Below are 144,179 nucleotides of genomic sequence, written 5' to 3'. Positions count from 1 at the left end.
GCTAAGAAGGCTCTTGATCACTGCTCATACATTTCCAAATTACTAAAATGCGAAATACCATGAAGTCATGTGAAGCTTGACTGAAGCTATGAGACGAATCCTGGCCTAAACAGAGAAGAACTGAGGGATTTCACCTAGATCAGGTAGCAGCAGGAGTGCCGACATCTGAAACTATTTATTTAGGAAGATCATAAGGAGAGCTGAAGTACAGCTAGTCCTTTAAGCATGACACTCATCATGCCTAGTCATCCCTGACTGTTTCAGCACTGAGATGCTTATGAGAAGTGGTCGTCTCCCATGCCATTTGGTGAAGGGTTTTTTGTAATGTTGTCAGAATCTCAGTAAGAAACAAATAATTTTTGTTTCTTATACAGCGAATTTCTGAATGCAATGCTTGGAACGGAAGTCCAAGAATTCAAACAGCTGTACTACTTAGTCCCCCATGAAAGCACATTCTAACAGGAACTTGAACTGACCTATCAGAACATCAGATGCCACAATTCACAAGGCTGAGATGGGCAAAGTCTTTGGGAAAACTGTTGGGATTATCTCATTTGTCGGATTTTTGAAGCACTAGATTTGGGGAGAGGTACTTGGGAAGAGAGAGAGTAGCTAAAATAAAAGGAGTTTGGATTGCATATCCTTACCAATAGGTTATTAACATGAGGGAAATACAAAGGTTTGTTCAAAAGCCTGAACTACAATTACCTCTAAGAGAGTTTTTCCTGCTGCACACCGAGCAGTCTGTTGAATTTGTGTTCTGCATACTGGAGCCATGTGCTGACACTTTGCACAATCTGAAAGGAGTTGAAAACTCTCTCCTTCACCTTGTGTGTGCCTTCATCTAAGGCTGTCTGTAACCCTTTCTAACAGTAAGATTTCACAGCCTAACTGCCTGAGGAAGATGACTGAATCCCTCACCCTTCACAAAATAAAAATACAGATTTAGAGATCAGAGAAAACAGAAAATACCCAAATGCATGTCCATGCCTCAGCATTCTCATGACTAGCAGTCAATGGTCCCCAGGCTTAGATCCATATCAGACAAAAAGTTTCCCTTTCCTAAACACAGTGCCTCTTCTGAATGCGGGACTTTCAATCCTTCTACCACCAGCTTCCCTCTCCCTTAGCTGGTCTTATTAAAACAAACATATGAGAAACGCCCCCCTCTGCTAAGCATTTGTCCACACTCCTCTCTTAATTTTCCTTATGTCTCCCAGGGTTTGGGTTTTTGAAGCCTCTGTACTAATACCTGCTCTCTTTGTTTTTTTGGTTTGTTTTTTTTTGTGTGTGTGTTTTTTTTTCTTGCCTTTTCTTTCTGTTTGCTTAAAGCTCCAGCCTCTAAAAGCAAATTTGGAGAAAACTGGCTTTCTCTAGTTATCCCATTGTTCTTCTCAGGCAAGATCTATTTCAGATGTTTCTATTTCAAATATTTAATGACAGACCTATTCATACAAAGACATGCCAACACCACTCCCCTGTCTCTTTGGCATGATGCAGAGCACAGAAAAAGATTGTCACAAGATACAAGGACTCTGTTAGTCAATAAAATCAAGTTCTAACTCATAAACAGTACACGGCAGATTCCATACATTGACATGCTTCCAAGAAGCAAAAGCCTGAGAAAAAGCAGTTTCAAGGGAGACCCCATGGGACAGGCCCATCCATTTAGCAGTACCACAGTGGACCTTGGCTGGCTTCCCTTCCAACAGGACCTGTAGAGAAGCCAAAGACTGTATTGAGCCTTGGAGAGTTAACTTCCTTTCGGGGTCTTGTCTTCATTGCAACAGTTGTTTGTAAGTACAATGCTAATGTTGCCCCCAGCATGATTCCCATCCACAACAGAAGCCTCTTGCTCAAACTAAGTGCTATTTTAACTTGACTCTGGCCTAAAAACAGATTAGAAGTGGTAACCCATGTGCTGTAGTTACTAGTGTCAGTAACACAGTGGGAACTCATCAGTTCTCTGGTTATGTTTAAAGTGCTGATCTAAGATCCTGTCTTGTAACTGGGGTCTAGACTAAAAACACACAACCCTTATACCCAGTTATCTACAATAAGCTCAAGTGGGTAGCAGGCGATGGTCTGACGTTAACAATTTGCTTCTCCTCTCAATCTCTGCAGTGCATTGCTGACAAATAAATACTCTGAATTTGCAGAAGAAACTGCATGTGCACAAATAAGTTTAGGATAGAGAACCCTTACAAACATCAGCCTGTAACACTGCTGTAACAAACGGATTCAATGCATGTAAAACAATACTTGTTTTAAGCATTTTTACCCAGTACCTCTGCCTACCCAGGCTATCGTTCGGAATGAGGAGGGTTTTTCTCAAGTACTTTGGAGTCACCATCTGTGAAACGGAGCACAGTTGCACCAATAATCAACATGAACACAGATTTTAGCTTTGTGAATTGCAGATCTTATCTATACAGTCAAAAGAATTTTAAGGCCCATGTGGCCTGTGAGAGCAAGCTAGGGTGTCCATACAGTCAGATGCTGTGTGGCAAATCCAACCTCTCGCATATTGACTGTTACCTACATAATCCTTCTCTTCACTCTAATAAATCGGCACGAGATGAGCAAATCTGACTACAGGCAACTAATACAAACCACCACAGAAGTGGCCATATTGTCATCTAAACATCTCATGCTCGACTTTATTTACAGTCTCCAGGGCTGTAATCCCAGCTGGTAGTTTTAATTAGCAGTGAATGTACTTTCACAACAAATTGGACCTTCTCCTTCTTGGGCATCAGAGATCCCTTCCACAGATGACTGTGGATTATGAAGAGACAAAGTTTGGGGATGTTGGGCAGGCAGCTTTCTCCTATCACATATCTGAAAAACTAGCATCATTCCCTGGCTCACAAGAGGACTTGGCAGGAAGTCAGACTATGACTGTCCAGAAGACTCTTCCCTCAGCGTCAGAGTAGTAAGATACATCATGGAAACTTGTAACAAAGCATAAATAATTCTATTTAGAAGTCAATACAAAATTGTGGACTACAAGGCCAGCTGCAGGGGCTGTTTTTTGTTTATGAGTTTAAAGCCCAAACATGGATAACGTGGCAAGCATCATCAGAGAACGTAAATATCTACTCTTTTGCTGTTATTGCTAGCTTTGCTCATTCTGTAGCCACTAGTGAATGCCTTACTACAAAACTGCAAGTGCAGCAGCAGGGTTTTAACAGCTTTTTTCCTCTAGCTGCTCTGGGATTTTTCCTTTCTTGGCTGTAACCAGTTGCAACCAGTTGTGAATAAGTCGTTATCCCTCTGTGCAACTCACAGCAACTAAAAGAAACCAGTGTCATTATGCAAGTTTCAAAAAAGAAAAAAAAAAGTTTTGTTTTATGGTTAATTATCCATGGTCTATTTACAAAATAAATCAACCCATTGTGCACCACCAGGATTTGTGGCCTCATTTGAACTTTGCTTTTCATTAATCACTTCAAAAATAAAAGCTAACTGGTTTTTGTTTTTTCTCCTTTTTGGTTTATTACTTGCATCTGGCTATAAATTGTAAAAATGGGGAGAGAACAAAGTATGGATTATTAACCCTCAGTTTCATGACTTACATGATCTCAGTCTTGTCTTTCTCCACGTGCCTAAACAGATGCACAGTCCAAAAATTCCAACATTCTGTAAGAAATGTAATCACAAGAAGATTGAAATATTTTTTAAACTCAAACTTTGAGTTATTAAAAGGCAAAAAGTTTGCCTTAAGAAACAAAAAGGTGGGCAAACATTTACAAACATATTTAAGCTACTGTAGGAGGCCAATAAAATTACTCATGTAGATATCTATGTAATACACAAATGTTTGTGAGCTCTAAGTGCAAGACTGTTTTGTTTAGAGAAAACCCACTTGCAGGCAGTCTGGAGAAGGCAGAAAATGGATATCTGATTTCTTTAGAGTGCTTACAATTTATACAAGAAAACAGAAATATTTTTTTCTGAAAATGTTTTAATTATATAAGAAGTTTAGATCTTGTCCCTATGTGATGACAGAGAACTACTGAATTTCTGAAAACTAGCCAATGGAGAGGCAAACGAAGGACATTTTTAGCTGCTCTGTTAAAAAACCTAAGTGTATTAACACTTATTTCACTTTGATAGGGAATAAAATACATATTTGCAGAAAACTGAAATTCTCCTCTGCTTCAACTAAGAAAGCTGAACAATTTATTTATGTCCACTATGGACTCTTCAAGTAAAACTATAAAAAGTAAGAAAGGCTGAGAAACAAGCATGATAAAAGCATATATAATGGCGGGACATAAAAATGCCACCCCCCTTTTATTTTCCTTTTTTTTTTTTTTAATTTACCAGTTACTCTTAAGTGTCCTTTGCCTTTACTATGACAAACAGAAAGTCACGGCACTCCACTTATTCCTTAATGAAATGCTTTAGAAAAAGCTGTGCTGTCTGTAGGTCAAAAAATGTGGTTTTGCTGCACTCAAAACTACAACTTTTTATTTCAAAACTCCTGAGCTGGATGAAAGTATAAGGAGACTGAACATAACCAAGAGGTATATTTTAAAAACTGAGATAAAGAGCTGAAGCTAAGAAATTAGATCATTAATACTACATATTATTACTAATAGGAGTTCAGGAAGGTAATTTTTGCTTGCCTGTTGGTGTGAAAAAGAATTGTAGAGATTTGAAAAGTTAAAAAAACCCACTGCCTCCTCCTCCACTTTGCAGATGGCTGAGATGCTTTAACTTTCATTTCCAAAAGTAAATTAGCTCCCACTTAAATGAAAGTAAAAATTAAAAGCTGCCTCCACCTGACTGCAAAGCACAGCGGCCAGGCTGGGAGAGGAATGGATAGGCCTTCAAAGAAAAGAAAAGCCTTTTTACGCAACTCCTCATATGAACGCCTGCCCTTGCAGCAGCAAGCTGTGGCCCTACAGCCGCTTTCCATTATAAATGCTAAATTGGGAAATGTTTAACATTCTTTGTTTAATCTTTGCAGTATAAAGAAAAAACAGCTGATTCTCAGAAACATGACAGCCCGAGCAACCATTAGTGATCTGCCTCTCCCTTCCTCAAAGCAGAACAGGCCATTTCCAGCCTCAGTGGTGACAGACACTTTATAATCAGAAATGTATATTTAGATGGTTCCTAGAAGACGAGATTGAAACTTTGCCATTTTTTTTGTTCCAGTCGTGTAAGGGGCCTAAGGCAACCAGAATATTTAATAAAAACTGTGAGCAGAAAAAGAGTTTAAGAAACATATGCAGTGGAAACTACAGGCAAAGGTGGTTTCAGATTCTTTCTGCATTGTTTTCTGTTAATATCTTTCCACAGTCTTTCCATGAAGAAGAACATTATTATTTATTTTGATTTAAAACATTATCAATTGAGTGTATTTTTCTCTTGTTCACAGCACAGTCCATCTATTCTGCTGCAACCAGTCACATATAAATCAGCACAAACTCGTGAGCGAGCAACCCTCTCTGTTGCTTAGACAAGCAAACTCTCCTTGTATCTTGTCTCTGCAAGAACTTCCCTAAAGGGGTGAGTTTCATCATGCATCCCAAAAGTCAAACTAGTTAGAGGCTTCTTCAGTTGAAATTATGAAATAATACCCCAAATCGAGTCCCCACAGAAACTGAACTAACTGAAATAGTTAGGTTTTTTACAAGATTTTGCCCTGGAGCACACTTTCCGGATCATCAAGTCTAGTTCATTGCTCTCTTCTGCTACAGATATTAAAGGTCACATCCTAAAGAGTTGTTTTTGAGGCTCTGCATCAACAAGGTGAAGAGACCTTATCCATCCTTTCCACCCTGGTCACCAGCATTCAGCAGCAATGAGACCAGACATCCAGGAAACAAACCCGTGAGCAAATGAGGATGTACTCCTTCCCCAGAGGGGTTCTCACAGGCGGCACGGTACATCCTCTTGTGGGGCTCACGCTGATGAAGGCACTCAGTCCAGAGCCCTCGCTGCATTTTGTGACAACAGGAAAACATTAACCACTGTACAGAAGAAAAAGTAAAGAACATCGAAGTGTTGACCCTGCTCTGAGCACTGCACACATCCTGACAACTCCTCTACACCACTGGACTTCAGTCACCCTGCAGGTGTCACGGCCCACTTGCACACATCAGGTTTAACAGCAACGGCAAGAATATACAGGTTTTCTGATGGGAGAAATGAACCATCTGCTTTGTTTGCTGTGAACATGGAAGATAATAACTTTGAAAAGGAGGACCGCAGGAACATTCAGTGCAGCTAGGCCTGATACTTTTGTTACAACTGTTATAAAAATATTGCTGTTTGTGTCATTTCCTACGGAATTCTGCAAGGCAAAAAGACCAGTGAAGCTACTGAAGGCACTAGCAATGAATTACTGATAGTGAAGGACACAAAATTGTCATAAACTTCAACCAAAGTGTGAGAGTTGCAAAAAACGACAGTTCTGAGGAAGGGAGAGAGGGAGGAAACCTTGCAGAATAATTGCTAGATAAAAAGCCTACTGTAGCTAATTCAGCACATTGCTGGATACAGAAAAATCATTTAGCTAGCTATTTTTCAAATATACTCCAAGTGTGTGTCAGGGAAGAAAAATAATGAAATTTTGAAAATAAAAATTAATGTAGAGCTCCTTTCATTTATGTTGTTGTTTTTGAATCTTTAGTGTTCATATTTAACCTTTTCCCTAAAATAACAAACTTGAATTTAAAAAAAACTAAGGCACAGATCTTTATAGAGGCAGGACTCAAACAGCTTATGCTTAAAAATAAAATAGCAGTCTTTTTAAGTTGTGAAGACTTATTCATTAAAACTGAATATTAACATCTCATTTCAGAAACTGTTCAAACCATCCCTTTTGCCTATTTTGCCTATGAATTTAGGAAGACAGAAGTTTCACAGGTTGCATGTCTAGCATCTGGTCAAGTCAAATCACCCTCTCCTCCATAAATTAAAATTAGATTTCCATTCTGCAGAAAACACAAAATTCCCTCATTCTGGTTGCTGTTCAACTGTGTATATATAACCAGAGCTTGGCAGCAGGCATTTCTAAGGTTTTTTATCTTGTTTGATTAGTAAATACTCAGAAAATAATTAAATGTTTGTTTGACCATTAAGGAAGGCTGGCACCTTGCTAGTAGTTCACCTAATCATACAAAGTAAAGCTGGGGACTGAAGATTGGAAGTTAGTAGTGACCTAGTGACATGCAGAGAAATGTCTCAGTAACTGAAAAGCATGCAGATGCCTTTAAGAGGGAAATTTGCTTGTCTACCATTAAAAGTTATCAGGTTTTGTACACCTATTCCAAATAGGTCTCCCACTGCAATCAGTGCAGATAAAAAAACTTACAGACTAAGACTCTGAGAAGACAGGCAGAAAATAATTTTCATTCAAAGACAAATGATCACTCTTTTGATTAAGTTAAACACTGGACTCCTTATTGATCATGTTCTCTGTAAAGTTACACCATCTTCATCTTCTGAGCATTTTCTAAAGGGCTGACAGCTACGAGGAGCTCAAGTATAAGGGATTTTAAGGAGGTTACTCTCTTCTACTGCCTGCAATTATTGGTATGTTGATTTAGCCCCACTTTACAATTACATAGATTTTCACGTCCCATAATTCCTATAGGACAGTCTTCCAGCATTTAGTCCTCTGGTGACTAGGGCCATTTTCATTTATATGTGATCATCTATAATATATAGGGTTATTAAGACTTATATGTGGTTGGTGCCCAAAGTTTGGTCTTTGTGCAACACCAGCCTGAAGTTTAAATAATTTTTTAACTTCTACAAATTATTTCAACACCTCCTCCCTATGCATTTAAGTAGACTTTATAAACATTAATAACATAGCTTGAGAATATTTCTGCAGGGCACAATAAAGCAAGTATCTACGACTATAATCCCTAAGTGATTCTGTACTGAGAAACAAATGGAGGCAGAAGTTTTCATTGCCCAGAGCCAAAGCAAGGGCTAGTTTCAGAATCAGGCAGGGAATCCAGGTGTTCCGATGCACTTTTGAATATATATGTACTCCCCAGCAATTTGGTGAAATATACTTACACAGCTTAAAATACACTTACAGAGCTTAAAATATTCCACTTCCTGTTTTCACAAAATCCTGTTTCATTTAAAGTTTGTCTCAGGGATCACTGTTGAAAGTTGTCAGCTTTAAATATTTTTTTTCTATTATGCCCTGAAGTGGGCATAATTCACATGCAGATTCATTTTATGGCTCTTTTCCAGTGCCAGAAAAACACTTTAAAATAACTGAGGATCGAGCCCTATAACTTTATAATTGACCTAATAGACTCCTGACATCATATCAACAGAATTAGCAGCATTACACTAGGGAAGAATCTGTCCAAGAATGTGCACACAGACAAGAACGATTTGTAAAGGGCAAAAGAAAACAAACCCCGACACAATGCTCACAACCACAAACAGGTCAGATCCTCAGAGGATACAACTAGGAATAAATTGCTTGCAATAACTACAGGAATAATTTCTTCCTGTACGGTAGGAATGAACAGGAAAAAAAGTATGAACTTTTCTTTAGTACTGACCCTTTTGTTCCTTTTTTTGAAGCCCACAAATCCCTCATTTATTTACTTATTTGTTTAAAAAATTATTTTAGCAGGACTATATGTATTTTTGCTTGCTAAAATATCCCAAACAATCTTAATCAGAAGAATCTTTGGACCTTTATGGACATCAGTCACTTAAAATAGAAATTAATAAATAAAGTTCAGCACAACCTAAAATTTCACTATTCTTCTGCTCTTGCTGCTGTTACACAGAAACCAAACTGACACTTGCATTAAGGTCAGGAGAGGAAAGAGAAAAAGCTTTCATTGTATACATTCAAAAGCTGGAGGGAGGGGGAGAAGAGAGAGGAGGAGAGAGGCAGAAACACTGTGTAGAAGCCAGGGATGTTCCAGAGCACACTGTGACAAGAAAATACTCAATAAGAATTCCTCCAGCCAAAACCAGATCTTAAATAGATCCATTGTCTTCCAGCCTGAAGCCCTTAAAAAGGCTCAAAATTAAAGTCTGTGCTGTGGGCACCCAGTTGTTCTTTCCTTTCATCAGGATTTGCAGGTTTTAATACAATCTGTCGTCAGGAAAAACAGTAGAGCTGTACAGTCCAGAGAGGTAACAAAAGCGAAAGGCAGGCGAGAGTTACATAACTGGCTTTTTACATAAATATTACATTGAGAGATATTTTGCTCTTCAGAAAGGAAAAAAGATTAAAAAAAAAAAAAGGCACAAACCACGTCAGAGCATTCAATCCAACCTCGCTTACTCCTCGTCCCTCTTTCACTTTGCAACATGTATCGAATAGTTAAAGTGAGGTGTTTCTTTTTCTTGTTTTCACTAAGACTAAAGAAATAACCAATTCAGACTTAAACACTTCATAACAGATCGTCTTATATTACCTGAAAAGTGCACCACATCATGGAAGCTGGAAAAAAGTCTTATTTTCAAGCACAAGGAAGACTGCCTTGCTTATCTGCAGCACGGGGCAATTAGAAATGACCATGGATGTTAAACGAACTCGCCTCTGTACAGTCTGAGAAAAGGGAAAAAAAACCTGCAAGTCTCCCCATCTGTTATTTCCCTTTTTTTTTTTTTTTTTTTCCTCTTTTGGCTTTAGAAAAGCAAAATTATGCAAGAGCTTTTGAATGTAAAGCCTGTGTGTGCTTTTTCCCTTTTTGTCTCTGTGTACACGGTATGTGATATTGCGTAACTGAGTACAGAGTGGGTGGTTAGCATTTACTATTGATTTACACTACTCCTTATACTGAATGCAGAGCTCCAAGAGGGAGATACACGCAAAGAAATGTGTGGGTGTGTGGGGGGTGAGATGGATGCAGATTTAAGGTATGTGCCATGGAAAGAGGGAAGCAAAGCATGTAGAAACAGAACTATGCTCTTCTGAACTTAACATGCTTTTCTCAACCTTTTCAGTTTTGTGCCCTTTGGTGGAAGAGCGGATGCCTAACAAAACCCACAAACCTCTCCATCCAAAAGTAAGGTTTCCCTCCTACACCCATGCCCAAATCCTATTAGAAACTACAAAAAACTACCAATTAATGCTTTTGTGACATTTTGTGCTAGGTATAAAGATGCCTAGCAAGGTCTTATTGATCATGAGGGTCATTAAGGTTACTAAGAGACGTCTTTAGTAATACTATATATGAACTTTTTACTTATCCCTTCGGGACCTACTGGCTTGTAGGAGCACAGAAATCATAGACACTATGCATAGTATGCAACACAAAGCCCTGCATTTATTGAGATGATGGATGACATTGAAATATGGGAATTAGAGACTGGAAACAAGGAAAGTTTAACCTATTTTGTTCACTTATTAATATATCCATGTGTTCTCTCTTTTCCACAAGCACACACCCAGAATCACCAATTTAGACAGACAGGCCTCTAGCTCATTAATGAGAGTAGTTTTGAGTCAATAAGGAGAAATCCTCTCGTTCCCCTCACGTTGCTGAATCCTTTGCCTCCAAAATGAGACATGGCTACCCAAACTCTTCCTGCTCCCACTTGACACTAGATCCTACAAAGCAAGGAAAGGCCACTAGGCTGGCACAACACTGAACTTCTGGGCAGCCATTTATTTCTTTATTTATATTGGGTTGGGGATTTTTCTGATAATGTCAGTGGGATTCTAAAGTCTGTTAACATGGTTTCTAAAGGATGTTGAAAGACTGAAGACTAAAAGGAAGTTTATTACAAGCCACAGCAGACACTGAGCCTAGTATCAGAAACTAAACTGAGTGTGTTGATTAAAAAAAAAAATCAACTATCAATGCTCTTAAAACTTCTTTTGCATTATCTTTACTGGAAGATACCCATTCTCCATATTAATTTATTCAAATAGTTTTTAATGGGCAACATGTTTTTTCTTTGCAGATCTGACATCAGGCATTTTTACAAGTCCTAAAATAGCACAGTGTGCAAACAAGAAACTCCATGTTATAAGAAAGGCAAACCCTATTTTAAGGAAATTACGCAGATATCCAATGTTTCTGTCTATTCTATTTATTTTTTTTCTTTTTCCCAGATCCGCATCTACTAACAGTAACTAGGGTACTACCAGGCAGCATGCAGTCGGGATCTCCGTCACGATGTTAGGAAAATAAAACATATATTCAGTGTCTTGCACATGCTTATTCATTTTGTTTGCACATAAATAGAATTGCATTGAAATTACCCAGCAAATTTTACAGAAAAAGTCATGTGCAGCCTAGCTAATCTGATTTGTCTTAAAATGAAAGTGATCCTTAAAGAAAAAGAGTAAGGCCTTCATTAAGAGGGATCTAGGCATGCAACCTGTATTAGGCACTTACTAATACAGATGGGGCCAACTCAAAATGTGCTCAGGCACCTTTTTTTTGCTCACCGTAGGAGTGGTGGGGGAAAGAAATGAGACACAGAAGACAAACTCTACTTCAGTGTCTTGCAGTCACTAGAGATGATCAGACTTTGAGTGATGCTATGGGGAGTGTTTCATGAAGGCTGGACCATAGGACCAGCGTATCAAACAATGAAAACTCGCACTGTTCTGAAAAGACTGCACGTTAAGAGGAACATATTTTTCAGCACTTAAAGTTAGTCTGCATTTTTATTATATCCTCACCTTATGAGATGCAGCATAAAATCTTAAAATGCTTTAGAGTCTTATAGGATGTTATATAAAAGAGATATGGAGAGAAACTAAAGAAATACCAGCTAAGGGAAAGCAAGTTTGGATATTTGTAAGGGTAGCTCCAATGCTGCTATACTTGCTTTATCATTGTCCAGAGCGCACATATATTTTTAAGCACTTGTTTGCATGTCAGATTATAAGTATCTATCTGTGGACTGTACATATCAGGTTCAACCAGAGATTTGAATCCCCTAAAAATATGGGGAGACAAATTAGGGAGTTCAGTTCTGATATATTTGTACTTGAGGGCTATCAAGCGAAGCTGACAAAAGTTCCAATTATAATCCATCTGCCTTCAATCGCTCAAAAATGTTGGAAACTTCACTATGTAAATTTTCTATTCTTAATGTTTACCTAATCTTAAATTTCATGAAAACTTGAATAAATAAAAGTTCATCTGTTTTACACAAAAGGGAATGAGGAAGAAAAAGGAAAAAAAAGAACATCCAGGGATTTAAGAGAAAGGGGGAAAAAAGAAATTAAGCTATAGCATTAACAACTGAAAATATGAAGGGACTCATAGCCTATAAAGTCAATACTGGCTAGATTCATGTTTCAAGAAAAAGTTTTCTACTATGATAAATACTGAAGTTTTTAAAAGTCCACATAGCTACAACACCCTACCAAACCTTTTATGAAGTGCAGTTTGGATACACATTTAGGTCAGAAAATCCTAAAAAAACCCTCCTATGTATGTGCTAAATAACCTGCTGTATTTGTATCTAATTGTATATTACATTCTTTAATGTATCTGATACATGTTCTCCCTACAAGAGAACACACCTACAAAGTAACATTATTTTTTGCTACATTAGACAGCTGGTTTGGTTAGGTTTTTTTGGGGTTTTTTTTGATTAGTGAAGCACATTAATATTAGGTGCCATTTGCATGTATCAAGGATTCTACAGCTCTGTATTTCCAGAAAAACTATGTGACTTCTCATTAAAGACTGTATCATAAGGGAGAGACTAAGCTTATAAACAAGTTATTACTCTAGGATTTCATATTTTACATGTAAGCTTAATGTTTCTCAATATAGGTTCTGTCTTTCTAATGACTGTAGGAGGAGATAAGCACAGTACTAGGTTGCCATGGGTTTTTAATGGTAAAATGAATAATAAAAAAATATTAAAATGATAGAGACAAAACCTAAAAATAAGCATACTAGAGACGCTTGCCAACTGTCCTTGCTAGTTAAAGAATCAATAAACCTTTGCAGACCTTGTGCAACATGACTGTACTTGCAATAAAAGTAATTCACAACAAATATGCTTTTCTTGGCAATTTACCTTTACTTTTCTCCTGCTGACTTCTCTTTCACATGAACCTTTTGGACTCAGTGTTTTGGAATGACCATGACACAGCAGAAGTTGCTAAACTTTCCCCACCCTTCAGCTAACCTATTAAACATGTGTAATGGTGTTATTTCTTAATGGTTCCTACAGACTGACGTATTTCCAAGACGGTTTTAGGCAAAATGAATGGCAGTAAAATTGGCAAAGACTCAGAAAGCAAAGTCCAAGGAGACTAGCAAAGAACTCAGTCAGAAAAAATGGTCTCTGGATATTTTTGACATGTCTGCCAGAACCAAAAGAGTAGAGGTTATGTCAGTGTTTCCATAATAAACATCAGTTTTCAGGATTATAACTCAGCTGCAACGATCTGATCCAGAGTCAAATCAACACGTGCATAGTTTTAGATCAAGAGCAATTTTTTTCTTTAAATATATATTTCCCCTACTGCAAAAGCAATCTAATGTTATAATTTAATCTGGTAATGAATTACTAATTCATCAGAATTAGGGAGAGAAAGCAGAAAACAAAATTCAGAATTCAGAAAGCGAATGCTTTCTGGGATTGCATAACTTCCCTTCCAGATATTCCCTATGAGATTTTGAAAAGACCATATTTCTAAAGTAATTGGTGGCTCAGTATAATCCCTGCCCAACAAACCTTAATAGTTGTTTTGGTCCCTAAAAGCAAAACCTTGTTTTGAAGCAAGTGTGACTTTTGTTATGTGCAGTGAACTCACGAAAAGACTAGGAGGGATTCAGAAGAATTTACTGGATAGGTCAGTTAATTTTTGAAGTACTGTAATTTATCACATTAATTCATCTTATTTCTCTTAATATCACTCTTAAAACACACAGGTTTTCTCCTGAGGAAATCTGAATAACTTGAGGATATTCAGGCAACAGGTAGATGGCACGTCTGAGGCGTCCCTGAAGTGCAGAGGGTAAGGTGCTCCTGTGAGGCGTGAGGGCTGTGCCCAGAGCTGAGAGCAGCCTCCAGTCCAGAGGTGAGAGCAGCTGCTGCCACCACAGCCACCATGAGCAGCAAGCAGCACCTGAATAAAGTCCGGGTCCTGGTTTTATAGAACTTTTTCACTAGCCCACTGACCAGAGAAAGTGCCAGCACCTCCTGTGTCAGTCAGGGATTTTCCATAGCTTCTTATTCATACACATATGACTTCAAACTCCTCCTTGTGTTTAATTCAAGTATCTCAAGAGATATAGTAAAAACAAGCACCTTCACAGGATACTTCACGTGACTCAAAGACCAAATTTTCAGGAAGCACCAAGGTGATAGGAAACTGGGGTGTAAACCAAACAATATGTTAAAATATGCTTGGAAGCGCTTATTTTCAGGTAGCAAAATAAGACAACTGAGTAAAAAATGGCTTGTGCCAAATGCAGTAATGAGTTCAGAAGCAAACTCCAGATGCTCTGGGCTGCCTTTTCCCTTTTAATCTGCAGAGGAAAATTATTTTAGACTACATTCTTTAAGAAAACCTGCATTATATGAGCTAAATACCACAGCAAGCCTTTTACCACTTGACATCTTAATTTTCTGTCTTTGGTTATGTTTTGTCATGTTGAGTATTGCTGGTCTGAGTATGAATATATACATGTTTACCTTTCTTCTGCTTTGCTATAAGTTCCTCAGAATACTGAAACTTGGCCACACTCATCAGCTGATGGCATATTTTGAATACAAATAAATTAAAAACAAGTGAATTGTTTGTAACACAACACAAAGCATCAGCAATAGTATTTCCTACTGTTATCCCTTCATTTTTCCTCAAGACCATCAGAGCGCTTTGTAAAAAGAGATGTACTCTTATTGAATACCTTGCTCCTTGAGTAGTTCCAGTGGAATCACGAGACTGATTAAAAAAACAGGGTATTATTCAATTACCCAACTCTTTGGCATAATTACCAACAATTCTACTCACAAACAGGAAAATAAATACATAGATTTTAAATAATTTGTGCAAGATCTCACTCTAGGCAAGTGGTCAAGCTGGAAGTAGAAGGCCAAACTCTACTGCTAGCCTCTTGATGTAAACACCTCATACTACCTGTATTATATTAAAAAACAAACCCAAACCAAAAAACACTGATAATTTTCAGGCATTTTCCAACAACCGTGATCTATCTAAACATCCTTATCCAAATGCTACAAAATAGGAAAAAATTGACTTCTCGGGCCCTTCTGAATAGCTGTAAAGTTTTCTTTGTATCTAGTAAGGTTAAGACCTTTTAGACTTTAACTACATACATAACAGCTATGGATTAACCAAAGCTATATTGCTACAACAAAGAGAAAGAAGAGTGTTAAAACAGGCATCAGAGATTTAAAAACAGAAGGCTAAGACACACATATATGGACACACACTCACAACATGATTTCTGAAAGCAATTTTATCATGAAGTTAAATGTTTTCCCCAATACTCTGCCACACAAGTTCATCCGCAGAGACTGAAGGACCTGAAGCAAAGATCAGTTGTACAGTGGAAGCAGAAAGTTGACAAACAGTGTGTGAGGCTTACTGTAAAACAGAAACTAGATGTTGCACTTTTTCAGACTGTGAGTCAGGATTTTTATTTTCTTTACTTCTTTTAAGGTAAAATTACAAATGTTATGCTTTGTTTCTATCCTCTGACTTTATAAGAAACTACACAATGACTTGTATTAAGCAAATTATTAGAGATAGTAAATATGTCATTTTTGCTGCTCATATTGGAAAGAAGCTTTCTTACCTTTTTACTTTGTTTGCTGGGAGCCAACAGTGTCATCCCCTCAGTCATTTCAGTGTCAGAGACTCTTTTTATTATACAGAACACAAGTAATAGCAAAACTGTGCTGATCTGCTTGCTTTCACTCCATATATTCTCTATATTTATAGGCTTATGCTTCTATCTGAATCTATATTTATCTGGTTTATCTGCCTACAGTGCATCTGTTTCTTGTACACACAGACATATATACATATACACACGTGCACGCACACAAATATACAGACACATATAAACACACATACGGGCATGCCCCAGAATATGTGTACTTACAGTGGGCTTCTGTTCAACAGCAAGATTTGTATAAATATAAACATATGCAGTATACACAATATAAACGAAGACACATGCACAGAGAAAATCATAAGCTATTGCGTGAATATGCCTTGCTGGCTTTAGGAAGGTTCATTATTCAGCAGGCTGCCTAGTCAAGAGGACTGTATACAATTAGTTTCCTTTACATTACTCTGCTGTTGTAGCTTTGCAAGCAGTAGCAGTTTATGCTGTTGTTTTGCTTGGAGTTTTTTCTGTTAAGGTGTACCTGACACAGTTGTGAAATCACTGCCATCCTGTCAGTAAATGGATTCCCTGTTGGTACCACTAACAGTTTACCTCAGGCTAGTCATTAAAAAGGCAAGAGTTAGGCCACCCTGTGCCAGCTCAGGAGACCACCCCTAGAGGAAAGGAAGAAGGTATGACCCCAGATCCAGGTCAATCTGGCAATTTTAAGACCAAACATTCCCTAGGCCTTAAAAATAAACATTTTCCCAAATTACCAGAGCATAAATAGGGATATTCACCTTCACATGAGGAGAAACCAGCATGCCACACTTCCTTCCCTGTATCACCAGAGAGAACTGCAGGTATTCTGCCCCATTCCTTAGACTGGAGCTAGGTCTTGCTGGTTAGGCTTCTGAAGTCTATCAGAACTGCCAAAGGAGATGATGGAAGTGAAGTATGTGACACTAATGGTCTCTTTGATGCCATAATGTGATAAAGCCTCTCTCAGGCCAATTTAAACAGATTATAGCACGCCTCTGCTGGAAAATCGTAGTTCAGGACTTTACTTGTTCACATCCTACTATCTCAAAGGGGTGTTGGAGGAGGAGTTTACACAAAGTAAGAGCAAAGCCAGGCAACAAAGTCACTACGGAATTGTTTCTATCCCCCTCATAGCAAAGTTATATTTTGGCTTCACAGTTTTTCATAAGACAGTGAAAATAACTGCTGATTTCATGCATGACCTCTGGATTCTTCTGAAAAGAGAAGGAATCCCTAAGCCAAAAACTGCTGGGTATATAGGCTAAAGAAATAAAACACAAAGAACCTACTGGGTATCAAGGGCAGCTAAGAGGGCCTTACCCATAATATTTCTGAAATCCTACAAAGCTGCAAATAGGGCCAAACAACACATCTTGGGATTTTACAGGAGTAAAAAACTATACTCAAGTATTAAAAAAGAGTCTCTTCTGAAATCCAGGTAATAAGTATATTAACTAGTAGCACTTAATGGATAAACAAATTATTAGGATGTATTAAAAAAACCCAAAGAAGTTCTATAACTCAAAATCAGGTAAAAAACCAACAACAACAACAACAAAAACCACCTTAAGAAGACTTTTTATGTCAAGATCATGTTGGATAACTAAATCAGAAATACTGCTTCCTAAATCAAAGACTTCTGGATAATTCTTTCATTCTCTTAATCATACTGAAGACCTGCTCCTGTAGTAATTTTACACTTATTCGGTATTAGATGGTCCATTTGAAAGCATTTACAGAAAATCTACAAAAAAGATGGTATTTAAATATAATATATATACTTTTCAAATAGACAGATTTTCTATGTATCTTCATTTAATTTCTTTTTGGTCTTAATATTCTGATTTCTCAATCATTATACTGAACTGCAGCTACTGAACAAAACTCCATTCATGGTTTCCTCACTGGTAAAGTTATCCCTTACCCCTGATGGCTGACACAACTCTTTTAAAACTTTTAAAAATATAATTCCATCCTCTTAACATACTATTTTTTAACTGCTCAGATCAACTTACATAGTAACAGGGGATGCACTCTACTTAAAAATTTTGCCATCTACAAATAAAATATGAATTTGAAAGAGGAAAGAGAAAGGATTTTTGGTTAACTTCTGCGTTATCTGAGCACCATCAATCTAGTATGATCTATTATGAAAATAGTGCTAAAAATGACAGTTTGTGATTACTGTAATGATTCTACATTTATTTTATCTTTAGCAGTGACCATTTAGCAACAAGTCCATTAATTTTTTTCTCAGCGGGGTATTTTATAGTTTTAGTGTATTTAAGAGCATTTCTAAATTGAAAAACATTATTTAATTATTCAGGTGGCGGCAGACTGATTACAGAATATAGTTTCTCTTTGAGGGTGCCCTACAATGTACCTTTATACATATAAGAAACTATTCAAGCATTTCTTTGATGCACAAATGTACAAACTCCAACCTCATTTGTTCAGCATTCTTTGAAATTTTGTAGGTAGAACATAAAAGGAATCTGTTTAATGCAAACTCTCTCCTTTCTTATGACAAAGAAAGTGAATATTATTGGAGTTCAAGAAATGTACCCTTCTCTCTGTATACATTGCACTGAAAAAATATAGGCTAGGACAAACATCTGATACATCTTGCATTGCTTGAAGAATCTTAACATCTGACATATATCTATCCCTCCTAAAGAATCTTTTTATTGGATTTGCTAACTGATATCTAGGATCTTAAACATACTATCTTATTACTTGGAGCAGATTTAATGGTATGTTAAAATTGAAATTAGTTAAAGTAACCCTTTACTTCCAAATAAATTAAAATATAAAAATTTAAGCCCTATCCTTCCCTCAAAAAAAACAACCAAGACTCATGTAATTTTATGCTGATTTAACTGTATGAGTTTATAATGCAATTTTACATTAGTATAACTATATCTATGCATGAAGTTGATCTAGTATAATTACTTAAGTAAAAACATCAATCCTTTCAAATAGAGCAATTATATTAGTCTAAAATCTATGCACATACTGGACCTTAGTAGATGTCTGAGACCTTCTAAGACAAAATACTCAGGACCACCTGTCTATTCCAATAGTCACAATTCCTGATTAATCTCAACAAAGCTGAAACTGCCCCAAATATATGAGACTTAAAAGCAAATAAACTATATGGGCCACACACTAATGTAGAGAATCAGAATTTCAGAGACCAACAATAAGAATTTAAATATTAAAAGAAAATATTTGTCCAATTTATCATCAGACAGACAGTAATGAGAAATTATTAAGGAGAATTCTTTTGCTGGAGTTCAGTTGGACAAATTCAAAGAATTATATGGACACTGTAAACCAACCGAGTCTGTTTAGCAGCTTTGCATAGAACAGGCTGAAATCTCATCAGCAACTGACCAGCACTGCTTCCTAACAAAGTCTTAAGCCACAGATATACAAGTACAACTTGGTACCATCGTCACCTCTTTATGAAAATTTCATGTGGCCAAGAACACTTAAAATTTGGAAGCAGGGTAGGCAATGAGCTTTCTGAAACACATCATTCCACCACTAGCTTAACTATTTTATCCATAACTGTAACAAAAGACTAGAAATGCGACTTAGAAAAGTCACTTACAGAAACAATAGAGCTGTAATAAGATTTGAATGCTGCAGGAATGCCTAGCTTAGTACAACGCAGTTTTTCTTTCTTTTTTCTTTTTTAAAGCACCTCTGAGTATAAAGATGACTTAAGAAAAAAATACACTCTTGAAACTGCGGTATCAACAGATGAATTTTAAAATATTATAAAGAGACTTCCCAAATGGAAGTGTTCCAGGGCTTTAACACTGAGTTTGATATATCTTTTCAGAAGCTCCTAGCTCTTCATAACCCTTAAATACTTTGTGATTCTCTGAACACAGAAAATAGCCTTATTCCTCCTCAGAACCCAGCAGAAACACATTCTTGAGAATAAAGGGAAAACAAAAAGAAAAAAGTTAAGTCTGTAGATCATCTTGAACAAAAGAATGAATTACCTCAACAAATAAAATGCTGACAAAAAACTAAGAGCCTATCTTAGTCCTATCACTATTAACTTAAATTAATCATCCCAACTTTCCTGCAGAACTTTTGCAAATAATTTGTCTCCTTACACAATGGAAGAAAAGCATCCTACTCCCTGATGTAAGCACTGAAAAGTTATTGAGTAAGATTTTTGTACATTATTATCTCAGGAAGTTATCTTGAAGGCTCAGAGGGAGTTTCAGCAAATATCTGATGTGGGGGAGTAGAGAAGACCATGTTTTCCCATGGAAGGACAACAGAGAATGGGCACAGATGGAAATATAGGAAATTCCATTTAAATGTGAGAAAAAAACCATGGTGTTGAGGGTACTCAAACACCGGAATTGTTACTCAGAGAGATTCAAACATTGGAATGGTTATTCAGAGAGACTGGAGTCTCCATCCTTGGAGATACTGAAAAACTAACTCAATATAGCACTGAGTAACTTGCTCTAGGTAAAGCTGGTTTGAGCTGGAGGATTAGACTAGACCTCAATGGTTCTGTGAAATCTTTTCAGATATGAATTTAGGAGCTACACCAACACATATTAAAATATCGTCTTGCGCATGGCTTTATTTGACTTAGTCCTGCTCAGAAATATAAAGCTTGACTCCAGGCTGTATAGGTTAACAGAAAAGATGGCAGAAGTATCAGTATGCTTTTATAACACCTTCAGTAGCAGCAAAAGGCACATCCTGTTCATGTATTTTGTTTATGATAGCTGCTGGAGACTGACAGAGACTCAGGTCACTATAATCTATACACTATCAGATCTCCCTATCTCTGCATGACACCTTGCTTTAGAAATCAAATCTTCATTCTGCATCTCAACAAAGCTTAAAAGTTCTTTGATCCATCTGATGTAAATATGTCCAAGAAAGAACTAATGATTGCCTGCACACATTCAACCAAATGCTTTTTTCTAGCCTAATAGTTACTTCTGAAAGTCCAAATCATGAATGGACAATTCTGATCCAACTGATTTACATCATTAATACTAATATGCAAGCTCTTAGCTTCCCTGAATTCAGTTTCTAAAAAGTATCATTATTTACAAGGCAACAGGAAACAGTAATATACTTCCTAAAAGTCTTTCCATTATTTCTTTTTATTTTCTACAAATAAGAGCTAGAAAGAGACACAGTAATTGCAGCACAGAAAGAGATGAAGCAGTAATCATTCAATTGAAGTTTCAAAGCCAGAAAAACACAGGCAAATACCAACCACCACAACTAGAAAACCTGTATCTGGAGAGCCCCAACTGGATGTATATAGAGCTATCAATATTCTTAAGAATTAAAACCAGTCAAACACGCCAAAGCAATGAACAGAAATTTAGTAAAGGCCAGCTTCTTCTCTTACTCATGATCTCCAGTCCTCTCATCTCCTCTGAAATATGGGGAAAAGCAATAAATGGCAAATATGATAACAGAGTCAGAATCCTTTGGCCATTCTACCAGTCTAAAAGATGTAATTATAAAAGACAGTGTTCTGATGCATATCAATCTTTGCAAGCTTTTACTAGAGCACAGTGCTACTGAATTTTCAGTTGCTCAGAATTAAAATTAATTTACCTTCTTGTGATTTCTGTTAGTATCTATAAGTGAGATTTTTTTCAGATGTGATTGTTAAAAGATGTGATAATTCTCTACAACAACCGATTAGAAGAAATGCTTCGGTAGCAGTGTAATATAAAAAGAGGTTTTATCATTGCTGTCCAATTCTATTTTAGGAAGAATTTGCATTTGGACTGTCCATCTTTTACTCTCAATTCAGAACATATAGATTTCTTCAATAGTCAGTAGGTTATACTTTCAAAGATGCTACTTCTGAGGGTTTAGGAAATTATTAATAAAGGCTTTAAATAAATGCTTATTAACTATTATAAAGGATTGAGTAGAACAAGCCAATGGATGTTTCTAATAACCTACAGATAGATATGTGATGCACTTACAAAATGTGGAATACTTATTATCCATCTCAAAAATGTTCTTAGAATGCTGATAAATCATATATAAACTTCTATGAATTGTTTATAAAGTGTGTCATCAATATAAGTGTAGCTGGATAAACAATGCAAGAAAAAAACTTGCAAGGAGGCTATTTACAGTAGCTGTAAACACGCGTAATACTTCATTGTGCAAAGACTTGAGTAATAGTCTTCTGCTTTCACAAGGATTAATCCTTCTCATCCCTCAGCTGGTGATCCAAATCTTATCTCCCTCTCCTGCATAGTACCAGCAGATATCTCAAACATCCAGGAAAATGGAGCAAATTGTACCCATAGAGACATATGGACCATCAAATCCCAGAGCATCAGCAGGGAGATGTGTGGCTACAGATTTTCAGAATCTTGAAGGAAATTCCACCCTAAGGAACACCAGAGATTACATATGTAGGGGGAATATGTGAATCTCCTTAAGGAACTTAATCAGTGAATGGATTACTACTATAAACTCATGCAGGTGTTACCTACGTAACAATTATAATATTAACAGTATTTCTCCCTTTACCTCTGTGTAGTTGTAAATTATGCATTCTGTTGTTAAATCAGTAAAAATTCTTTCATATTAGTCAAATGACCTCACATTTCATTGAAAGCAGAATCTGGTCCTGAATGTCACATCAGTGAGAACATAACAAAATAGAATTCTCTTGTAAGAAGGCAGTGCAGAATTTCATGGCACACTAATGAATCTTTTCTGATTGTGGTAAAGCTTTCACTTCATTGACACATGCTAAATAGCAGACAACTACCAGTCCTTACTGTCTTTTTTTTTTAAAGAAATTTCCTGGTGACAAGAAATGCCCATCCAAGAAGTAAGTTACTGTCAGGAAGCTTGCTGGATGGAAATAAACATACTATGTATTACTTATTGAAAAATATAAAAAATGAGGCTAGAATTTCTAACTATGTGATTTTACCCACACTGGCACTAGAGTTTAACTTCAGCAACACCATTCCTCATTCATGTTTCTGCAGAATTCATAGCTCTGCTTTAACAGTAATATCATATATTGACTGTTTTCAGCAGAAAGTATCAAGATTATCATGCTCTAAGAAGTAGTCTATGTTTGTAGTCCTATGAAGAGAACAGGATTGTTTATTACTTATCCCCTAATTCTATTATTTTAGGCAGCCGAGTGAACTACAATGTCTGAAATTCAAACCCAACTTCCTGTCTAACAGCGCTGACTGAACCAGTATGCTTCCACAGGTTTGCCCAGAAGTGCAACTACAAAGGAGTGGTGATGGTTATGCTCAAGAAAATAGAGATAACATAATGGTTTGGGAAACACTGCCAGGTGAATATGTTGCTCCACATCAGCTCTGACCGTGTCAGAGTAGCACATCAGAAACACATTACAGTTCTGATGGGAGGGTAAGTGAATACAGGAACATATTACACTCAGTACAGGAAAAATCTAAGGGCATCATAGAAAAGCTGGAGAGAGTGATTATATAGACTCGGGGGATACCAGCAATTATGAAAAGGACATTGCCAGCCACAACTGAAAAGCAAAGAACAAAGCCAACAATATGGTATTAATCACATGCCCTGTCCACATACGATGCCAAACTATTCAAAGCACAGAATGTTCTTTATTCACCTCATTTTATATTGCTTGAATGAATTTAGCATTTATGAAAATGAGAGATTAAAAGCATTGATATCAACCAAGCTTTGGGCCAAATCCTACTTATCTTATTGATGCAAGTAGTTCCACTGATTTTAATGGATGTAATTACTATTGACTTCAACAGAGCTACTCACAGAGTCAGGAGAGCAGGATGTGGCTCATTGCATAACCAAGCTTCCCTTACCACCATGAATGGTGCCAACTCATCCATTCTGATGCAATGCCCCTGCTTTTTTGGTAATGGATCCCTTGAGCAGAAACAACTTTACACACCAAATGCTGTGATACTTTTGATGTGAGCACAGCAACAACTTGACTGAAATGACCAATTTTACCCTCTTCAAAAGCAACAGACAGGACTCTCTGACACCTAGAACTTCATAGCATGGTTTTATTATTCATTCCTTCAATTTCTTATGAATGAAACATCTGTGTGGGGCTGGAATTACCCTTCTGCAAGGACTGCCTATTCTCGGATTATTACTTTATATTTGAAAAGGATAGTACAAACCAAATTGATTTACAGCCAATCTCTTGGGCACAGGAATAGGTTGTTTCCAGTAGCAGGTTTCTAGCAGTGGATTGCCATTTTGAAGGAGATCAGACTTCATTTATGACCACACCAGTTTTCTTCTGCAGTATCCCCTTAGGACCATGGCAGTATGGAGGAGATTTGAGGGACAAAAAGAGAATGCAACAAACAACATCAGTGAGAAAAAAGGGAAGGGAATTGCCTTGGCGGTTGACAGCTTAGGAGTGATGTTAAGATGTCGTCTTTTAGGGGCTTAGTCCTTGTTCTTCAGTCATACTGCTTCAATGCCACACAGGTAGGAGCTTTTAAATGTGTAAGATGGCATGGAACACAGAAAGGTAGAAGCCTGGAACTCTTTTTTCAAAGAACTGAAAAGGCAGAAACCCAGTTTTTTATGTCAGTTGAACCCACTGGAATATACAATAAGCTAAGAATTTCTGTCTTCAATCCCAGCTTTCCACAATCCAATTCCTACAGCATATTCTCAATGGCTATTCATAGTAGGCACCAATTCTAATATCTTTTTTATTTCATTATAAAATTTAAGTTATCTCCATCAATCTTAAATTCCTTTGTGGGCAGCTGAGACAAGAACCAGTCTAAAGATGTTCTGCTGCACTAGTTCTTACTCATCTTAGTGAGAGGTTATTCATTGCCCTCTGAAATTCCTCACTGGCTCCTGAATGTAGTTACAGATTCAAAGCTAACACAGATCTATATATTTAAGGACACAGAGTCCAGATACTTCAAGAAAAAAAAGTGATCTTTTCTTGCAGAGCAAATCTTTGCATGTAGGACATTATGAAATTTTTCCTTTATAGAAATAATACAGATTTTCCAGGCTTAGGTCCTGTTATGTGCACATTTTTGAAACGATTATTATCTCAAGCACACAGAATAATGGTTAATATTTCAGATTTTAAAATACAGCAGAGCCTCAATTATCCAAATTCAGTGAACCCAGACAAGGTTTTGCCCCTTGTCATTTATTAATTAAATGGTAAATTGCTTCTATTACTAATTATTTCCACAGATCCATGGGCATGCAGGGCATTTTGGTTACTGGTAAACGCGATTATCAAGCGCTATTCAGTGTTCTTCTCATGTTCTTCAGATAATTGAGATTCTGATGTAATCTGGAAACCGTTTAAACTATTTTTTACAATGTATTACTGGGAGGGCTTCCAGGTCTTGTAGGTCCTCTGGGGTAGAAGCATCCCCAAGATTGTGGGAGGCAGCACTCCCGACAAGCCAAACGACAGGAAAGTGTGTCAGCCAATACGTAACACAAAAGCAAAACTATTTTGTGAGCTCGATCTGACAAATTTCTAATCCCGGCAGTATATTAGTTTGAATGAGTGACTGTTTGAATAGGATGCTAGCAAGTCAGATATTACATTAAAATTTGTTCTTTTTTTGAGGAGGGTCTTTATTTAAGGAAAGAGAAGTTTAGCTAAAGAATCCCTTAGATGTGAGGGATCCTACAAAGGAGAAATGGTTCTAACTAGAGCAAAATGGAGCAGACTTAGAAATACTATCTGAGAGATTTTAAGGGTAGAGTTACAGAACTGTACACAGGCCAGAATGATGCATCATCTATGGGTGAAACCATGAGCCTCTGCATCAAAAGAACATTAAGTCAATACAATTCAGGTACCAAATACAGCAAAGGACTGCCTCAATAGTCAAAACAAGTCTGTTGTCACTGAGTAGAGTATCTAGACAGCCAGGGCAAACGCATAAGCACTTCAAGACAAAACCTAGGGACTAAGAGGAGTGCAACACCTATTAAAAAAAAAAACAACAAAAAACCCCAAACAACTTATATAAGACACAAGTTTAGCAGCTGGAGATGTTGTCTGTTGCAGTACTGGTGCACTTCATAATAATCAGCAGAACGCACAGATGAGGGATTGTTGCTGTGAATTAAAACATATCTAAATAAAAGGAATAAGTGAAAATTTAAAAGTACCAGAATCATACTATGCACACCATCCTACTAAAGTGTTTATTGTGACTATGAAAAGCAAAATGGAAGACCTCAGAGGCAGAAAACCTATGAAAGAAGGAGCAACTTTCCTTTTTAGTGCTAAGCCTACCTTAATACGTGTGTATTAAAGTACCACTTTGCAGTAATGAACATAACGCACACAAATTCAGTTCTCTGTAAGACTGAAAAAATAACAACATAATCCAGTACAGCAATATATAATTCCAGAAAGAAAATCCTATTTAAAATAAGGAACACAGAAAAAAAGGAAATTAAAAAGAAGCAGCTAAGGGTAAAATGTTTTGAGATGCTACTGTTAGAAGATATTATATCAGAGATTCACGTCTCTTACAAGTAACAGGAAAGCCTCACCTTAGAATAGCTATAATAATCCTGACCCCCAGTTGTCTGCCTCAATCATTTTGAGAAACATCTCAGCAGTTTGTCAGGCAGACACAGCAGATTACAGCCTGAGGTACCAGGCTGTACTAAACAGGTACTAAACAGTTCTGATTTACCTGAATATGCTAGGTTGTAAACTGTCATAATTCGGTTGCCTCTTTAGATGAAAATCCTTTGCAAGAGGGCAAAAATCTCCAGAAGTGCATAATATGGTTCTTTTAGATGCAAGAACCTTTAAAGTTGCCCTGCAGTAATTTATTTCTACTCAGAACTCACAAAACAAATGTATAACCACATGTAAAAAAAGAAAATAATAGGATTTTAAAAGCGACCCAAGTGAAGGGATTTACTAGAAGTAAAAACACACCATTCAAAATGAGGAATTCATAGTGAAATGCAGAAAGCAGGAAAAAAGTGTATATTTTGTTGATATTTTTTTAAAGAAAATAAATGTTGAGTAAGTCAGGCCCATGAAAATGTTGACAAACAACTTTTTAAAGTCATAAATAACCTTGTTAAACCCCTCACATAGAATCTGTTTCTGCCAACAGATGAGGTGTAATAGGATTCTCCAAAGAACAAAAATCCCAAATTAACTCTTTGTATTTGTGTTCACTATGGAGTAGTTTAAAAAGGTTTGCAAGTGAAATCCCTTCTCTGGAAGGTCAAGTCCGAGAAAATGTATAATGGAAAGACTAAATGGTTCCCATCTAACAGTTATAAAAGAAACTGTTATAAAGAATCTCAGTCATGAAAGAGCTTAACTAATAACTCTTGTACAACAAAAGAATAGAAAGTGATTTAATGGCAATAGTAAAAAAAGGGCTTTAGGAAGATCCACATAGATCACTTGGTCTATAGTCTATGCCATAGAAACTGGTAGAAATTACAATAAATAATAATAGACATTTGAGTAGATAAAAGAGTGAAGATACAACATGAATTTTTGCAGAAGGAAATTTTGATTCACAAATCAACAGTTCTCTGAATGAATCAATGGGCATATGTGTGAGAGATTCAAGCAGTACTAGTTGCTAAAAAATAAAAAAAGATTAAAAACCTCACCAAAGTAACTTTCTAAAAGAAAGTTATCATGACATAAGAGAAGAGAGACTAAATATTCATGCAACAAAATAGGACTTAATGTAGCTATTACTACACAGGAAAGACAGTGTGGAATCCTTGTGGATATACCTATGAAAGCACCAGATCAATACTCAGCATTCATCATGAGGGAGGGAAAAAAAACCCTTTAAAAAAACCCCCTGAGAATTATTAAGAGACAACTAGAAAGTAAAACTAAAATCATAATGATATCCTTCTAATAAAATCCATAGCAGACTCACATACTGAATACTATATGTATGTTTCAACTCTCAATAAAAGAGAGGATGTAAGCAGCCAGAAAGATGCAGAAAAGGGCACAGAGATGTTCAAAGCATGGAATAACTTCTGTGCAAGGACAGATTAAAAGGAGTTGAGTTCTTTGCCCTGGAAAATAAATGATTGAGAGAAATATAAAGGACCTTTATAAAATCATAACAAACATGGACAAGGTGAACTGTTAATAATTGCTCTCTATTTCTCATTACATATTTCTAGAAAGCATCCAAAGAAGTTATCAAGCACCAGGTTTAAAGCAAACAAAAGGAAGTACGTTTTCACACAGTATGTAATTAAATTGTGGAATTCACTGGCACAGGATGCTTTCAATGCCAAAAGCAAAAATGGTTTCAAACACCAATCGGACAAAATTAAAAAAATAAAGCTTAGGCTTTAACAGCCCTTTCTATCAGCGCTATTAAACACAATGATGCAAAAGCAGAAAACACTACTCCACACTAAGAATTGGGAAGGTTCATCTGCACATTTCTGAAGAGCAGAATGAACCAATCTGACGTGTATCAGACAGCAGCTAAGCCTCAACATAGCTAACACATAGATCACAGAGATTCCGGCTTTAAAATGAATTTATGGAGCACATGGATTATGGCTGCAACTGATGATTTACTACTGCACTGTCAACCTACTGGATGTTGATTAATATCCTTCCCCAGGTACAACCATAGTTGAAGTGTATGTTAAGGAAAAGGAGTTAAGAATGAAACAGAAATGTTTGGAGGACAAGGTATTCTTTCAGGAGACTTGTGATAAACAGGTACAGCATGCTTTCCTAACTGACTAAGATTCCAACAGGTGATACTCATTCCCAAGATGAAAACCATCAACCTTATGTAGTTACCAGTGAGGATACCCCTTTGTTTCTAATGGGTGTTCAACATTCACACTACGGAATGATTTCTGGGGGAGCTGCACTTAGTCTACTGGGCATGTTACACTCACAAATGCCTTTTAAAACTAAGTGAAAACATTCAGGTCATAGAGCAGAGCATGCCAAAGTACAAAAACACCAAAATGAAGTCTGTCACAACAGCTGTAGTGTTACAATACAATCTTCCATGTTATGATTGTATATTTTGTGTTCTGTATAATGGATAACAGCCAGGGAATGAGACTAATTCAAATACTCTTTTTTTATCCTCTCTGTTCAGTGTGTGGCCCCAAGCCTTGTTTACTGAGTGGCATCCAAGTCTTGCATGAAATAAGATGGTTTTTTGTTTCTGGATTTTCTGTGGTACTCATCAATATAGCATCTGAATATCTCAACCATCTTGGTGAATTAATCCTCACAATGTACCCTCAGAAGCCTGGAATGATTTTAATTCCTCATTGATGAAAATTATGAGAGAAATTATGTGAATTTTTTTGTGGCCACACAGGGAGTCTGTATCAAAGACAGTGTAGTGGTTTGAACCTTGTTTTCCCCAGAGGCTAAGAGAAGTGGTAGACCCCAAGGGGTGGAAACCCCTGGAAGTTTTGAAGTTCTGCCCAATGGGCGCTCCTGCAGAAATGTAAACATACCACAACCAGACCGGAAAAGAAGAGTTGTAGTTTTGGTGGAGGAGAGGTGGCCATGTTGTAGAGCCACGAGGTAGGGGCTCTGAGCCCCTTGGGGCCTCTGGCCCCCTCCCAGCCTCTGGCTGGGGGGCTGCAGGGACCTGGAACAGCATAAAGCTGGGCTAGGTGCCTGTAGTTATGCCGGGAGGTGTTTTCTCCATGGGCACAGAGCAGCAGCTGACACTGACCAGAGAAACAGTGGCAGAGAGCCAGAGATAAGGACCTGAACTGGAGGAGCAGCAGAAGCAACATGCAGCACCAGAGAAAGGACTCCTGGAAGGAGAGCCGAGAAAAAAGAGAGCCAGCAGCAGAGAGACAGAGTTTGGGGTAAGACTGTACCACACTCCCCCAAAACTCCCTTGAGACCCCTCTTGGAGAAGAGGGACATGGACTCCTATTTTGGAGAGCAGTTTTGGACATGCAGCACTAGAGAGAGAGAGGAGCTGAGAAGCTCAGAGCGTCCTGGAGCTGGACCGGGACGGCCAGATGGAATGCGGGGGGAGTTGACCTTGGCTCTCCCCCCCCCTTGCACTGCTGCCACGGTGGCAGCCTGAGAAACAGGGCACAGAGGCCCTGCAAGAGATACCAGACCGTCACGAAGACCCCCCTGTGTCTTCGTGATATGACGTGGTGAAACGACCTTGTCTGGGGTTACGAAGCCACGGAAGACCCCTCGGTTGTGAGGCGATGGGGCCGAGAGAGAGGCTTGGATACCTCCCTCGTGGAGTGCTGGCAGAAAGCCAGCTATCAGCTGCTGCATGAGATGAGAGAAACCTGCTGCATTAGAAGATCCTGCTGCTTAAGGACTGGAAGGGATCTGTCCTTCTTTCCCTCCTGGACTTTTATTTGGAGGGGAGAAGAGATCTGATCATTGTAAATACATATGTCATGGTAGAGATAGTTTGTGATCATGTGTATAATGTGATATGGTATTTATTTGTACAGTCATTGTAATATATTCCCTTTTCCCCACTTTGAGTCTGGTGTGTTTTGTCTGGAAAAACCCATCTCACATTAGGTTGAGATGTGGGAGGGGGAATGGAGTTAAGGAATTGGATTTTTGGGACTATCTCAAACCATGACAGACAGAAAGACAATTTATATCTGTTCATTATAAGGGGTGCTGAGCATCTCCTGAACTTATCTTATGGAAGGAGCACTCCAAGAATTTGTGCTCTTCCAGCAGATCTGCAGTTCATCTATACCATAAACCTCTCCAATGGGGGCAGGATACCATGGACAGGGACCCCATTCCTACAACACCATCTGTCCAATCCTGTGAATTGGGAAAAGTGTCTCAAAGGATTCAACACAGCAAGATTGGTAGACCCCTTGGAGATACTCAGACCATCAGCACGATGAACAACAAAATTATGACATTCTGTTGTTACAATCCTATGAAAAATTTCTCCTTCAGATTTGCTTTGTCTAGAATTCTTGTCAACATAAGGTATTTTAAATCATATTTTTCTAGAAAGTCTGAGGCAGGGGCACTGGTACGGATATAAGAAATGAACAACTAACACATGGACTCTTTCTGTAATGTTAAAGATGGCAATTTATAGTTGTAGTGTAGTTCATAACTATGAATTACAACTTTATGAAACACTCTTTATACACTGCACTTGTGATCTAAGTGTATAAAAAACATTAATAAATAGCCTCATGTACCTTAGTAGTCTGTCTCACCCAAGAAACTAAGAATAAAGCTCAGTGTCTGTTCTTCTATTGTGCCTATGTATTGCAGCATTTGTGGTCTGTAAGATCACACATTGCAGGAACAACTTTCAGTTCTCTGTGACAATAGGGTGAGCTGAGGACAGATTGGCAATCTTTGGAGATGAATTTCCTGCCCTTTGTGGGTTTCAGTTAGACTCTTAGCATTATTTGAACTTTTGTGGTTTAATTTTCTTTGTTGCTGTTTTAATTCTAATGGCAGAAAACAGGAGACAAAACAACATCCCTCCAGAGGCAGTGAATCTCAGGATCTGAGGAGTAAATGGCCACGTTGTCTCCTTCTGCCATTTTAGGATACATCAGCAAACAGGGAAAGGACATAACAGATCTGCAGAACAGCAAAGAGATGTAGAGCTTATTTTCTGGTAAAGAGACCAAAACCCTAAGGATCTGTTAATGTTTTATGGCCTTCTGAACTAATTTCTTCCCATTAGCATACAACCACAACTACAGGCTCAGAAACTTCTCACCATCACTCTCTAAGACCTGAAAAAGAAGCATGAAGGCTGTCCTGCAGTTGCAATAGCAGTCACACAAAACACATAGAAAGATCCAGCCTCAGACCCAAATATTTGTTTCATTCAACTATTACGGTTTATAGTTGTGCACATCTTATTCAGAGAACAGGAGGTCCTAATTACTCAGGGAGCAATGGAAGTCCTTAGAAAAGACAGCCAAAAAAGTCCTGCCCCACTTTCCTAATTTCCTGAATTTATAGAAGTACAGTAGACTGCACTTCTTGCTCCCTATTTCTAACATCTGTGGGCATAATCCACTACCTTTAGGATGAGAAAGTAATGAAAAAGATATTTTCTCTGACTATGTGCAAGCCCAGCTGGGCAAGGATATTTTTCCAGAACCACTAGTGGCTTTCAAATAGCGACCCTTTCAAATAACAGTGAATTTTGGATGCAAAGATGAGATCAAGAGCAATATTTAAGTAACTACAGGTAATAAATTGTTAATGGAGGTCAGATCTGTTTGTTATGTTCTCCCCTCACAGACCCAAAGAACATTATGAAATATTATTTATTATGTATATGCAGGGATTTTCCCTTTACATGTGTTTGAAAAAGAATCATAAAACAACTCCATTGTAAAACTAAATAAGCTACTAAAAGGAATAACAAATTACTTCTCCGAGGGAAAGAAGTGCCAGTTATGGGATAGCAGTCACTAACTACTGCCAGGAGTTTTCTCAAATTCTGGATAGCATCAGCATGCGAGAGTTTTATTTAGGTCCATCTTGACTAACACATGTGGAAGGGAACATTTTTGATTCTTCATTCCTTCATTCTCTTGGGTGTCACAGCTTCCTATCCTTTGCTTCTGTTTATAGTCGTCTCTCACCATGTATTTCAGGAAAAGAAAAATCTAAATAAAGATCACAGCCTGTTCCATTATGTGCCCTTCCTCTTCTTTTTCTCCTCCTTTCTTGCATTTGTGCAGTGTTGTGGCACCTATTAACTACCCATGTTTTCAGAATGACATTATACAAGGTGCAGGATGTACCACTGTGCCCTAAAAATATCAACAACTGCATTAGTCTCACAATAATTAATGGCAGGCATTATGCAAATGACAATTTTTTCACTGCAAAATAATGACATTTCTTCATTTTGAGCAGAGTTATGCAAAACAATGAATTGGGGATGATAAATCACACAGGAGGATTAAGAAAGCCATAACGTTCCTGCCCAGGCAGGCAGAAAGACAGACAGACCAACAATTTAGAACACATTGTTTGTTCTCAAACTGCTATTAAGAAATAAATAAAAGCATAGCCAGCCGGTCATTAGAACGTATGTATAATTTAGTTTCCCCCTTTAGGCAACTGTGCATAAGGGGACGTTAAATTCTAGCAATCGAATTATTACAAGTCACAAGCAAATTTTTTTTATTAACCTTAATAAGTCATTCACTCAGAGACTACAGTCATCAGGCAAATAAAATGTATCACATGTCATTCTCCTACACATTAACTAATTTCTTATGCAAACATCACAATGTATAGCAATTACCACTGCTCAAAAAAGCCTCAAAGTCAGTTTCAATTTATTTTATTGCTTTTGTGCATGGCCATTTCCTGTCGAGCTTTATTTTCTATCCCCATGTTTTAGGTGCAAAAGAAAATGAATGCAAGCAACAAGAAGCTACTTCTCTAAAAAGTTGCCACAGCTTTTCCTTATTGTGAATACTGTTAGAAAAAGACATTGGTAAGATCCTCTTGTGAACTTCAAGAAGCTTCTCAAAGGTAAAAAGCTAACAGTGACCAGCCACAAGCACCCGCCCTTCCCCATCCCTTTCTCCACTACATGCACCCCACCTCTTATAAGAGTAACCTCTGCCCAGTCCTCCCAGTGCCTCCTGCATGGAGCCTGGTGCAGGATGGTCTGTGAGCTCCCCAGAGCCACCATTCCCACACGTTCCCTGAGGAGCAGGCTTCCCAGTGAGAGTGGGACTGGAGGGTAGCTTTGAACTCCCCTACGTACAACACTCCTTCACTGTTCCTTACAGTGTCTCCTGCTGGAACGGAAGTGTCTCTAAGCTTTTAATAGACATCTTTCTTTTTAGTGATTCCTGCTGGGAGAGTCTGATGTATCAAAGAGTTACAGCGATTAAAGCTGGAAAGACCTATGGTATTTAATCATTTAGTCCATCCTCCCACCTGAGCTGGGATATTCCTTACACTATTTTTTCTGATGCTCTATTTAGTCTAACTTTAGAGAGTGCCAAATAACTGGGCTCCCTTCCCTGGGGAGGTTATTCCACAGTGGTATGTCATGAGACTGGAAATTTCCCAAGGTATTTGCTGCACTTTTACTGCTTTATGTTTAGTTTTATTAAGAAGGCATTAGTTTTCAGACTCCCAATACTGCCATAAGATTTCTTTTCTGTTACTAGAGACTGAAACTGCATCAGACTTCCTCATGTCCATAGCTCAGTATGACATTTAACAACACTGTCCACTGGAAAAAAAAAGAAAAAGTTGGATTTGCAGCACCTAAATATTATCCAAAACCTGTTTTTATTCTCCACAGTGACTGCTGACAAGAACTGGTATTGAAAGGGATCCAGTACAGGACCTTTACAGCCAATGCAATATTACCTCCCTTCTAGCCACATCAGCCGCTCCCCTCAGGAAGTGCTGGTGGCAGTTCCAAACACACATAAGGCAGAGCATCAGCAAGGACTACATATTCCCCATGAGGAGGTTAAATTGCATAGCTCCTGTGAAGTACAGTAGGGGGTCTGGAAAACCCAAAATTCATGCATCATAGAGAAGAGTCAATTCCAGCTTTATCCAAAGGAATAGGAAGATCAAATGCCACTTTTTCTTCTCCCCAGATATTAGTACCCTTGCCTCCACCAAAGACAACTGAGTAAGTCATCGACATAGACATACAGAGAGTTTAGGAAAGAGAACAGTTGTGCTGCAAATAACTGGTGTCTTTGAAAGCAAAGTGGTAGCAGTTGACCACCACCCTCCCACTTTTAAAATTCATCGCAAAAAATTCTTCACCTCCAGCCTCTCATCCGGAAGTTAATAACATTTTGCAGCTCTCCTTAAATAAAATCCAGCCCATCCTGGATCAATAAGACTGATGCCTATTTCCCTAATGGCAGCCGATTGCCATTTGCTATTCAAATCAGACTAGATAAATTACAGTACATGCCAAGGAACAGGCCAGTGAATTAAGACAAGCCTCCTGAGGACCAGCGATATTATTAATCTTTTAAGACACTATCATATTTCTTCTTGACAGTGTGCGTAGACTCTCAGACATGCTGCACCCAGATTGAAATATCAGCTGCTGCAAAAAATCAATAGCGTTAGAAACACAATAATTTTCTGTCTGCAGGGCCCCCAATAAGCAACACTTGTGTTTCTCCTCCTTTCCACATCTATGTTCCAAATGCATTTGTTTTAAAATCCAGGCCTCAATTCCAAATAGTCATTGTGGTGGGTAAAGTTGCTTTTGTTGTCATCCTTTGCCACAGAAGCCACAACTGTTATTCTCGATAAGGTTGTGGTTCTCAGAGACAGTGTAAGATATTCAGGGGTCAGATACTCACCTAGTATATTCTACCCTTCTCCCCACACCCTCTGCTGCTCAGCCTCTTGCTTTCTCACTGGAGGCTTTATAAAGACAGATACTGCTAGAGCTCACGCTATCCCTAAGAAAAATGAAAACGGGGACCTTGGACTGAACTGACAAAGGGAGACTGTACATGACAAGAAAGCAAAAAGCTTAAGGGATTTCTCTTCAGATTGGCAAGAGAAGGGGTCAATTCAAACAATTTTGATCTCTTTAGACCTGTGGATGAATTCAATAAAGGCTCTGACAGTCAAGTAAGCTGCCCTCTGGTTTCTTAACTACTCCTTGTGCTGAAGGGGAGAAAGAGTCTGCAACTGATAACTATTCCAAAAAGGGTATTTTATGACTTAGGAGAGCAGCAAGCTTAGGGAAAAATCTGTAGCTTAGGGGTATGGCAACAAGATGTTAAAATGAGGTTTCTCCTCACCCTTGACATGATATAGTTTAACTGTGTGAAAAAAACAGTTATAAAAGACAACAAAATCAGAAGTCTCCACACAATTCTAAGCATGAGATTATTCTGCATATAACTGGGTAAGAAAAACATCTACAGAAATGGACTAGAGTGGATAAATCAACTCTAGGTTGGCGAAGTTGCTATTCAAGATTGCCAGATTTCTGGCATCCCAGATCAGCAGTGACCAGAAAGAGTTGATGAATGTCCCAATAGGGTGAGAGGAGTGAAGCGATGAAATCATTCAAGTTACATCACAATTAGCAGTTGCCTTCTGCCCTTAAAACACTGCTAGCAGCAGTGGTAGGACTAAAAATATTAACTCTCCTCTGACTCTTGCAGAATCTCAAGAGCTTCAATTCAACCTCCATTTAAAAAGTGGGTAAGCATGGCAATATAAATATAGCTCTGCCTTCTGATGAATGCCAAGGTGACCTGGCTGATGGACACAGCATATCAGCACAGTGTTGTTAGCAAATGGATGAGTAGTCACCCTGTGTGGTTCCAGGGTATGTTCTACCTTTTCTATGTTGAGCAAAAGACTTGGCTCCCCTCCTTCCTTGGGTTTCTCAGCACACCTCCTCTCTCTGGTGCACAAAGCGATGTGCTTAGACAAAGAGAAGAGTGAACTGCCATCAGGCTTGTTCCTAGGGAGTGGGTAATTTTGATTAAGGCTGGCCAGTGGATAAGAACTTTATTTTCTTCACTGGGACAGAAGTAACAGGTCGCAAACATTATAAAAAAATAAGTTGGCCAAATGCCTTCAGACCTAAACCTCTGAAGCTTTCAATCTCTGTGTCATCAGAACTAACCAGAAAGTTCTTTTCATCAGTCTTTGCACTAAAGAGAAAAAGGAGTGATATGGTGAAATGACAGCTTGCCAGCAGTGTTCTCCTTAGCACCATGAGGTAATTTTCCTGGAGCAAAGGAGTCTCAGTGGAGATCTTAACACTCTCTACAGCTACCTGAAAGGAGGTTTTAGCAAGGCAGGGTCGGCCTCTTCTTCCAGGAAACTAGCAACAAGACAAGAGGAAATGGCCTCAAGCTGCGCCAGGGGAGGTTCAGGTCAGACATCTGGAAGAATTTCTTCACTTAAAGGGTGGTTTAGCAGTGGAATGGGCTGCTCAATGAAGTGGTGGAGTAACTATCCCTGGAAATGTTCAAGAAACAACTGGACATAGCACTTAGTGCTATGGTTTAGTTGACATGGTGATGTTTGGTCAAATCTTGGACTAGATCTCAGAGATCTCTTCCAAACTTAATGACTCTATGATTCTATAATTGTCAATTAGAAAATTAGTTACTTCCCAGTAATTTTCACATCTGAGGAGCAGAGTTGAGATTTAGCTCTTGCTCCTGATTCTCCATGAGCTGGACTTGATTCGCGCATCCGAATGAACTGCTCCCAGTATATACAAGTCTCACTCTACTTCCAATAGATTTTGCTTATGCCATGTGGGACCTAGGAATGCACTGATAACACTTCATACAGCTTTTAAAAACGTCATGGTGAGCCATGTGCATGTGGAGCTCAGTCTAAACTGTGGAGCTAATATGAGCATTGGTACAAAACTATGAGTGAGCAAGCAGTAGGAGGGCTAAGGAATAAATGAAGGACCAGCACAGAAAACATCATGGGTGATGAAGGATGGGATTTGAGTCTGCCACTTTTCCTCACTGATCCTCAAACCACTCCACTGCTTACTTCTCCTCTAGTCTCCTCCTATCTGTGCTACATCCTCTAACTATGGATCATTTCTACTTTTATTTAGCTCAGCAAAAATCATTAATTCACACAGTACTAGGGCTAGCAGCAGCAGCATTTTTTGGAAGATACCATGGTATCTATTCTAAGACAACGGATCTACAAATATCACTGAGCAATAAAGAGAAGAGAAACTCATTTTGCCAGTGTAGATAAGAGGCTAAAATAATCTATACAGCCATGAACAGTCTGAGTTGGGTCTTCTGACAAGTTCCTATGTCAGTCCAAATAACGTGGTGGTAGTCTTAAGCTTCCCCAGAACCTGTGCTACATCTGTGCAGAAGGCCCCAAAGTTGTAACTGGGCTGCAGTACAGCATCGTGCACACAAAACATCAAAGCATGTGAGAGCCATTACCTTAAGAATGCCCCACCTTTATTGTTGTAAGCACACCAAACACCTGAATATGAACTGAGATCTTCAGAAAGATGGGAACTTCAAGTCACTAAACATTGTAACAAGGCTTTTCCACACTAAACCTGTACTCCACCTGCATGTATCCTTTTCCTGTTATAAATGAACACAATGTACTCCGAGCAATACAGACTAATTTCTTCTGTTCTTTTTAGGTGCTTTTACTTGCTACCATATGCCCTCCATTGCCCTTGCATCTGGAAAAGAATCATTTCTGTAGTAACTGGCCATACCACTATTGTTCAGGTTCCCCTGGTATTTTTGTCCTAGGAGCAAGATCACCAGTGCAGTGGACTGGTCTTAGCAAAGCCATTTAACTAGATGGACTCTTTCATGTTGAAAAATACGCTTGGGATTTAAAAGAAGCTGTGCACATCTTCCTTCTGACATTCCTGTTTCTAAAGGAAAGGATTAGACTGAGGGTAAAAGTACTGTCCAAATAAAGCATTAGGGCCATTGCTGCTAGTCACAGCTGGTTCAGAGGAGATTCTCTAGACAGCCTCTTCCAGATAGATCCTGCTGGAACTGAGTCTGCAGACTGTAATGTTTAAATACCATAGAGAAGTTAAAACAGTAGTGACAAACCCAGTTAAGTTTAAAGCCAGATTTCCATTGCAAAACACCCTGCATGCCATCCCTGCTGACAGGCAATGCTAGGCATCGCTGTCAGCTACAGGGTACAAAAGGAAGAGGAAGAAAGTAAATGTATTGCAAGTTTAAGGCACAGACACATACTGCTAACAACTGCTGTCTGATATTCTTCCTCACCCACAGTCTCTGCCCCAAGACATTGCTCTGATTTTGCAGTACAGAGGAGAACCGGTCTGTGCACAGAAATCTACCCACAGGCTACAGCTCCAGGACATCTACAGAGCATTCATCTTACCCTGTGCTTGGCCTCTTTAGTCATAGGTGTTGAACAAGCCCATCCTTTGAGGAGAAAGCAGCACAGGGATTATTCTCAGCAAACTTGGTTGTGACTCATAACAGTCTACCAGCTCATTCTATAAAAACAAATGGACAGAGATGGAAATTGCCAAGTACTTTTAGGGGAGAGGAGCTGGGAGAAGAGTGACAATATAAGATTCCATGCTAAAAGACAGGAATAGAGTCAAAACTGGGTTGACTGACTATATCATGTAAGAAAAAGAAGAAAAAGGAAGATGTGTCCGTAAATGGCCAAAAGACATAAAAGATGTAAAGGGAAATGGAGAGAAAACCGAATGATAAGCAAGTAAGATGAGGTAAACGAGGATTTTAAGGTGGTTGGGGGAAGAAAACCCAAGCATTGAAAAGATGTCAATAAATCCAACCATACTTAACCCAACCACACATTTGGAGTGCCCTCTCTAAATGATGCAGCTAGATAAAAACTGTGTTTCTCTTTTTGTTCATTAGCATCTATGTCTGGCAATTACCTGAGAGTATTTTTGAGGGCTTTCTCAGCTATTCTTTTTTCCATACCTCTACCACAACCTCCCTGGCATGGCCTCAAAAATAACCAAACAAAACATGTATTAAAAACTTCGATTCTTCTCACCTCTTATTAATGATCCAGTTCTGCTGAGGCCAGAGGTGAGAAGAAGTCACTGGTATTCAGTCAGTTCTGTGAAATGAGCCTGGAAAAGGTAATGTACTTCTCCAGAATAATACCCTCCATGGTATATTTAAAAGAAATTGCTGCTGACGGTCCCTGGTTGCACCCTTAAATAAAGGAGGCTGGGGGGAAGAAGGCCTGACACCAAGAGATCAGGAGCATCCTATATTCTCCTTTTGCTTTCGGTGGGAGTTGATGAGCAATGAGCTCACACACAGCAGCAGAAAGTGAGACATACACCTGTGCAAGAAACGTTAATGTGTTTCAGTAAGCCATGGCCTCTTTCTTTGTCTGAATAAACACTCCCTCCAGATTGTGGCTAATATCTGCTAAGAGGGGTGGGAGGAAACATCTCACACTGTGGCAGCCCTGCTGCCTCTCTCACATGAGTAGAAATACGATTTCTCACACTCACATGACTCTATCCCTGCACTGGAACCTCTGGTGGAGACACTCCCAGATCAGTTACAGGTTTTAATTATGAAATGACAGTACCGATAGCTGGCTTTGCTTGAACCGGCATGTGTCACTGAAGCCGATGGGAAATATGTAAGAAAGAGACCCAGTTTAATTAGCCTGAATATTTTACATTGATTATTTTCTACAAGAAAACCATTACACATCTTGATTTGTCACCTGTCAGGTTGCTGTTCTTATCCACCATGATCTCTCGTTGCCTCTTTGTGTCATAAAAAACCAATGGTAAAAGTGACAGACAGATGCAAACAAGATTTTTGTAATTACAGCACTGTGGCTGGTGGTTGTTTGAACATTGTTTTATTTCTCCCAATCAAGTCCTTGGACTTCACAGCCCTAGAGCTTCAGACAGGGGTGAAGCTGATTATATTATGACATTACAGTGCAGACTGGTAGATCAGACAAAGTGGATTTCACTCAATAATTAAACTACAGTATCTTTTGTCTAAAGTCCAGGACAGGATTAACCAAAAGGTAGCTCTTTATCATTGCGATTAGAGCTGGGATTTGGAGAGTGAGTCCACAGATTTCTGATTTGATAGCTCATCCTGGGTACCAGCTTATTGGAGGCTGCACATCTGTCTGACTTGCAAAAATAGCATGAGGTCAATATGTATTTGCCAAGTCGCACCATTTCCTTTATTTTATTTTTAGTTGGAGGAAATTCAGATTCATTTAAATATCACAGTGTCTTCTGGCTTTCTATGGCAGTATGTAGATTTCTATTTAAGACCTGCTAACATAACTCTGCCCCCATCCTAAACTGCATTGTATCTATAGGATAGACTCACAATTTTCTCTGTAGCCTTTACCATTATTCTTCAGGGTCCAAGAAAATACGTCTTATCTTGGGAAACCGAACAATACAAATTTAAAATACAATAGTTTTATAGCTGCTCTAAAGTGGTCTAGCAAATGAAGTTTCAAGCTTTCAAGTAGCTCCTAAGATTTATTGGATGAAAATAGTCTTAAGATTTTGGGTTTTGTGTCAGCATTGCATAAAATCCCTAACATAAAATACCAGCTGATGCTTTTTTATTTATTTTTTTTTTAAGTTTCCAAAAAGCTTTTAGTGCTTCTGCTTCTCCTCACAACTTTAATAAACACAGGGCTGGGAAAACTTGCTCAGTACAGCGAGACAGTTTCCTTATGCTGCTGGCTGGGGAAGCAGCACTCCTGGCAACTGCATGATTTACTCACTAGAGCAGACTTTCTACAAGTGGAAGCAAGGCAGGGAAAAGCAATGGATATCTCTTTTTATTTTGTTCTTCAAGTAGCCATTACGTCTAAGAAACAGAAAAATCAAGGTAAGAGAAATAAAACCACTACTTCTATGTCCCATCAACAAAACAGAGTTAGGAACTGACTTCAAATTCTGGAGATACTTTCTACCTAAAATCTGTTGAAGGCAATGCTGTTTTAGGTGAGACTTTAGGAAGAATCCCAACAGCTTCCAAAAGTGTAGGGAGAGTGGTTTGGCACTTGCCTTTAGAAAGTCATATACATTTTTAGGTTCCTTTCAACAAGTTTTCAAGCCATGACAGTCACAAAAAGTGACAACCCACAGGCCACTATTACTAGGTTCCAACTCTTCCCCAACAAAGGCTGACAAAAAAAGAAATGCATTTGTGAAAACAACAATAAAAATTTTATTTGCAGCTGAAAAAGGTTTTTGAAAGGCAAATACTTTTACTGAAGACTGAAAGAATTTTTTGTGGAAAACAGTTGAAAATCCAAAGTATTCTCTCTGGAAGTCGATTTTCAACATAGTTTTAAAAAACTCTTAGGCTTAAAAAAAAAGTCACAGTTTATACTGTTTTGTTTCATCCACAGAATAGTCTTGTGTCTACCACATTCTGCACGGTTCAGATGTGATTTAGAATTGCTTGGCCCGTCTTTCCAAAATGTCCTTTGACATTTTGCCTATAGCAATGTCTCCTCTCATTTGTATGAATCTCTGATGTAGATTATGAAAATCTAAAGCAGGGGCAATCTCTTAATTTTTACCCAAACATTTATTAGAAACAGACCCTAATTCTGTTTGGGGACTGGGTAGTATTACAATCCAAATAACAAACTAAACAATTCCCTAGGCAAACAAACTATTTTATTTGCAGTTTTATTGTTATTGTTATTTTTGTAATGAAATTTACAGAGAAAACCCCCAAATTATTCATAACCATTCATTTTAAGTCTTGAAAGCTATTTCGCAGCTCTCAGAGCCATGAAAGACCCTCAGTATCATGCAGTTTGATTCCCATACAATAAAGAACTTAAATTTCACCCAAGAATTCCCGTAGCAATTCTAATGACAAGGGTCTGAATGGGCACATAACATTTATTAACACTTATGATCTTAATTTAAGGAATTAAACCAACAGAATGTCACAAAATACCTTGGAAATCTGTTTTAGTTATGTACTTTCACTTCTCAAACACAAATGAGGAGAGAAGAGGAAATCTAGCCAAGCAAGCAGGCAGGCAGAGGCACAGAAACATCACACAGATGAATGATCAATAGTGCATTTCTTGGTCAACTAATAAAGGCACAGATAAGTAATACCAGATAGAACAGTTCCAGTAATCTTTATTTAAATGACTAGCAAAATATGTAATAAAATCTCACTGCTACACTTGTTCTTTGTAGAGCTGTGAAGGTGTGAATTTTATTCCTAGTCCCGCTGCTGATACTGTAGATACAGATTCCACTTGCATAGGGATTTCAAAGGTAGTATTCAGACCATTAAACTTTTCCTCAGACCAAACTGAAAACAAAATGCAAATGAACTACTGCTGATCCTGAGCTCATGCTGTTTCCCTCCTGCCTTTCACAATTTTCTCCATTTTTCCTCTGAAAATTCTGAAGTTTTAAAAATATTATTAACTAATCAAATAAGTACCAGCCTTTATACTTATATTTTTTCCCTTTCTGGGTCTTTGTATTATGCTTTGATCATAAATTCAGTGTCTTCTCTCCAATCATGAGGACTAGAAACTTATTTTACAAACAAAAACCAAAGAACTTGACATTATCTGTTTACTTCAAGAGTACAATCTTTAAGAAAAACATCAGATATTATGACACTTTCAGTAAAACTGCAACCACTTCCAGCAAAATAAAACATTAATATAGGTGTGCACATCCCTCTGGCTTTCACATCATGCGTAAACACTGAAATTCCACAAAAAGAGCCTTGTAGTTGTGAGTTGCTCTGGAGAAAAGCTGGATAGCATAACATACCCATGATTTCACAAAGTGGTCAAGTGCTTCCCACTAAGCAGGAATGGACACTTATATGCCAAACCCTGGCTTTGGTAACACAGTGGTAAATTTCATATTAATGTAAACCAGGGCAAGATTTTTCCCAGTATAAATACAATCAGAATTAATGTTATGTTTTACAGAGTTCCTAAACAACTACAAATTTCTTCTACCAAGCACCTGGAAAAGGGGGAAATACATGTCCCCCTTGATAAAGCATGATATTGCTTTTTGAAATTAAATCACAGCTGAAAGCTTGGATAAGTCCAGTTAAGAGAGGAAGAGAAATTCCCAGCCATCAACACCAAAGTGACTGCATATGTTCCCCAAACTCAGAAGATGCTATCGGCACCCAGTTCCTAGACCATATGTAAGTTAGATGAAAGAAATCGATCCATAAACCTAACCAGGAAGTTTTCATTAGGGCTGAAACTATGATGGACTGGTTAAGGATCTGTTTTTCTCAGTTAAAGACATAACCATAACTACTTTCAATTGAGTCACTCTCAGATGTAATGCACCCATCCTCAAAAGATACTTAACATTGTATATTAAGTATGTCAAACATCTGTTCCGTTAATAATACTTTGCACTTCCATTTTGCTGGTCTCTGCCAGGAGACCAAAACACTTTGTGATCATGAATTAATCAATGCTATCACCAATGTGCACTGGAAATAGTTGCCTGGTTGGCTGGAGCCAACCCAATGACCCTGGATGATATCAAGTTTTAACCAGAACAGAAGACAAATCAAGTAGTAACAATGAGTAACAGTGGCTTCCCCAAGTTCACCAAGTACTGACCACAGTCAAAATAAATCTGCCAGAGTAAGCAGAGATCATGAATTTTGCCTTTATCAAGGTAGAACATATGAAAAAAAGAAATATCAAAAATTAAAAAAAGAAAATGCACAGCTTGCAACTTCCTAAATTAACATCAAGTTGGCCAGGATAACAGTATCTTATTCCACTGATTGATCATTAGGCAGGTTTATATTCTCTATCTCCCATGCTATCCTTACAGGGAACAAATGAGACTGCCCATTATGGAAGATTCAAAAATTGGAGAATAAAATAAATTAATTGACCTTGCTAATTTCTATTCTCTAAGTTTGATTCTAGGGGGAAGTTTCATGAAACTAAACCTATCAGTGCTGATTGTCAACAAAATATAGGTTTCTGGAAAAGGTTTAAACAGGACCGGCCATATTCAAAAGCTCCTTGCATTTCACCATCAAATAAATCTATTCTTTCAAGTCCCTCTAAAAAGCACTTATAATCCCCATATACTTCGCTAACTTTTGATTTAGTTTCTACTTAGGTAAAAAAAATGAAGTCATTGGGAGCTTTCCTGGAATAAGGTCTGAGAAGAAAGTTTGTAAAAGGCATTATTCTTATTTTCAGGGTAGAGAATAGCTGCAGAGAAATATCTGTGCCTGAAATGAAAGAAAAAGGTTCAGACTTCACAGTGTTGCTTTTAGTAAGGTTTACATATTCAAAAAAAGGACTCAGCAGACCAGACTAATATTAACTATTAGTTAATATATAACACTACATTACCAGCTTAGAAGAAATAATGCCCATAGACTAGGACAAGATCAACACGTTTTACACTATCTAGAATGAGAATCCCAATGTTTAAAACATATGGTACACATTTTGAGTAACTTCAGATAATACACGTTTTTCCTTTGTACTTCAGATTTTACCAAACTGCAGATATTTAATATTTCCCTTTCACATCCTGCACAGATTTCAGTAATATGGACATAAATTGTTTTTCACTTTTGTATGATATGTATTGCAACTAATATAGAGTTTAAATAAAACAATTCAATTTCTAGTAAATTTTTCTACAATTAACAGGCACAAACTCCTGCCAGTCTGGGAACTCAAGTCGTACTCACAACACTCAGCAAATGTGCTGAGGAAGCTTTTATACTATGTCAGGTTTCTTAAGAGTTTAACTGTATGCTTATTTTTCTTAACTGCTCATCACACCCCCAGTACATGGTACAAGTAGGTAAAAATCTTGGCCTATGGGCTCATCTAAATTGCCACAGGATCACTGAGGTAATAAAATCAGCATTAATGAAATCAACTAGTCTAGATCGCCCCACCTTCTTTGTATTATACATTTTAACAGACCATTTTAACAGACTCAGAAATTTCCTCTAATAACTCCTATAAAAGTATTTATCCTAAAATACTCTATGGTAGGATTATGACCATAAATCATATGCTAAATGTGGTTTCAAGTATGTAAAGTTTGGGGTTTAGAGCTCAAGGCGTTTGCTTAAACACAGCTTTCAAGTGCTATCAGAAAAGCCTTAGGGCTTAAGCACATCTGGACATGGGTAGCAGAATACGACTTACCACTTCTGAGATGACTGTCTTTTGGGAAAAGCAGCTGAAGGCCAGGCAGTGTATCCCACAGCATCTCACGTGATAACAAATACCTGCGTTTGAGCCTCTACTGTACAGACAGTGCACGTGTACCTTTCCATCTACTCATTGCTTTCAGACCCTGTCGTCATCAGCCAAAACGTAGAAAAGACATATTCCTTCTGTTTCTGGCCAAACACGAGATATCAATGAAAACTCTGCTCGCAAAACTTCACTTTACACCCTCCGTGTCTTGGCTGAGGAAATTTATACGCTATCTCTGCAAATTAAACCGGCTGTAACATATGCAAAATTTCCTCTGATCAAGGGAAAATTTGGAATTCTAAGAAAGAACATCACTTTTACGTTTTATAAATACACGGAGCTCAATCCTGACAGGAATTCACAAACAAAGTCCTGACTGGACAAATTGTGTTGGACTGCATTTCCCCTGGCTCTTGAATTTTCCTTTCAAGCTTATGAGATTGAATTTTCCAGACTAGATCCACAGACTACACTAGTCTCTTATACCAGCCAACACACTTAACCCACTGATTTCAAATATTTGCCCAGATGCTTCAGGAAGAAAGTATTATTTGCCCTAGTTCTTACCTTCCTTCTTCATGCACTGTGAAAGCTACCAGGAAGACAAGCTGACACGAAGAAGCTTCTCTCAAAACCCAGAAATACCTGCCTGTAAAGCTCACACAATGCATTGTCAAATTTGAAAATATGAATTTAAAAACACAGAGACTTATCCATATTTATTCAAGATCTCACAGATATCGTAAATACGATTAGACAGGGATTTAAAGATAAATAATATCATCTGCTGTCTCATCTTCACTACTCTAAAATAAGAAGGCCAACATTGGTAGAACCATTCAAACTGCAGCCTGTATTCTTATGATTCTACAGTTTCTTTTTATTTCACCCGTACTTGCTTTTTTCACTGGCAGTGGGGGCACTTTTCAGTGGCTGCACTTTCCCCAATACAGCCATTAGGAACAAGACTTTTGGTTCAGAGCACTGCAAGACTTGGTAGTGCAATGTGCCCCACAAAGGAGACATGGGTTTGGATTGAAAGCAACCTTGGGGACCTCGGTCAGTGGAGCACAGACATACTACAACCACACATTTATTGAAATGGGAGACCCTCAAGCAGAGTGCTACTGTCGAATTCTTGAGTGTTTTTCCTTCAGAGGCAGTATACTGACTCTGAATTCAACAAGAAATCAAATCAGGGCTCCTGGGTTCCATTTCTGGCCTGCCACTTACCCATGATAAGATATTGGGCAAATCATTTAACATAAATAAGCTTCAATTTACAGAGCTGAAATACTGCACATGGGTGTAGTAAGACTGATGAAAAATACTATAATGGTATTATTAAAGTGCTTTCTCCCAGATTTTTAAAATTCCTTATCAAATGTTGTCTTAACCCTCCTTGCTGAATTTTAAAGCCTACTTGCTTTCTTAAGAATCTCCTTTTCAAAGGAAAAATAATTTCAACTGTCTAAAGATTTCCTTGCAGGCATTTGAACAACATTTTAGAATAAGGCTACATATCGTGCCAGTAGACAAAAACAATTTAAGAAATTATTGCCTTCAAGTCCCAATAGAGAGTAGCATAATATGCTAGGATCTCTTTACATGTTTTTTTCTGACTTTAGCTTATGGTTCTGGGTATGTGTGAGAAAGGGCAGCTTTCCATCGTCTCAGTTCTGCCCCAGAAGCCGTTTCCTTTCACTTGGTTTGGTCTCTACTTGAGCTCTGTCAAGCAACTATTGGTATGTGTAACTTTTTCAAACCAATGAAATTAACTTAAATTCAGTCTTTTAATGCACAAATTAATGTTCATCAAAACCTTGGGGATCAGATACAGCAGATTAGAAGTACTAAAGGGAGTCAGGCTACATCAATTAATATTTAAGAGAGACCAATAATTTCATATACAGCCAAATTTAGCAATAGTGTAAGGTACCCATGCTGAGACATAACCACTCAGTGCTAATCTATACTCATACTGTATGTGAAACTAAAAAGAACTCATAAATGTAAATGCAAACCATTTAGGAGCTAATAACTAGTCACATCATCATAATTACATATCAAGTAAGAAAAGTCCATCTTCCCATAACCTGCAAACCTGCACAGCACTCCCAATTTACACACAGAAACAGAAAAGTGAAGACTAACATTTCTAGGGCAACTCCCTAATTTTGGTTATTAAGCTTTCAGCAACATGCACAGAAGAATCTCAGAAAGCTTTTAAACTGTTTACAGTCTTCATTCAGACTTCATAATCTACGAACAGAAGTGATCCCTTGTATGAGGGAGTATTTCAGATGCCTTTCTTTGTGACAGGCTGAATCACACCTCTAAGTGCCTAATATTCTCCAACTGACTGCAAAGGGAGTCCAAATGAGGATGGAGGTACCTGCACTATGTGCAACTGAATGTCAGTGAGAAGATCCTTGGACCCTGACTTTCAGAAGCTCTGAGCATTTCTGGAATTTCATGAAATCCACAAAAGCTACAAGTGCTTAGCCCTTACTTGAACCAAAGATGCATAAAAAGAAGTTTTCCAGAATTAATGCACAATAATTGGGAGATCATGTTGTGAATTCATCAACAGTTTATTAATTCAAAACATTAGCATCATAAGCACAGCATAGGAGCCTTACTGCTCCTGCAGGTTTTTTTTTTTTAAGATGATATCATCTCCCCAGCTACAAATAATACAATGCTCAGAGTGGCCACGAGGAAGTCTAATATAGGATATTTCTCTAGGGACAGCATTGCTTCAACCACTACCAGGAAAACTTTCTGATTAGCTATTCTGTTGTGATAGCACACACTGTACCTGCTTTAGGGCAAGAGCATTCTTCAGCAAATTTGTCACCAAGGGGTTTCCCACAGCTTTTGTGAAAGTTGTGCAATTGTCTCTCTTTTTCTTCAATAGTATATTTTTTTCCTCCTTTTCTCTTCAGTAAAAAAAGATATCTGATCTTCACAGATGGAAAATTAAGTATTGCCAGGATGGTCAATATACCCAACAGCCATTCAAACTGGTCTGATAAATGAAAGCATTTGAATAGTTGCAACCAAAATAAGCGACAGAAGGTGGGAAAAGAAATGCATAATCATGCCAGCTACTAGGGTACTGTTTATGTTTTATCATTTGGAGCATCACAAAGTACAGAACACAAACTACTACTAGCATTTGTGCATACCTTAGTATCTGCACACTAAATCACAGGTACGTGTGATACACAAAATTTAGAGAGAGTACAAATTAGCTCAGCTTGTCCAGTTGATGTGTCAGTGTTGTCAACTGGTCGTTCAAACCCCACTGCCAGGAAGATTAGTCAGTAATATAAAATGGCCAATCCAAGTTATGACACAATACAATTGCTTTAAATCGACTCCATACCTTACATGACGTTTCCATGTTTGCAGGCAGTACATGTCAGAAATACCAGAGATGAGGTAAACAAGATTACATAAATTAACAGACTCATCCTTCTCTTTCACATGGTCACCCTGACCTCCAAGGGCCCAAGCAGCAGAGAAAAGACAAAGTAGTAGTGGAGGGAAGGCCTTCATGGCTGTCCTTCCTTTCCCCTTCACTAAGTTACTTTTCAGGGACTTTCCTGCATGTTAAGCATCTTTTTTGCATTGCTTAATATTGTTATTAATAATTCATATTTTTGTCTTTCTCCTCTCACTCTGACAACTTTTATTTTTAATCAATGGGCATGTGTCAAATTGCTTTGTTATTTATTTATAATGTAAGCTGACAAAAGAATGGGATATGTGGTATAAAGATGAGACAGTGTTTCTTTCCTACAGTTGATATCCTCAGTAATAACTATGTGTCTTGTTCTAATCAGTAAGGTCCAAAAAACTGATTTTGCCACAAATAATTGAGGATGTATTTAGATTTGTACAACTGGATGTCTGCCCTCTTTCCCCATAGCCATACACTGAAATAAAAGTTGAAATGTAGGTTTATTTGTGTGCATGCACATCATCTTTGAGAAAAAAAAAGGAGTGCACAAAGGTGTTAATAACGATGTGCCAAATACTGGTGCACTTATTCAGACAAATGTATTACTACTATCAACATGCTTTGTCCCCGAATATATCAACAATTCTCTCAAATTGTTTAAGGCAGAAACCTTACCACTCTTTTCTGCTCACAAAACACAAACAGAATCACTAACTCGCCTAAGATTAAAGAGGAATTCAGCAGCACAATGCCTGCTTCAACCAGCATTCCCCCTTTGCCACATAACACATGAGAAACCCCTTGCAACATAACGCATGGGAAAAATGCATTACTAGGCACCTCGCCTCATAAAGCTGGGAAAACAATTAAACACTTCTTCATTGAACAGTGAAAAGTAAGCTGTTTGTTACAACTGGCTTCCACATTACCTACTTAGGATTTGACTTTTACACTCCTCTTTCACGCACACATATTTTACCTTGACTGTTACTTGAGAAGTCATTTAGTTACTCTCTGGATTTATTTTTGTCAAATAGTAAAAGCATCTCATAGTTCCAGTTGAATGAAATTCACTGTTGTGGCCATTCTGGTGTGTCCTGATGCAGAAGCCAGCCCCGTGTGGACTGTGGGAATGGTTTGGTGGAGCTTAGGATTGTATTCCACAGCAACATTTGCCTGCTGGACAGGATATTTCCATACAGGGTATAATTATTGTAAAATAAAATAAAGCACAAAGGCATAGGAAAAAAGAAAAGACATTTTCTTTCTTTTTTTTTATAAGAAGGATACTGTGCCATTCAGCTTTTAATTCAAAGGAGGGCATAGACTGAGGTTGTCTACTTAAATCTTTTCGTCCTCAAAAGCTCCTACTTCCCATTTTCCTATAGTCACCACCACGTGTTAGGTGCTCAGAGGGGATGTGTTTTATTTTTAAGCCTACTGAGAGGGTTGGTGCAATATAGTGACATCCTGTTCTAAACACAATGTAATATCAGCAGATACCAGGTCTGAGTCACCTGCTGTAGCTCTGAAAGGCAACCAAGCAAAAGGACATCAAAGACCTCAAAGCAACCGTATAGGCTGGTCAGCGAATTTGAGAACGTCCATCAAAGCAAGCAAGGTAGAGGATTAGGTTGTTCAAACATTAGGTCATTAGAACTATGGTTTGGGAGAGGGAAGATTTTACTTTGATTTTCAGAATAAACTGCCATAGTTTACACATGCACATTTGTTTTTGTTTTTAAGTTTGCTGGTGTTTCATTCTGTTTTAATTAATCCACCATGGAAGAGAGAATAAAAATTGAAGCATTTTCTTTGATGTTATCCTAGCCTTAATGCTTTCTTTCAATGCCTTCTTCACCAAACACATCATGTTGAGAATAAGCATGGCATTCAAAATGAGGATTGTTCCATCTGATTTACAGCTCAGGGACACAAAGAGCACAAATGTCTATTTCTAATGAGTAAAGACCAGTTGGTAGCCAGATCTCCTCCATCTTAAGTCTGCTTTTGAAACAGTTATTAGAGATTCCAGACTCCAACATGGCCACAATGAAAGCGGTCAGTTCACATATATATCATGAACACCACCAGTAAGTGAATTTTCCCTCATCTACAAACTAAGGGACCATTCAGATTTTGAATGCCAGGGGAAACTACAGACATTTATCACACTCTGAAGAACAGAAATACAGTAAAACCAGGATAACTCTCAGTTATCATAACTAATCCCACTGCATAATCAGGGTTCAGGCACATACAAAATCTAGACAACTTGAGAATTGAAGAGCACTGCCCTGGAGAACATTGACCTTATCCAGGGAGAGGAACCAGGCAGTCCAAATCTTGTGACACTGATGGGGAATTAGTCTGTCATTTCTGACCTCAAAAGGTTAGTGCTCTCCTCATCAACTTTCTTCTCCTAGAAGAACCTAAAAGAATGAGCTTTTATTTCTATTTGTGTTACCAGTTAGAAATGGCATAAGCAAGTATGCTTATGAAGAAGAGGGTTCTTGTCTAGTATTTTCAACAACTTTGTAGATTTTAAAAGGCCAGAGGAAAATCCCCTGGGTGCACAGATGAGCTGGTTGCGAGACAATTAAAAAACCAAGCAATTTTGAAATAAGGCTAGGGTGATGGAAAGCACCAACTCTCCCTGATTATGAATAATTCCCATTTCTGTTCATTGCCTTCCCTTATCTGACTCAGGAACAAAAAAGCAAATGTGTGTATCAGTTATTCAGCTGTTGCTGGGGTTTTCTGTTTGGTTGGGGTTTTGTTGTTGGTTTTTTTTTTTTCAAATGAGCCTGCCTTTATTTAGGAGTGAGTTTTTTACAATAGGTAGTACTGGTCTGTTTCATCTGAACTGCATGGTACACCACTCATTGACTTCCATGCACACAAAGCAATTGTTGACTTTTGAGAAGTTCATCCTAAAAAAACCAGAAATATAAAATGACCATTTAGCATTAGTATGTACCTGATGCTTATGGGTGGTCTTTTCTCACAATAAATTTTTTATTTCCTATGAGCTGAAGCTTTTACCTTTTTCTTGATTTACATTATGCTTTACTAACAGATGTAGTTACATACTGAACTGATAAAAAGCTTTAGATGTCTAATAGGGAAAAGGGATTGCCGCAGATACTACAGTTAACTTTTCAATACATACTGGTACATACATATCCATACCATTATAATCTGTCAATAACGTGTAGTGAGTGCAGTTCAAAACGTTGCTCCGTGTGTGTTCAGTCTAAAATCTACTAGGAATTAAAAAAAAAAATATAGGGAGGCTTCTCCTTGAAGAACTGAGACTACCTAGGATTAGTGATTTTATGACTTGGATCTTGGGATAAGAGAGTCAAAACAATTGGATCATCTGAGGTTACACAGAGCCTGAAAGAACAAAAATCAGCTTGAACTGTAAGGACATGTGTGTGCTTCCAAGGACTATGGATTTTCTGATTTAAACAGAGAGGAAAAGGTCAAGGCATCTGTTTTTTTCTTCCTCAATAGCCACTTTATTTGCTGTGTGGCCTGCTACATTTCTGTGTCTCAATTTCCAAATGCTTAAATAGGAAATGTTAATTGTACACAACACCAATACCTCAAGATGATGTGGTGCATTTTGCTCGAGTTCTTTTGCCATTGACACAAGAGGCTGGTGGTTTTCATGTAAAAAGTAATGGTACTACTGCTGATGTGAAACCAGAGGAAGTTTATCTTTTCATGTAGTCACTTTTCAAAGTATTTACTTCTACTCTACAAGTCTGCCTTATTCAGTATGTGCATTTTGAAACTAAGTATATTAAGAGGTAAGTCTCCTGACTGTATTTACACCATGAGCCAAATTTAATCCTGCCTTATACACTGGGTAGACACTTTGACCTTCAAGAGATGCCAATCAAGACAGAATTTATCTCAGAACCTTTCTCTGCCAAAGTTTTCCACAATCTTGCTCATGTGTTTTACAGTAATACTTTCTTTTTTCCCTGTTCATTAACTATTAAAATAAAATATTCACATGACAGATTTTTGCCTCAGTTTTCCCACAGCAATCATATTTCCTCACCCAAGAGGATATCAGGAAGCTTCATTAATTGTTTCTGAAACATTTACAACTTTTCGTGGAAAAGGTAAAGCATCTGTCTCCTAAAGGAGAAAAATCATTTCCAAATGGATGAAGTATCTCAGGTACCCTCTGAAGCACACATGTATTTTAATTCTTCTCTCAGAGATAAAGAATTCAAGACACAGACATTACAATCAGTTTGTCAAGTTCATGTGTATTATCTGAAGACCAGAACTTGTGTCTTTTTCCCTGCAATTCATCTTTAATCTCAAAACAATGCTGCTTTGTTGAATTACCTCTGGATATGGTGACAGGCAAGAGGTTATCTGAATTAGACAAGTCATCCCACAAGTAACAGCAATTTCTGCCTCTGTCTCATTTCTGTTTTTAAAAAAACACCTGTAGGAATTGGGTCTCCTTGCAGTCCCTCCACTTCTGCCAAACTTGCTTAAAAACAGACATTTTTAAGCTAACAAAGGAGGAGGGGGATGGTCTCCTAGAAATAAGGCATCTTCTCATATCAGTAACTTAGCAGTACAAACACCCCTGTCACCTTTACATGTATTTTTCTGGATTGATGGACTGTTATAAGCAGGTGTTGCAGGACACGATGGTTAGCACATGTAAAATACAAAGCCCACTTACAGAACAAAGAAATTACCTGCTGGCAGCAGTTCACTTGAGCTCATCTTATATGAGGGGTTTTTAGAATCTTTCAAAAGCTGAATTAGAGAAATAGAAATTTTAAAAAAATCCTGTAATATTTCTAAACAAAAAAAATCTAAGGTAAAAGCATCAGCAGTTGATGCAAATACAGAAACAAGCTAAAGAAATAAAAAGAAAAATAAAAAAAGACCTTGAACTTTAAACATTTCACCAGTGATACATTATCAAAGATGGCCACCACTAACTAAAGACTGTATTGTCCCTTTCAGAGGGAGAATTTACTTTCTTTCTTTCTACATATTAGGACTGAAGCAGTATTTTAACACTGGGTTAAACTATTAATATGAAATGATAAGTTAGGAATGAGCTCCACAGGTATGCACTGAAATAGTTCTCTGCTGCAAAGTGAAAAATGGGGATTGATGCTTGGAAGAGATTAAGGATATCTCAGGATTAGGGAAAAAAAAAACAAGTCAGAAAGTAATGTCTTCTGGATAGAAAGCCACTGGGAGTTTGTAGAGGATATTGAACCACTGTTTGCTGAGAACTTGAATTAATGTACTAAAGCTCTGTAATGATCAACTCCAACGAACATATCCAGTCTGAGATCCACTGAAAGAATGATTAGCACGGAGTTACAGATCTGAAAGCAAGAAGGCATCATATATATACACTATTCTGCCTTTATGCATAATATAGGTCCTTAAGTCCTGCCTTGCTACACGCAAACCAGATGAGCCCCATGCAAAATAAAGATCTATTGGATTTCACTTGTTCAGATTGAATGTCCTCATCCAATTCCAGCCCTGCAGTCACTCATTGCAGCACAGCACCACCTGTGCAGGGGAGTGCTTTAGCTTCTCCCCCATCTTGTGGTCCCTCGTGCCAGGCACAGCCTGACAGCCTGTCCTCTGCTGTGCTACCGACACTGCATCCACTGCCCGGGGCTGGGGAGGAGCCACGGGCATGTACTGGGGAACAGCTGAGCTGCCTGAATGCCCCCACACCCCAAGTCCTTGCAGAAGTAGCACACGCTGCACGAGCCCAACACTGTGGCTCCTCTGCCACCATGGGGCTGGTCACGTGCGGACGCCTCAGTTAACCTGGCGCACGACCTAAAGAATGTACATTCTCTTAACTCCTCTGCAATGTGACCCTGATGCACAGCTCTCATGTGCTGGGCCTGAAAGCAAACAGTACATTTGGGGAGCCTTGGATTTATTTCAAAATAGATGAAGTCCTTTTCCAAAAGAAACAGGAACATTAAAGCCTTTGTAATGGAAACAGTGAGACATGGGTTTCAGACTGATCAAGCTGAAGCAGTCTTCAAGGCAATCCTTTGTCACAAACAAGCAATATTTTCACTCCCTGCCCCGCAGCAGACCCCTGTGATATATTTTATTTCCTTTGCAACTGGCATCAACTCATTTTCCAAAGTCAAATACATCTACCTTCCTTGCTTCTCCCTTGGGACTCTTTGAAGGAGAAGGAAAACATCAAGACTAGACTGTGTTGTGGGATTAAACATGTCAGGAGAGAAACAACAGAGAAAACAATTATAGGCATGATGCATAATACAAAATGGGTAAAGTGTGAGAAAAAAAAAAAGCATAGCCAAATCATCGGAGCTATAGCTGCAGAGAGCATAAATCCCCCTATAATTTGCCCAATCACCATCCCTTGGTTTAGGATTCTGCTGTACTTTGATTCACCACTGTCTATCATTTACACACATAAAACCAGTGCTGCTTTGAGCTACTCTGCTTTATCATAAAAAGCCTTCCTACCCCAGCACCTGTCCTCCTGCCAGCACATAAATCCCAGGTTAATCTGCCACACAGTATCACCTCTTCACAACACTTAGAGCTTCTGTGCCACAGCACTTTTTATCAATCTCACTTCAAACATCATTTTCTGAGGACTGACTCACACCATTACTTCCTTTATTTCTAGGAGGACAGGGTAATCTGCCCTTTGTAGAAACATCCATTTTGTCTGATTTCCACTCCTCTTGGAATTTCATCACGTAACATCAATTCTGTGTCACAGGCGAGTAGGTGAACTAGTGTGAGGGGGAAAATCATCATGGAAAGAACAAATGTCTTCATAAAAGGACACCATCGCTGCCATACAACTATTTATATTTCAAATGTCATCACAGTTTTGAATGGCAGCTCTCATTCTGTCTCTGACATCTCCCTGTGTGGAGATGTTTGTGGTATTTCTCTGCTTTTCTTGCATCATTTATACAATATGCTAAGTACAATTCTAAATGAATCCATTCTTTTGCTCTCCTTCAAAACTCCTGCCCAAGTAGTTCTGAAACCTCCATCACTGACCACCTTTCACATCCCAAGGCTAAAGAAACTCTCTGGAACTTCAGTTGGCTTGCATTTTCTACAGCTTCACAGTGAAGGGATTGTACAGTAACCTGAGTGATGCCTTAAATATGCAGAAAATAAGTAACACCTTTATAATGAAAAGGTGAATCTTCTAGTGAGAGAGGTCACATCCTAGTAGAGATGTACAAAGAAATGCTAAAGCCTCATTACTACTCACAGCTATAGGGAGAGCTCCTTCAACTCAGCTGACAATTACGTGGAACCAAAGGACCAGGACATCTAGGGCAATTTGCCTGAAAACAGGAACAAGAGAACAATCTTTCCTCCAACAGTACCACATATTCATAGTTGGCTACAGTATTCTTCCTGCTTAACTCTCCATCAAGATCCTATCTTTTAAACAAAAGCAGAAAAAATTTCCCCATTACCTTCTTTTCTTCCAAGTTCTCAGAAAGTTTTCCATCCTATTTATCTTTTCATTTTAACTTTTTGAAATGTTTTATAGCCTTATGACTTGTTTTTCCAATTTGTATAAACTTTGCATCAACCTGACGACTAATGGAAAAATGTTTTTACGGAAAAATTGAGATATGATGCACCAGATTCCATAACTCCCAGAGAAACTTTTCCATAAGATTATTGATCTATATTACTTTCTTATTCCTGTATTCATTAATTTTAAAATGTGACTATGGTTACCAATCTGTTTTCTAATATGACTAAACACACCAAAACACTTTCCTTGCAATCTACATTTTGAAGATTTTAATATATAATGCTTGGGCAGTAAGAGCATTAAATCCCCAAGCATTATCTGCTCTTTCCTCATTTTGCACTACTAGCTAAAATTCTGATTAGTTATCCTCTTGGTTTCCTTTACCTTTATTTTGCCCTACTCTTCAGTGTTCAAATTAGAAGGCTAGAAATTAGTGTCTCTATATTTTCTACTTCCAGCAATGCAAAAAACTGATTTTGTTGACTTGTATAAATTACTTGCTTCTGCAAGGACAACTCTTCAGACCGCTAGAGAAAGGCTGCACCACTTCATAGTCCTCTGTTATCCCAAAACTGAATCTGCTTAAGAGCACCTATGACAATGAAGTGCTCCCAGCCCTGATTCAGTAAGCACACACTAGGGTTTTTCAGCTGGACAGCTCTAGCTTAAGATCACAAAATTAGGGCCTAATGACGTTATTAATAATGAAGCATTGATATTCTCCAATCATTTTCATTCTGAATTGGGATTTATGGTAGTGTGAATAAAACCCAGTATAAATTATATCTGAAGGTATCAACAGCTCACAGAAGTCAAGTCTAATCAAAACATAAAGAACTGAAGAAGTGCAGACATAGCTTCTTAACCACTGGAAGACTGGATAGATACTTTGTCTACTCCATATTAAATGTGTAAGATAGGACAGATGTGACTAGACAGAGGTAATGTTGATGATATGATTTTTCTTTCTTTGTTAATGACCTACATGTGTTGTTTTGCTTGAGGTATTCAGTAATTTACTCTCTATATTACAGAAACATGCATTGAGTTGCCTCAGTATCTAGCATTTCAACAGTAATACACTTTTCTTTCCTTAGTTTTTCCCAAGCAGGGTTCACAATGATCTGTAGAAGACATTAGTTATTCCTCTGCTACTGTCCTGCTTTTTTGTAGGAAACAGACATGAAAAGAGTTTTGCAAATCACTCAGTTCATCAATGGCCATAATGGAATTTAGTGCAAGTCTTTACCTTCCAACACTCTGCTTTAGCCATGAAGCTTGCCTTGTTCTTGGCAATGGATGTCTACTTCCAGCATGAAAACACTGTCCCTGTATCACCTATCATAAACATGATTAAAAAATATATGTATTTGCACTCTTAAAGTCCATCTTTTTACTATTTTTCCTAGGTTTTTTTCTCATCTTGGAAACAGAATTTCTTTGCATTGCAGAATCTGAAGAGGGAGCTGCACCTGTTAGCACTGCAATACCTTAGGGCTCTCTAGTCAACCATCTGCTTTTCAAAATCTATTTGTTATCTCTTGAGCAACCAAGAAGGCATAAAGTATGTTTTATCACCTTAATGCTGGAAGTGATCATTTACAGTAGAAAAATATATCATGCCAAGTAGAATTTTTACTAAGAAAAAGGAAGAAAATTTCTGGTGGAAGGCAGGGAGTGGCAAGAAGAGGAGGCAAAAAGAGGGTGGAGGGGGTGAACTGAGAGGAAAGGAATGGGTATAAAACTCACTTGCTTCCAGCAAAAGTCAACTCAGTATGCTCTACTGGGAGCCAGGGACTGCGTATTATATATTTCTATAACATGCTTCCATATATCTGCAGAAATAAAAAGATAAGATTTGACAATCTAAACTGAAAAACTTTTTTTTTTTTCAGACATTTTAACATGACTGCTGGTCTTGAATTAGTGCTTGAAAAACACATCTTTCAAAGGAATGAAGTATCGTAGTACCACCCAAGGAACAGTCCCGGGTTTTGCCTGTTTTTTCCAGTAAGAGTAGACCAATGACTGATTCATACTTCCATTATATCACAATTGTGCTTTTGTTTGGCACCCTCTCATCTCTTGCAAGTCACTTGCAGATGGTCTAGAAGCCACAGAACAAGCTGTACTTCCTTTCTATGTCAGCCATCCCCATCTTATGGAATCCTTCCAGTTTGCTGCACACAAGGTACAAGGATACTACTCCACAGATATCTCTTTTGACTTCCAAAAAGCCCCCTCTTTCCTTAGGATTCTGCAGCTAGTTTTTCCCATTAACAGAAATAAAGAAATTGCACTGCCTCCATCTCTCAGTGTACACTAAGTTCACATAACCCAACTCAGGAAAGGAAATGGAGGGATTTGGAGGGGTTGTTCAGTGCCTCACAGTGAACAATGGTGAAGGTCCAAAGGAAATACTTCTGAAACTACTGTAAGTAGTTATAAGTAGTTGTGTAAGTTGCTGTTATGCCATCACATAGATTTTTCAGTCAACGCTGATCACCCTGTTTTCAAACAGGATAGAGAAAAAACAAAAAGGGTTCAGAAAGTAAAAAAAAAGACTCAAGATGTTTTCATGGGAAAAGTTTAGAAAGCTTCAAACTGACAGAGAAAATGAAAAAGACTGAACACAGTGGAAGTGATATAAATGTAACTGCATAGAGCAAAAAATAAATCTGACCTCTCAAGAAAAGATGGGACAGTCATTAAAACTAAAAGGCAGAATACTAAAGCCAATAAAAGGATTATTATTTTTCATCCACGTACTATATAATAAACTTACAGTACTCGGTACCCAAGACATCAGATGGACCAAGATTTTATGAGTTTAAAAAGGAATAATTATTGCCATAATAATAACAATAATAAGGCCCTTTATAATAATAAATATAATTACAGAAATAGTTAGCATAATACTGAATAAACAGAATATCCACAATTAGGGTACAATAAACCCTGAGGACTGAAAACTACCCATGTTTAAAGACATAAACCAACTTCAATTTGATACCTATTAATGAGAAACTACCCCTGTGTGAAAAGTTAAACCGCCATTACTCTTTACCCATTTTTTTTCTGAAGGATCTGATACTAGGTTCTGTAATGTTTACTGTGTGGCTTTCCAGAGGTGCATCTGCAATGCATATATGCCCATCGATCAGGTGTTCAGCTTGGATACCCCTCCTGAACACAGTCAATACAACCAAAAAAAATCCCCGTAAAATCAAAGCAACATGTTTGTTATTCAGGAACATGTGCTATATTTATTTACTTGTGAGACTTGAAATGGGGAGAAGAAATGAAGGACAACATTTTGTAGGTTTGATAAAAAATGGCAATGTTATTGTTTTGTTATAGGATGATTAAGACATGAATAAGAGTTATATTTGAAGATAAAGTATTTGTAACCACCTATACATCTCCATGCCCTAATAGACTTTTTTAGTATTAGAAAATGAAGTTCACGTGTGGAATAAACAAAAATAAAATCGTCTGTCAATTTGAGCCTGCTCATGGAGAGTCAAATGAGCCTCCTTTCTTACGGTTCCTGTCGGAGTGTGGCATCTGATGCATAATTTTGAGTACAGTTGCAAAGTAGCCTCTCCCACAGCAAGGCTGTTAAAAGAGCTTTTCCCCTTTGCTGTCTACTTCAAAAAAAAAATGTGGAAGCTCAGATATCTTGGAGACCTTCACCCATCAAACTTGGCTAAAAGTGCTCAGATTTGGGAAGGAAAGGAGTAGGAGACAGGTAGGCAAACTGTATACAGGAGCAAACGGAGTGGGTTCCCAAAGGTCTCATTTCTCTGGGGAGCCACACCTAGGGAAGTCCTAGGGATGCAGGCAGTCCGTAAAAGTTGCTTAGAAAAAGTTCTTTCTCTGCAGCATCTCACAAGCATTCCTCCAGTGAAATCAGCATAGCAATGCAAGCACATGTTCCTGCCCCACATTTAGCTCATGTGTAGTTTTTTAATAGGAGGCACCTCCATAAAAGCCAGAACCCATTTAAACTAAATAAAACCAGGCCGTACACTTTCTCCAAGTCCTTGTTTTGTTTTCTTGTACATCGATACATCCGTGCTGACATAAAAGCACACACTGCAGACTGTTTAAAAAACTATCTTCACTTCCCCAACTTTTAGACAAAATTTAGCTATGAAACCAAAACAACAGTACTATCAGAAACAGAAAAAAGCATCAGTCCTGTAAATGATGGACAATCTAAAGTTTTAGAAGAAATATATGCAGTAATACACACATTCTTACCTGCACAAGTCTGTACCATCAGCCTTTGAGAGTTTTTTTTACATCTACTCTGTAACGATGCATTTTTTGAAAATGGTTCTAGTGCTCAGGAATGCCAAGAATTTAGGAAGAGAGCCACAGCTTAAGAGCGCAATTATTTGCCAGTAAATACTCAATTTGCTTGTCCTGTGATTTTTCTTCTCCTAACTCGCCCTCTCCATAATCTGTCTCTTGCTGCGTCATGAGCACAAGAAGTCTTTTCTTCATAACATAACACTTCAGTTTGCTATTTTGTTAGCATTAATTAAGAATTCCCTCTACTGGTCATTTTCTATACTCTTACAAATAGCACCTTGAGCCCCGGACATTAGACGGCAGTGAGTCAGTGTGTGGGATTCAGCCACCATTTATAAACACCTTCAACCACATTCACCCAGTTTACAATATTCAGGACATCTCAGCTGAATTACTGCTTTGTGTCCAGTTTGTATTCAGATGGGGGCCATATGTTCCTTCATGTATTAGAGCAGAGCTCATTAGCACTGCTGCAGTCACGCCACAGCAAACATTTTTTTTCTCTATCTTGCCTCCATTTTAACCTGATTAAAAACATTTTCTCCAGGGTAGATTTCTGGAAAAGAACTGCTTAAATTCAAGTGCTGTTAAAATGGATATGTGTAATTTTAAAATTAGTTTTAAATTAAAATTTGCTGCAAAAGAACTCAGCTGTTACTTAGGATTAAACTACTTACTAAAAGCACCTCCTAAAAACACGGAAAAGTCTTCACAAAAACTCTGTTGCATTAACCACAAAGGCTAAATATTCAGTGAGCACACAGACCCAGAAAAACTCAGTACATGAGATCTCTCGTAAGGATTTAGACACAACCTATTTTTAAAGAGGGTATGTATGCATGCATCTGTGCAAGCAGCATCATACAACTAGATTAACACCTTGCAATAATGGAGAGAGTGGGTGTAGTTAGAAATCTGGATGTGCAAATTGTATTTCCTAAGAAATTTCGTGTAGGCAAGTCCCATTCTGCTCAATCAACAGTAGGCAGAGAAATACTATATTTGGAAAAAATTCATAAAATACAGAAGGAGTGACTTGAATCACCCACATTAATTGCTAAATGAAAATCTAGGTTCTGAAATACAAAACAGGAACACTATTATTGGGAGCAGAAGAAAAAAAAGAAGACACACCTGGGATTGAACAGTATAATCCAGAATCGCTTTAAATCCATTTTAGGATAGAAATGCATCATCTGTCAAAATCAATTTGGGTCTGGCTACTTCTTACATGACTGAAAACAACTTTTGGGCCCCAAATTGAAGAATAACATCACATCATAGACACTTTACTGCATTTAGAAGGACTGTGTGTATTTCATATGATGCAGTGATATTGTAGAAAACTGTGGAATTCCCACAAATTCAAACCATAGTATGATAATATATGATAACAATTCATCATGTACAAATAAGCATTTCAAAATCCCACAGAGTACAAACTGTATCAGAGGCATCAAACACCCCTAATAAAATGCATTTCTGTTACATATATCCTATATATCTACTGCTAAAAAGCAGACAATTTAGAAATATGCTTAAACCACTCAGTCAACTTTAGGATTATATCCTACAATGCCATATGTCCAAATTGATTGTGAATTCATGTTAGAAATTATTTAACTTTTCTCTCCCCACCCCTCAGTCAAACAGCAACAGAACAGTAGGATCCATGATTTTTTATAGTGCACTGACCATCTCCTCCATCCAAGACAGCATTCTCCAAAATCAAAATAGGATGGGGAAACAAACAGCATGAGAAAGGTGAAAAACCCTCTTCGAGTGCATTGCTCCCTTCTTCCCTAAAGCTGATTTTCCTCTGAAAGCTCTAAAAACAGTGCACAAATAATACATCTGGTGGCTGATAGACCTAGCTATACAAGTGCCTTCAAAACAGGAGAACTTCCTAGTGTCCAGGTAGAGCCCATCCTGTATGCTTTGAAGCAGCCAAGACAGCTAGCATGTTTCAAGAAGACAGCAGTGGACCTGCTCTTCAATGCTTATTTGTGAGGGAAACACATACTGAACTTTACTTAAACAGAGCTACACACTAATTGTTCATAAGATTAACTGTTCTCCCTTAGGCTTTCACTTAAACTGACATAAACAAAGCGTTCCAGAATGAAACCTGACTATTGTTGAGTTATTGTTATGTATAATTTAAGAAGAGGGCAGTGAAGAGTAGATCAGTCTTAGGAGATACTTTCAGGTCAGATTTTCAATATTTAGATGAGAACCTGAAAATGAAACTTTAAATCAACTTTAAACAAAATTACAGTACATTAAAGAAAATGAAACTGACAAGGATAATTCTGTTTTTAAGGTTTAAAAGTGAAATATAAAAAATAAGAACAAAAATAAATTTAATTTTTATAAATAACTGTAAGCAAGCAGAGTTTGTTGCAATATTTTGTAATAAATAATTCTTTCAGAAAAAATGGATAAGGGCTTCCCAGTTTTTCTTGTCTTAAAATTACGTGCTTTCACATTAATATACTAATTTGCCTTTGCGCAGCAGAGCTTTTGAAAGAAGAGCTGACACACTTAATAGGGACAATTGGGTTAAAAGGGAATTTCCTGGATAAAGTCAGAACATAACAAATTCTTACTTATCCAGTGTAGTTAATGTAAAATTATACTCTTCTCAACAGGGACTGCATGGTGAAAGGGATATCTGGTTTGTTTAGGAGGTGCCCCCATTAACTGGATTTTTTTTTTTTTTTTAATAATGCTCTAAGCAATCAGCTAGTAGAGCCAGACATTGTCCTCAGGTAACCTCACACAGCTGCCTCCAGTGCAAAACGCTGTCACTTCTCAGACTTCATACCCTGTGATCTGCTTCCTTCCTTCACATTCGTCCCCCGAGGGATGACAGTCAAGTGCAGCGGTCCCTCCTCGCTGCGCAGCCCGGGGAGCGAGCACTCACGTGGCACGATGCTTCAGCAGCAGGGGCTGAAACACGGCCCGTGTCTTAACATGCATGTTTTGGTAGGAATCCCTTCCAGATCCAACTGACAGGAAAACGGCTACATGGTCACTCTAACGTTTTAACCTCACGTTTGTTTTCTCCCTCGCTTGCAGCACCTACTTGCTTTCACTTCCGAAGGTATTTTTACTACCCGAAGCTGGACAGGCATGCTGCAGTGCTTTTTCTAACAAGAAAAATTCCTCTCAAAACAACTTGGTGCTTATTTTCTGTGCCACAAAGCTCCCAGTACTAACATCTCTATCCCATCTCTGCACTGAATTAACCCTCTGCTTTATCTACATAATGTGTACTACAACTACTGCTGGGCATCTTTAGCTACTTCGAAATGAAGAAAGTAGACTCCAAACAATATACTTACAGAAATCATTAATTTTGAGGAAAAGAGAAAAGCAAATTAAGCCCACATTTATGTATGTTAACCTGGTAATGTAAAGGACTCAACTGGTTCAGAACAGTTAAAATGCAGCTGCTTAATGATACATCTTTTTCCAGGTAAATTCCTACTGAAATCAACAGACAAGTTTCTGGACAGTAACACTGATACAAACCTGAGCTACTTCTACTAAAATCCCACAGATTATAAAGGTGTGACTGTGCCCCAAACCTGACCTAAGGCAGTGATGCCTTAAGGACAACTGACAAGATGATCAGTAAGAAACAGCCTGCTATAGAAAGCTTTTCATTGGAAAACTGTCTCCTGGCAGGCACCAAGGTCCACTGCAGCTGAGTGAGGAGATAAAGGCTATCACTATTTCCCTTTAGCAGTGTTAGGAAGCTAAGGAGGTACATAGTGACACGTCTCTCAATCCAAGCATATCATGTGAACTTATTTTTTATTTTGATCTCTACACTGATATTTTTCCTAAATAAACCTTACCATTTATTTAGTGAAAAAATATGAGTTCTCATTATAATATAATTGATCTTATAATTAATTTTCTGTACACATTCAACAATAGATTATTCTACAACTTGGCAATATGATATAACTTAGGTCAGGCGTGGAGGCGTACTTTGTACAGGCTGTTACTAAGTGACAAAGGAATTTAGGGCATCAGTGAAAAGGTTGCATTTGTTAACTGTTCATTTCCAAACAGTGGTGGCTCCAAGGGAATTGCATTTGTTTCGCTGTTTTTTTGATAAGATTTCCTGCCTACCTCTGCTGAAAGTTGCTGGAGAAGAGTTGGTCAGGTATTTTGGTGGAAGAATTGTTCAAAAGAGATTTAACAAGCAGTCCAGATGCTAAGCAGACATCACTGATGTACAGTTCCAGCCTCTGCTATTTCTCAAGTGTTTTTTTTTGTTTTATACTTCCCCACTTAGTGTTCATGCAGTGCAGTTATTTCCAGCTCAGATATAAAAACCCACCAGGAAAAAACTGTAATACTTTATACTATCAGACTAATAATGCACAGCTTATGTGCCATTTAAATCAGAATTGCTTTCCCCCAGTGAATGGTGGATAAAATTGTTCTAGACTGCAGCAGATGGAACTGGAAACTTTGTCTTCCTGTTTGTATCTGGGGCACGTACGATCAGCCTATGTGAACAAGGCTTCAGCAAAACATTTAAAAAGAAACGTATCAGGAACACGAACATTTGCAGATAATAAATCACAGAAGCAGCACTACATTTATCTGCTCTAAAACAACCACTTTGATCCTGCAAAGGCTATCAAACCCTCCAAATTAATGAGCTAGGCTGGGCAAGCTCACTCACTGCATCCTGCGAGGATGAGAGGAGCACACAGAAGTTTCCTCTGTGTCAACAGCCCCATGCAACAGGGAGGGAGATGTGGAGATTTCCCAAAGCAGCTGCTGCCAAGGTCTGCTCAGGAAGGAGCAGAGAAGCCTGCTGCGACTGCCTTGAAGCACAGATAATGTTCTGGGGGATCTTCAGGACCATGTGCTGTCAGAAAAAACGTCACCGTGGTGCGGACTGGGAACCTGACCCACATGCACATTTTCCAGTACTCACCATCACTTTCAGAGAGCAGGTTTATCTTTATAGCACCTCTGCAGCAGGGAAATAGCATCCCCCCCTTCCTTTTACAGCTGGGGAATGTAGGCACAAATATATTATTGACTTTTCCAAGGTTACTGAGCTAGACAGGAGAAGCCGGATCTTGGTCTGGTCTGCTGATCAGAGCCTTAATAACACCAAGCAATCCTCCCTCCAGCTTCAAGGCCACAACGTCTGCGGTTTAGCATTTTCACAGAGGGCATAATCTGGGCATAAGTGAGGATGTGTAAGACAGAAAAAACCCTCTTGTTTGATCTTCACAGGTAACCTTAGCCCTGAAGTAACCTTGAGGTAACAAAAATAATGAAAAATATGATTTTTACTTGCAAGTTTAAGACACGAGGTTTGAAGGTCATCAAAGTGGTTTTGTCTCTGAAGTGAGAAATGGTGTTTTTACACTATACTTTCAGCACACGGGTTTTAAGTTATCTCTGCAAAGATGGATACAAGCAGTTTGTTTACCAGGTTAGGAATTAAGAAAAAAAAAAACAACCCCCCAAATCAATGAAACTTAAAACTCTCCTTGGCTTAATTACTGTTAACGTTTTATTCCCTTAATCAAAGGAAAGAAAAAAAAATCAGCTTGACTTTTTTGACAGCAAAGTCAAACCAAGTGGAAAATTCACCTCCTACAAGAAATTTTGAAAGGGAAAACTCCAGATAGCAAACTCCTCATGTTAGTGAAATGCTTTCCGCTGCAGACAGAACTGTGTTGTAATGAAATATTATAATTTTTTGACCCCCTACATCTCCTTCCCTCTAAAAGACAAGGAAAACTGTTGGATTTGAATATTAGTTTTGATCAACTTGTTTCCCATAGGAAGGGCCACTGAATAGGAGATAAAACCATATAAAATCATATGTTTGTGAATTTACTTTGCAGACTATCTGTACACATAAAAATATGAAAGAAATTATGATAAGGTTAGAGAGTATGACTATTTCTTAAAAATTATTTTTCCCTTCCTTAATGCATGTTGTTAAGCTACATAAGTAGTCTGAAATTAATTTCAGAAATGGGGATTACTGGAGACTACTAATAGTTTTTTACAAATATACAAGAAGCCAGCAGTAATGCTGGAAATGGACTGGAGCTGCAAAGTCCTCATTCAGCATCTCCCCAGCACTTTTCTTGGGCCCCAGTGATCTGTAACTGCTGGGAAACAGTGATTTTTATATTCAGAGATCAAAGGGGCAGAATCTGTTCTCTGAGGACATGAAGTCCTAATACAAGCTAAAACTAAATGCTCCTAAGTTGTTCACTGTAGGGAACTTGGAAAAGAGACTTTGTTTTGCACCATTTATAGTGCTCTGCAATCAAAAGATTTTAGAAAAAGCAGAGAAAGATATACATAAGTTTAGGCTTGAGAGGACCATTCCAGGCCTCATCCTAAAGTGATGTTATATAGAAAAAATAATAAAATGGATATAGATGGTCTTTCATAACAAGTTTCCAGTTTTTTCATTTAGTTCTATTTAAACAACGTATTTTGCTGTGGCCAACTGCATTCTCTCTGGTCTCTCAGACAGTGGGTTTCATGCATTCTTGCATATATTTGAACTTTTGATCATTTTCCAAAAATTCACTGCTAGTATCCTAGGCAGCAATCACTGGGCAGTGATATGGGTCATTCTAGTTTAGAATAAAAAGGAGATGAGTGTGACTGATCCTCTTTCTCAAGGCCAAATCTCATAACAAATCATCTGGAGAACTGCCAACAACTTCAATAAGACCAGAAATTGTCCCTACTGTTATCTATAAAACTTATCTGCCTTATGAGAAAATCAGGGTGCAAATTCTCCAGTTAGACTGGATCCATTCTCCTATAGACTTAGGAAAAGAATAATCAGACAAAGGAGCAAAGGGAGGGACAGCAGTCTTTACTGATGCCTGTATACTACTGCTTATTGAATTCCAAAATAGATGGAGGAAAAGCAGGGAAATGTGAGCAGCACTGCATCATTTTTTTTTTTTGAGCAAAAGTGGAAATATTACCTTTTTTTTTAGTACATTTTAGAACAGGTTTAGTATCCAAATAGTGTATATTATATATATTATAATATAAAAATATAACACAGGGCTGCTCTTGTCCTTATCTTTTAGACTTTGCTCCTGGGAAAGAGTAAATGAAAGAAAATAAAGCTGGAATATAAACAACTTATGAAGTTCTTTTTTTTTTGTCAGAAAGTGACAGGACAAGGGGAAAACCCCATGCTTTTGTTCCCTTTTTTTTTAATTTTAAGCTTTGGAAAGATGTCAGTATGTCTACACAAGCATGCATGTGCATGTATGTATGTCGAATTTACTAGAATGGCAAAGAAGAAAATTAGTTGATCTCAAAAGAAGCAAAGAATCTGGGACTTTGAATTCCCTGACTTCAATAGTGTTTCAAGGACTTGGAATGTGACAGATACTGGCATTTTGTGTCTTGCTGTGAATGAGGGCTTGACTCTGAAGCTTTACAGCGTCTCTGCTCCTAAGGAGGAATATGCCCAGCTCATGAGGCACATCTGAAGAGCTGGGATGTGATGAGCCATTCTTGACCTCTCCCTTTCTAGTATGCAGCGCTTACCCCAAAGAATGCCCAGCCTTTTACCGACCTTTAATTTTATAATAGGCTCATGTTGACAAATCATTTCAAAATGAGATCAACACAGATAGGTAGTTTGTGCTGTGATACAGAAAGGAGTTTTCAAAAGCAGAGGAGCAGAGGAGATAAGCAGTAGTAGCATATATAATGGGAGTTACACATCCAACTGTTTGCATGTTGGGCTATCATCTTCAAGTACTGCATATTACTGAAGTATCTTCTTTCTTTTTTTTTTTTTTTTCCTAAAAGCCTATAAAACTTTGTTGTTTTGTTGTTTTTTTTTTTATTATTTTATTTCTGGGGGAATGGTTTGATGGGGCTTTTTGTTGCTTTAGGATTATGAATTTTATTTTAACTAGTCCTGTATTTCACTCAGTTCTATTTGGTAGCCACCTCTAAGGTGAAAGACAAAGGCAGATAGAAGGCAGAAAGAGTTTGAGAAGAGTACCCAGAACTGAAGAATTTCAGGCTTGAGCTTCAAACCCCACAAGCAGTCATTTTACCAAAGTTACCTTGTCTTATTGCTCTTTAAGTTACAGGGCAAATACTTAAAGCGATAATTTAGCCACAGAATGTTTGTATTAAACTGGGGCCTCCTGCTCTCAAGTTTCTATAATTTACAACAAAGAGTTTATTAAACACAACTCTTTCTGTCTAACATTCAAATCCATCTCTGCAACACACTCTCCTCTGGATTTGCGCCACCGAATGAAATGCTTTGGAAAAACAAAATAAACCAAAACCCTGCTGTGGAAACAGGACAAATCTAGTTTCACATCCCCTGCAGAGAGAGAAACAAGACGGAAGTAAAAAGCACCAAATGGAGCTCATAAAGCTTCACTCTGATCTCAGCCTCCACATTCTGGCAGAAAGCACTACCTAAGAGATGTGCTCTGCTTCAAGTGAGAACAGCCTCTGATTGCACTGTGAGCACAAAAATATATTGTCTGTGAACAATTACCCTGAACAAACTCTGAATAAGGGAAATCTGACTACAGAATAAGGGGAAATGTGGTGGGAGGAGGGCTAATTGTCCCCCTCCCTTGTCAAGGCCTTATCTTGCACGCCAGCCATCTGTAGTAGCTGTGCCTGCAAGTATAGTTTTGTGGACTATGCTGAATCTCCTTTCCACAAGCTCTGTCATGAGCCACAATGAGGTGCAATCGTCTTGCCCATCAGGAACCATCCACCACAGAAGGGAAGTAATTTGAGTCATGTAACAAAACCAGTTTCTCACTTTACGTTCATTTTATCACTGGTAGCTGCTCATATTCCTTATTACATTCCATACAGCAGTATATAAGCGGAAGGAAACCCATCCTAACCCACAGGTGCTATAGGGAGTTAATGAGGCTGGTATTAAAATTCACTAGCTCTTTCTCTTTCAATATATCTACAAATAAAAATAATTTATTTGTTGGGAGGTCACCGCCCAAAATAGGAGCATAATCTGAACATTTTGAACCTAACACAGCTAATGTCTAAGGAGAAGAATGCACACCTGAGTACAGTTTTTCCTCCATTCCTGGATCCTGGACATCTCCTCTTTAATTACATTTTTAGGACAATCAGCAACTTAGAAAGTGTGGGTTGTGACTCTGCTTTCAGGTTTCTCTTTTGTTTTCTACTTTTACACAGAATCTGCATACAGTTGGTACATATATATGCAGATGGTAAAGGAAAGAGAAAGCACACAACTAGATACAGGGAGGCCACCTTGTGATCAACCAAGCTCTCATCTTGCTTGTAAAATTCAGGTAGGAAACAGCTTTTTCTGCAAGAGAGCACAGCAGAATGCTTTGCCCTAATATGAGAGATGTAACACAATACATTGCTGACAGCTTTCTTGTGACCCCCCTATGATCACATTTACTTCTGGAACTTTGAGTTTGCTTTATTAGTATACTGAGCACTCTGCATATATTCATCACCGGGCTTTTATGGCAGGAACATCTTTGAATCCCATGTGATAGGACAGTCTCTGTTTTAGGCTTTAGTCCGTCATTCCTTTAGAAAGGCAATGTTCTGCTGCGATTTTTGTTGTTGTTAATTAATTCATTTGAGATCATTTCTTAAATTTTCATTTTAATGCATTTTTTGGTGGGGGTATATTAGTCACTTCTAAAGTTGCGTACAACTGTCACTGATTTAAAGTTGTTGTTAACGTACACAGATGAATCTTTTTGTGTTATATATGCAGATGTATATATGTACATGTGTGTGTGTATGCACGTATTAAAAAAAGCAAACCAAAAAACCTTTTCAACTGCATCTTTCTCCCTCCTCCCTTCCCCGTTCTGAGCAGCTTCTTGCTATCAACTGCTGGAGTGTGCTCACTCTACACCTAGAGCTATAATTATTTTGCTTTAATTTTACAAAACCTTTTGTTCCATTCCCACGAGCCCACCTGATCCTTATATTACACTTGCTCTATTAAAACACTCATGCAGAACAAAGCACAGTTGTACTGATTCATAAGTAACTCACCCCCCACCCCCTCTTTTTCTTTCTACTAGGCTCATGTATCTTACCACAGTTTCATGACACTGTCCCTGATACCACTCCATGGTCCCATTTTTGCCTTTTTTTCTTCCTTTTAAACTGTTGTTTTTATGTGCTTAGGGTCCAATTACACTATTGTGTGCTGCTGTTTTGAATTGCTGTTGTTCTCAGTCATTTTATGTTATGCTCTTTGGCACAACAACAGATATAGTGCAGAGGGTGTTATGGAATTTATTTGTTGTAATCAGACTCTAGGATTTTTTTTATTATTATTATTCATAGAGTACAAGCACCAAGGCTAGCCCTACATTTTCTCAAGGCCAGCCAAAGACCATTTGTGGCCCAGCCTCTGACACCAGACTACCCTATCTGCAGAAAGAGGGCACAGCAGCAGCTCAGATCAACGTGATCTCTGTCACTTGGGCATGGCCTGCAGGAAACACCAGATTTTATAGAAGACCAAAGACACCAATAACACTTGCAATAGGATCTTCACAGTAGCACTGGTCATTTCAGAATTAAAAAAAACTCAATCCACACTCTCATAAATTATTGTTGAGAAATGCAAGGATGGAGTACAGTCAGTAAAAATGGGAACAATAGAAGGGTTGTCTCATCAACTTGTCCTGTACAACTTCCTTGAGCTGAGACAGCCTTCATTTCCTGGCTTACAAAGAACCAAGCATTTTGTTAGGACTAAGTAACAGATAAATAATCATCAGCCAGAACAGTGAGGAGTGGGTGTATATGAAGACAGTGAGCAAAGAGCAAATAAAACTGAGCTCTTGGTAGGCACCTTTTCAAGATGGGGAGCAGGACATTTTGCAGTGCCCTACTGAACACCAGAGGAGGTAGGTGAGCACACAAGAACAGACCAGATGAAGGTGCGAGAGAAGGCAAGAAGTGGAAGGAAAATGGGGTGTGTGTATGTTTTCTGCGTGACGTGTAACAATGGTGAATATTAATGATTTCTAGCAATTAAAAAGAATAACAGGAAAATAAAAAGGGGAATGTGGTAAGGCACAGAACAAACACGTCTGTAAGGGGTACAGATGAAAGTTGCAATTTACCAAAGAATAACCATTCTGCACATTTTATGTAGCATGTCAAATCTATCAGATTTTTCTCTTATTAAATCATCATTCTACAGCAACAATCATTCTCTCAATCAATCCCCCGTGTTAACAACTCTTAGTAATGACTAACTTGGCAGGAACTGATGTTTACATATATTTGAAAGTCCTGAGCACTGTTCTGTATTTTTGGATGTTAGATTTCCTTTACATTTGGTCTCTTATTTTTTAACCTGTTTTTAAAGGATGGATGCATTCAATTGGAAAATAAAGCTTTGTGACACACACACTCAGATTACGTTAGCTCAGGAAATTGGCAATGGGATGAGAACAAAACCATTCACCTCCTGATTCCTGATTGAAATCTAGTCCAAGTGAGATAGTCTCAGAAGTTATAAGCCTCCCATAGTGGCCTTGTGATTTGAGATTATTTTTTATGAATCTCAATCCACTTCAGGCCAAGAACCAGAATTGTAAATCCACTGCCTCAATGAGCATTAACTAGCATCACTGCACACAGTAACAGGGGAGATGCCAAAAACCAAACTGGTCCTGGAGTCAGACTTCCCACCTTATCCTGGGAAATGATCACTAAAAAACGGGGTATTTTTGTTCCGTGCAGATGTGGAGCAAGTGAAACACGTATATATCTATCAAGTAGAAAATAAACCTGTAGTCACATCAGCTAGTTGCTGCAACATTCACCTGAAGTGTGAACTGGTTCTCCAAGGACTTCAGCAGTCTTCACCCTCTGCAAAGCCAGGAGGTTTCTTATGTTGTGGTCCTGTATCACTTGAGAACTCAGACAGGGAGGGCATGGGGAGAGGGCAATACAGCAAAGGTTTTCCATCGTAACTCCTGAAGAAGAAGCAGCAAGCCCATGCAACCCTTTAACCCTAAAATCAAAAGAGCCTCAAAACAAGTGCAGGCTTTGGTCATTATTTGGTCCATTTTTCCTGCCTAGATAAGAGAAATAAATGGGGTATTTAATTTTGCAGAAGACCAAACCTGAGGAGGGCTGTGTTGCACTTTCTATTTTATTTGGGACCTGACTGATTAACAAAGCTATTAGCAAAGCTATTTCACTAAACAAACATCCTATGACATACAACAAAATAGTGATGCTCAGGCATATTTCTCATGGCTCCTTCTTTTAGGGACCATGAATCATTAAAATCATTTGGGAATTAGCTACTCCGCTTCCTACGTTTAGATACATTTGCTAACCTGAGAGGGGTAAAGATCTCAGGACTCAACAGTAGATTTAAGTTTGTCCACCATCTGTGCTGAAGGACAGCCAATGCAGATTGCACCTTCAGATCTGCACTCGGGTGCCTCTCTGTTATGTTTCATTTCACACTTCTGATCTCCCTACCTTAGAAACAGCAAAAATGCACAGCTGATGAGCCAAGTTTGCATGCAACTTGAAATTGTTCTTCCGTGGCTGTAGTTTGCACGTGCACTTGACTACTCAAAGGTAAGTGAGATGAGAAATAGAGCTGCCTTTAAAATGGCCAAGTATTGTTAATTTTACATGGGGAGTTTTGGAAGCAAGTAGTTATTTTCAAAGTTTTCAGAGGCATCACTGAAAGTATTCAGGTATACAAGAAAAAGCTGGTAAGAAGGTCAGACATTTTCTCCTTCCATTGCCCTTCATTAATTTTTTTCTTTTCCTTTTTTACCAACAAGAAGAAAAAGGAAGATGCTAACAAATGAAAAATAAAAAAGTATTGATTTGATGATCCTTATCCAAAATAAAATTTTTGAGAGGGAGTAGCCTTACAAGTTTTAAAGTATACCTGTAAATACATACACACATAAATATTTCTATCAGAGCAAGTTCCAGTAAAATGTATAAAAATTCTAAGTATACCTAAGTAGATAGACTAAGTACAGTTAAATTCAGCTGCTAAACTGGAAGGAGCAGACAAAAAATAGTAAAACTATTAAGAATTTGGGAATAAGTCACATCTTTTATATGAATTTAAACTTAGGATCTGACACAGAGAATGATGATTTAATTTAGGAGTCATAAGGTTAATAATGCTGATTCACTTGCAGAGAATTCAAATACACATTGCTTCTTTCTAAACCTTTTAAATTGTTTTAAGCATGTTTTAGGGAGGATCCAGAATGAGCCAACTTGCCAAGAAAACCTGTATCTCAGTGGAAGCCAGTATTCAGCACACTGAACACTCAAAATCATAAATTACGAGTTATATTAGTCCAGCAGAGCAAGGAACCACTATTTTAGGGAACAGGTATGTCTTCACTGAAAATAAAAAGAAATAATTTTCAGAATTCCCAGTAGACAACTTCAGCTCTCATTTAACATTAATTTTTATGGACACTGACTACACATCAAAAAACCACTTGTGAACTTGCTCTGTGTTTTTGGGAAAGCTGAAAACACCAGGAATCAGAGAGAACTCAAATCTAAGTATGCTTCACAGAGAACCCAAATCAAAGCTTGCTTCAATCTGCCTTGCCTATTGTGAGGAAAAAGGGAGCACTAGCCCAGCTTACATGCAGGGACTGCACACAGGCCCACGCTGATATGTTGAGCACTCTGATGATGTGCTGGGCACCAGTGTGCTTTTCACATTGATTTAATGTGATTTTCACAGTTTGATCAGTGAATCTGGACTCTTACTATTCCTGGTTTCTGAGGAAGCTCAGATTGCTACTCAGCTGGTTTAACTTGATAACTGGCACGCTGGGCTTCAAGCACTGGTATTTAACCATCTTCTTCAGTGACAGCATGTAGGTTGGGATCTGACCATCACTTTGTCTACCAAGTGACCCACAAGCTGAGAGTCTTTACCAAGAGTCGGAGGACACAGATATTTACCATGCAATCCCCTAACAACATGTTCACCAGTGTGGATAGTAACACAGCAGTGAATAAAATCTCATCAGTTATTTCCTACAGGAGAAAGTCTCCGATGAAGAAGGAGTACCTCAAGTGAAGATAGCATCACTTATATATGCCAGATTTGACCTTGACATGGTATCTGAACCTAGAGCAGGATTTGAATTTTTCAATTAGCTTCACATGCTCCAATTAGTTTCTCAAACTGCACAGAAAGCAGAGGAAGTTCAGTAGTAAGAAAACAGTAAGCTTTTGAAAAAACATTATAGGGAATAATTGTGCTCTGGAGGATTTATTTATTTACTAATGCAAACAGTACACACTGAGATAACATCTGGCAGTGTTTATTACAATGAAACCCAATCAATACTTCTGTCTACTACAATATCTGTCCACAAAATAGTCATTCCTCCTGGCACTCAAAAGAAATACTCAACTATGTAATGTAGTAGCTTTTGCCAGCAAAAAGGGAGGTTGACACCCCAATTCTTCTTTTAGAAAGAATTAGATGTACCTAGACACAAGAATGGTGGTGGAAAATTAGAGAGAGAGATGCAGCTCATAGCATTACAAACAGCATTAGAAATTAATAAAATCATAGAAATTGAATTTCAAACCTATGAAATTATTTGGGTTGGAAAGGACCTTCAGGATCATCTAGTTCCAAACCCCCTGACATGTGACACTGCAGTGACACCTTCCAATAGATCAGGTTGCTCAAAGCCCCATCCAGCTTGGCCTTAAACACGTTCAGGGATGGGAACTCCACAACTTCTCTGAGCAACAACCCTATAGAATTTCAAAAGTAGATCCCAGACTTATTTCTTGTGCCTCAGTGGAGGGTCCTGATCAATGGTAAGTTGACTATGAGTCAACAGTGTGTCCTGGTGGCCAGGAGGGCCAACATGTCTGGGAGGGCATCAGGCAAAGCATTGCCAGCCTGTCAAGGGAAGGAATTGTCCCACTCTGCTCTGACCTGGGGTGGCCTCACCTTGAATATTGTGGCAGTTTTGGGCATCATGATATAAGAAAGATATTAAGTTGTTAGAGAGTTTCCAAAGGAGGGCAGCAGAGATGGTGAAGGGCTTTGAGGGGAAGCCATATAAGGAGAGGCTGATGTCACTTGGTCTGTTCAGCCTGGAGGAGACTGAGGGGAGATCTCTTTGCAGTCTACAGCTTCCTCATGAGGGGAAGAGGAGGCGCAGGCACTGATCTCCTCTCTGTGGTGACAGGACTTGAGGAAACAGCATGAAACTGTGCCAGGGGAGGTTTAGGCTGGATTTTAGAAAAAAATTTTTCACCCAGAGGGTGGTTGGATGAACAGGTTCCCCAGGGAAGTGGTCACAGCACCAAGCCTGACAGAGTACAAGAAATGTTTGGACAATACTCTCAGGCACAGAGTGTGACTCTTGGAGTGGTCCTGTGCAGGGCCAGGTGTTGGGCTTTGATGATCCTTGTGGGCCCCTTCCAACTTAGGGCAGTCTATGATTCTACAGTTACTTTTGCTAGTGAGCTACCAGGCCTTTTGTGGCATTTTAGAGCTACAAGTAAAGGCAGAAATTTTGACTTCTAATTTCCTTTTGAAGTCAGGATTCAAAAAAAAGTGATACTGAACCTTCCCACATAATTAAAAAGCCAAAAATAAATTTGTTTTGAAAGTTCTGTGTATTAGAATTTCCAAGTAAGCCCTTTCATTTTTTTCTATTTCTGTATTTGCATTATTGCACATCACTGTAGAAAAACTAGCAGTATTTCGTGCAGTGAAAAAAGTTACTAAGCTAACGCTTAGTAGTTACTGAATCTTCACCTTTCTGAAATCTAAGTGCCTCTTGCAGTCTAACAAACAGATTGGCGTGCAGTAAGACATGCACTACTACTTACGTATCATGAAATTAAGAAAAAACTAACAAAACCATGCAAAACAAAATCAATACTATTATTTTTCCTCCTTACATTTTAATTGCTATAATTTTGCTTTTGTTGAAACAGTCATTTCCAAAGAAAAATTATATGTCTGTTTAATGTGACCATACATAAAATAAATGTACATTTGCCCCTGTTTAATTTCACATTTTGCTGGCTCACTGTTCAAGGCATTTCTATTTGTACAGGGCCTAGAGGTAAAATAAGACCTTCTGTGCTACACCAAGTCCTGAGGCATGGGCTGTGCTCAGAAGTTATTGTGGTGATATGTTACCTTTTTCCCCATAAAAACTTCACTTTGACAAGATAATTGGGATTTAGTTATGAACTGGGGAGAGCAGGGAGAGAAGGGGACACAATCTGTTTTCCTCTCTACTGGTCTAGATCTACTGGGCAGAGGAGAGTACATTTTAAGTTGGACTGGTACACTGAGCAGCCAGAGTAAACATAGCAGCATTGAAGATGCCTGTTCTTATAATTTGTGTTCCATAAGGTTTGCACTAGGATTTCATGTTTAGCTTTTTACTATTTCTTGTCCTCTGCACCATCAATATCTTTCTATAACCTAAAGGTCCTAATGATATGGCTATTAGAAATGAACTGGGGAGGAATTATAACAAAAGTGCTATATTATCAAAGTGGTGAAAGACACCATAACTTACCTTCCAAGCACTGAAACTGGTGAAAATCCCACTACATTAAATGGAGACCCTATAAAGGGCAACAGTACTATCCACTGTTGTCAAGTTGGCCAGATGAATTTCTGCCACGCTTGCAAATATACACAATATTTGACCTAGCTTTAAGTAAGAAGGCTGAGATTTCAAATCTGCAGAACAGGTTCCATTATTTTTTTCTATATTTAAACTAATACAGGACAAATACAGACTTGGTTCTGAAAGCTCTCAACACTGAGAAAGATCGGTGCAGGAGTTTCCATTTGCATATCAGTAATGCAGAGCAGTAAAAATCCAAAGTGAGACAGAGACTGGGACTTTTACCCCTGATTCAAGCAAGAACCCAACCCCAGTCCAGCAGAGGACCAGTCTGTCAGAACTGCATACAAAATTTCCTAGTTCCTCATCAACTCCACAAACTAAAAAACTGATTGTAAGCTAGTATCAAAAGTGGGCTAGATAAAAGCAGGAAGGGGAATGACTTCTGATCAATATAGTCTTATAAAGTTCTATAACAGAACTCCAAACCACCTGAAAATAGGAAAAAATCCAAAATAAACCTTCATTCAACCACTACCAGGCAAAAATGTGCATGTGACAACTTTTATGTCACTTTGATATTAAAACAGGGTAAATCTAGTTGTTTCAAAAAAAAAAAAAAAAAAAAAAAAAAGGAAAAGACTCTCTAAAGAAAGCATGATATATTTATTTTCCCACTGTAAAATATTTTTTTCCCTACATCAGTTAAGGAAAGTCCTGCACTTCCAGCAAGACAGCAGACAGAGCAATTGGTAACTGCCCCTCCCCGGGGGCAGCACTGCTGGAGAGGGGGTAACAGATGAATACATTTAATGCATCAGACATACCATAAGCCACCCAGTGTAAAGGGCCAGCTCAAGCATATACATTTGCAATGATTCCTGACTCCACTGAAAGGAATGTGGAAGAATCTCAGTGACTTCACTGGGGCCAGGATTTCTCTCTTTATCTGTAAAAGAAGTGATCAGAAAATGGCTGCACTCAATGCAGAAATGATGTGCAGAGATCTGGCAGGGATCACAGGTAATAATTATGTTCAACGTTAAATAAGGAACATCTATTTTGCTAAACAGTACATTTATTTTACAAGAAATAGAGGCATAAGGAGCTTAGAATAACTACTATATGGTATAGATACATTATAAACATTATGACAGAGACAGAGTAAGAGATTTTTAGAAATCAAATGCTTTTAAATGTAATTAAATCATAATAAAGATAATCACATAGAAAACTGTGCTCCTGACAGTCTGACAATGCAGGGACATCAGAAATGTTTTCCACCATTATAAGGCATAGGAAATCTATGCCTATCTCATGTTGATGAAAGGAAAATTCTATAGGGGGATAGAATATGTATTTTAACAGCTGGTAATTTCATAAAAAGTAAAATGTACCTAGTGCATTTGGAATTCTCTGGGACACAAATGATTGCAGTAAGGAAAAAGATTTTACTAGTAAAAAACCCTGTCCATGGAAGAATTACCAAGTCTTTACTCTCTTGAGCTTCCCTTTGGTTGCCTCTAGGTTGAACGCCATCTAACAAGATGCTTCCCTTTGCCCTTAATACATCTCAAGTACTGGATAAAGACCCTGACTCTGGGGTTTGAATTTTGCTTGGAGTCATGCACCTGAATGTTATTGCATCTAGCTTTAGAGCTAGTAGCAAAGTGTCCTTTCATCATCAATTTCCGTATCTTTGCAACAGTCTAAGATATACATACAAGAAAAGAATGACATTTTGAGCACCCCAGAAGTTCAGAGGTTGTCTGAGTGCAAAGCTTTGGTTCAACAACGCTCTAAAAACATATACATTATAGGATTTTATATTTTTTATAGATTATAATCATACCTACTTGTTGTGATTACCTTCCTACATTAAGAATTCTGAACTCTTGCCAAAGTACAGTTCCCTGGACAGGACAGGGAACCACTTGAGGTGACCATGACTGGTATCCTGAGGAAACTAAATATTTGCTAGGTATCTACAGTTGTACTAGTATCTGATTGTTTCCCTCAATGCTGTTCTAGAGTCACGTGTATCAGCACATAGGCGTGAAACCAGCACAGCATAATAAAGACTGGTAAATTGAACAGGAGTTTGTCATGACAAATGTCTTCTTGAACGGAAAGCATGATCAGAATAAGGGCAGATGCAGATGTAAAGAGTAGTATTTTCTAAGCCACACACACAAAGAAGCTGAGAAGTAGTAATATGTCAATGTGTTACACAAAAGGAAACAGAAAACAGGATCATTTCTGGGGTGATTTTCACATGACCAAGAGTCACAGGGACAAATTCGATAGCACTGCAGCCCTGACAAAAGTAACAAAAGAATCCCTTCCTTCCTGCAGGATTGAAACAATTATGAGGAATCAAAACTCTTACATTCAGGTGCCATGCATGAGCATCAGTACCTATAGCAACCCTTCCTATTGACTCAGAGATTTTTCACTTCTAATCTTGCTATGTTTTCTATCAAGATGATAGACTAATTTAATTCTATACCTTCTTGGTCACCTGGTTTCTGGATCCCTCAGCATCCTCTCTCTGCATTCCTCAGGCTTGTGTGATGCCTTGACCATAGAATTTCTCTCTAATTGCTAAATGCACCCAGGCTAAAGCTGTCATTTACACACTAAACATGCCCCAAAGGATGATCATTTTGTAGCTGTTTGCTTCAAGAATCCAGTATCACTTGTTCTGGAGAAGTGACAGCCACTGAGACATAAGAAGGTTAGTCATGTATTAAAACAGGGCAACAGACATGACAAAACAGATTATTCTCCTCACTTGAAACCCTAATGAATGGAAAGAGAAGCTGGGAAGATATAAGAATTCAGCTGCCTTTGGCTCAGATTTTTCCATTGATGGTCTGATCTTGCAAACTATATATATAGGAACTGTGCCACTATACCCCACTTAAATGAATTGTGGCTGCATGATTATGGCCTGGTTCATAACATGGAGTGATCTGGTGCACAACTGCTACCACTGCTGTTGAGAAATAATGTTGAGAAAACTTATGCCTTGAAAAGGTTCTGCTAATAAGAGTCACATGATTCTCAATCACTTATTGCAAGTCTTGAACGAAAGGAGATAACACTCTTCCATTCTGCAAAATAGTTTCATTATTCAAAATTTCAGTAAGAACACAACATGAACTAGAACAAAATTTCTATGGAAACATTATGAAGACAATGAAAAAAAATCTGCCAGAGAAAGCAACAGGTTCAAAAAATTTGTTAATGCAGGTTCTGACTTAGGGTTGTCTTCAGTTATTGCTGACACCAAAACATCTTGCAAAGTCAAATGCTTATTTTTTTATTATGATTTAAAAATAAAAAAAAAATAAATAAAACAAATAAACTTATCTTTTTCATGCCAGTGGAAACTGTTGAAAACAACAGATGAATTTTGACACAACAGATTAAATTCTCTTGTAATCTATTATCTAGATGCAGGTGCAATGATGGAAAAGAGCACAATAAGAATCAGATCCTTTATAGTAAAATTCAGAGCTAGATAACTTATACTAATGAAGAAAACAGACCAGAAAGTTTGGGTAACTTGCATTCATCAGACTGCCCTATATCTGATTCCGGAATTTGAAATGATTCAGTGTGAGTGTCCTCAGGGACACTGATGTAAATATAGAATAACCGCAATGCCTTTCTCTGGAGTCCCTCCCATTACACACTGGTTTAGGGCAAAATAAGAATACTAAGGCTTGGAAAAGGCCAGGTCTGTGTTGTCTTTTTTTTCTTTTGTAGCTTATCTGATGACATCTCAGGTCTTAAGTTAACCTTCCTTGCTTAATAATATTTAATCTTTATTTTATCTTGAAGTAGACTAGCAAATGCTTTCATAAACGTAGTGGAAGATTTTCCACTTTCACCACAACACCTTCAGGTAGTGAAATGCTAAAGTGTTTTACTACAACTTACTACAGCAGTGCTATGCAGGGAATCAATGCTAATATTCCCATGCCTTTTTAATATGAGTGAATCACAGCCCATACTCCTTTATATACTAAAGCAACCACACACTGGAGAGCCATTTTCCTATCTTCATCTATTGTGGCCACTATTCTGCAAAAATAAGAGCTGCCATCTCTGAAAAAAAGTCTTGATTCTACCCATTTGTACACTACAATTGATGCCCTTAAAATACAAACCTACAACAACCAAAGCCCCACACAACCTCCACCTCCCCAAAACCCTAAATGTTAAACATTTGTAAGAAAATGTAAATGTAAATGTAAAAATGTAAATGTAAAAAAAGCATGAGGGACTTAATCGACAGTAATTCCCAACTCCTTTTCTGTGCTAAGTTGTGAATGAGACTGACTAAAACCAACCTGAGAACTAACAAAATTTTCAGGCTGGCCAACTGGGTTTTGAGATTAGCAGTTCCATTAAGTGAATACATCTTTCAAGGATGAAAATTCATGAAAATTCAGAAAACAGAGACAATTAAGAGAACAGAGACAATTATAAAGCTCCCAGTCTCCTGAGACTTTTACCTTTTTGTAGCAGCCTTTACTTCAGCCTCATTACATATTTTCTCTGATCATCAATCCTATTTGCAACTTTCAACTGTCTCCATGTTCTGTGTCAGAGGAGTTTGTATCAGACAATACCTGGAGTGCCTCCACTAATCCAAATTTTAAAAACCAGTAACTGAAACAAATCAGCATTTGTGCACTGACTGGAAAGAAACCCTGCAGACACTGCGCAACTGAGAATCTGTTCTTCAGTTATCTATATGACTCCCTCCCCTGTCCTTATCTAAAAAAAAGAAGGGTCAAAGCAAAATCCTGGCAGCCCAATTGAATCTTTGTAGAGACAGCGTGGTTTCAGTTATGAGAGGATGGAAAAATTAGAACCCTGGAGATCTTTTGGGAACATTAAGCTTTATTAATCAGGAATGTATTAGCCACTTACCAACATTCCCAAACGGTATGCTGAATCAGAGAATACCAGGGAGCAACAGAACCCATCCAGGCTGGTCTTCTGCCTTATGGGAAGTTCTACCACACACTGAGAGATGGTTTCCCAAGCCATTCCTTAAAAAAGAAACACCCCCTGCTTCCACAATACCTACAGGTTGTGCATTCCAGCACTTTACAGCTGATACAGTCAGAATATGGTTCCTGGTATGTGACTTGGTAATTTTCACTGCTCATTGAACTGATTTCTTTAGGTCTTTCTCCCAGTGGACATGAAGAACAATTAATCAATGTGCTCCTGATTATAAGTTTTCACTCACTAGACTTTTTTAAAATCATATTCTCCTTAATGTACAACAAAAGCAACACTTTCAGAAGCATATAATACCATGTAAGGCTCCTATATATCCTCTTGCCCCTGGGCTACATAACAATCAACCAGTTTCTGCTTTCTCAACAATTTCAACTCCAGGACAATTTCTGCCTTGACAAACATTTCTGACCTCTCCACATTTCCACTGGGGTTCTACAGGTAGAAATCAGGGCAGAATTTATCCCCATGAGTTTCTGGATTAATGTCTTGGTATAGGAAGGGGAAAAGCCAAAATTAATTCTCTTTGTTAATGCTAACACTATTCCTCAGTGACAGTCAGCCCCAAGACACTGATCTTTGTTCAAAGCAAGCACAATTCCATACTCATTTCACATTTGCAGCACAGCTTCTACAAGCCAGTATCTTCTGCACCAAAAGAAAAAAAGGAGAAAAAAAGAAAAAGGCTTAAACTCCGGGGGGCTTATGTTTTGTCAGAGGAACAAGAACTGGGAATTTGGAGGACTCAAAGCCCATCTTAGACCTGAAATTCTAGTTAAAACAGCAAGTTACAAGAGGGAAGGACAGATCGCATATCCATCAGGAACTGTGAGGATTCTTACACTATAAAGAACATGGTAGGGTAACTTGTTTGTTGCTTCAAAACTCTTCCTTCATTTGAAAGCACTACTGTGATGGACGAAGCCCTTCTCAGCCCTGACATCCTGACGCTACACATGCAGCCTGCACTCTGGGATGCCAGCTTACTGTGTCACATTGGCTTGGGTTCTGCCTCTTCCTTTCCTTATGCCTGCAAGCTCAATTGAACTTATGAAAATTCAAACTGTCTTCTGTCTGTTTCATACATCATCAGCAAACAATCACTAGGCAAAATGAATTTGCTTTATGTAATTTGTAGGCTACACAAATGCCTCTGCTGTATAATACCAAAAAAATGGAATAAAGTTTGGTTAATTCAGCATGGAGGGAAGTAGCAAAGCAGCAGCGCAGAGAGAGAACACAGACAATAAAATACTCAACAGTAGGGAGAGCGACATGAGAAATACTTCTGTAAATTGGAGTTGGCCTTGATAACTTTGAGTGATGGAATTAAAAAAAAGCATAACCAAGTTATGAAAGATCACCCCCACAAGTGGCTATATCTCCACCCATTGTGATTTGTCAACACAATATACTTATTAATAATAACAATGGTTACTATTTATCCTCTAAGAGCTTTGCAAACACAAATTCAATAATGTTCACAGAGTTGTATCAGTTTGAACCGGATTGAAAATGTGATCAGCTGAACGGGGCACAGTGAAGTTAAATGACTTGTCCAATGCCACTCATTGATCCAGCATCCATTAAGATTAGAACATTGGATCTCTTGGTCAGTAATCAGATCACAAAGCTGTGTAAGGCTGAAACCTTGACAAACCAACTCCTTTTTTAACAAAAATAACACGTCATATACTCTTTATTGCCCTCGGCCCTTGGCAGTGTAACTAAAACCACTGCTGTGAAAGCACATCTACCGTATCTCTTGTAGAGGTTTACAAGGTTATGCATACAGAATCTTCTCCACACACAATACATTGTCACTGTCTCATTCCAAAATCATGCAGACGCTGAATGTGGGCGAGGTAGCTCTAAATGCCTGACTGAATCCTATTTGGGGTCAGCTGCAAACAGCAAAATACTTAAAAAAGTATTTGAGTAGTCCCACTGACCTCAATGGATCTACTTTCCTATCAACCCACACAAGTTTAGTACAGAGCACACAACGTAGAAATCAGCCCACAGACCTTTTCCATAAAGAGTGTACCTACACCACACTTAGAAAGCTGAGTTCTCGTGCAGCTGTCTGACAGATGTTCATGCGTCGTGAATATGTATTTTCTTTTAATGCCAGGCACCAAGTCAAGCATATTTTATATTAGCCAAAAATTTGGTCCATCTTATATTAATCAGTTGTTTTAGAGCCATCCCTACCCTAAAGCAAGATTTCCACCCTTCAATTAAAAAAATCAAATACAAAACTATCAGAACATGGTTTGCTTTTTCTTCTTGCTGTTTTTGGGTTAGTACAGGAAAGCCATACTGGCAAGTTCACCTTATTAAAAATCTAATTACAGCAAACATAGAGAAAACAAAGGAAATCCTTAAAGCAAACCTTCCTCTATAAAAAAAGTGCCACCATTTTTATTGTGGCAAGTAACGAGTTGCATGGACACAAGGTGTAGTAAGAATCTCATCCTCATTTTACAGGATACATGTGCATATGTAAAAGTTTCTTCACCATGTTCTTCTGTATTCCAGAGACAGGCTGTATGCCAAGGCAACAGAACTTAGGAACAGCTAAAAGTTTAAAAGTGGGGCTTTTTGTTTTAAAGCAAATGATACAAGAAACTCAAGGATTAGAAACATGGCCCTTTACTTCATGGAATGGAAAGAACTAGGTAGAAAAGACTTGGGAGTCGTGATCCCACACTCCATTCCCAGTTTGACCACTGATTCACTTGGACCTTGAGAAAGCTGCCCTACATCTGTGTTGATGTACTTGATGCTCTCGATTAAAAAAAAAAAAAATATTTCCTATACATGACTTTTACACTTGTGTATTTATTTCCACTCCAAAGCTTTAAGTCTCATATAACTAAAAAAGCACATTCCAGGCAGCACCAATTATCAGGTCCATATACTGCTACTTGTTATTTTGCCTTAGGGCATTCCATACAGTAGTTAGTGACCATTTGGATCCAAAGGATTCAAAGAACTGGACTAAATTCACTCCTCACTCTGCTGTTGCATTTTCAAAAGAGAATTACTTTCCAACAAAAATTGTCACGGTTGTTCACACTAAATAAGAAGACAAGTATGAAATTCTGTACTCACAGATTCAGAAGAGGTCTCCCATTTTTACCCAAACATCTCCCTTTAAATGGCTGCTGGACTCAGCAAATCCACGAGTGTTTTCAACTCTGCTCACCAGTGTAATTGCAAGGTTAACCTCTGGTGGCCAAGGAAGCTGCTCATATTCAGCAATGATGAGCAGAAAATGTTAAATACCATTCACTGGCCACAGCCTGCAGTTAATACACAATATTTAAACAACACAATGGCATGGCCCTTGCCAGTAATGTAAAAATACAATGGAATAGAGCCAGAATGGCACAATCTGCCTGTCTGAGTCATGCTTGGCACTACATGCTGAAAGGGGCATGAATTAGCTGCCCACAGTGAGACTGTACCCTTTAGCTAGTTTACAATAAAACATTAAAATATATTAAAAAAAGAAAAAAGGGGAGGAAGGAGTGATAAATCCCACCTAATAGTTAAAATATTTTAGCCCTGAAGTACAAAAGCACCACTTTGGAAGAAGGCTCTGGATTTCATTACAGACTGCACATTTTGATCTCAAACAAGAAAACAAACTAACTGACTTTGCTTTGTAATATTCCCCAGCTTTGTACTGTTCAACTGAAATCAATCTTTTTCTTACTCTCTACAAGATCCTGGATTTTTTTTCATATATTATTTCATTAAATTAAGAGTATCCGAATATAGTAGATTTTCCAATCCTCTTTTGCATGCCTGTTGTTGAGCCACTGAAGTTCCAAATCTTAATTATTAACCCAAATACATTCAGATTCTAAATAAGGGTGGATCAGAGTGATGTACAATCTGACCTGCATTTATGGAATAACTCTCCTCTTAGAAATAGACTCCTTTCTTCCTGAGAGACGTAGATGTTATTTTGACTGTTTTGTTGTGTCACAGCACAGATGAATTAGGCATTTCTGCCTTCATCTACACCCTAAAGCAGCTGAAGTCCCCTGTGATGTCATCAGAAAGTTGTTTGTTTTTTTTTCTTGTATAAAGGAGAAGAATTTGTTACGACATCATAAGAAGAGAATAAACTATATTTTGTGCTATAAGGAATCTTCTGCTACTTTCTGTTATCTCTGCACCAACATGCAGAAATCCTCACTGACAAAGTAACAGGAACTGTAAGTCAATAAACAGAGATGCACAGTATTCCTAATAATACGCAAAACAAAGCAGAAAAGAATGATCTATTCAGTGGTCTGAAATTAAAGATCTGCTAGATGTAAGTTCCTTTTTAATTTTTAAATAAAACGTCCTTTGAACTTCTAAATCCTATTCAAGGGGACTCTGACCTTTATCCAAAACCAGCTACTGTGCTAACACTTTGGATGCATATAGAGGAAAAATACGGACAAAAGGTACCGGAAAAGCTTTTACTTACAGGAACGCAGTGCAGCTTAATCTTTTTGTTTTTAAGGTGCAGTGATTTCAGCATCTACAATGTAACTTCAGGCAGTCTGAAAAGAAACAGGTTAAAATCTCTTTCAGTTATAATTGGTATTTCAGATTTAATTAAAAATTAAACTTTCATAATGTTTCACCATCCAAAGCAATGCATTATCAGTCAAGCGTAGCCTTTTTTTTTTGTTAAAAGAAGCTCTTCCCAGAGTAGTTTGCAATGAAAGAAGAAGGGGAAAAAGGCAATTGAGAGTAGCAAAATATATTTCTTCAGCAAAAGATCTCGGAATAACTTGGAAAGAAGCCTTCTGCCACTTAATTTTAACAATCAACCTTATACTAATTAAAAAAAAAAAAGCATCACAATTAAAGAAGACAGAAAAACACCATCACATACCAACGACTGTGAGGAGAAAAATGTTAATTTCAGCAAAACAAGGACATTGCTAGGACCAGAACATACGCACCAAAAGGGAAAATATGGTTTTACATAATGCCAGCCAACAACATTTTTAAAAATTCGTTCTACAGCATGTAGCACTTTTAGACTGTTGCATGGGGGAGCAGAGAAAGACAAGTTCAAAAAGAGGAAAGCTGTTTTAAAGTGTACAAGGCAAAAGGTCCCTTGCAACCTTTTGTTAAGGGATACAAAATAGCTCATCTATAAAACTGCACAGTTTTTTATCATGTAAAATAAATGTCACGTTACTGTGCAAAACAGATGATTAAGAAGTGGTAGCTGTAGACATAGTATTTGAACAGATGCAAAAAAAAATATATTTTTTTTTTCAAAATGCAGTTGGAATAGTTGGAATGACAATAAAACTCCAGGGGTTGCACCATAAATATGAGTTTAAATGTTAGACTGGAGTTTAAAACCTGTGGTTTTAATTATATCTAATTATAAAAGCTCCAAAACCAGGAGAAATGAGAAAACCAAAAAATATTAATAATAAATTCAAACAATTTTGCAATAAGTTGTCAGGATTCAGCCTCATAATAACAAACCATACAGCAATATACACAGACACATACAATGTATCAGTGACTCCTTAAAGAAACAAATCAAAACTTGATTAAATTTTATTTTTAAAAGGTGACAGCAGAACTTGCCTAATTTATCTCATTCAAAGTCCAAGCTATTCTCTTCACCATCAACACACTGACAGAGATCAGCAAATAAATCCTGGATGTGAATCTAATACTGATTTTGAATGTCCCACAGGCTGGGACCAATTCCTAAGTGAAATTTTGCTTTATTCTCCCATAAGTAAAAATCCAGTTCTTCAGACTGCAGAATTATATGAGCCTTCTCAATCCATCCCCACAGTTGTTTAAAATGAAATGCACTGTATCAGACAATATACTGTCACACAAACATGTTCATACACATATGTATACCACAAACAAGAATGAGCTCACGAACTTATTTGAGGGTTTAACTTTCCCACTCCATCAAGATCAGAGGTATTGAAGATCAGGAGACAAAGCAGAGAGTACAGAAGAGGACAGCACAGCAAGAACCAGAAACAATTCTTGAGCATTTGAATGATGGAACAAGAGCCCCCAACACAGGCAGTAGGATGATGCCACAAGATAACCTTTATAGGCTTGGATGAAATTTTCCTGAAGGAAGCATTTGAGAAACATGTTCTTCATCCTTTTGACAACATTATATCAAGCAACTTTCCTTCTTTCTCCTGACTGGCATGTAGTCAGATAGACTGAGAAACAAGGGAGAAACCCAGGCAAGAAAATTGGAAAGTCCATCAGAAGCAGGCAAGAGCACAACTGCCATATAAGTGATAACAGCTGCAGCCTTTGAACTTCCAATTCCTTCTCTTCCTTCCCTTTCCAAATTTACCCCTTTTCTAACATCTTCAGGACTGTAATGCTGGCAGGGAAGGAGAGGGGCAGCAGTATTTACAATCCAAAGCTATTTCTTTTAATGAATGCAATGAAAAACTGACCTCAACTGAGAAAACAAAGAGCATTCACTGAGGGTGAAATGTATCCCTGTGTAGAGAGCCAGCATACAGACTGCACCACTGAAGCCCTATTCCAATGACCTAAATAGGAATAAATTGGTACATGGACTTCACCACTGCGAATTTTGTTCAAATTCTTGTAGAGAATGAGGAAACATGGCCCTCTCCTATCAAAGCACAAAGGCATAGCACCTCCTTCCCATGCTGGGCACCATCCTGACAACTCTTCAGTGTATATTTCTTGGATTGGAAAGGGAAAGGAGGGAATGCAACATTTAGCGTTACTCTGTAAGTTAAACATGAGGGCACAGTGCCTGCAGATAAAGCCATCCTTCTCCTCGAGGCAGGCACAACCAGCACACGCCATGATCCTTCCACTAAAAGGAACACAGTCTGGGAAACAGCTCTTTATGAGAGCATGTTCAGTGCCATCTTGAAAAACTTGCAATTAAATAACCATAGTTAACAGAGCACCTGACATACAACAAACACAGCCAGAGCATCTTAAAGAGCCATTTTAGCTACAAATTAATGTTAAACCCAGAGAAAACCTCATGAAACTCAGAATACCTATCATTGCCACTTTAGCAGTATCTTCCTTTTACAAACTGAGAAACCTGTGACTTCACCTGTATGAGTGAGAGGTAGAAACAGAGGCAGATTCTTAAGCAGGAGACCTGCATTCCTGTGCACAGGTGATGATGCTTAACATCTGTGGGGCAGGAGATCATGATTGTTGACTGAAAGGAGTGCCCTAAGTCCCTTACAGAAAGCAAGATACATGGCTCAAGAATAGGCAATGAACTTTTACTTGAGAGAGGTCCAAGAGCTGGAATTGCAAGAATGAAGAGTATGGCAGGTCAGGAATGAGGCACATGAGTAAAGTGTTAACAGCAGAGCAAGTGTTAGCTCTTAGGAAAGGCTTTAAAAACAAATATGAGAAGGTAAACACGCTTTGCTTTCTCATGATTTCTGATTGCCATAAAGCTTATGCAGAGACTGAAAACTGTGAGAGGAAAGCTACCGACTGTACAACTGAAGTTCATTAACAATATTCCATGACTTACAAGGGCTCCTGACTCTGCCTGACTCATGTTTATGGTCTAGTTCCCCACTTTCATAAGAACCACATTCATTCCATCTAAAAATTAAAGAGAACAAAAAAAAAAATGTATAATTTGTTGTTGGGAAACATTTCAGAAGACGTCGGCTTTCTGCAAACTCTTAGCAAAAAGGAAGTTCCATATCTGCAAGGTTTTGATTTTCTTTGAATACCTTAAGTCAGATGGAGCAGGTTAATTAGAATCCCATATAGCTGATTACTTATGAGGACAGGGAAGGCTAGGAGAGAATATAGTACAACACTTATTGATATATTTAGAATTTTCTACATACAGAAGTTACAGCATCAGTCAATTGATCTTTCTCAAGTTCACTTCTGGAACTGAAAATCAATGATGAACCAACTGCCACACATAACTACTCAGAGAAGGTAAAATACTGATGTCCTGACTCAAGAAAAAACCCCATTGATAATATTCAGAAAGTTATCTTCAGCAATAGGAAAAGGGGGAAGGGGAGGCACTGGATGACAAACAGATGTACACAAACAAAAAACCAACCCAAGACCTTGAAGAGAATTTTCAAAACTGCTCATGGGCCAGACATGGGACCTCATTCCAACTTCAGAATCTAAATGATTACTTAGAATATGGCCCAGATTATCTTCTGACATTTTAGGTTTGAAAACATAAGCAAGGCTATGGACTAATTGGATCACGGAAATGAAAAAGGAATGTCAATCTTTTACGGGCTCCTCATCTAACAACAAATAAGCAAACTTTGAAATTGGAACCATAGACACACCAGCACAATGCTCTGTCCAGGTTTATCAGTAATGCAAAAGAATAAATCTTATTAACATAGATATAACATTACGCTACTGATTTTTTAAGATGAATGCACTGTAGTTGGTATTAGTTCTCCTTAAACAGCTTTATTTTGTTATCAGTCTCTTGTCTTGAGGGGAGAGAACAAAAAAAGAGGGGGAAAAAAAAAGAATAAAGTAATGCCAGTGCTTGAAAAAATCCTTCCAAAAAGCTTTCCTGAATTGGAGACCTTCATACATTTTCTAAAAATATGCAGGAATTTTGGTAATTTCCAATTCTGCCTTCAAACTCACAGCTATTTGTATGGTATAGCAGTGTTGATCTGGGCTTATTTGTAACACTACAGCACTGTGGCTCAAACCAGAGCCACAGGGCTGCTGATGGCAGAAACCTGAGGTTTTTTGTGATTCAGTAGGACAGGAGCAGAGGACAACCTACAGCATTGTGCTGGGATCAAGAGCTCCTTCCACTGCAGGAATGGACAACAGGAGACTAAAGGTTTCTTTGTCAAAATGGTAAGTCTCCATCTGTTACTAGTTCACTGCAAAGATGAGCGCCCACAGAGAATTTGTCTTCCTTATGGCATTCATCTTTTGAGCTTACTTTCCTAGTGAAGACTGTACCCATCACAAATTTTAATTTCCAAACCATGGCTGTTTCAGCTAGAAAAAAATTTTAATCAGGAAAAAAGTGTACTTTTGGCTACATTTCACACACATTCCCCGACAGTATTTGAACTATTTTTGTTCAAGTATGAAAAAATCTACCTTTGGGCAAAGACTAACACTCCTTGAAATCTATGTTTCAGAAAGTTAGAGACACTCAACTGAATAAAAGACACCATGCATAATCATAGAATCATAGAATCATAGAATAGGTTGGGTTGGAAAAGACCTCCAAGATCATCAAGTCCAACCCCTGATCCAACTCCAATTACTATATCATGGCACTAAGGGCCACGTCCAATCTTTTTTTTTAAAAATTCCAGGGATGGTGAATCCACCACCTCTCTGGGTAGGCCATTCCAATGCCTGATAACCCTCTCTGTAAAAAATTTCTTCCTAACATCTAACCTAAACCTCCCCTGGCAGAGCTTGAGCCCATGTCCCCTTGTCCTATTGTTGGTTGCCTGGGAGAACAGACCAACCCCCGCCTGGCTATAACCTCCCTTCAGGTAGTTGAAGAGAGTGATGAGGTCGCCTCTAAGCCTTCTCTTCTCCAGACTAAACAACCCCAGCTCCCTCAGCCTCTCCTCATAGGACTTGTGCTCAAGTACAGGGGAAGGATCACTTCCCTGGTCCTGCTGGTCACACTGTTCCTGATCCAGGCCAGGATGCCATTGGCCTTCTTGGCCACCTGGGCACACTGCTGGCTCATGTTCAGCCTCCTGTCGATCAGCACCCCCAGGTCCCTTTCTGCCTGGCTGCTCTCCAGCCACTCTGTCCCCAGCCTGTAGCGCTGCAGGGGGTTGTTGTGGCCAAAGTGCAGGACCCGGCACTTGGCCTTGTTGAACTTCATTCCATTGGAGTCAGCCCATCTCTCCAGTCTATCCAGATCCCTCTGCAGAGCCCTCCTGCCTTCCGGCAGGTCGACACTCCCTCCCAACTTAGTGTCATCTGCAAATTTGCTGATGGTGGACTCAATCCCCTCATCTAAATCATCAATAAAGATGTTAAAAAGGACTGGGCCCAGCACTGATCCCTGGGGAACACCACTGGTGACCGGCCACCAACTGGATGCAGCTCCATTCACCACCACTCTCTGGGCCCGACCCTCGAGCCAGTTCCTGACCCAGCACAGAGAGCCCCTGTCCAAGCCGTGGGCTGCCAGCTTTTCCAGGAGTATGCTATGGGAGACAATGTCAAAGGCTTTGCTGAAGTCCAGATAGACCACATCCACAGCCTTCCCCTCATCCTCCAGGTGGGTCACCTGATTGTAAAAGGAGATCAGGTTGGTCAAACAGGATCTGCCCCTCCTAAACCCATGCTGGCTGGGTCTAATCCCTTGTCCATCCTGTAGCTGCTGTGTGATTTCACACAGGATAATCTGCTCCATACCTCTGCCAGGCACCGAGGTCAGGCTGACAGGCCTGTAGTTACCCGGGTCAGCCTTGCAGCCTTTTTTATGGATTGGGGTGATATTTGCCACCCTAATGGTCACTTTGAAACAGGTATTGGATGCAATTTCAACACAAGGGCCCTCAAACTTGTTAGATGTGTTGGATCCCCTAGTAGCACAGTCCACCCCTCTCATTTATTCCTACTGCTAACAGAGTAAGCAACAAGCACTTGAGAAGCCCAGCTGTGAAAGCACATGAGAAGCTGAACTTCTCAACCAAAGAAGAGTTAGTCTCTATAACTGTACTTAAGATCTGACCTGGACTCCTAAAGTGCAGTTTAATGGATAGTTCTGTAATCAGGTGAGACCCAGCATCCTTCTAAATACCTTTTGAAGCTTTCCTCCTACGCAGGGGCGATGATGGTAATCAAGTTGGCTGCTGAAAACCACGATATTCCTTATTCCAACTGTTTTCTTGCACAAGCTGTCCCTAGATCCTGTTTGTGTTCCCAAGGAACAGGAACAGTGACAGCATGCAGCTTTCATGAGGCCTTGCCCAAACAATTCTTTCTCTAAAGATGCAGGGTTTTTTGTGAAGCAGCTCTGAAGCTGATATTCTCTGAGTATCTCTTGGAATAAAGCTTGAAGACTTCACTTATGCCCTTTACAAGCTATTGTAGCATATAAGCTTCTCCTAGTTCTTTTCAAGGTTCGTAATGCTTTGATCTTCACAGCCTCCCTGCTCCTACTAAATGGTATCATCTCCCATGGCTCATATTATCTTTAGCACATAAAATGATAATACCTGTTAAGAAGCAGGCTCTATCATGTAATCACAGCAGAACCTTTACATTTATTCTGGTTTAACACAGAAACTTACATCAATAAGTGCTTCATTGTGATGGGTATTTCAATGCGGTGACAAACTGGGCAGATAAAGGTAATGTGGTGGATATAATTTGTTTGGATTTTAGCAAGGCCTTTCACACAGTACCACACAGGAAGCTCATAGAGGCACTAGAGAATTATGGTCTGGATACCATATTACAATAAGGTGGATAAAAACTGTCTGACAGATAGGAAGAAATGAGTTATTAATCAATGGTATTAGATAAGAATAGAAAGAAGAATCTACTCTGATGTCGAGCAATAGGTGCTAGGATTATCATTAAACAGATTCATTAAGGATGAGAAAGTGAAGGTAAATATTGACAGCATCCAAAACTGATGATTCAAAAAAAAATTAATGTATGAAACATGAAAGGTATCAATATTGTAAGATACAAATAATGCAGATGTGCATGAGCCAGAACAATGTGGTATTTAATATATCTTAAAATGTAAAATCATTATTGAAAACCAATAGAGAATTTTGTTTTGAACTCAGAAATAAGGTTTTCACTGTATTGGTTTGACTTCGTCATGGTACTCTGCACTGTTATGGTCTAGTTCTGAAATTGGCTCCCTTGCAAAGCAAAGTAAAATAACAAATTGCAGTCATTGTGGTAAGGGACAATCAATCATCTGGCTTACTTTCTTAGAGTAAGGATATTAGTTCTAATGATTAAGATTTTGAAGTTTTAAGTAACCACACATAACATCCTTCGATTCTTCTTTGGAAATGAGGTCCTCCTTTAGTTGTAGCTCCTGAATTTCCACTGCCCTGCATAGTCAAAGCCTTTTTGTTACTGATTTCTGGTACAGGAGGTGACATTGAGTTATCTCCACAGACACACTGCGTACATGTAACGCTCCAAGTTTAATGGGTACTACCTCTCCACTTCCTTCACAGATCTGCCCCAAGGAAAGTCAGTCTGACCCTTATCTATGAAAGGGCAAGATCTTGGATGAAAGGCAAGGTACTCAGATGAAATGAAAAACCACGTGGCAATGCACATACACTTCATGGGACATTATGGCAGAAATCAAAGCGATAAACCTTTGTTTTGAATTCTACATATTCCTAAGCGTTGAGCAATTAAACATAGTTGAATATTTACAGGATAAACTCAGCAATATCAGCAAGATGTGAAGTTCATTATATCCTACTTCTTTCCTTTTCCTTGCATGGAGACACACTCCCAGCATCACAACCTCAGCTTACTTGTGCTGCTCCAAGAATAAGGCCAAAATAACTTTTAATGTTCTCTTTCTTTAGACAGCAACACTGAATAAGTGAGTGAAGGCTACAGGTTTTCAACTGTAAGAAATTTCAGAAAGTTGTCACAACTTTTACTCTTGACTTATCACTAATGGTCATCGCCTTGCTATCTGACATCAGGAGACTGTGCCTGGTAACTCATCTCCATTGCCTATGAAATCTGTCATCTATGTTTTTGGGACCTTTGATCTTCTGCCAGGATCTACAATACTACTTCAACCTTCATGTAGCAGCCTAACCCTATCTCCCTGACAAGCAGCTCCTTCCCTCTGCCTTCACTGGGAGAATCCACCTTGTTTACACTGCAAAGCTTCCATTTTCCCTTCTTCACTGCAGAGAGAGAAGGGACTACAATGAAGGTGTGACACTCACCTCACAGGAGAAAGAGACAATGGGGGAAGTGCAATCAGCACAGAGACATGAATTTGGAGTTCTAATTGATGCCAGAGAAGTGGAACGAATGAGAGGCAGCAATACCCACTTCAGGTCTCTGGAGCAGCAAGTGTAAGTGTGGCCCTGATACACTTTAGATGGACTGTAAGTCCATCACTGTTACACTAACCGAAGCAGATGCCTTATCTCTACAGGTCTGCCAAGGACCTTGGGAGAAAGTTGGGATTTTGATGTGTAAAACCTTTCAATAATAAATAAAATTTTAAAAAAAAGCAAAGTCTACAGGGTAAGTTTGGACTTCACATAAGCAGGTGCATCTCAGGTGGTACTAGAACTCCTAGAGATTACACATGGACAGATTTTATCCCACCATGTGCAGAAGCACAAATCAATGCAGTCTTTTACTTTGGCACATTACTTATTCTTTTGCCAGAAGGCCATTAACCTGAAGCCCAAAACCAACATCATCTTGCACAATGTCATGCACTAACCATGGCCAGAAGTTTCACATTATTCCAGTTTATGTAACTCCCATATTAAGCTCAAGGCCCAACGAGGATACTGAACAATATCTTATTGTACAGGCTATTGAGATTCAATATTACAGGGACAATGCTACCAACTCCCTCCAATTTCATTCATCTCAGAAATCTTTACAAATTTAATACCAGAGGGCTTTGAGACCTTTGGACTTAACTGTAAATCTGATGCTTAAACTTTTAATGTAACACCAATGTAAACTCTCAAATATTCCCCAATAAAGTCCATATATGTAATTCTTGTTTAATTCACAAGAAGTGAAATTCAAACTCAGATGGAACTATATAAAAGTCCAGGGAAGTTCAGTGCCTGCATTATGATTTGGTAAAGCTCTATTGTAATTTTTTTCCTGAGAAACAATGCAGGAAAAAAAAAAAAGAATATATCAGCAATGATTCTAACTGATCACTGTGTCAGGACAGGAAATAATATTTAGAAAAAAAATAAGAAAAAAACCTTCCATTTACTTTCAATATTAGTAAAAACAAGAAACAGCTTTCTATGTTGCCAGCCACATCCTGCAAAGTCTATATAATAAAGCAACAGCATAATGACTAGATAAGTTTAAAGTCTGGATTCAGAGACCTCAGCATCCTGCTGCCCTGGTCCAATACAAATTATATTTGCAGTTATTCCAGGGACCTTGAGCTATGGAGTGTACACACTTAAATCTATGCATAATTTACCTCTGCTTCAAGTACTTAAGATGAAGAGTACACGCTAGGTATGAACTTAGACTTGCAGGGCTTCTGCAATGATTGAATTGTTTGAAGTTCCAAGATAAAATTCACTCTGTCTCCATTTGCACTACAAAAAATAAAACACCCCTAAAATACAATAAAATGTTATTATTAGAAAAATGAGGTTGAGTATTCAACCTGTTCCGTAATCTGCGTTTAAACAAAGAGATAAATGTAGTCTCCTGGTGGTCGACAAAACTACAGAATTGAAACTGATATATCATTTTTTAGCAGTAAAAAAAATTCTAACAAAAAATCGTATACAGAAAAATATAACACTAAGTTCCACCATGTTAACAACTAACACTGGGCAAAACACTACAAGACCATATGTTAATTACATTCCACATAAAGAAGAAAAGTTCAGATATGCTAGTGGTAGCTAAATTTTTAATAAAATAACAACTTCAATCTTTTTCAAGTCTTTTCCAAAATACCAGAAGTGATTAGAACACATTATGGACTAGTCACTTGCCAAGTTTCTTGTTTGAAATCAAAGCTGTTTTAAAATTTCCTGAACAACAAAAAAGCATTTTAAAACTGGTAACATTCATTCATGGTGATATAAGCAAATACCAGCCAATCTGAATCTTAGAACATTCTTGATCTAATGCCTTTATGTTGCAACTAAGCCCAGAAAAATATTTCAGCCCCAATTGCTGAGACAATATAATAATATTCATAAATAAAAAGGGTCATTTACATATCATACAACTAAACTTTTTATTTCTTCAATATACCTTGAAAGAATTAAAAGGAGAGATCTTTCAGGACTATTGTTGTCATAACTGAGATGCATTTACATTTACAAAATTTACCAAAGATGAACCTGCCTCTAATTTGCATGGAAGATCTCAGCACTCTCCAAGTATTTTCTCAATAAATAACTATAAAAAGGAAGTGGGTCTATCATGGAGGAACTGCTTAGTTTCTTTGCATGCGCTGAGGAACTCTTTTTGAAATAATGCAGGACAGCACCATCTCATGCTCTGCCACCCCCCCACCCTCTCCCACCTAAGTAATACATAAGGAACAAAATTTGAACCTGTATCTTCCACAGTAAAGGCACTTGCAAAATACACTGAGCCTGCCAGGATACAAACCACCAACTGCTATTCCACTCTGTGGCTACCTTTTTTAAGATTGTTGCCTGTTTATTCTAATGTATGCAAGCAACAGAATGAGATACAATAAGAAGCTGAACTTTAGGGCAATAGTTTACAATAAAAAGAATATTATTCTAGGATTTATATGTACCTATAAATTCTCATTATGCATCTGTGTGTACTAATAGAGCCTATGACACAAAACACCATATTATTTAATGTCAATTGAATGAAGGTTTGCTTTCAATTACATATAGTCAACTGTCCCTATAATCAGTTGGTGCAGTAACTGGGCTGAAATTTCCAAACATATTCAGCCTTTCCTCCTTGAATCTCAGAATTATTTAGAAACACAATTTCTTTTCCATTAAGAGACACAGGGATGCCAACAACTACGTTATTACCCCAGCAGATCCAGAGATGTTGGAGCAGAACTATGAAGTCCAGCTGCCAGATCTTCTGCTGTAGCCATCTGACATAAAACTCTCTCCCTCATGCATTTCTCTCTTTTAGCTTAAGTTTTTACTCTTTAACAACATCCTACGACATTAATGCCTTTTTATTTTCTAAATGACTGAGCCTCGTATTTGGCCAAGAAAAAACTTTCCATCTCCTGAGTTGTAACTCAAACCAGCCTAGGGTTTTATGTAGTCTGTGATCTCCTTTCTGTCCTCATTGAGTTGAAGTCTGCACTAAGAAAAAATAGCCAGTTCACAGAGACAAAAAAATATATCTCTAATGTATGTAAAAATGCTTCCCCTGGTGAATTACAGGAGAAAAGTTGGGTTTTTTCTTAATTCTAAGCCACATTAAGTCCAAAAGGAGAAAGTCCTGCACGGACAATGCGTACAGAATTATGTCCTAACCCTACAGACTGCAGAAAATTCCACTGTGTTAAATAAGGTGGTACCAAGGCCACTTAAACATATTAGCACATTCAATCTGCATCCCCTAATTGTTCTTAAAAACGCTAATGAAATGTTCCAGACCACTTTTTATTTGTAGGACTTCTGAAGTCATCCATTACCACCATTTCTCTTAAAGCAGCACAGCAGTCCACATACCATTGGTATTGCTTCTGGCCTGCAGAAAACTCTTCAGTCACATTGCTCTGGCTCACCTTTTTTGCAGTTGCTAAACTTCATTTGAAAACAATTTGACCACCACCACCCTGTCCTCTCACATAAAAAACAGCAACCTCCCAACAAAACTAGCTAAAAGTACATTCAAGATTTGCACTGGAAGCAACCTCAGTTAGTTCTTGAATAGAAAACTACACAAACCAATGCAGAGGGGAGAGAAGCCTCACATCTATGAATAAGAGGATTGTCTCTCATTTCCTAGGATGTAACCCACAACAAGATGTGTCCATATCAGGAAAAAATAAAGAACCCTATCTTTAAGTTCCCGCAAGTACAGTTCCAATTAGGAAGGGTTCTTAGCTTTGAGCTATCACTGTGCTAAAAATAGAAATGTTCAGGAAACACATTACTCTTGAAAGTGATTTCACATACAATCTGTAAACACATTGCCCTTTTAGGTAAAATGGCAATTGTTTGAAAGCCAGAAGCTAGAAATATTAAAGTAGGAGGGATCTTTAAAGACAGTTTACAACTCGAAAAATTGAAATTTGTGCCTTTTTCTGTAAAAAAGAGGCTGACAGGACTAAGCAAAGTAGTGATGGGCGAGGAAGGACAGTGAAAAGCAACTTCTGCACTTTTGCTTTGGAAGTTTTTGTTTATACACAGAGAGAGAGAGAGATACATATATAAAAGAAATGCTGGTGTTCTTTTATTTTCATAACCTTGTGTGCATCTCTGAGGGACATGATTTGTACCAATCCCCAATTTTGTCATTCATGTTTTATGCAAATTTCATGTTTTCATTTTATCAGATATGGCTTATAAAAGACAACTTAAAATTCACATAGTTCAGGTTACAAGTACAATACTGTCATAGTTTCCTTCTTTAAAAAAAAAAATCCTTATTTTTCTTTTCTGTTATACCTTCCCTATGCCGTTTGAACGGTACAATATTATTTTATTGAAAGGTGTTGTGGACAACTTCTGGTTTAGCAGGTGCAGAACACTGGATGATTAATAATAAATTCGGAGCAAGCAACAGAGTGATTTTTATTCTTCTGGGTGATCAAAATACTGTTTGTTAAGTTTCTTGGTGCAAGTTCTTAAGCAATACTTGGAAAAATATGGGATTGTTAAGAACGTACTGTTTGAATATGCAGCGATAAGAACTAATAGTGATTAAGAACTATTTGCTATATGTATTGTTAATCAATACCAGCCCAGTAAAGGTTTGATTTCAAGCTTTAAGCTGGCTTGATTTCCCAGTCTTCCAAATTCGTTATTTGTAACTGATGCTGATACGTAGCTTCTCATTGCACAGCTCACATGTTGCATCACATCACCAAATACAAAAAGAAGGAAGGGAGTGGCTCTAGCATACATTACAGACGGGTGAAAGGAATGCAAAAGAAGTCCTGATGCTTTACTTTTCACAAATTTGCCAGTGTATGACCAAAAAAACCCATCCAAGTAAACCCGTGTAATCTGTTTCTCGTAAGAGAAGCAAGTTTCAATTATCAGTAAGTCACAGATAGTACATGAAGAGTTAAACGAGACTCTCCTAATTTTCACGAGAGTATTTTGTTAATGGTAAAATAATGTTCAGGTAAACCTCTCAAATTTGTAAATGCTCTCAGGTCTCCTCTCTTCAAGCTGCACAGTCCATACCCAAACTGTCCTCAAATCAGAAAAACGTTTTCACCTGCATTATTCAATCAGCAGAACCTGTTCAAATCGTTAAATATGAATCATTATCAAGACGTATGCCAGCATATCTTAAGAAAATATTGACAGCCTGTTTACCATCACCTGCCACCTTCTCAGTATTCAGCAATAAAGAACCCTGAGATTCTCAATCAGGAATCTGAAAATTACTCTCATCCCACGCAGAGATCAATTCAATCAATCGATATTTCCTTACTGCATAAAGAGACAAGTGGTTTTCCAAAGGTCATAGATCAAATCATTGGTTAAGCCTGGAATAACTAAGGATATCTCTGGATACCAGGTTTTTTTCTTGGTCTCGTTAGGGCTAGAATTGTACTGTCTCAATACATCCTCTCACTAATACTCTAAATTTACCAATTTCAACCAAACTTGCTAGAGGGTTATCACCCTGAACAAAAAGGCTGATTCCTATAAGCTTCATTGAAAAAAAGAAAAGAAAAAAGGGAGGGGTAGAGGGAGACACTAGTAATTCCTCCCCAGACAGAACCAGCAGTACAAGTTCATACCTTAACTTAGCACCACAGAATTGGATTTATAAACATCTCAAAACCCAGGAAAATACTTCAGTGAGATGTCATACCTTCTTAGTCAAGAAGTCAATCAATCATAACACTAATCTGTAGAAAATCTAGATTCCAGTGCTCACTGAAACAATTAGTTGTTTCTTGAAAATTACTGGAAGTGTATTCTTCTCCTCTATGACCTTCAGGAGTCCTGATAAAAATGAGCCCTGTGAGAAATAGCCTTCTCATTAACTTCTTGAGATAGAACAAAGACTATGTATCACCAAGAAGCATCATTATGCATAACAAATATGTTACTAGAGGAATCTGCTAATATTTTGGATAGTTTTATCTACGAATATCTTAAGCTGCCCAGAATATCTTTCTGATTCCAAAGTAAGGGGAAAAGTTAGTTTCTACATTATTTCTCTTTCTGCAACTTCAAACCAGTCTGCTTCTGGCTTCAGAAATCATGTAGCTGTGTTAATGGCACAAGGCACATTTAGACGTGACCATCACATGTGAAAGGTTAAATAAAAGATTTCAAGACTACATAAACCATCTGAAGTCACTAAACAGCCACTCATTAGTACACCCTTCAATTGCTTGAGGTAGGAGAAGGATTCAGCCTAATCTGAAAGCATTAATGAATTGGTAAGCAATGGGCTGGATATGGACAAGTACTTCAATCAGCAAATAATTTTTCCCAAGGAAAAGGCAGCATAGAAGAGAGATTCTCCTACAAAGGTCACAGACAGTCAGAAAAACCTAGGCTACAGCTCTTGCAGCAAAAGAGTAGTTGCTGCCGAGCAGTGGAGGAAGAATGATGAAGGAAGAATGGATAGGGTACAACACAATACGATCTGCGAGACAGAACGTGGTCCCAGGACTGAAATGCAGCGCTGGTAGCCATTGTGCTTGGGGTAGGGGTCTAGAAGAGTAGTCTGGGAGTCAATCTGCACTGTCCTTTCCACATTCTATGAGATTTTTGCTTTTTCCTGTTTGAAAAACAGGAATGTAAAGTAACAGTTTGACTTCTGTGTTGTCTCTTTTAGGCATCATCAACCATTTCAGAGTGTTGTTATAAAAGACAAGTCTAAAAATATTTTTTTTTCCTCTGACAAGCAGTTTGATTGCTCCATTAGCCAATACCATCACTTTTCCAGAAGCTGTCAGTAAAATGGCAACTGATACCTACATAGGAAATAGCTGCAATACCTCAGGTCACACACCGTGACAGCAATGTGTGAATGCTGACTACTGTGTACAACGAACTTTCGTTTCCACTCGCATATTTCTTTTCTTTTCTTTCCCAATCATGTGACTCCAAGGATTTTAATGTAGCAATCCCCAACTTGACAACGTATTTATACCTTAGTCAAACCTACAGCCTTCAAGCTGTCCTTCAAGCTGTTTAAAGAGACAGAAAATCAAAAAGAAATAACAGTGCTTTTCAGGGCTTTTGCCTTTTCTGCTTGCACTCTGGAAGAGTACTGTGTGGACATTCTTTATGACTGAAGTACCTGCAGACAGTTTTCCTCTCTGCTTATTTCATTATTAAGGTCAAAATTCTGCCACATAATCCCACAGTTCCTGTTTACACCCAATACTACTGCAGAGTTTAGGCACTACATCACAGAAAAAACTGGAGGCCCTTCCATGCATTCTTCATGTGTGGAAGTGGTGCACAGCTTCAGAAAAGCATAATCACAGAAAGAGCACCATGTATTCCAACCACACAGGAGAAGGCCATTCATTACCTGAACAGCTTCTTTTTGCCTTTCCTAAATCAGAACATGACCACCACCTGCAGATTACCTCTTGACAACACCTCCTTCTGAGAGGCAGTGTTTCTGAAAAGCATCTTGCTGTGCTAGAAATCTTAACAGGCTCATGATACAGGTAGCCATGACACACCCTCTTACTGTGCTTTTTGTTTCCTATAATTAAAGCTCCATAATAATAATTTGGGTAGCACTGGTAAAAGAATGAAGAAAAAACCCAAAATACTACCTCCTGCACTAGCAGGGTAACATAATTTAATCATCAGGCCAAATGAAAAAAAACCCTCTGCATCTGAATATCCCCACCTAGTACACAAATTTGGTATTTTATCTGAGTGTGAAGTTGGTGGCCCAGGTCCCTCTGTTTTCATTTTCTCCTGTGCTCTACTTTACATCCCAACCATGACTGCATTCAGCAGCACACATTCGTGATTTCCAAATCATCAGCTCATATTTAGCCCCTATTTTCAACCGCACACTAGAGACCTGCACCTATTCCACAAATAGAAAGAATCCAAATGCTTTCCCCTAGGCTCCTGCTTGGGATTTCATTATTAATTATATTTGAAGGTTATACAGTTAAAATACTAACTTTTTTATTTGAACATTTATATTAAGCTGCTGAGATTTCTAGCAGCTTAGCAGCATTATTTCTGTGTAAGAAAATAAGCCTCTTAAATTCTGCACGCAGGCCTCTCGTCTAAAATGGAAGATTTTAGAAAGGCACTGAAAGGTAACGCTGAGTTAATGATGCTTTTTAGACTCAGACCTCCAAGACTGATCACACAGAACTCTATTACTTATGCACCCCCTTGACCTTAAGCCCTTTCACATGCACTGCCAATAGTGTCTGAATTCAAATAAAGTTTAGCAAAAAGTTAGTTCCAGAAGATGCACCTCAAACTCACTGTTAGTTACAATTCATTACAAAGATTTACTATTTCCAATGCAATAATATGTTTAAATATTTGGTAGCAAATCCCAGAAGACTGTATTTAACTGTTTTCTCCAGAGATAATCAAGGTTAGGCAGGAGAGTCATCCATCAAGAATGGTGGATATTAAGATAATGAAATTTGTTTGCAGGTGTAGATTTTGGTGGAAAGACCAGATGACCTCAGCAAAAGGAGGCCTACGCCAACCAATTCCTATTTCACAACACAAACTGAAAATCCCAAATTTTAGATAGCTGGTCAAATGTTGATTTTAGATATATACTAGAGTAAATCCAGAACACTGACTGTATGAAAATCCAGGATTATTTCTCATTTGTGACTCTGTAAGAGAAGAGAATTTTTTTCACTGAGCCAATTTAATTTCTTGCTCTTTAATTGATGGATATAAGCTAAGCATTAGATACCTAAAGGGTCAAGTGCTGAAAAAATCTAAATAGAATTATATGTGCAAGGAATGCACTTTTTTTTCAAATAAATATTTTATATTTATTAATGACAACAAGACAAGTACCATCTTTTCATATATGTCAGAGACAGAATTTTAAGCCACTGATTTTTTTTTTTACCCTTCACCTCTTGGAGCATCTCAAATAGAGAACTTTTCACCCACACTTTTGATTCTGATGTACAGAAAGGTTCATTTTCCCAGGTCAACTTCAGATTTCACAGCTGGACCTATCTACTTACAAATCTGTATAACCTCTTGAAGAGTTACCACCATTCACTTCCTTTCTTTAAAAGATTGTTGCTGGTCTGCAGCACCGAAGGTTCTCCCTGATCACCATGACCAGATACAAAACCAAAAGGAACCCGATGGCATTAATTTCAAGATGACACCACCGTAAAAGCATCCAACCACTTTGAAAAATGAATGCCCGTTCAAAATGTTGATCCTTGATAAAGTAGAGCAGACAAATAAACCAAACCACGCTCTCTTCACATGATTACAGCATGCCTTGTACCAGATGACTGAGTCAAAGCTAAGGTGTTATAATTATAACTACCCAGCAGTTACAACTGTATGATAGCCTTGAAATCCATCTCTTGGAAAATATTACTAGAAGCATTAAATAAAATACACTTCATACACTTAGAGTTTGTTATCATCACCCAAACTCTATACAAATACTAACTAATGATAGCTAGTTAAATGGAAATATTAAATGTTTAAACCTTAAAGCATAGCAAAACAACAGTGCATTTAAATTCCATTTAAATAAATGTATACAAAGGGCTTGATAGATTTTTCTCCATGTAAAAATAACAAGGAACAGATAAGTTACATGAAATTTAAATAGAGGTCTTTCCAAATTTAAGAAGTGTAAGAACACTGAGGAGCATCAGGGTGCCAGAATCAGATGTAATTTTTAATCAAAGGCACAAAATGGTGGGCCCTTGTCCTTGCTCTCTCGTCTTTTGAAAGTAGCTGTACACACTACTTGTGTCTTTTAACACTGTTGGGAAGCTGCCTGAGGACAGCCTAAGTTTCAGCATAACTTGCAGAGACTTCATCTTGTGTGCCAAGTTCCAGCCTGGAGTGAATTTTTAACAGTTGAGTTATAAACCCGTGAAAACAGGGGCTTACAGTTGAACTGCTGACAAACCCTTAACTATAGCAGTGCACACGGCGCCAATAATAGACAAAACTGCCCCATTTTACAGCATGCAAAAAGGCTGGAATTCAGCTGTTATCAGGGATAATAATAAACTTCTGCTGGGGACTCAGGCTCTCAGCCTCAGATTTACATTCCCTCTGTCACTAAGAGTTTTTAAGTTAAACAATTTAGCATGAAGAGGCAGCACACAACATTTATATTACTGATGGCAGTTGTTCCAACAGCTCTCGTGCTAAAATACCGCGCAACCTTCTTCCTGCTCTGCATCAACTCCTCCCCATCCTGAGCCACTGGAACTGGGTGTCGATCTGCTCCCTCCTCGTACCTCTTGCAGCACTCATCAAGCCAGTCCAAGAAGGAAAAAAAAAAAAAAAAAAAAAAAAAAAAAGGAAAAAAAAAGGCAGCAAAAAACTTGTAGGTTAACGTTGCATCTTACCTCTTTAGCATTTCCTCCTGCTAAAGAGCCAAGGTCAGATATGGAAAAACTAGAAAAAAAAAGAAGGCTTGCTTCTCACGCAACAGACACGAGGGGAAAAAAACCCCATCTGGTCTAGAGGATGTAAAAGATCTTGCAGAGTTGTCACCCAAGTTGCCCCCAGTCACCAGTACCCAGAGACCAGGTATTCAGACAACTTCTTATGCACAACTCAGCACTCCTTTGAAGTTCCCTTTCCTCTGGAAAACTATCCTTCGACCCTACTAAGGAGCAGAATTACATCAGTGATCACCAAGTTTAAATTTATCTGCCCAACGTCTATATTTTAGTTTTTAATCCATCTCTCAGGAACAGCTTTTAACGCATTTGAATTTTTTTTTTCTGTCATAAAATATTCTATTTATTTCCCAGCAGCTGGTGTCAAAAAAGTTGTTGTTTTCTTTAAATATTACTCTTAAATAAATAAAATCTGTTTTCATATCATGTAAAATTAGTTTTGCCTGCTGTGGCATTATGAAGTGATCATTTTCCTATGAATAATTCAGAATGAGGATAAAAAAAGGAAAATAAAAAGATGACGGACAATAGCATGCCATTCAATTTGTATAAATGCAGCAGTCATACTAATAGTTCACTATGTGCAGCACAGATGAAACACTTTTTCTTTGTCAAATGTAGCCACTAACCTTAATTTAGTATTTCAGAGAGAGGTAGTGAAAGAGATTTATTTCTTTCCTGTGTCCCCCTGTGACTTATCTAGTGGGGCAGATAATAGACATGTCTCTTTTTGCTAGCAAGATATCAATATTTTAGACAACAAGTTTTTGCTTGCTTATCATCTGTACCATGGCTCAACTGGTCCTTGATGTCCTTTAAGCCTTTCTTTTTTATTTTAACCTATTCTTTGTTTAAACCTCTGGTTTGACAGTGTCTCTCTGTCTTTTACAAAAAACTATTAGAATTGTTAACATTTCCTCTGGAGTCTTCATATTACCCTGTCTTTCAGAACTGCCGTAACTGCACAGCTGTAATTATTCTCACTTTGAATTCTGACTGTCATATTTGGAAGGGGATGAAGGGTGGGATTTTAATAAATCATTCAGGCTCCCCAAGGCATATAGTATCTCACCAAATCTACTGTGAACTTTCAAGGTGGAGGGGCTTATGGACTGAATGTATAGACAAACTGCTAAGACATAAAATACCATTTTCATCAAGAAGAACGAGAGATTAATAATAATAAATTTGTGAGTGAAAAGACTCAGTAAGTTAAAAATGCTATTTTGAATTTTTTTTACTAAGATCTTCCTTTAACAGGCTTGAAAACATAATTCTTTTATAAAGTTTCAGAATATGGCTACTGAGTAAAAGAAGTCTAGTGCTAAAAGAGTAGTTTTGAGACTCATGAATTTTATCTGTCATTACAACACAGAAATCACTTATTATCCGTTTCAACTTCTACAATTCATTCATCATGGTAATTAAAATATTTGTATCACAATAATGCCTAGAGAGCCAGATCAGAAACAACAATCCCCTGCACCATGAAGAAAGAGGGAATCCCTACCCCCAGTATTTTTAACAGGGATAACATTAACCTGCCACACAATATTCTTGGGAAACACTGGCCTTTACAATGTCATCTTTTGAGCAAGAAGAAGTTTTAATATTCAGAAAAAAAGTAAAGATTTTTTGAGGGAAAGAAGACTGAGTGGGGTTTGTTTTTCAATAATGAGTGAATTTCCCTCAGAATACAAGGCAAATGGATTCAAATGAAAATCCTGGACCTAGACATTGGAATTCTGGACTATTTTCTCTGAGCAGTACCATAAAAAAAACTGTTTCATGCAGCAATGGTATGTTGATCACAAAGTCCTTCCACAATAAAGCACAAACATGCCTGTTGTCAATTAAGAGCAAGATTACGATGAAGTGTCCCAAATTCCATTATCCCATAGCTACAAGCCATTACTCTTTTTTCCAGTTTAATTTTTTTAAGTAGGTCATTCTGGTATACTCTTTTTTTTTTTTTTTTTTTTTTTTTTTTTTTGCCACCCATGCCAGCCCAATTTTGGCCAAGTCTCCATGCCCTCAAGACAAAATAAAATTCACACATTTATTTTATACAAAAATTCAAATATTTTTATACACACAACTCTTATCCACATCTTGCAAATTTCAAAGTCAAATGCAGCAATCTGTGAATGTTGCTTGCAGAGCCTTTCAACATTTTTCATTTGGAGACTAATGTAAATGGAAAATATTTCAGGCTTACTAGACAAAATAGGGTTTTTAAAGCACAAAGCTTTAAAGACCTAATAGGGAAAAAAAAAATCACGTCTCAAGCTATCTGAAAGGAACACCTATACATTTACAGTAATCACTGGCCTCCTGCCTCCACACCAGCACAGCTGCTTCATAGGCGTCCCATCAGTACCTACAACTCTGCAGCATTTTGAGAATTTCCCCACTAAATTCCCTTTGTGAACTTTAGAAAATGAAAGAAAAGACCATCTAAGAAACACCAAGTTCTACTCTGAGCTTTAGTACAAACAAGGAGGGAGGACTGTGTCAATGCCACCAGAGCATATACATATGCTGTATGCAAGATAAAAGAAGATTTCAGATCCAATTCTGATTTTTGTAAGAAATTCCACGAACGTTTTGATGGATTAAAATTCCAGTTAGAGACCTTCCCCACTGTCCACTCTGCCTATGGTCACTGGGACTTGCCAGTGCATTCCATCCACAGCCACACAGAGAAGCTACAGACTGCTTTCTCAAATATTAAAGTACTCGAGTATGTTGCAGTACCCTTAGCAGTGAGTTTTGCCTTATTTTTTGCTTTCTTTAGTAATACTGATTAAAAACACTGTGAGCAAAATATACAAATCTACAGACACCAGTAAAGTTGCACGCATGTATGGTGACTGAAATTATTGATAAAGAACTAAAGGGCAGGAAAATAATTAATGCTGGTCAACACAATTTTACAGAAAATAGGTCTTGCCAAACAAACTTGATTTCATTCTTTGATAAGAATAAGCCAAAGAGCTTATACACTTACACTTTTATAACCATTTGACTTAGCACTACAACAGAAAATTCCAGCTCTGTCAATGAAAGTACATGTTGAAAGGCTAACTAATGGAAGACCCTCAGAAACCGTTTACCCTAGGGGGTTTACAAACACAGGTGGGCTTAGGAAAATGCAGATAAAATTAGTAATAACACCAACACTATTCAGCATTTTGATCAATGAATCCTAGGTTCTAAAATCACTGCTGATAAAAATTTCTGGACGATGCAAAGACTGATAAAAGATCAGGAGAACAGGGTATCAACAGATGGGGAGAATCGGGCGCTTGCAAAACTTCTTTCAAATAAAGCTTTTTAGTGTAGCATGCCTTCAAGAAAAAGGAATGCATGCTCTGTCTATCTACAGGATGGGACATGGATGCATGTGGGGTGAAAACTGGGAAACAGTGATTCTGAAAAGGATTTAGAGATCACAACAAATAAACAGCTGAACATGAAGACCTCATGCAATGTGGCAAAGATGGCTAACGGAATCCCTGGAGGCATAAACAGGAGATAGTGGGTAGGCTTGGGAAGGCATTTTTACTTTTCTTTATTGCATTGTTTTCTAAAGGAATCTTTAGTTGGGTGAAGAAAGGCATAACAAGAACCAAAGTCTGGAACATGAAGCCAAGAATGAAAGAAAGAAAAGTCAAATCGAAGCAGAAACAAATCCCACATTTTTAAACAGCAAGGGAATTGACCAGTGGAACAAAACTATCAATGGAAGGGAGAAGCTTTAACCTCCTGATGGTTTCAAGATGGAGAGTATGTTTGTGCAAAACTGGGTTCAAAACAGGAATGACCTTTCTGACCTCAAACCATACAAAAAGAAATTTCTGATATTATGTTTTATGTACCCTCAGAATTAAAAAGAACATTCTTCTTTCTGAGTGACCATAACAAACAGTCCTCCCACAAAAGATGTATGTGAGTTCAGCAGAGTTGAACAGGTTTCACTGCTTCTGACAGTTTCTGAGAAGAATTCTGAAGTCTGGAGACAGCCTGGAAAGACACTGCTCATATCCTCTGAAAAAATGTGTTGCTTTGTTTGTTAGTTAAGTGACTGTATTTTACCAGAGTGTAGCTCAATGGAGGGCCACCATTGAGAGCTCATATTCAAGCAACTCCCAGAGCTGGAATGTTAAAAGTCCTCTCTGGGTCTGTTTCTGGATTCAATTTCACCTTGTGCTAGAAGCCAAATCTGGTGCTACCTAAGGAATGCTATCCACACAGCAAGGAAAAAAAATCACAGAATTGGTTTGGAAGGGACCTTAAAGATCACCTAGTTCCAATCCCCCTGCCATGGTCAGGGATACCTTCCACTAGACCAGGTTGCTCCAAGCCCCAGCTAGCCAGGCCCTGAACACTTCCACAGATGGGGCAACCACACATGCTCCAGAGCCTCACCACCCTCATAGTGAAGAGTTTGCTCCTTACATATAATCTAAACCTGTTCTCTTTCAGTTTAAAGCCATTACCCTTTGCCCTATCACTATATGCCCATTTGTTGCCATGGAGTTTTTTTTTTTTTTCCCAACCATGACTCCTGGAATTCACAGATCCTGAAATTTCCTTCAAGCTTCAGGTTCAAGTATACATGAGATGACTCTGAAACTATTATGTTTTATCCTCCACTATATTTCCCATCATCCATGCTACCAAAAGCTCAAATATGTACCTAAGAATAGTGCTACAACTGAAAAAAAAAAAAAAAGGCAGTAATGAATTTTTTTATGGCAGCAAATAGTTAGATTTTCAAGTCCTACCTAAAAGTTAGAGCTGTAGAAATAAACAGCCCCCTAAATATCCTACTGCACACAGCATCAGAGCTGGCTTCAAGGGAACAGCACGACCTATTGAGTTGCTCCCAAGGGTCCCTCCAGTTATTCCCAGTGGTTCTCGTGACCAAGTACTGACCAGACAATTAAATAAATCACACCCCGAGATGGCACAGCTGCAGTTACTGAAAGTGATAAGAGATGTTTTCCATTCCTAATTCTAGCTTTGAATTTTCCTTCTACCTGCTGTAAATGGTTCAGCTTATAAATGCAATAATTTTTTTGATGTCACTAAAACTATGTTTTAGTTACAGTTACAAGCAAATGTCACTCATCTGCACACTCTACCTACTGCCTGAAAACAATATGATTTAAGGAGTATGTCAGCAGTAAGAAAAGACTCTTCCCACTGGATTAAAAATGTGCATTTTAAGAAAGGAAACACTTTTAGAAAGAAGGAGAGGGAGTCTTCTGTTTCTGTAGTTTATTTTTCTGCTTAATGAAACAAGGTTTCCAGCTTCTACAATAGCAGCTGCAAAGGCACTTCATTAATCTCCTGAGTGCACTGCCTCTCCCTGCATACCTGTAGCTGCCCTGTTTGAGCCTCCTGAAAATTATCTGTTGGCATCGCTTCAACATTCTTATGAAATCAAAAAAAAGTTTAAGAAAAAGTATAAAACTATGTAAATCGTACAACTTTCAGAAAGAACACGTTAACCAACAAGTTCATTGCCTGTACTTCTCCCATATTTTGAAGACATTCGGAAGCAGTGAACTCCAACTTGTTTCCATTGAGAATAAATCAAAAGACCATCCATAGAGATCTCCTCAAGTAAATGGGAAGAAGTCATTATTGCAATCTCAACACAGACTGCGTCAAATGCCAGATGCTTGTTCAGGCCAAAGCCTTCAGGGATGATTAAAAAAACACACAGGAATTTTCAGAAGTGCTCAAATATGCTAGGAAAACAAATGCATGGGAAGTAAAGGCTGCTGGTCTCCTAACATCATCTAGATGATCTGAAAATCATATGATAAGATTTGGCCCGAGGATTTAGACAAACTCAAGTTTTCCCATCTTGTTCTGGACTTGACATCGCTTGAAAATGGATGGATATACACATATTAATGCCCTCTATTTTAACAGGAAACAGCATCAGAGAGCCTCAGACCTCACCATCTTGTGTTTCTTAGTTTAAAAACTAAACCCTAATTATGCAAGGGCCTTACAGGGTTCTCAGATCTGTAATGGCAAAGCTGCATAGAGAAAGTGTTAGTGACAGGGCAGTACTCATAGGTCTGACTACTAATTACATTTGGTTTCTTATACTTGCACCTGTCACAATTATGATAAAGGGTAGAGTTTCAAGTAGAGTAGATAGAGAATTTTATGACACATTTCCCCCCAGAAAAATGGAAAACACCACATGTTTTATAGTGCCATATTTGTTAAATAGCATCCATGCCATGGTTAAGCCACAGCTCAGGATATTCCCTCACAGATGACCAAATCTAAACTATGCAAAGTTTAGTTGACTCCAAATATGGAACTTTTTAATAGTATGGAATGGAAAAGATCTTTGCTTACAATTAATTTTATATATGGGTTGAACAAAAATAAAATCATTATCCCACAAGTGAAAATTCTGGCTTGTGTTCCACTCAAGGTTTAGAGAACGAAAGGGAAATTATATGTACGCTTGAGTCTATTCACGCAGTTACATTTTAACTCTGCAGTATAATCTCTTCTTCTTCACAATATCACAATATTTTTCCTAACTCATCTCCAAGCTAGAGCTTCACTTCTGCATAAACCAGGACATACTGTTTTCCACACGTGTACAGTGCACACAGTAAAAAGAAAATCAAATGAAAATTACAGAAGTGGTCAAATGGAGGTAAGAACAGGGGCTTATTTGATGCGGTATTTTTTCCCCAGTGGTGGAGTGACTTCCATAATGGAGTCCCTTCATTCACTAAAAAAATTGCTCTTCATTTTAATGCCCATTCTAACCATAAAGCACAGGAAAAATGCTCGGTAATACTTATTAATGCAATAAAACAATAAATGCCATTCTGCCACCAGGAGAACAAGCCAGTTAAACCCACTACTTTATTTTTTAATTCACAGGAAAAAGCAGAGTTGATTAGTTAGGAACTAGTCCCTCCCATCAGCTACCCCACCCCTCCAAAAAAAAAAAAAAAAAAAAAAAAAAAAAAAAGAAAGGCAAAGAAATAAAGACCTTAAAGAATGGGCAGTCAAACAGAGGAAAAAATATCCCATGCATCAGGCAAAAGTCTGTAATATTATCTAGAACGACAGCACAGCCATTGTTAGTGCTGCCAAAGCACTGCATGTTTGCTATATCACCCCAGGTCCTTGGAGAATAATAAACTAAGCAGATTAGACAGAGACTGATGTCTCTGCGCTGCTTCCACCTCCACCTAACGTGGGCAACTGGTCTGTGCTGTGGAGCACAGGCGGGCAGGTAAACCCAGAAAATGGGGACTCCATGTTGGCGGGGGCGGGGGGGCTGGGGAGCTGCTGCCAACAACCAGGGCCTGTTTATTATTTAACAGTTGGTATTGCTGGAGGCCTGGCACTGCAATAGAGCAATCTCTGTTTCAGCGCGAGTAAGGCTGATTACAAGAGCGCGGGAGCCAAATCGTGTTTACCATCATCGGCGAGAACCTCAGTGCCCCCAACAGGCATGGAAATCCTTATGGCAGCTTCTGTCCACCCATCCGTCTGCAGGCTGCCTCCCTGGGCAAAGGTAAAGAAGGGATGGTGATCTCTGTACAGAACAGGGAAGTAAGGTTTTGGACAGGATGATCCTCAGAACTGCAGGGTACCCCCTGTACTGGCACCGGCCAGCCCATGCCCTCCTCTCCATTTTTATGAGCCAATATGCAGCCTCAACTCACCATCTCAAGCACTTGATGTCACCCAGGGCTAAAATAAACTTCCAGCTCTGGGCAAGTTGGGGGCAGGAGGCAACAATGCTCTTGTGCACATAGTCTACCTCATGCCCCAGCAAGGACAGTGTGCCACAGAGAAAGGACTGGAACAGGTTGCCCAGGGACATTGTGGATGCCTCAACCCTGAAAGTGTTCAAAGCCAGGTTAGAGAAGGACTTGAGCAACCTGATCTAGTGGAAGGTGTCCCTGCTCATGGCAGAAGGGGTTGGGAATAAATGATCTTTTAGGTCCATTCAAACCCCTTAACATTCCGTGATTCTATGACTTCCCCAGTGCAACTCCTATGATTCATGAAAGATAGCACTGACGAATAACTTGGCATTGAAAGTTTTCTTAGCTTCTGCTGGAAGTCATTCCTGTACACAAGAAAAATCTGGAACACCTCCCTACACACACATGAATTTCAACTAATCCAATTTAAAAAAAATTATTTACAGGAATGCTCACAAAGATTCACACTCAAAAACAGAATTTGTGAAGTAGGGAATCTATTGAGCAAATGCAATTATCAAGCACCATGAATAAATAAGACTGGGTCAACCCTGAATAACCTATGGCTAGAAAAATCATAATAAAGGAAGATCAGACCATGTTGGTGATATGAAGCCTTCAGTTTTAGCTGTTTTTTTTAAATGCTATTTCATTTCGGTAGCCACAAGAAGCTAATTGTACCTGATGGCTGCTTCTCAGTCTTCACAGAAGAAGCTCAATGATCACCTTTTACTTCCTGATGAACAGGTGTTTCTCCAGTTTTGGTGAGGTTCAGTGCAAGGGTGGGCTGTTGGAAGACCTGTAGTCTACTTGAATCGCCACCACTGGTTTGTTACATGACACTGAGACCTGGTAGAAAGTAACTTTCCTCACATCCCCTTTTCATAAAAAGGGGAAAATGAAAAGCAATGCATATAAAACCCAACAACTGACTCTTTAATATTGATGAAGAGTTTAGCAGTACTGACATGGTACATGTGCTTAGAAACACAAAGTTTAATTTTATTCTGCATCACTACAACAGAGCCTGACTGCTCTCATCAGCAAAGGGACAGCAAGTGCAAAAGCCTGAGGAAACTAAGGTTTGATTGTAAGCTGAGGTCACTCCCAAGTTAGGACAGCCAGGAGCACAGTTAAGCAGGATTCTTGAATCCATTCATAACAGTCACATTGGGAGGGCCCTGAGCATCATGAGGGATCCCATACCCAGGGAAAATTGGAGCCTGCCATAGCTTCTGGGCAGTACAGGAAAGCGTTACTCAGACAGGTGGTTAGAAGCACAAACCACCACCTGCTCCTGGATCTCCTCTCACTGTTTTCCCCAGCTGACTCTGGCCCTAACTGCTTTCAGCTGGCCAAGGCAGCTGCCCCGCACTGCTGTGAGGGAGATGGCTGCAGGCTGCTCACAGGCAGAGGGGGGAGCAGCAGCTGCACACCCCTTCCCTGCCACCTCCTGCACACAGTTCTCTCCTCTGCTGGTCCCTGAGAGGGGGACCAGCCTGAGGCTTCTATTTGAATTCCCTAGCTTAGTCAAAAACCCCTTGACTGCAGAACACTCAGCCATGGGACCTATGCTATGGGTATGTTCAGCAGATTTCAGTCCCCAGAGCTGCCAATTTGGCACTAACACATAATTTGTACTAAATAACCTTTCAAGAATTCAAACACAAATAATGTAATAATAGCAATTAGAATCTTTACTGAGAATAGCTGTATCAGATACTCAGTCCAGTCATTTCACAGAAGGCAAAAAGCACTTGACAAAGGAATCTGCACCTTCACAGGCACTAGAGGTGTGCAGGTATATGTAATAATTGCATTCCTTGTGTATTAATGTTTGCATATAAGAAATGCATGCTGAGCTAGCATAACACCTCCTTCCTCAAATAATAACTAAGTTTCATACTGTGCCTGAAGTGCTCTTTATATAGTACACAGAAATGGGTTATGTAAAGATTAGAGCTGTGAGAGTTGTTCACAACATAACTAAAAATTTAGCAACCAAATCCAATTCTAGGCTAGGTTTACCCAACACAAAAGTCAGGACAGTTTTACAGAAAGGTCTGTGAATTTTTAATGGTTTTGACACTGAAATCATACCAATCTTATACCAACGAAGAGAAAGAAGAATAGAAGGAGAATAAGAAAAGGATAAAATGGCATTGAAAGGGGCTGGAAAAGAAAAAGGAAAAAAATTAGGAGCAGTAAGGTTTCTTCCCTTTTTCCTGTGCTACTGCCCTTCTTTCCCATGATGAAAAGGGAAAAAAAACAGCCCCCAGCTTTCAGTGAGTGAATCTTGTTATACTGGAGCCATGATGCAATGTGTGGAGTTCAGGGTGTTCAAATGCTTTTGTATGCACATGCATCGTTACTAGGAGATGACTAGATTTGGTACCAGGATAATATTCCATCATTGTGTGGTGTTTTCCCATCTGATGTTGCCTTTTCCCCAGTTTAAAAAAAAGCGAAACTAATAAAAAAGAAAATTAAAAAAGATACAATAATTGTTACTGCACACTCTAATGAATTATTGTGTTCAAGGTTCCTACAAAAAAAGTAATATTATACTCGGCTTATGTTTTAATTGATTTATTAATATTTTATCACAGGAATGTAATTTAAGCTCCTCATGATTTAGATCTCATAAACCTTTAGCATTTTGCAAATTCAAATTCCAATTTAAAGCCAGGGCGAGCAATTAACTTTTCTATCATCTTGTCAGGGGAGAAGGTTCGTGTTTAATTTGAGACAAAGTGACAGAAATATATATACACTGTATGCATTACCCCAATTTAATTTATGAGTCAGCACCATCCACCTTCCAAATGTAGATTTAATGGAAGGGGAGGAGGGAGTGGGGGGAAGACCCCCCGCTACTGTGGCACTTGCTGCAATATCTGCCCCAAATTCACTATTGAAATAATGTCCCTGGTTTATTGAGATACAGGGCTAGATAGATTACAGCTCTATTTTCAACCCTTTTGTTTTAATTTCCATTCACTCATCACTTTCTCATACAAAGTATGTTCTCTCAAATGTCAACTAGCATTCCCAAGCTGGCAATGGGCAGTTGAAGCCACAGCAGGTACTCCCACTGCCTGTCCCAATTTCTCTGCTTTCTGCCCTCATCAGTCCCCCTAAAAGGCAGACAGCAGACAAAGAAAGCTCCCCGTAGGATTGACACGAGCTAATACCTGTGGGGACAAATCCTGTAGTCCTCCCTGATGCAGCCGTCACGCTGAAGTCTGTGTGGTTCTCGTTTGATTAAGGAGAAAACAGAAAAAAGATGGTGCTACTAAACTATTTTTGTTACTATTACCCACTCAAAAGGACATTCTAACCTCTTTCTGTGTAATGAAGGAAACCTGCAGTCTAAATTTGCATGGGCAAAAATTTACATGAACAAAATAAACAGTTGGTTAGCATTTGCATGTGCTGTTTTAATAAAGTAAGGGAAAGGCTATTTTATGGCTACCTGCCAGAAATTTTTCAGCTCTGCTGTCCCCACAACACAGCTAAGCTTTACACATGTGGTAGCTCATGATCTGACAAGAAGGTGACTGAGAAGATGGCCCATATATTACCTATTGGTCTTTACTGTGTCCCTAAATACTTACATAAAGCAAGTATACTTCAGCTGTCTAGGGGAGGAGAGGTTTCATTAACACGTCAAAACTTTACCATTACTGTCAGCAAGTCTGACAGTCCTATCATATCCGAGGGGATTGTTTCAGAAAGGAACTAGGGGCTCAATTACAACACTTCTATTCACAACCAAGCTGAATCTCAAGAATCCCAAAATCTCGATGCTGCAAACTCAAGCCCAGACAGTCCAAGATACCGGAATAATCAGGTCTTGTCCCCATTTACAGAGCTGTTATACCCATACTGCATATGGGTATAACCTATATCCAAAACCTACCTAGAAAAAGCATGTCAGATGGAGCCAATTCAGAAAAATTCTTCCTCCTTGTGAATTGAAAATTTTGGCCTTCATCTTCAAAACATTTGAAAACTGAAACTTCTTTGAAATAAGCAAAAAAAATCTCCACCAGTTTAAATTAAATGAAATATTTTGTTTCACTAATTTCAAGGCATTCCTCTGTAATTCTGAGGCATCTTTAGTACTATTTTATTTCCTTAGAAATAGAAAAAGAATGCTCTTGTATTGAAAAAACATGATTTCTTTAAAGAACAAAACAAAAAAATAACGTTTCTGTATATATGCACACAGACCAAAAGTTTATTCAATGCTTTTCTCCAAAACTTCTTGTGCAGTCTTATATCAGCTTATGGTCAAAATCTGCATAGCAAAAAAGAGACTTGAGGTACAGTCATTATACAAAATCCAAGATGCAGAAGATCTGATATTCAGCCATATTTCACTCTCAATACACGCTGGACTTAAACTCGAAAATCTTGTTTCATGTCTTATTCATTTATGAAGCTTCACTCTAATTCAAAGCCTTATTGCTCTCTAAACTCAGGTAAAAAAGCTCTGCTGTCATGCATATTTTTAGACAAATTATAACAGTGCCCTGAAATTTCCTTTATTTTGTGGTGTCTGCATTGCTGATAGACACCAGCCCACACTGGCATCACTGCTGAGGTGTCCTAATACTTGTCTGAAAAATACTATTAACTGCACATCACAGGCATTTTGGAGTGCATAAGAAAACCCAAAACTTAATTACACTGGAGTACTGGTGTGATCTCACATGACATTTGAGCTACTGTTACTAAAAACAGGGAGATTGCATTTACTTAATGCTTCTTAGAGTAAACCAGTCAATTTTAAACTTTCAAGGTTGTATAATCAGACAATACTGGATGGGAGGCGGGAGGAAGAGGCTGTGGAATTTACAAGTGCAAACATTTCACGCAGCAAGCAGCAAAAAATTGTTTATTCTGCTAAAACAGAATATTCCTTGAATTACTATTGTATATGAACTAGCACAGGTAGACAGACTGCACAGCATAAAAACTCGACTAAAATAATTTGCAGAAAAGATTGATTACCTTACTGCACCCCCAATATATCTCAACACATTCTGCATTTAAATCAGCCTTTAAATTCTTAGATCTGTTCTTAATGCTGCGTAGCCATTACATCTACTCAACATACTGGAAACACTGCCCCCTTTTCCATGCACTATCCCCTCCTAGAGGGAGAAGAATTTTGATTTCATCACTTTTCTTTTGTTATCCAAGTTTTACCTGTTTGAGTCTATGAAGTTTAGCTGCCAAAAAAAAAAAAAACCAAAAAAAACCAACAAAAACAAACTGAGGAACCTTTCCACTTCCAAAACCACAACCAGGCAAAAAAATTGATTTTGCTTAAACTTACAACATGAACCCATGAGACTGAGCAACAGTAAGATTTCAGACACTGAACTCAAAAGATGCTCCTTGGAATGAGTCACATCCAGAGACACTAAATTCCCTATGGGTACCTTTGCACTTGCCAGGTCTCCATTTAGAGGGAGTGGTAATGGTGGGTGTGGAGGGGTGAGGAATTAAATAACTTACCCAATCTTTCCCTTACCCTCAGAGCAGCAGAAAAACTATATTACATTATCCCTCTGCTTGGAGAAAAGTAAAACTATCCCTCTTCATTTCTCTTCCTGTGCCCTCTAATCCTAACCCCTCCTCTTCAGTTTCTGAGACTTTGATAAGGGAATATGTGTACAAAGCAAAATGCTTGCTAAGTAAAGGCTTGCCAAGCATGCCTATGTCATAAAAATCCAGAAGTCAAAAAACTTTTCCAAGAGAAGAATCTTAAACCTGGTTTTGGCATGAACCTGCCTTGGAGTCACATCAGCCGGACTCTGAAGACAAGGATGTTGAATCTTACTTCTGAATGTTACAATGTGCATACTTAGATTAGGAAAAATGTTTAATTTTTATGTTTTATCATCAAAGACATCTCCCAAGGGCTCCAACAGGAGTGTCAAATCTTGTACTCTGTGTTGTCAGAGTTTTTATGCAGGAAAGTTTGCTTTTCATGCATTATTTCAGACCTTTGCAAACTACTTTGACTTGGAAAAAAAATCCTATCTTCCCCAGTTTTTGAGAATTAATGATACATAAGGTAGCATAAGAAAAATCTTTTCAAATTAAACTGACTTACACCTGATTTTAACTACAACTCCTCCTTCCAGCAAACAATGTGCAGTCACTCCAGTTGGACAAAAGCATCACAGCTTGTAACACGCAAGGTAAAATTATCTACTGAGGAGTGTATTGCTGTAGTTGTACCCTACCTAGGACCAAGTTCCCCCAAGTTATACTCGTTTGAAAAAAGGGGATGAACCTTTAGGGTGGGCATAAATGGGAGAACAAATAATCTCCTTCTGGTCTTCTTGAAATTTGGCATGCAAAAAACGATGTTGCTACATAATCTTGCAAATCAGTACGGTTTTGAATCAACACACTCCCCCTCCCATCAAATTATAAAAAAAACCTCAAGAAAGACAACTCAGAGTGACACCTTAAGAGATTAAAAACAGAAGCAGCAGAATAACCCGAGAGGCAGGGCCACTCTTTGTGAAAGGGCATTCTTCAAAAAGTAGCTTCTGAAGCACACCTACACAATTCATACGCTACTTTACTTAACGTTCCTTTTCATGTTTGCCCAGGTTCATGTCAAGGGTACAGCAACCCAAGGTGTTTCCACAGCAAACTTTCATGTCCGCTGCAATTTTCTCTTTCAAATTCAATACAGTAAAATGAAATGAAGCAAAATGAAACAATCTTTATATACCAGTTCAGCAAGCATTCCCCAGCTCTCATTGTGCTGCATCTCTCATCAGCTCTCATTTACTCAGACAAGACAGAAAAGATTTGCAGATCCTATTACACTTTCCCACCCTATTTCCCATTCTGTGTGTAATTTTTTTCTTCAAATAATACTGATTGTGTCAACTGGAAGAAAAAAAAAAAAGAGAGAGAAAGAAAGAAACAGGCACTCTTTGTGTTCTCTTTGTAGCAATAAAATATGAAAAGAAGAATTCACAAGAAAACAGCTGAATTCCCAGTGCTTAGAAAACGGACCTGGATACAGACACATTCTACTTAGAGCAGCATCTCCCACTAAACTGTCAAAGTGTCAGGAAGAGTTGTGTGCACTTTTGTCAGTGAATAATGTAGAACATAGTGCACTTCCTACCAACTGAAAGTCAGAATCCTGGAAATTGCAATTTTATAGGGAGAGTAAAAAAAAAAAAAAAAAAGGAAAAGGAAAGAAAAAGTGTTTTGCATACCAGCAAAGTGATGAGAAAGAAGGCAAGACCGGGGTAGGCTGTTACTACTGGTATTGACTTTATTTTTGTCCTTCAAGGGAAATCAAACAGAATGTTTTAAAGGATAGAAATAGTGAAGAGTTAAAATGAGTAAGTGAATTGGTAAGAGAAATCAGAAACACCAGCTTGCTTTGTAATCCACCTAAAGATGTCTGATTTTACAAGCAACTCAATTCAAGCACATTTTTTGCTTTAAGCACATGCATGCTCTCATGGTAAGCTTGAGAATAAAAGCACCCTTTGATTTTCTGCTACGTTCTGTCTCATATACTAAACATTTTCCAGTGTTTGCAGAAAGTGAGGCAGCTGATTCTAAAGAAAACAGTCTCTTAAGAACCTCTCTCCAACCTCAGACCAGGTCCATCAGGTATACTATGAGAAGACTGATTCCCACCAAAAGCAGCATGTGATTACATAATTAAAAACTGGAAAAGCACAGGGAAGTTGAATTAAGGTTGCTCTGTCAAATTTAATTCTAGTATTCACAGGTTTGACTTTTAGATATATGAAATATTATTTCATTTTTTTCCCCCCATGTATTTAATTCCCTGGATTTTCAAATAGCCAAGCGAAAAAGGGAATCTGCTACATACCAGCATATCAGTGCTTTGTGGCTATCAACAGTACGGCAACTTGCAGACCCACTAGACAGATCTCTGCCTCTTGAGTTCATTAAAGAGCTGATAATGGTAGTAGGTCCTCCTTATTTTCATGGAACAGCTATTGTCAGGCTGGTGAAATACACAAGTATCATGTAGAACAAAAATAATACGTCCTTGCCACAAAGGTCATTCAGTTGATTTCATTTCAAACCATGAAGGCACAAGAACTCTTAAAAGATGTTATCAGAATATTTTAGCACGGGCAAACCCAAATGTTTTCCTTCAGCATCAGATTTGTGAACAGCCCACCTGTGGCAGAAGCACCTCTCTCAAAAATTACGTTTAAAGCTACTATAACTAAAAATGGTTACAACTCAATAAAACTTAGATGAGTGTGGTTTCTGTAATGGTAACTGCAAGGCAATGAAACCTGTGTCTAATAAATGTAGATAATGTGCATGAGACAGAGCAAAAAGGAAAGTGCTAGGCAGGCTTTAAACAATCTGGAACATCAGAAACATGTAATTTTAACTTGGACAAACACAACAGAAGCATGGGTTCAAGGAAAATTTCCACCTAACAGAAGAAATGATGACTGATTAAGCTGAACTGTTCCTACACATACATTATATTCAGGCAGCAATGCTCACTCAGTTTAGAGGATGAAGAAGTGCCTCCATCATCACCAAAATCTTCTACACACTCCTGCTGCCCTGGGGATTAAGATGCTGATAGTAACAGTAACTGAAAAAGGGAAGATTTTGTTCAAAGACATGGGAGAGAACTGCGAAGCAGGAACAGAGGAGCAGGAGGGGTCTCTGCCACCGGGCATTTTGTCTCCTGTAACAACTTCAGTCACTTCCTCCTGAGAGAAAACATAGATCATCACTGAACAAACTGAGAGCACGACAAAGTTATTTCTTAATTAGATGAAAAGTCAAAGTAACTTTATTCCTCCCCAACAAATCCTACATGGCTTTTCTTGTGCACCTACCTGCATTAATCTGAGCACAGAAGGTCCCGCTTTACTAAAGTTCCTGCTACCACAGACTCTCTTTCACTGGGAGCACAAAGACAAACTGACTGCTTTGGAAGGAGGAAAAAAAACCACCCCACCCACTATTCACCTGGTACTGTTCATAGGAGGCACTAACCTGACCATAGTCCCAAAACAGCACTGCTCCTGTAAATGTATACATTACAAACATACAGGTCTGGAATTTATAGTCAACAAACAGCAATACATTCCTACCAGGGAATGTATAAACACTTGTAGAAGCAAAAATACTCAGACTGGCTGCACCACACACAGTGTTTATTTATCTCCCTTGAAGAAGATCAATGGGAGAAGACATTTGAAACAAATTTTTAAACAATCTGTCACTTTCTGTTAGTTTATGTCAGTGGGGCTTCTTCCAAGTACTTGTGTCACAGTAAGATAGGGACACGTTTAGATAGTTTTCTTGTTCCTTTACTCCAGTCATGGCAGCTGGGCACAAGAGAACTGAAAGGAGAAGGGCTGCTAGTCTGATCGAGTTACTGATTTAACATTTAGAGTCTTTGCAGCTCAAGAGAAAATTGCTGTGTATTTGTAACCTGAATGCAGGTCAGTAAATTTAAAAGGTCAGGCTGAACATTTAAAATCTTTTTGTTATTAATTCTCCACCAGCTCCCAGTTGTGTGAATGCCAATGAGCAGACTCAGCTCCTACTGGGCTGAGTAGCAGTTAGCCTGCACCTCTGAAGACCAGGTCCTCAAGAAAATGCAGGAGCAGTTTTGAAGCAACGACTTTCTACCATACAAGCAAATGCATTCTCTGTTCACTCAAGACACACTTAAAGCACAGGAGGCACAGTTTCTTTACTAGGGTCTCCTCATTTGTTGCTAACCCATTAGCTTAATGTCAATGCAACTGAGTTTTCTCCATCCACTTATTTCACTCTTTAGGAATACACAAACTGTTTTGGTGCCATCTTGCACTAATTTACACACTATCACAAGATTTGTTGATGCTTCTTAATAACACAAATAACTCCCCATAGTACACAGCACTTCTATAACTCCTTTAGTCCCGAGATATCAAAGCACTTTGCAAACAATATGTTTGCCTCATAAACCACCTCCACTGTATTAGGTCCATGTTATTAACCACACTTTACTACCATGAAGAAAAACTAAAATAGAGCAAGGTAATGCAATTCAGCAGGGTTACAAAGAAAACAGTAGGAATGGGAGCCAAATGTGAGTTTGTGCCTTTCTAGTTCCCCAGTTCATCAGAAGGCCAGCCATCTGAGATGGTGAAATTCAACAGAAGTTATGATTATGTCTCAGGCAGATTTATATTTCTAAGATGCAAATACTATGGTGTGAGATTTATGCTTTTGGCCTTTCAAGGGTCTTCTGCCTCTACAACAGCTTTTAAATACTATGGGGAAATACACATAGAAACATGAAAACTTTTGAGTTTTCTTTCCATAGGATTTTACTTGCATTTGAAAAGATGTGGATGATAACAAGGAACATACCCAAAGCATCGCAATACATTTCAAACTGATTCCCTTCCGATATAACAAGTCCAGCCTCCAAAAAACAGAGAAATGATCAAGAACGTGTGTGACTGCCACTTTCTGTTACTACAGCAATCTAAGTAAGCATCTGCTTCCTGCAGGGCTGCTCAATGCCAAGGGATTGCATGAAAAAGTCAGTTTTCCCCTATTTTGGTAGATCATACACACTCTCCTATTGTGCCTCATCAAAATGCTGATGAGGGAGGAGTGGTGTGCACTGAAAGAACAAACAGGCACTGGAACCACTGACAATAAACGAAAATAAAACAATAAACCTACGGAAATACCCTGGCTGAGGAACAGACAACTTCAAGTAAAAAATCAGATCTGAGGCAAACAGACCAAGTTCTTCTGGAGCAGCACTTAAAGGTAGCCCCGACCTGATCCATCATCAGTTTATTAGAAGCTGCACATCAGCTTCAGAGGATTCTTCTCAGACAGGAAAGCATTCAGATCTCAGGACCTTGATGTCTGGTATATCCCCCTCTCATTTAAGGTTATTTGCACCCCATACTCCCCTCCTCCAGACCTAAGGCTCTAGACTTGACACCAGACCATTGGTTTGTCTAGATTTCTAACACCAGAGGAATTTATAAGAATAGATGAGTGTTTGTGACCACACATCTGGTTGTAAACTTGTTTCAAGGATCAGTGTCTTGTGGAGTAGTCACACAGCCAAGAAGGCAATACTACATTTTCAGGCTCTGGTTTAAGCCATATGTTACTGATGCTTTGCTTTACTTTCTACCTTAAATATACTTGGAAATTTGTCATGAATCCCCATAAGTAAGTACCCTCAATGAGTAATTTTTCAAAGAAAATTTCCCTTGCATTGTTGGTGCAGTAACCTTCTAGTACTGATGGCCTTATACAGAAGTAGTCTTTTGTTTTAATGACTTCAAAAATCTCTTAAGATGCTTTACCCAACACTTTTATGAGCAAGTAGCTTTCTGCTCTGGGAATGTCATCTCCATTACTAACTGAAAAAAGTGATGCTTATGTATCCCACACCAGTACTGAAACATAATCAAATAAGGAATACTGGTTAGATATTAGACACAGAGCATATAAGAGAGACAGAGTGAAGCTTCAGTAATTGTCAGGAGAACATAGCTTACTGAAAACAGATCTTGTTTCACAGGAAGACAAAATTCTTGTTTATAATGTAGCACTAAAGAGGAAGAAGAAATGCACCTAACATACGTTCCGCTGATAAGGCAACCTACATTCCTACAGCTTTTAAAGGTATTACACTGAAAGAAATATATTTTGTATGCTCATACAGTGCCCTCAACCATAAAAACATATGAACAACCATCATACAGGTTACATTATCAGTATCCTACTTACCAGTGCTTAAAAGGTGACTGCTACATTGACCAAACTCCCTTAATTTGTGATTTTTTCTAGTTATGCACCTCAACATATTAAGTGGGTGCACCTTGTACCCTATCCATTAAAAGACTACTCTGCAATACATTTTCCCAAATCAGTGCACTCAAACTCCTACAGAAATTATCCAACAGCATGAGCTGACTTGGAAAAAAAGTCTGCCTTGCTGTGAAAGAAGAATTACCCCACCAGAGCTATCCCCCTCATGGTTGGTTTTTTTTTTTTTTTTTTTTTTTTTTTTATTTACTTCTAATGGAAGCAAAAACCCCTATCATCTCACCTACTCCTCTTTTAATAAGGAATGACTGCCGTGACTACCCCCATCTAGAACCACCATTCACTGCCAGCACCTCTGCTCTCCTCGTGTGCTTAGAGAATAACTGATTAGCACTTTGCATAATTAACCTGATTAGCACTGTGCATAATCAAACTGATTAGCACTTTGCATAATTAAAAAGAAATAATAATAATAACAATAATAAGCAGTAGGTAATAGCAAAAGCTGCTAGTCCCAATGCCTGTTCGTTAGCTCTAGGATTAGTTTAGTATGGCATATTTTATTTCTTAAAACTATTTCTTTAAAGCTGCACAAGGTCCTGAGAAACACAACTTCTAATTTACTATCAAGATCAATAGTGAAAAAATTAGTTGTTCCACTGTTACAACTTAGGATTTCTTGTGCCTCCCACTGCTGCAGCAGAAGACATTTAACAGGATGGATGCCTGATCAGATGGACCAGTGGTCTGATTCCCACCTCTGTCTACAGTATTGCTTTTGGATTCATTATCACAGGATACAGAAGTCTCACATCTTTTAATGCATATATATGCTTGCAATGTACTTCCAGGGTAGGAAAGCTGTAGTATAACAATTGTTATTGTTGAGACAAGTAGGGTAGTGAGATGCGTATCCTCAAAAATATGTAGGCGCTGAATTCTCTCCTGTCCTGAACAATTACTCCAGACCACAGGAAACATGGAAAGGAATATGGAATTAATCAGATCCTTGCCCCTAAGCCTGTATCGTTCTTTTCCCATTTGAACATCACTTGCCTGTATGTATTTTTTGCAACCTGTTGAAGAATATGAGAGACAGAAGGTACTTTATTTGTTAGCCTGTCCCATTTCCACCATAAATCTCCTAATTAGTGTTTCAGGTTTAACAACCACCTCCCAAAACCTGAGGAATGTGCATAGCTACACCTAGCTAGATTGAAAACTATGTGTCAACATCCATGTTAAATGCCTGCATCACTAGTAACTCAGTTCTCCTGGACATTCAATGCCAGAAAGTCTAGAAGACTTTTGCCCCAAGTGAGTCAGTAAACCACTAACATTTTCTGTTCACTAATGTGGCCTCATTCCTCCTAGCCATCACTGTACTCCATCTTTCCCCTCACTTCAACCTCATCTCTCTCTAGAATCCTTATATTATAGCTCAGATTTTCCTTGCATTCCTCACAGTCTTCACCTTACATATTCCATTATACCTTCAAAAGTACCTGAAATATTCACTGCTAACCCTCCATTACCTCCTTCAATGATCCTGTCTACATTTCCCATTGGGTAGCAGACACATGTTATGGCTTCTTTGCTGAGTGCTCAGTCAGTTGTTGGGACACTGGGCAACTGGGAGGTCAGCTTGTTCTGAGTCATAAGTCTGACTGCCCTTTAGCTGACCAGAAGGGAATTGCAGTGTCTAGACTGCACGCAGCGCAGATGCAGCACACTGCACGGACCTGTCCTAGAACCGTAGCAAAAATACTCCCACTGTGCTAGTTTCCCTTGTGAATTCTCTCTCATAAAATGAGGCAATGAGAAACTGAGGAGAAAAAGGGCAATAAAAGATAACTTCACCATAATTAGCTGGAAATGAATTACCCATGCACAGAGGTCTCTCCATTACCCCAAGCTAAGGAACCCACATGAACAACAAAGGGTGCAGAACTAGTCACTCATTTCACAAGTTGTTTAGTTTCAGAAGAAAAGTGTTGCTGTAGAGATTTTTCAAGTCCAAATGTTCCTGGTGAAGGTAGTTCCAGTAATTCTGGGAAGGAAGCCAATCCCTTGGCTTTATATGTAAATATTTAAACAACATTATTTTTATATACATATATTTTATACACACACATATATATATGTCTTTAGACTTCCAGACTTGCAAAAATGCAACAGAAAAAATATGCAAGTCGACCTACAGCTATTGTCTCATCTGCCTGAACCATGATAACTGACCATCAGAAACACAATACAGCAATGACTTCAAAATAACTGAGCCATGTCATCTTTGTATTCTAGTCCACCCAAACAGAAGTGCTGAAAGCAGGACTAGAAATTCTAAGGTAGAGAGATAAAAGTCCAAAATTTTTTTCTCCTTGGAAGTGGCAAGAAAATAAGGTTTATCTATTTTAAATCTTTCAAAGCCTAGATGGATACGAGTGCTCCATCCACTGGAAGTGTGGAATCTCCAGCTTTGGATGACACAAAGCTTCACATTCCTAGCATCTTAGTGCTGTGACACCTGACAGTAAAGCTGTGACTTCATGTTTAGAAAGGTCACTGCTGCTTCAGACTTAAATCAGGTCCATACCTCAAAAGGGATAACTTGGCAAAAAAAGCAAGTGAAAGAATGGAAAAATATCTGTTACTGAGATTCGGTGTATAAATAAAATGGGGGGGAAAAGAAAGCTTTGAAATTGTTGAGGGGAGGTTTGATTAAATGGAGGAAGATGATTTAGTGAGAAAAAGGTATCCAGTCAGAGCATATGATGAATAAATCAACCCATGAAAATAAAATTTACCACATGGATTCCACCTCTGTCTACTCAGTAAGCAAAAAACATAGCCTAGTGCAAGGTACATGTATGTAAATTCATAGCTATATGATTTAAAGAAACAAAAAACTTATGAATACAATACTTATATATCTGTATGTACAGAACAGTCAGTGTGAATTTTAAGAAAAGAACACAGAAGTGTATAGACATAAAAAACCACGCAGAAAATAGGACCAAGAGAAGGGCAAGTCTTTTAGAAAATATCTTAATGGCTTTATAAAAAGCCTTCATCCAAAGTTTGAGGGGCTTTTGCAATCTTACATTTTTCTATTGCAAAATACACCTGCTTTCTTCTCTTTTTTTCCCCTAAACTAAATATTTCTTCCATCTAATGACTCTCTTTATTAGACAGCATCTAATTTGCATACATTTACATACAATTTAACTGCTAGCTTGTGAGAACAAAGAAATGGCTCTGTATTGCACTGAAGGACAATACTCAGAAAAGGAAGGTATAAAAACCAGCTAGCTCGGTGGCTGTATATTCTCTTTGTTTCAGAAATACTAGGAGTTTTAAACACACTACTTAAAAGGTGAAAAAGATTATTTCATCAAACAATGAAAAAAGATACAGTGCAGCTTCCTTTTAACGCATTCTCTCTCTGGCCTGGTTAATGGGATTTAAGGGTCCAATATTTCTTTGCTTTCTTCTGTTTCCTTTATTAGAACTGATGGATTTAATTCTGTCACATATTTTACTTCATATTTTATTCCTATAACAATCTACGCTGAAGTTCAGTTCCTATGCTAATTCAATGCTATCTTCCTTTCCTTGCAGTCAGCCTGGAATACAACTGAACGATCTCTGATGGGCATGAAGTACTCTGCCCTCAATGCCCAGTGCTAATGGATTTTAGAGAGAGTCTGCCAGAATTTTACCTTGTGCCAACAAGTCTAGAGATAATGAAAACTTACCATGTAGCTGACTGGGAATCAACAGGAAGGGAAGCAGGGCTGAGCTCTACTTGTGAGAACAGGGAGGGACTGTGGTCAGAGTAAATGCAGGATGTAAAGGATGCGTCAAGCCCTCCAGTTCCCTGAGGAGAGGGGGGGAAAAAAGAGGATAAAATTATCTTTAAGATCTTGCATGAAGGAAAAAACCTTTAGTAACAGTTGCCAGGAACTCCAATACAGGTCCTACCAAAAGCATGATACAATCAGCAAAGGGTTTTTCTCCAAAGGCTTTGCAGTTGAAGCACCAATTGCTCAGGACATCTACAAATCTAATCCATGTACACTTGACATAATCTTGCAGGAAAAAAAAGCATTGCAGGCTGCATGCTGCAAATCCCCACATCCCCTCAAATGTGCAAAACCCAAGGATACAGACTAATCTGCCATTTGTCACTGCCTGCACAGTAGAGCCAGTAGCTTCACTTCTGAACTCTCCCCTTCCCAACATCAAACTCAATGACCTGTCTGCAGTGGGGTTGGGAAAGTAAAGTATCAGCATTCAGTGGCACACGGATGGGTTAAAGAAAACCCAATCACTCTGGCAGCATGTTCTGAGAGCCTGTCCTACAGAAACACATCAAGTGAAAACTTTTCTCGTGTAAGCAGACCTATTGCAATGGAATGGAATAGGGTTACTCATGGTAAAAAGCATTAGGCCAAGTCAGCGTGCATACAAAGCAGGTGCAAAATTCAGGGACCCAGCAGTCATCTGCTCTGCTCAGTTTGCCCCAGCCAGCCATGTGCTATGCAGCACACTGGCTTTATGTGATCAGCAGAAGGCCAAGTGTTAATTCAACAGGCAAACTCACACCAGCATGTGTGGCACAGTAACACTGTGACTGATGATAAAGGATCCACATCACAAGCTGTATACACAAGAAACTTGGGTTGATACTGCCCTGATGTGACTCACTGGCACTCAAAACACGTTATTGATTATTTTCAGATGAAAATTTTAATTTAAAGCTGGCTGAAATGTTAATGAAGCTTTACTCTTTTTCAAAGGGGAAAATTCCCTACCGCTTACAAAATTTTTTTTTCCCTGCCTGATCTGTTTCTAATGAAATATAGCAAACAAACCTCATAAAAGAAATTAATCAAGCCTTCACGTTATTTTCCCTTTTCAAGGGTGGAAAGGTTGAGGTGTGTGATCTTCAGCGTTTCTGATGTATACCAAAATGCATGTCTTAAAAACTAAAGAGGAAGGAAATTCCAAAGCCACAGTTCCTCTGATTATCATATCCTATGCTCACAGATATATCTTGCTGAAACCACTAAGTTATTCTTTCCAGAGCACAACTGCACTAAGATGTAAGCTGATTTTAATTGCAGCTGCCAAAATTCCACCCCTCTCTCACCTCCTTTCTCTCCTTGCTACATGTCCCCAAGTCTATCCTTGATCTAGGACTGGATAAATGTCTGGTTCAGGGAGCTTTCAGATCAATGAAAGTTTCTTTCCCATGTGTTTTCAGCCACATCAAGCCCCTGCTTCAGCTCAGCCTCCAGGTAGGAAGCTCAGAGGTTACAGCTAAGGAGGCAATAGAACTGTTCAAGTGGAGGAACAACAACAGAGCAGCATCAACATTGATCAGTTTAAGCTGCTGTGGGCCTACATCTTGTGATGTCTAGGGCTGCTTTGGTATGACACAGAAGAAAGGCTCTTATCACACAGCTGGAAGCCAAATCAATCAAAGCTTTATAGGTGAAAAAAGCCCCCACTCCACATACTAACTTAAAATAAACTGGCGGGCTATACAGATCATACAGAACAGAAGCGGTCTGCTTCTGATGAAAAATAGCTTGAGATAATGGTGCAGTGCTACAATCTGCACCAGGGGCATTTTCCAAGTGGCAGGTTGAATTAGCCTCAAGTGACATGCACTACAGGAACACTTCCCTGAGGCAATAAGGCAAGGTCCCGCATTCAATAGGAAAGAACTGAACTTTCTTGCCAAAGGCAAATGATAAATCATGTGGTTAAGAACCACTGTTACCAGAGCATCAGGAAGTTCCTGAACAGTCTTTCAAGGACTTCAGAAAATACTTCTGGAAATAAAGAGCAGGAAATTTCTTTTACATCTCTAGAGTTACCATACTGTGCATGTCTTTTGCTACTTTCCAGAGCACAAGCATCAATTCCGCCCTGATTAGAAAGTAAGCTTTACCACCATCAGTATTTTTAAAGTCACTCTGCCCAAATAGTTGCGCAGGAGGCTGTGGGATGTGTATCTGGATTTCAGCTGAATACAGAAGACACTGCAGTTCAAGTCTCTTCCTTTAGTTTCTGTGTTCCAGGAATAAGAAAAATTAGAACATTTTAAACATTACAAGAGAGATCCTTTGGCATAAAGGAATCATCCAACACCACTATCAACAATAGTTCAGGAGAAGTTGCTAAGAGCTTCACTAGCCAGTTAGCACCCCACAGGGGATTTACCATCTTCGGAAATTACAGTAACTGAGAAAACAAAAAGAATCAGTGCAGACATCTGATCTTCATCCATCTTCATCAGCTCAACAACCAATACACACCCGCCTTTTCAGTACTGCAGTTAGAATTTGTATTGCCAAGTTACAACTAGGCCTCCAGGGCAGGACTCCAGACCAGGCATAAGAATTGGTGACTTTTTCTGTTCAACAATAACAAACTGTGCTTTCACATGTAGCACTACATACCAGCATATGTGAGTCTGAAGCAATAGCATCTACACAATACTTGTTTTCATTCCAGTCTTCTACACACTCTCAAGATGGCTGCAGTTATTCTATCAGTCACGGGCAGCTGCACAGGTTGTTACACAAACTTAGACATGTTCAAGTTACATGATGCCTATACAATAAGCTTGGTTGGTTTCCCCAAAAGGAGACTCCCATTTTCTTTCAACTGCCTTTAAGATACAGCAGTTACCAGTACAATGCACTTGTGCATTAAATTATTCTTGCTGTGGCTTCTCACTGAATACATGTCTCCATAAAATAACTGTTCATTGGAAAACATGCATACTTAAGTATCTACATGCTAAAATACATATATACAGACATGTAAAGTATTCTGGCAAATATCTGTTTGATTGAATTAATTTTACTCTTTCTACAATACAGCAGATGCCCACATCAATTCTGACTGTCTTTAAAATAATGACAGGAATCTAAAAAATTTAAATTATGCCAATATTTGAATACTTTCTATTCAAGTGCTCTTCATCACCTTAAAAGTGTATTACCACAACACCAGCCTCAAATTTTATCTTCTCTTAAACAATTCTTCTTGGAGCTTAAAGTAGGTTAAGCAAATTGTTCATCAGATTTTTCTCTTTCCTTTCTTTTGTTGTTATATACTCCATTGAAGCTGAGAGATGAAAATGTAAAAGTTGGTTTAAGCAGAAGAATAATTCAGTGGAAAGGCACTCCTATTGCACCTAATTAAATTCTGGCATTTATCAAGTTCCACTTTTTGTACATAGCAGTGGGATTATCCAAAGGAACAAGCGTGTGATTCTCTTTCCACTCAAATCGTGGCAAAGAATTCCAAGCTGAATATATCAGCAGCACATTGAGACCAGCTTCAAGCACTTTTGAAAATCCTCCCCCTTTCCAACCTGCCCAGAAAGTGGGCATAAATAAATAAACTTCCACCACCTTGTGTCGTGGAAGCAACATCCAGAAGCTGCAGTTTGTGTAGTTCTGTCAAGTTAAAGATGATGAGAATTCCCTTTTAAATACAAACAATATTTCTGAAGTTAGTAAATTCTTGCAAACATTCACTTTGATTTGATAAGTTATATTTAATACAATTTACCTCAGTGGCATTTTAAACCATGACAGCTAAAGCATGAGTGGGTCATTTTTACATATGAACGTGAAATCTCTGCAGTTGTGTACACAGCCTAGATTATGCATGCAGGTCCACACTCCCTGAGATAACAAAATTACCCGGCTTGCACTCCAAGCCAGTCAGAAACTGTGTAGTAGCAGACAGCAAAGTCAAGCCTGAGCCAATCAGTCCTGCTAAGCAGTTGCTATCTCTGTTGCTTATTAGTTCACCAGTATAGTAGCCACAACCAAAGGCTTCAGATGGGCTTACAGTATGCACAGAACAAAACTGTCCCTGCTCTCAAAATACCACAGAAACGCAACCGTGAATGAATACTATCAAAGGGTGGAGGTAGGAGAGAAATCTATTTAAACTTTTCTCAAAACATTATTTTTTCGACACTGAAGAGAAAATCCTTACTCTTGAATCCTGTATAATAACAGAACCATGCTGTTTGCTGGCAGAATGTTAAGTTTCATTTTCAGCAGAAAAAAAATTGTATAATAATTTTTTCTGATTTAGATGGGGTTTAGGTCAACCTTACCTACATACAAATGAATGTTTTGTTCAAATTACAGGGTAATTTTAATTAGGACACCCTGTTAGACATCCTGTTGTTCTATTTAATGGACTTTCTCAATTATGAGAAGAAACACCTCCCCACCCGCCTGCGACTTGAAGTAAAAATTATGCTGAATAAATATACAAAGACAAAAATTATTATTCGACATCAGACCTTCTTATTTCTGTTAATCTTTATTTGGCAACTGCTGTATCAAAAGGGCAGAGTTCAGAATCCCACACCTATTAAACACCTGTTTAAAAACCACTTGAAGCACTGGAACCAGCCAAATATGTCCCAATTAAGCAGAAATGTTGGCACTGCAGTCCCCGGTAAGGAACACCCATTGCCATTTGCTCTCATTAGGTTAAACGGGTTTCTTGGGACATAACTGAATTCCTGATTATGTGCACTGTAAATGGATGGAGAACACCAGAACAATAAAATTTAATTCAGTGTAGCCTTCTGTCCAGTTGTCAAGCACGGAATTTTGGGAAAAAGGGAAAAACTGAACCTTTGGGGAGTGGACAAGAGTTATGTGTACCGCATGAGACAACTCATGCTTCTTTCAAGAAATTGCCTGGTTGATATAACAGAAAGAACTGGGCTGAGATTTCTTCTTGAAAACACTTCAAGATTTAGAGTTGATTACATTTTTCTCAGCACCTCCTCCTCTGTACTTTGTATTAGTTTGATTCCCTTACATAGTTTTGTTAGTTATAATACAGTATCTTTTTGTATTCACTTTAGTGTTAAATTGTTCACCAGTTTCTTCGTTTTGTATGTTTATGATCCAGTGCTGGAATGCAAAGTCCAGACAATAAAAGCTTTGTTCACAGATCAGACACAGTACTGCAAGTTTTCCAAATATTTTTATCAACTTATTCAAAAGCTCTTCTAGAGAGACCAACTGCATGGCAAACAGAAGAATCTTGTCTATCATTCATTTAACCTCTTGACCCCTGTCAAGGATGCGGACATGCTTGCCAATAAGTAACAAGTCAAGTGGTCTTTTTCCAAATACTCAACAATACATTACAGGGTGGTGCCACTAGAAAGCCACTAGACAGAATCAGAGCAGAGTGGTAGTGATTAAAAAGTATATTTGAGATGGTTCTAATATCCATGCTCAATCCCCTATAATCCCACTTCATTATCAATTTATTAACTTCCTTTGTTGTCCTTTCTGTCACCCTTCTGTGCTAGTCACTAATACATCTTAGTTTGGAAAGTGCTCTACTCCATGTGCACAAAAAGCTAGCATACTTAACATAAAATTGATCAGTTAACTGTATACAAGTAAGAGATGTACAGTCTCCAAACTGATATCTTCAAATCGAACGTATAAAAAGGATGGTTCAGCACTATAAACACTGCTTAATTCACAACTCAGAGTCAGGATGTTAGCAAACTGAAAAGAACAGCTATATATTTTTCTCTTCACTTATGCCAGATAGACTTCTTAAGAACATAAATCCTCTTGGTTTTCTACTACCTCTTGTACTTAGTGTAGATTCACAATTATTTAATGCCTATATTTCTAAAGTAAATTTTAGTTCATGAAAAAAAGCCTTTTAGAAACAAAATATGTCAGCTAGCAGTTGCTGCTGACCTGATACTATATTTATTTTCAAAACACCATAAGAGTGGCAGATGCTTTCTTGTTCTGGCTGGCTACAAATGGCACCAAGAAATCCTAATATAGACACCTGCATACTTACTCTTTGCTTGTTTCCTCCCCACACACACACTCAAGTATTTTTGCATACAAACAACACTTTCTGATTTGCTATTGCTATTCATTTAGATATTCATGGGTGCTATATTCATTGTGGTTTCAAGAACAGTTTCCCTTCCATAATCCTACTGATCTCAAGGATGCTTGGTACTCAAAACATGTGAAAAAGATAAAATATTCCATATTTACTCTCCATTATTTAAATCACAGATTTAAGCGTTGCTGCTTATAGTGAAAATGCTTTAAAATCATATACCATACGAGGTTTGTGAGAGCCACAAACCTCAGCCAATTTTAATTTAAGCCCTAGTAACCTCCCCTCTTACAACTGGTTGCTGGCATTTTGTTCATTAGATGATATCTGTAGCTGCAGCACTTCCAGACTACAAAGAGTTGCAAAAGCTATCATTACAAATGGATGTTTTTATTGGTAGACATTTTGAGACTAACCAAAAAGGAGCAGGAAAGCAGGAGCCTGAGTGGAAAGAAAACAAAATAAGCCCACAAACAAACAAAACACTACAAATCACAACAGGACAAGAGAAAAATCAAGCAATGACATCACCTCGCTGGATTAGTAAAAACAATTCTGCCTTGATTGGAATTTCACTTTTTTTTTCCTTTGTAGTTCCATTAAACAACTATTAAAATGTTTAGCTGCATCACTTTCACAGATACAAGTAATACAAGGTAGTTTATCAGGGTATCTAAGTATATTTAACGCAACTTAAAGATAAAACCAGTAGTATTCTGTACTGTAAAAACAAAGAAATAAAGGGAAGCATCTCCTTTGTACTGAAAAAAAAAGGCAAAACCAATTAACTCTGTAAGTTTCAACTGACATTTTCCTTCCACTGAATCAAAAGTATATTTTGAACCCTAAAGAAGTTGCTTTCAGTAACACCCTTCAAATGCCTGAGCTCAACAAAATGCAGAGAGCTACGAATTAGCACGTGAGTTGGAGAAGCAATGGAATATTCAATGGTAGGGGAGACTTTTCCTACATCCCAAATATCTACAGACAAATCCTTTTATATGCGATGTAAATGCAGGATACAGGTTTAAAGGAGAGAAAGAAAAACAGCTTCAGAATCACCTGGAATACTTTGTGGAACTGACTTGTAATTGCCTACAACAGCAATTTTTAAAGCTCTTGCAGGAGGCAATTAAATCCCCATACATCAGATGAGGACAAGACCCTCTCGACCCTAGAAATATGTGGTAATTCCCAACAAATGAGGGGAAAGAGAAAAAAAATATAGAGAGAAGCCAACCCAAATACTTAAAGCCAAAAGAAAAAGTTAATCATAATTACTCTTATGTCAGTAAATACCCTCTTCCTCACTATCAGGACTCCACAGCAGAGTGCGTCTTTCAAGACAAAGTCAAAAACTGTGGTCCATAAAATAAAAACTCAGGTAAGCAAAAGAAAAGAGTAAGAAGTGAGGTGTGGGGCTAACACTAAAGACGAAGATGGCTGGAATTAAGAATCCAGATTCATCCTTTATCTCTGGAGCAGGGAGGGATAAAATAAAATGGAGGCACATAAACTTTATTCATAAAGTAAGGTGAAGTCAGAGGAGGAATATATTAAAAAATTAATGTTGCAATATGCCATCTTGTAATATTACATGGAAAACCACACCACTGTGTGTTGTTAAGGTATTTGGCCAAGTGCACTACTGTATTTAATTTGAACTTTGATTACAATAAATCACACAATACAGAAAGGCAACCAAGTGACTCACAGTCCATTCTGAAATCTTACCATATTAAAACTTTGACTGTAGTAGGAACACAGTAACCAAAATCTATGTACACTACATCAGAGGAAGGGAGCAGAAGTATTGAACAGAACATCCCAGGACTCTGTGGTCATTTGTTAGACATGAACAGTAACTTGCCATGCCAGCAGCTGGACTGTTAGAGCAGTAGATAAATCTGGTGCTCCCTGTATCAGATACAGCAAACCATGGGCTGCCCAATTTTCTAAGGAGGGCACAGACGCTCTGCACACCTGAGCACTATTAACTCTTGCTGCTTATGAAGAAGAGAGTCAGTATTGGCAGTGCACTGGCTTGAAGCGGGGGGGAGGCAATTGGAGGGGAAGCATAAACCTGTTTCTGCTCACTACCCAACAACATTATTACAGGCACCAGTAATGAGGTGGCTAGGCTAGAAGGGGAAAAGGATATAGGAGCTGGAGTGCTTTATCAGCTCCAAGACCAATGCTGGTTTTGGCACTATTTTCACTCTAGCGAGTTACAAACAACAAAAAAAACCCCAACCAAGCAGGTGCTAGCAATCTGAGAGACCACATGCCAGCTACAGCTGCTTCAAACTGATTCAATTACATCTGCCTGAATAGTCCCAGGACATTGAATCCACTAAAGGGAACCACAGGTCGAAAGGAGACCCAGTACTTCGGGATCTTAATGCTCCGTTAAATTAAAGTGGAAGCCCTCCCCAGCTGAAATGGGAGGAGGATATTCAAATATGGTCTGAAGCATATGACCACACTGAGCCTAGGATAAGATGGAAGACAACATATGCATGACACTGGGATATACAGTAAAAGCCCATTGGAAATAACACCTCAAAATTTTCTTGAAGCAGTCCAACAGCACTGCCTTGTTTCCCAAAACACTGGGTGCAGTACATTTGCTTGAACATGCTCTTGGGATTGGGACTTCACTCCAAGCCTTGTTTGTACAAAAAGGGGCCAAGCAGCTGGGAAATTCTGGAGTGTAGTGTGTCCTCATTAGCTTCCATCTGCCATCAGAACTCAGCTCATGGCAAGTTTGGCTAAGTCCTGGTGTTCTCAGGTCCAAATCTGGGTCAGTTTTAATTACACTATACAGAATTCAGTGTGCAGTCTTTAAATCCTTATTATACAGCGCAGAAGAACGGGCAGCTCTCCAACTAATCAATTTTTTAAAAGTACATATATAAAAATTTTAAACCAGGCTAGACAGACAGTGGGTGGAAGAGAAAAAAAATGTATAAGCGAGTACAGGGGTTAGTTAAGAGAACTGTTAGCAAAAGTGGGTCACCAGCAAGTTCTGCTTTAAAACTTCAAAGGAAGGAGAAAAAGGAAAAAACTCTTCATTTTTTAAGACACTGAAACTGATGTGCAAGATGTATACAATTCATACTGCCTTTAGAATCAGCATGGGTTACACACAATAATACTGCAGCCAGATTTGTCTGAAGGGAAAGACAGTCTTATGGCTACAGAACCCTACCAGGTACTGGCTGACCTATTCCCATACCTTTTAACTGTGTTATTGCCAGGCTTGGGAAAGTCATTTTCCCCAAGGGAAAAGCCTTTAGCCCACAAGTATAGAAAAGGTGTGGTGATTAGAAGTACAGTTCACTGGGATTTTCAAAGGTGATAGGAAACTGCAGGAAGTTAGTCTAAATCCTTAACCAATTAATGTCTTTTGGACTACTGCAACTGCTATTTATTTCCTCTTTTTCTATGCCATCAAATAGCCATCAGCCAGGTCAGGACTTGAAAAGAGTTTTGCGTGCCAGGTTGCTGGCAAACAAAATGATAGGAGGCACAGAGAATGGCATGTTTTTCACTGAACAGACACTTGGGATAGGACAGCACGCCAAATCTTATCTATGAAAATTGGGCTAAAATCTACTCTCAAAGTCAACAACCAGAATCTGCCCTGTTTAGAATCTTTGTCAGATGCAAGGGAGCAACTGGAAGTCTTCAGTGACAGCTACTGACATAAAGGTAGCTCAGAAACAAAGAAGGATGATCAAGGAGCAGAGTAAATAGCAAGGAAATGATAGATGCTTGTTAGACAAGCATAATATTCTGCCATCTCCTACACAAAAACTACACCTTCTTCTGCACTGTTTCCAAGTTTGCTTTAACCATTTCCATGAACAACACCTGTTAAAACAAGATTTCCCTTCATGCACCTTGTTAGTATTATCATAGCTTTCATTTCAGAACTATAACACAGCAGAAACACGACACAATCCTGCACATTCCCTTGTACTTCTTCACTTGGTGGCTAATAAATATACCTCCAGCTTCTAGATTAATCCAGTACATTCTGACGCAGGATGAAATGCTCTACTCTTTCAGGATCAACAAAAGCTACAGGGCTGGAGCAACCAGTGAACTCTTTTTATTTGAAAGGAAGCTTTTTCTTTAAGGTAAGGCCCCTCTCTCAGACACCACCCTTCATATATGAAAATCCACACATTCAACATATTACACAACAACCCAAGCAGAAATTAAAAACAAAACAAAAAACTTACTACAAAAGCATTACAGTCGTAGGTACCACCAGCTTCTCCATTACAGTACTAGTTCTCAAACAGAGGAGGGCTTTTTGCCCATACCACCTGACTGGTCTCAAGCTCTATCCCCACCTGGGTCCACTTGTATTAATTAGGACAATTAGCCTCACTGTCTCCAAATAATTGTCAATTTAGTTGAGCTTGGATAAAAAAAAAGGCAAGCTGAGGCCACAAGCAGACTGGGCAAGGTAATCTCCAATGACTGAAGAAGAAAATTACCGTGTGCTAATCTGTTTTCTGAGGGTCTATAGTTTCTTAGCATAACTTTTTGATATGAAGTTTCAATGCGGATCAGTAACAGAACAAAAAGGTGCAGAAGAACAATAACACAGCAAACACTAGTAAATTTAGCTCAGATATTATCACTGTAATGGAAAGATTACATTCTTGTAACAGAAATTTCAGTGCTCAGATGCTGACTATTCTCTCTTTTAAAGCACTGTTACTGCTGTTAGGCATGTTTGACGGACTATTTGAACACATGACCCACTAGTGACTAGGAAGAACAGCCAAGCTGCAAATTATACACAAAGAAGAGTGGAGTAACAATGCTATCTAGTGCTGCATGTCCTCTGAAACAAGGAAGCTCAATGATGAAACAGGGTGGCTACTTGGGAAGCCCAGGAAGAGAGGACTCTGCAGTTTGGAAGGAAAGTTCAGCTTCAAGTTAATTTTTTTGTTTTATGTCATCTACTGATGCAGCTTTACAAAATTATTTTATTTACCTCTTACTTTGGCATTTCTTGCTTTTCCTCTTCCTTCATTTGACATGTATTATAACAACCCAAGCCAAAAGGTAAAAGTCAAAGATGCCTAGCCTTGTATCCAAGTGCTAAGGTGGACTTTCACTAGGCTTTGAGTAAACTTAAGGATCACAAATATAACAACAGGTGTCACCCACTACCTGCTGCAATAGGGGAACTATAGAGTAGAAGAAACATTATCCTCTGAAGCGTCTTTACATATCACTGTGTAGACATGTGGAAGACGCAGTGTTGAAAATGAGCTTTCTTCCCCTCCCCCCACCAAAAAAAAACCCAAAAAATCAAAACCAAAAAAACAAGATGAGAGACGAAACGGTGAAAGGAGAGGTTCTGTTCCTGCTCATGACCCTAGAAACAGACTTTTTTTCTTTCCTCTCCTCCATCTAAAATGGTGTTTGGATGCGACCCAAGTTCAAGTCACTATAACTCTTCAGGTTCTTCAGCTGATAATGCAGCCACTTCAGAGCTGTCTGCTGTCTACTGCCACCATAGACATTGACTTGCTAAGGGTGTATCTGCTAGCCCCAAATTCTGACCAGGGAGCCTATGGAAAAGGAGACTGACTGGTATTTCCATACTGTTCTTGCATAACAAGGCTCCCAGAGAAGCACATCTTCCTTTTCCAACTCTCTTCATGGGGAAACAGTGAAAGATGTGTCATGGCATATGAGTGCAGATATAATCTATAGCAACAAACAAAGTATGCCATTCTGAGATAGGGGACTGTCAACACCTGGGGATGTTACAAGCATAGGAGTAATTTACAGAATGAATTAAAACATGGTGGTCCCAAGTTAGAGAAAATCTTGTCAGACATACCTCCACTAAAATTTCATGCTACTGTATTCATCTTACTGTACCTATACATAGCTCACATAATCCTCTTAGTAGCGTCTGTCCTCACCACAAAATCAGCTGGAATATCTGAGAGTATAGTATGATTTATAAACAGAATAAGTCTCCCAATTTTATTGTGCTTGGCTGTGAGAGTTTAAGTCATATCCTTAACATCTGAATGCCATTTTTCTATTGCACTTTATTTGTGAGTGGGTGTTTTTGGTGCTGTACAGTTTACGTAAAATGAATCAGAACATAAGAAAATGCAACACCTATTATCATGTGTTTCATAAACATCCAGCCCCTGACTTGTGTGTGCCGTGCAGCAGAGTTGTTATTACCAGCTAACAACATGTTCTAAACTAAGAGTAAGTCCTACAGATTTCATTTTTTTTTAAAAATTCTAAAAGCAGTGGATCCATATTAAGAGGAATTTGAAAAATTACCTGCAGAGGAGGAAACCTGCAATTCTTTTACTGCAGTGATGAGGTGGTATCAAGAACAGTGCTAACTAAGGCCAACCAAATGGATCAGAAATACTTTCCTAAAGAATAACACTCTTGTATATTGTCCTTGAATAAAAACTGTGAGACCACACTAAAGTGATGTCAGTTTGCAAGTTTTATGGTCCAGTTTCCAGTCTGCATGACAGAAGACAGCAAAAAAATCACACAGACCTACATACATATCTCAGTTTATTCCTTTCTATGATTTGATAGCCAAATTTAGATCAGATCGTGAATTCAGAAGATCCTCTACAGCAAGAGAGTATAATCCAAGCTTGAGACAGAAAATGAAATTACAACAGAAAAACACAGGAACGACCATGAAAAGAAATTTTACAACATAACTGCTTTTGTATAGCAATATGAGATAAACACCAATTATCACCATTTTCTAGATGAGGAAACAAAAAGCTCTGATCACAAAATAAATCATGGGACTCATGCTGAATATACATGATTATGGCATACTCTGGTTTCTCTTAATTTTTTTTACATTTACCCTCAGTGCCTGACAACTAGTGGTTTCTATATTCAGCTAAAGAAGTCAACAACAGTAGATAAGCACTGAAGCATGTATTTGGAGCATGGTTCAACTGAAAATATACCATGTCCAGATCACATCCCTTGTAGACCAGACAGACAGGCTCAACAGCATGACCCTGACACTAGCCACAGCTGTTACTTACTGAAACTATGGGCAGGGCAACTGAGAAGTCTTGTTGCCCTGCACTAAATCTTTTCAGTTGCTGGCAAAGCACTGTCCAGGAATTTTCTGAGCAAGTGGTTATATATGTTATACATATATATATAAACATACATACACACATACATTCATATATACATATAAATATATGTTTGTTGTATTATCTGGGCATTAAATAGATCCTTGATGTGCTTTTCTTTCATGAGTTTATCTAATTTGCTTAGTAGGCAGATTTCCTTCTGCTTTTTCTTCAGCTTGGGTTAATGACCTCCATTGTCAATATTATCATTGTGTGTCTAAACAAGATTTTCTGGAGCTGCAGAAAAGAGATCAGTCTATAGATCACTCTTTCTTGGCTAAAACAGCATGGAGTGTAAAAGATTTCAAGACAATGGCAGATCTGTTCCCATATTATGATGTAGATTTCAACAGATCATAACAATGCTGTAGCTTTGTGGTTTGTTTGACTAGATTTGTAACATACTAACTCCTTTTTACAAGAGGAAAGAGAAGCTTGATCTGAACGAAGAGGCACAGACTGAGTAGATATGAAGGTGAAATGGTCTGAATTTGCCAGTCAGACATGCAGTACGACTGCATTTGCTGCTTGGATGCTGCCTAAATAGGCCAAGATCAAGATTGCAGAGGTTGGTTTGATTCTGATCCCTCAAAGTAGCAAGACACAGAAATCAAAGCTCATAATAAAATTTAAAATTACCCCATGAAGTCATCTTGTATTTCCATACTGCAATGAATATATGATGTATGCATGTGTCTGTGTGCACACTTACACACACTTTCACACTCAATTCCATGTTATCCCCTGCATTTCTATGTTGCACCATTGCAAATATACTCTGAAAGAACACAATTGCTAGAAGAAAATAGCACCCATTGGTGCAGAGAACCTATATGCTACTGTTCCCCTTTTGCAACCAGAAAACACTGATTCACATCTATTTGCCTCACCTCCCTGCCCCTTTACCAATGAGGAACTCACCTTACATCCCTACAATGCTTTCCTTGGCCAAGTCTGCAACCCCAGGCAACCCGGCCTCGACTGTAGGCAGCAAAGGCGGCGAGCTCAGCTCAGAGTTTGACATGCTTGGTGCATGTCACATAACACAAGCAACCTGCTAACGAGCTGCTATGTGCTCTCTCAAAGTCACAGCTGCCAGCAACAATTGAGCAAGTGCAGCCTAGCTTTTCAGGATTCCTGCC

The sequence above is a fragment of the Pipra filicauda genome, unplaced genomic scaffold (assembly GCF_003945595.2).
Source record: "Pipra filicauda isolate LSUMZ 115617 unplaced genomic scaffold, ASM394559v2 scaffold64_size3178608_pilon, whole genome shotgun sequence".
Taxonomy (NCBI): Eukaryota; Metazoa; Chordata; class Aves; order Passeriformes; family Pipridae; genus Pipra; species Pipra filicauda.
This window is presented reverse-complemented; position numbering follows the sequence as displayed.